General features: G+C 41.7%; 3 protein-coding genes and 1 pseudogene across 4 annotated transcripts; 3 read left to right on the top strand and 1 right to left on the bottom strand.

Moving 5' to 3' along the window:
• The first annotated feature begins 292 nt into the window (after window positions 1-292).
• Window positions 293-61,572, top strand: si:ch211-180a12.2 (uncharacterized). Its single transcript, XM_052485738.1, has 14 exons — window positions 293-394; window positions 5,440-5,751; window positions 6,103-6,405; window positions 15,131-15,439; window positions 15,919-16,029; window positions 29,971-30,132; window positions 31,673-31,906; window positions 32,046-32,064; window positions 33,450-33,499; window positions 33,789-34,043; window positions 46,425-46,769; window positions 47,024-47,302; window positions 47,708-47,986; window positions 61,221-61,572. Exons 1-14 carry the CDS (start codon window positions 343-345, stop codon window positions 61,250-61,252), a joined length of 2,742 nt encoding a protein of 913 aa, XP_052341698.1. The 5' UTR covers window positions 293-342; the 3' UTR covers window positions 61,253-61,572.
• A 25,221-nt stretch (window positions 61,573-86,793) lies between these two features.
• On the top strand, window positions 86,794-107,403 carry LOC118368967 (eukaryotic translation initiation factor 3 subunit C-like). Its single transcript, XM_052486288.1, has 2 exons — window positions 86,794-86,888; window positions 105,187-107,403. Exons 1-2 carry the CDS (start codon window positions 86,802-86,804, stop codon window positions 105,373-105,375), a joined length of 276 nt encoding a protein of 91 aa, XP_052342248.1. The 5' UTR covers window positions 86,794-86,801; the 3' UTR covers window positions 105,376-107,403.
• Window positions 107,404-108,929: 1,526 nt separating this feature from the next.
• LOC118363245 (eukaryotic translation initiation factor 3 subunit C-like) lies at window positions 108,930-115,705 on the top strand (annotated as a pseudogene).
• Window positions 115,706-135,536: 19,831 nt separating this feature from the next.
• On the bottom strand, window positions 135,537-144,082 carry nif3l1 (NIF3 NGG1 interacting factor 3-like 1 (S. cerevisiae)). Of its 2 annotated transcripts, none has more exons than XM_035745032.2 (7): window positions 144,001-144,082; window positions 142,252-142,611; window positions 141,171-141,327; window positions 140,943-141,066; window positions 139,759-139,897; window positions 138,499-138,582; window positions 135,537-136,256 (listed from the first exon to the last, which is right to left on the bottom strand). In XM_035745032.2, the coding sequence occupies exons 2-7, from the start codon at window positions 142,604-142,606 to the stop codon at window positions 136,072-136,074; spliced, it is 1,044 nt and encodes a 347-aa protein (XP_035600925.1). In that variant the 5' UTR covers window positions 142,607-142,611; window positions 144,001-144,082; the 3' UTR covers window positions 135,537-136,071. The 2 variants fall into 2 exon arrangements, with proteins under 2 accessions (XP_035600925.1, XP_035600917.1); XM_035745024.1 differs by having other exon boundaries at window positions 142,252-142,868; window positions 144,001-144,081.
• Between the last annotated feature and the right edge of the window lie 97 nt (window positions 144,083-144,179).

The following is a 144,179-nucleotide window of genomic DNA, read 5'->3' on the forward strand; positions in this document are numbered from 1 at the left end:
AGCATTTGGCCATCGCAACGCAGCACCAATGTAAAGTAGCCCAAAAACCTTGGCCGTAGGCCCAAATGAATTTTAAGTGACTGCTATCCCATTTGTGTGTCTTTGCACATTACTCTCACTCTTCCTTTGCTTTTTCTCTCCATCTGTCAGTTTGACTGGGGGGTGGGGGGGGTAATTAGCCAACTACAGCACAAGCCCCCTATTTTCTCTCCTGAGGGGCTTCGGGACAAAATGTCTTATCCCCCTGTGTCTCCTCATGGATAAAAGCACGCCCACTGCCCCCCATATAAGAGCCGGTGAGGGAGAGATGATAAGAAATTAGTCTTGGGACAAGCTCGGACCATGCAGTGTAAAGTCCTTCTCTGCCTCTACTTTCTGACAATCATAAAGCATGGTGAGTGTTGTGCCATTGCCCTCACACTCATGATAACAAACAAGCCACATTGATTTGCATGTTTGCCCTGGTTTCACATTAAATCCAGGTGACAATCTGCGAGTGTGGCGTTGTATGCGTTCAACTATCTCAGATAGCTGAATGATTGCTGTAAATGTCGTTTTCTGATAGTGTCAATAGCAGTAGTAATATGTTAAATGAGGATTGGGTAAGTGTTAGACCATTATTCTGGTAAGCATTGGATTTACATGATGTTAGCATGCAAGTAAAACTTAAGTGTTGGTCATTTTGTTTATGGAGAATTTATATGTCAGACGTTGGATTGTTTTTTCCGCAACACCTAATTTTGACAGTTGTCGGACTAGGATTCAGTATAGGCCTACAGTACGGTGGTGACTGAATATGCGTAGTTGCACATTATAGGGAATACATCAATTATTGCTTTTACTACTGTATGTGAATATAATAATTAATGTTTGTTGCTAACCATTTTCTTTTTCTTTAAATGTGATATATGTCCATGTAAAGAGTTGTTTTAAAACTAATTGAAGGGCAAAATCTAACGTTTTTCAGCCAAAAGGCAGTCCTGCCACTTGGTTTGCTTACAAAGCTAATGGATGGGGTTGGAGAAATGTAACCACCTTCTGATTAGAGCTATGATGCAAGGACTGACCACTGTCCATGAGATCAACATGTTTAAGCTAGACATTGTCGGTGGCGTGTATTCATGGAAAAAATGTACAAAGAAAAAAATGTAATACATTTTATTTTGTCTCTTTGTGCTCCATAATTTTCCTTCAATTTACAAGAGACTGAATATATCTCACTGAAGAAAACATCAGAGTGAACAAAATAGCGCCTCTCTGTCTCTTTATGTGTAGCCCATCTATCTGATGCTATCTGGTCAAAAAGAGTATGATATTGTTGCTCTCCATAGCACTGAATACAAAGGAAGCCAGCATTTGGCCTCCCTTGATAAAACATTTTTTATAACAATAATAGCCCATCAGCGTTGAGCTAAACTGAGTGAGCTCAACTGTAAATGGTTCTGGCTTTGGATTCACACCAATCACATCACACCAAAAGCCAAACGGAATTTACAGAAAAAACTTGAATTGTTGCATCTTGTTATGTTGTTGTCCTCCAGTGGCTATAGCTAGCTAGCTAGCTTAGCTAAAATTGACACTTTCCTAAATTAGCCATGGATGGAGATAGGGATTTGAACTTATGGTTTTACTGAATTCTCCGTACTGGCCAATGAATATATCGGTGATTCTGATCCTACCTTAAATACGTACATTGTTCCCCTTGCCTGAGAGGATGGAAGTTCAATATGTAACTAGATGTAGCAGGCTGATGTTAATTAGCTGGTTCATTGTTGCACATGAAAGGAAGTTAGGCAAACAAGCATTTTAGCCAGGTAGCCTAGTACAACAAACTAAAATCATGTACAGTATGATAGTTATAGACCGTTTTGGCAACATGAAAGAGAGGAGGATGGCATTTGCACTTTTCTACAAGTAGGGCGAATCAACATATTACGGCCCTGGATCGCTATTGATTTGCTTTGACTGAATGAGCTGCAGAAGATCCCGAAACAAACTAATTGTGTTTCCATCTATGCTCAAAAGTGCTTAGGGTTAATAACAGACTCTTGAACTTGCCGAGTACAGTGTACACTTGTGGACACTGTTGGAATTACAACCAGGGTGATGGCTTTAACTGTGACCTTTCTCTTGCATTTCAACGATGGTGGTAGAAAAAGATTGGTTGTTTTTTTTCTTCGTATTTTTTCTTCTACCAGATCTATTGTGTTATATTCTCCTACATTCAATTAACTTTTCCACAAACTGAAAAGTGTTTCCTTTCAGGACCTGAGCTACAGGCAAGTAGATGTGGGTATGTTATTTAGGCGAACATTGAAAAAAAGGGGGCTATCGCTGAGAAGTTTTTTAAGGATTGATGTACAACAGTGGAACCCATCCAACTTGAGGAGCTGGAGAAGTTTTGCCTTGAAGAATGGGCACAAATCCCAGTGACTAGATGTGCCCAGCTCATAGAGACATACCCCAAGAGACTTGCAACTGTAATTGCTGTAAAAGGTGGCTCTACAAAGTATTGACTTTGGGGGGTGAATAGTTATGCACAATCAAGTTTTCAGTTTTTTTGTCTTATTTCTTGTTTGTTTCTCAATTAAAAAATATTTTCATATTCAAAGTGGTAAGCATGTTGTGTAAATCAAATGATACAAACCCCCCAAAAATACATTTTCATTCCAGGTTGTAAGGCAACAAAATAGGAAAAATGCCAAGGGGTGTGAATACTTTCACAGTCATATCACAATTTAATCTTGTTTTGCTCTATCCAACTCCCTAACAACATTTTCTTAGAGAATAGTATTGTATTAGAATAGTTCAGAATAGTTTTCAGATCTTTCTTTACTTTACATGTAGCAAATATATCTCACATCTTGAGGTTTCACTCATAATTCACATTCAAAACCATGTCTATAGGGATAGTTTATGCATCATGTATTCTGTTTGTTGTCACTCATTACCTATCTTGTCATCTCTCTTCTTACAGGTCAGACACTGATCTTAGGAGTCTTAGGGTCCACTAATCAGATCTTTCTCTTTATCAAGATTCCTACTATACATAAGCCTTTTAGCAGACACGTTTATCCAAAGCAATTTACGGTAGTGCACGCATACAGATTCGAATCCACAACCCTACCAACTAAGCCACGCAGCTCTAGTTCTTTTTCTCTCCTCTTCTTCCACTCTCCTGGTCACTCCACCCATCATCCATCCATCATTCTGAAAGTTGTGCTAATATTAACACTTCACCTTCTCCTGAAGTATCAAACTTCACGGCTTGCCTTTAATCCTATCTACTAAAATTTATAGCGCTTGTTATTTATTAATGTAGGGAACCAGCCTTACCAGTGTTCCTGTAGTGGAACATTGTCTCCCAAGCCTTCCTATTGTATTTAGCTATATTTACCCTATATATAGCATTCTGCAAAATTGAGGCTAAATTTACCTTTTGAGAGAGATGCTGGTCAGAGGTGAGAAGAAAGCCTGGAAAGAAAGTATGAAATGGAATTTCACCAACCCTCCTCCTTTTTAACTTGATGGTTTAGATTTGTGTGACATTGCATACATGCACTGTAGGCCTACTGTGTGTTCGAAGCCAATAGGAATTGCAGTCTTTTCACAACAATAATTTGCTGTTCTAACATTTTGTTGTAAGTTGTTGTACGTTTTTATCTCTGTGGTTTGTGTTTCTCTTGGTTGCTTGACAATGGCTGTTATATGTATTTCTCAAGAAATTCCACTCGTGGAACAAGCAACAGCCAGGAATGTAGTTTGCCATAGGTTACGTACATCTGATACCATTCTGCAGGTTAACGTTTTTCATCATGAATCTTGATCTGGAAGCAGCTCTGCAGAGTGGTCAGTAGCTGGCACAGCCACAAAGTCATGAAATATAATTTTAAATCTAACTCTAACCTTAATCCTAACCTTAATTACACTTCTAACCCTAATGCCTAACCCTGAATTAAAAAAAAAAAAGTATTACAAATATCTGTTGTTCTGCCTCTGAACAAGGCAGTTAGCCCACTGCTCCTAGGCTGTCATTGAAAACAAGAATTTGTTCTTAACACTGACTTGCCTAGTAAAAAAATGTTAATCTATGAACATTTGAATGTCTTTAAAAATGATTTGGCCACATGTAGTCTTAAATCTATACCTGGTACAGCCAGAAAAGGACTGGCCTTCCCTTGGAGCCTGATTCTTCTTAGGTTCTTGCCTTTTAGGGAAATTTCCCTAGCCACTGTGCTCTGCATTGATTGCTTTTTGGAGTTTTAGGCTGTGAATCTGTAAAACACTTTGTGACAACTGCTGATGTAAAAAGGGCTTTATAAAATACATCTGATTGATTTATTGATTGATTGTGGTCTGCTGGGATAAGTAAATCTGCTCTAAACTCACTCATGTTTCATCAACTGAGCTTTCAGTGAGTTGACCAAGATGTATATATAGCTATTGATCTTACAGGTTATGTTGAACTTTACATAACTTCATAATTAAGACGTTGCTGATCTCAGAGTATCTCTATTTCTAGTATTTCTATTATGGTAGTATTTCTATGTATTTGACATATGTATTTCAATTACTTTTGAGTATTTGGTCATTTGTATTTGAAACGTCTTAAAAAACATGTCATTGTAGTAAGATACTTCAGGGAATGGTATTTTGCATTTTCAAATGACTAAAAATACTTTTCTACCATTGTTTATAGCACTTCAAAATGTTGTGGCCCCCGTCATGCCAAATTTGCTGCATTGGTATCAGAAGTCTGATGGCACTCGTGTGAGGCACTCGTGTGAGGCCATGAGAGGTGTTGATGGATGAGTGGAGGTCCTTGAAATAAAGTTGTATGCACAGGGATGCACTTCCAGAGTGAGGATAATGGAGTGAATTAACACGCCATGAACTGTGCCAATTAACTGGACTTTTGGTACTGCTCATAGCGTGTTAGCCAAGGGTGGGGAAGTTTATTTATGACTAATTTAAAGCGGAAATCCGTCAAGTGGGAAACACCGCCACTGTTCGACCCAGCACCTTTGTTATTGTTTTAGTTTAATTGATGAAACAGAGGAGAGGAGTGTCCAGCAGCATGGTAAAAATAATTGTAGTACATATTCTGGTGTTCTATCGCGTGTGCAATGATGTCCGAGGGGGAAAAAACAGTGTTTGTTGTTTGAAGTAACTATTTTTTTTTGTTGTAATATCCCAAAAGGGCATTTTTTCCCCCTTTACAGATTAGAAAATACAAAATACATTTATTTTAATTGCAGAATTTTTTCGGCACCAGTATTTTGTATTTTACTTAGTCTTACGCGTGTTTTGTAACTAGATACATTTTGATGTAACTTCCTCCATCTCTGATGATACTTTTGTTTGTCAATAAGGACAAAACCTTTATGAACATGTATATAGGCCACTGATATTTTCAACTTTTTTCACTCTTTCTTTCAGTCTCCCCAACTGAAGTTTGGGTCCGGCCACATACGTCTGCCCTTCTCCCCTGTTCTATCTCAGTCCCTCCTGTAGGCGACTCTCTCCTGGGGATCAGATGGACCTTCAACGGATCTCATATAGCCTCCTTCGGGACGACAGACGACAACCATGTCGACAAAGGCTTCAGTTGGGACACCAGTTTATTTGTCAATGGGACCTTCTCTCTGACTGTGCTTAATGCCACTCTTGACCAAGAGGGCGTGTATGAGTGTCAAGTCAGATACAACGTCTCCGAGCTACACTCCAGCAATGTTACATTGGACATCAAAGGTAAGTCTTTCGTAGTCCTTTCAGTTTTAAATTAGGTCTAAGGCCCTGCTCAAATACCTCTCTTCCACACTTCCGTGATGTATTGAATGATCTAACATGTTTGGATAGGTAAAAACATGAGGTCCTCTTCACAGCTTTCACCAATCCAATAACATTCACTAAAGGGAGAAAGGAAAGGATGCCATGAAGTAGTTTCTAATTTGTAGTTGTTCCCTCATGTGACATTCATGTATCCAGTTCTCTCAGACAAGTAAGGGCAACAGGAAGTTAAGTAAACATTGGACACAACTGGTCATGTGAATCTGAACGCTTCACCATGAAACAAATAAATTCATCTCTCTCATTTCTTAGTTCCACCCACTCTCTCCATTCCCTCCACGATGGTGGTACTGGATGTGAAGAGTGAGCTTCACTGTATTGCAGAGGGTTTTAGCCCTCCACTCATCTACTTCTCCTGGACCAGAGCTGGGGAGGTGGTCCAGCTAGAGCAAGCGGTCACAGCGGTCGACCGCACCCCAGAAGGGACCTACTGGGCGGTCAACATCTTGAAATTTATCCCTTTGGTGGACGACCAGAATGTGATCTATGGCTGTGTGGTCACTCACGCTGCCCTGGACAAACTGCTGAGCTTAGAGTTTCAACTCAGCTTCGTCTGTAAGTGTCAACTTTTCAATTAATTACTATCATTTGATTAATACAATACATGGTTATCAACATGATACATGTCAAGAGACCATTTTCAGATTTTTTTTACATGGTATAGAAGTTCATTGAAAAATATAGGATGTTTTTGTATGCTATTTTAATACATGAGAATTAACCAATGATATCAGGCCACACCCTGTAAGGGATTTCCTCCTCTTCCGAAGAGGAGAGGCGAAAAGGATCAGAGGACCAATATGCAGCGTGGTAAGTGTCCATGGTTCTTTTAATGCGAAAATGGACACATGAACAACTGATTACAAAAACAATAAACGTGGAATGAACGAAACCCAAAACAGTACCGTGTGGTGAAAAACACAGACACGGAAACAATCACCCACAAACACACAGTGAAACCCAGACTACCTAAGTATGATTCTCAATCAGAGACAACTAATGACACCTGCCTCTGATTGAGAACCATACTAGGCCAAAACATAGAAATACCCAAATCATAGAAAAACAAACAGACTGCCCACCCCAACTCACGCCCTGACCATACTAAATAATGACAAAACAAAGGAAATAAAGGTCAGAACGTGACACACCCGGCCATGAACACACACACCTGTGTGTGTCTTTTGACACTATATAAATGAGTCATCCCGCAGTGTTTGTCATTATACCCTGATGAAGACAACTTGTCTGTCGAAAAGTTGGACATAAATATTTTTGCATCTGAGCTCCTAGAGTGTGGGGCTCTCCTTTATTTTTTAAGTGTTCCACTCCACTAGCCAGCACCTCGCTGGAATACTGTAGGTGTGTGTTTCTTTTGCCTCTAGATTCTAGAAGTTCATTGAACATTAACAATTGGTCATTTAGAATTCTCACTATCCATTTCCATCCGCAGTTTGTGAGTAAAGTCATACCATATATAAAAAATGTATGACAGCTATGATGGGAACAGAACATTTCTGTGCAATTTTATAAATGCCGACAGATCATTTGTTCGTTCGACATGGTGGGATCTTTTTGTGCCAGTAAAGTTAATCATGCGAGAAATTTGTGGAAATGCCTTTATGCGCAAATAATGATATAACCATATTGAAGTAAGTCACGAGATGATATGGTTTGTGGTCCTCCCACTACAATTTCAGAAACCATGCAATTTAAATTAGGCTACAGATTAAATAAGTGATGAATTTCACAGGGTGGTGAAAGTGCATGGTATGAGCTTGATGCTGCTTTCTGATAAATATCGAGGGTCTTATTCTGCTGACACGATCAATACTTGACTGCAGTTTTGACAAATAAAAACACCATTGCCACTTATTCATAATCCCATTATGTAGACTAGCCTAACCACATAGCCTACAAGCACTGTATCTGAGAGCTGTTGCCTAGAGCGCAAGTGCCAAGACCAGAGTAGGGCCATTTGATATTTAAAGCAACAGTTTGACAAAACTAATCGGTAGAGTTGAAAAGGCACTGGAAACACAATGAACATTAGATTTTAGTCGGTACATGAAAACTTGAAGTGAATTGTGTGCACTATCACCACACTAATTTTTATCTGCAACAAGTCAGTTTGATGGAAACACCACTGGTGGGAAAATGTACATATTTCCTTTATGCGTATTTGAATAGTCGCATACAAATGTTGCTAATTAGATGGAAACCTAGCTACTAACCAGGTTTCCAGCCAACTAAAGTAAATGTCAGATAAAATGGAAACAGAAAACATTCCGGGAAAACTTTCCAAATGTTAAGAAACAAAATACACTACACAAGGTTAGATATTCTTGTGTCTGTAAAATTAATTATGTGAGAAAACATTTAGGTGGAAACACTTATAACCAAATATTGATATCATATTGCTAGTAGAGGGGCAGACAAAACGACAGGTCAAGGGCAGGCAGAGGTCAGTAATCCAGATAGGGTGCAAAAGGTTCAGAATGGCAGGCAGTCTCAGGGTCAGAGCAGGCAGGGGTGAATAATCCAGTCTGGTGTGGCAAGGTACAGAACGGCAGACAGGCAAACAGAATGGGTCTAAATACACTGGGGGTAATGGGGAAGATTGGCGACACTTGGAGGGTGGAGACAAGCACAAAGACAGGTGAAACAGATCAGGGTGTGACAGTACCTCCTCCCCCAAGGGTGCCACCTGGCATCCTCCCTGGGCACCTACCTGGTTGAGTGGGGTGTCGGCATTGGAAATAAATTAAGGCTTGGGTCCAGTTTGCAGGATTCCACCAGGAGGGGCAGATCCCGAGTGGACAGCCATACCTTCTGCCCCTGACGATACCGGGGCACCGGGGTCAATCCGCTTGTCATCAATATCTGGAGGTGGTTTTGAGAAGGGCCAACCAAGCTCTGGTCAAGGTATGACAGCAGAGGACAAACATCTGGCCCGAAGGTATGCTGACATCTTCCTCCTGCTCAGGGAAGAGCAGGGGCTGATACCCCAGGGAACACTCAAAGGGCGATAGACCCGTGGCAAAGCAAGGAAGGGTGTTGTGGGCGTATTCAACACTAGTTGCTGGCTCCAGGTGGTCGTAGAGTCGTCCCGGGTCTTGGTTGGCTCGGGCCGACTGGCCGTTGGACTGGGAGTGAAACCCGGAAGACAGGCTGGCCAATGACCCAATGAGTGTACAGACCACCTTCCAGAACCGGGACGAGAACTGAGGACCACTGTCGGAGACCATGTCCATGGATCCGGAAGACGTGCTGACAGAGGAATGTGGGCGGCTTTGGAAAACCGATCCACTATGGTCAGAATGGCGGTGTTGCCATTAAACGGGGAGGGCCATCAAACGGGGGGGACCCATGACAATGTGAGACCAGGGATGGTGAGGGACAGGCAGAGGTTGAAGCAGAGCTTGCCGAAGAGTCTTGTTCTGTGGACAGATCGTACATGCGGCGATGAATACGGAGATATCAGGAACCATGGTAGGCCACCAAAAGTATTATTGCATAAAGGCCATGGTCCACCAGGAGCCAGCCTGGAGAACGAACATCTGCCCCCGGCATAAGCGAAGTAGCCTGGGCCATACTGAAGACCTCCCGGCGGTCCTGGTACACTCAGGAATGGCAACTTCCGAGCCCCCAGGAAGACGTCCTGGGGCAGGTTGTGCTGACTTCAGGCAATGGGCCCCAGCCCATGATGGCACCAGAAGACCAGTCAATGCGGGGATTGTGTCACTGGAGCCAAGAGAATCCCAATACCACGAGAACCTGAGGAAATTTAACTTATTATGGCTGCAATCCCGTTAACCCGGGATAATTGTCATCAACAACCGCCGAATTATATAGCGCCACATTCAAACAATATTACAAAAAATATTTATATTCATGAAATCACAAGTGCAATATAGGAAAACACAGTTTAGCCTTTTGTTAATCCACCTGTCGTGTCAGATTTTGAAATTATGCTTTACAGCTAAAGCAATACAAGCATTTGTGCAAGTTCACCAATCGCTCGACAAAACATTATGTACACTTACAATCAAGTAGCTTGGTCACGAAAATCAGAAAAGAAATCAAATTAATCATTTACCTTTGATCTTCGGATGGTTTCACTCACGAGACTCCCAGTTACATATCCCTTTAAATGGAGCAAAGGCAAGCTATGGAACATGGAGTTTTCAAAATAGAAGCCACTTCCTGGTTTGATTTTCCTCAGGGTTTCGCCTGAGTTGCAATGGGGTTAGTGGTCCTTCTGTAGCTCAGTTGGTAGAGCATGGCGCTTGTAACGCCAGGGTAGTGGGTTTGATTCCCGGGACCACCCATACGTAGAATGTATGCACACATGACTGTAAGTCGCTTTGGATAAAAGCGTCTGCTAAATGGCATATATTATTATTATTATTGTAAGAGGGGTTCTTTGGAAACCGGGGTGACTGGGGAGGCAGTGCTGCTTACAGCCGGGTTATTGAGGGGCTGGGAGGTTACCGTCGTGGTAGGTTGCCTAACAGACAACACGCAGAATTGCTCCAGCAATGTGTTCAATGCTTGGTCATGGCGTTCGGCCAAGGTCTGGGAGCCTTCCATAAGACCCCGAAGCACCTCATCGTACCTTCCAATGGTGGCTCCTTGGGAGGAGATGCGGTTGCGGAGCTGGTCCGAGTTTGCTGGGTCAGTCATGGCCAGTTCGTACTATCACGTTTTAGGTAAGACCCAGATGCAGACAGTGTTGAAGTAACAAAAGTTTATTACTAGGTCAAGGGCAGGCAGAGGTCGGTAATCCAAATAGGGTGCAAAAGGTCCAGAACTGCAGGCACTCTCATAGTCAGAGCAGGCAGGGGTCAATAATCAAGTGTGGTGTGGCAAAGTACAGAACTGCAGGCAGACTCAGGGTAGGCAGACTGGTCAAAACTGGGATAAACTAGAAAACAGGCACTAGAACATACAGGCGCAAGGGGAATACTACTTGTAGGCTTCCCGAAACAAAACGAACTGGCAACAAACAAACTGAGAACACAGGTATAAATACACTGGGGATAATGGGGAAGATTGGCGACATCTTGAAGGGGGTGGAGACAAGCACAAAGACAGGTGAAACAGATCAGGGTGTGACACCATCATATCAATGTAAACTTGGAGTCATGCGATGACATGTTGTGTGGTTCTCCCATTACAACTTGTCGGGAAAGCATGCAGTTTATTAAAATCCACTAAATCCTTTAATTTGCCATGTTAAATAACACTAATAGGTGAGAACAATATATTTTGTGAACAAATTTTTAATTTTGGCGTTATAATGAGGTTGGTAGCAACATGGAAAATCGTTGTGGAAATCTGTTGCAGGTCAAGTCGACTACAAAATCCACAATGCAATACTCTCTCTATGGTCTGGCTGGCAAGCTAGGTAGCAACAGTGGTCGAAAAAGTACTCAATTGTCATACTTGAGTAAAAGTAAAGATACCTTAATAGAAAATGACTCAAGTAAAAGTCACCCAGTAAAATATTACTTGAGTAAAAGTCTAAAATTATTTGGTTTTAAATATACTTAAGTATCAAAAGTAAAAGTATAAACCATTTCAAATTCTTTATATTAAGTGAACCAGACAGCATGATTATTTTTTTATTGACGATGGCCAGGGGCACACTCCAACACTCAGACACAATTTACAAATGAAGCATTTGTGTTTAGTTTGTCCTCCAGATCAGAGGCAGTAGCGTAACTAGTTAATTGTAAAATCGCCTAAACAAACTGCATTATCAGATTTTGGAGTCTACAATCTCACCATGTCCAACCTGCAGATTGATATGCCTCACAGACAGGAGTCTGACATTCGCAACGACAGATACACTTTTGAGGAGATGGGAAATGTTGCCCATGCTACGTCAATGGGCCGTGTATTGCATTCTGGAAGATTCTGTGACAAGGAGCACTCTCCTTCATGGTATGAATTTGAGTTTATTTCGTGCTAGTTCAAAATCCCAAAATTTGCAAATCTTTTCCTGAGATGTGAGATAATGAACTTGCTCTCTGTATTATCATATAGCTCTGGAATCATAGCGTTACATAGATTCGAGGAAAATAAGAACTTTTCTATACATTTCCACTGACTTTGAGAAGTTACTGCGCGATGATTAGCTTAGAAACCGCGTGAAGGGGCATGACAACGTGAACGCGATTGGTCAGCAGTATGTTGGGTGTGGTGTTTTATATTAATTGATTTGATTCCTATCTCGTTTCTATAATATCTCTGTCAACGGCACCATGCAATGCACCCTGGACTAAAGAGGCAGACAAATGGCAAAAATGTGCTAGACCCTCTGTTAATTTACACATTTTTCAAGGTAAGAATATCGCAGAAATATGATCAATGGCTCATTCGAGAGAAGATACCCTCCCGAGTTATGACATCGACCAGTATTGAGTATCTGACATGTATGATAGACGTTTTCACAATCTAAAAATCATATTCCTATTAACTTCCAGTGTAGTGAGACTTTATCACGGTGCTACCTCATACACAATGTATATAGATTCTTTTTTTTCTACTATGTTATTGACTTGTTTATTGTTTACTCCATGTGTAACTCTGTGTTGTTGTCTGTTCACACTGCTATGCTTTATCTTGACCAGGTCGCAGTTGCAAATGAGAACTTGTTCTCAACTAGCCTACCTGGTTAAATAAAGGTGAAATTTAAAAAGAAAATTAAAAATACCGGCCAGATTGCTGCCTGTTTGAATGCCAATAACTCATGAAACGACGCAGGGAGTGTGCAAAACTGTCATCAAAATGCAAAGGGTGGCTATTTGAAGAATCTCCAAAATGAAATATATTTTGATTTGTTTAACACTTCTTATGGTTGCTACATGATTCCACATGTGTTATTTCATAGTTTTGATGTCTTCACTATTCTACAATGTAGAAAATATTATATAAATAAAGAAAAACCCTTGAATGAGTAGGTGTTCTTAAGCTTTTGACCGGTAGTGTAGATGGATAATTTCAAATATGTTATTGGACCATAAAAAGATATGGCTCATTATCCTATACGGTCCAAATAATGATGATCCACACTTTGAAAATATAATAATTTTACAACCTTACAAGCAATACAATACATTATTATTTTTATGGTGGAAGTTTATAATACGGTTTTAAATACCACTATGGACCGTAAAGGAAATCACAATACAAACTATCACCCTCATGCACTTAAGGAAATCACAATACAAACTATCACCCTCACGCACTTAAGGAAATCACAATACAAACTATCACCCTCATGCACTTAAGGAAATCACAATACAAACTATCACCCTCATGCACTTAAGGAAATCACAATACAAACTATCACCCTCATGCACTTAAGGAAATCACAATACAAACTATCACCCTCATGCACTTAAGGAAATCAAGAATCTCACGGATATGTTGGAACTAGTGGATATATGGAGGCTTAAATTTCCTGATGTCACGTCTACTCCCGCTCGACGTCGCCAGTTTACTAATCACTGGCTCTGACAACCATTACACACACCTGGCACCATCGTTATGCGCACCTGTGACTCATCATCAGACTCACCTGGACTCCATCACTTCACTGATTACCTCACCTATATCTGTATCTATATCTATACACTTTGGTTCATTCCGCAGACAGTATTAGTTATGTTTCATGTCCAGACGCTGCTCTTGTTTTGTCTCGTTCCATGTCACCCCCTTGCTTCTTGATTCCCAGCATCTCCGTTACACCTGACCTAGGGAGATATACATGGCGGAGGCTCAATCAAGTTAGTCACCTTGACTACCTTCTATTGTCATTCTCTCTGGCACCAAAAGTTTAAAAAGTGTTGATTGGGGACAGAATGAGGTCAGACCATCAAATAATTGGCATATATATTACTCTGACAGAATTTCCACGTGCGAGAGGATATTGGACATTTTATCAAAGCCTATTGGATGATAACTTGTTTTTAACTAGGGCAGAAGAATTTATAACTGACTTTTTCCGACATAATATATGTACACAGATCCCCTTAATGTATGGGACACTTTTAAATGTGCCTTTGGAGGCCATGCAATTCAGTACTCATCTCAAAAGAAAAAGTAATTTAGGTCAAGATTTAGGTCAAGAGTCCATATTAACAAAGGAAAGGGAAGAACAAACAGTACAGATAGCAATCAAAACTGTACCATAGAGGCTCAGAATAAGTTAGAGGAAAAGCAAAAAGAAATGGAAGAACTTATTCAAGAAGGATCAAGTGTAATATATTATAAAAAAATAAAGCAAACTGGATGGAATATGGGGGAAAATGCACCAAATAATTGTTTTATCATGTTTCCAAAAATAATTTTCTGAAAGTTGTTACAAATGACGGAGTCACCCATGATTCACCAAACAATATTTTGAAAGAGGAAGTAAAGTACTTTAAGCATATGTTTACATTTGTCTCCATCTCCACGAACCGAAGCTAATTGTATGGATTTCCTTTCTATTAATGATGTAAAATTGACAGCTCTACAGAAAGACTGATGTGAAGGCCAAATTACAGAGGAACAACTTCTTGACGCAATTAATGCCTTTAAGTCCGGGAAAACTAGGGCTGGAAGGCATACCAGTGGAAGTATACCAAACCTTTTGATATACTCAGAGGGCCGTTATTAGCATGTTTTAACCGCTCCTATAAAATTGCATAGAATTAAAAAGCTATTGTCTGATGTTATACATTGTAGACATTATAAGACAAGTACTGGAAACAATAGTACACTATGAAAAATATGGGAAACCAGGCCAGGTATTCATAGCTGACTTTAAGTTTCTTGGCAATTTCTCACCACAAATAGTCTTCATTTCTCAGAACAAGAATCGACTGACCAGTTTCAGAAGAAAGTCATTTGTTTTTGGCCATTTGAGCCTGTAATCAAACACAGAAATGCTAATGCTCCAGATACTCAACTAGTCTAAAGAAGGCCAGTTGTATTGCTTCTTTAATCAGGACAACCGTTTTCAGCTGTGCTAACATAATTGCAAAGAGGTTTTCACAGCATGCCATTGGAACACAGGAGTGATGGTTGCTAATAATGGGCCTCTGTACGCCTATGTAGATATTCCATAAAAAAAATATTCAGTTTTTCCAGCTTCAATAGTCATTTACAACATTAACAATGTCTACACTGTATTTCTGATCAATTTTATGTCATTTTAGAAACAAGGACATTTCTAAGTGACCGCAAACTTTTGAACGGTAGTGTATAATTACTCTTTCCTCCCCAGACCTCCCGACTGTCACCCTCTCCGCAATGCCCTTGCCCTCCCGCGACTCCCCACTCACCCTCTCCTGCGACATCGAGGGCTTCTATCCGGAGGACGTCTCCGTTTCCTGGCTACAGAATGGCACGGAGCTCCCCGCACCTCTGCTGAGCGAGTCGGGCCTGGACGGCACCTTCAAAACCAGGCGCTACTACACCCTGAGCCCAGAGCAGAGGGAGCTCGCCGGGGAGGTGGAGTGTGTCGTCCATCTGCCCAGCGTCACTGAACCTGTGGTCACCTCCGCAGCCCTGGCCGACATCGACCCCATCATAGGTAAGAAAGAGAGGGGGGAGGAGATAGAGAGAGAAGAGGGGAAGAGGACAGAGCGAATATTCACAAATTCAAGAAATCCCAACATTGAGTTTGATCAAATTCTTAGCTGGGTTTCCACCATAACCCGCTCTTAGAAACAGCAGAGGGTGGTAAGAGGTTAGAGAGATGGACCAGTAACCAAAAGGACTACTTGATGAAAAAGCGTGGACTGAACTGGCCACAGGAGGGCTTCTGGTGTAAATCATTACTACCAATGCTGTTGTTCCCTTGAGCTAGGCACTTAACCCCAAAACTAGCTCTCCATCCAGGAGCGCTGCAACACCGCTGACCCTGTGCCTCTCAACGTGTGTGTGTGTGTCTGAGGTTGGGGAAAAGAGAACAAATGTATGTCCTTACCAAATGGACAATAAAGTATATATTCTATTCAGCCTGGCCTCAAACATATTCTACCCTCCTCCCTTGTGTATCTCCTCTCCCAGAGACACAAACTGCGCTGAACAAGTCTGCCAAGGCATCTGTGGCTCTGATGTGCATCTCTCTGGTGCTGGTCTTTCTGCTCTGCTTTGGCTTCTCCTGGAGAAGGCGAGATGGTGAGTAAAACAGAATATTATTTCACTTTATTAATAATGTACATCATATTTAAATATTCATATATTTCCATATGTATATCTGAATATAAAGACAGTATATACTGAATGATGTGTTCATGCACTGTGTACTGTAATACCTGCTAATGCCATCTTAATGAAAGTAGTATACACAGTATATAGATTGGTTGGTGCAACATATACCGCCGTTCAAAAGTTTGTTGTCAGTTAGAAATTCTTGTTTTTTAAAGAAATGCAAAAAAAAGTGTCAATTAAAATAACATCAAATTGATCAGAAATAATATGTTATTGTTGTAAATGACTATTGAAGCTGGAAATGGAATATTTACATAGGCGTACAGAGGCACATTATCAGCAACCATTACTCCTGTGCTGTAATGGCACGTTGGGTTAGCTAATCTAAGTTTATCATTTTAAAAGGCTAATTGATCATTAGAAAACCCTTTTGCAATTATGTTAGCACAGCTGAAAACTGTTGTCCTGATTAAAGAAGCAATAAAACTGGCCTTCTTAAAACTTGAAGAGTATCTGGAGCATCACGGTTCAATTCTTGGACCAACTCTCTTCTCTGTGTACATCAATGATGTCGCTCTTGCTGCTGGTGAGTCTCTGATCCACCTCTAAACTCTCCTTCCAGACTCACATCAAACATCTCCAATCCAAAGTTAAATCTAGAATTGGCTTCCTATTTCGCAACAAAGCATCCTTCACTCATACTGCCAAACATACCCTTGTAAAACTGACCATCCTACAGATCCTCGACTTCGGCGATGTCATTTACAAAATAGCCTCCAATACCCTACTCAATAAATTGGATGCAGTCTATCACAGTGCCATCCGTTCTGTCACCAAAGCCCCATATACTACCCACCACTGCGACCTGTACGCTCTCATTGGTTGGCCCTCGCTTCATACTCGTCGCCAAACCCACTGGCTCCAGGTCATCTACAAGACCCTGCTAGGTAAAGTCCCCCCTTATCTCAGCTCGCTGGTCACCATAGCAGCACCCACCTGTAGCACGCACTCCAGCAGGTATATCTCTCTGGTCACCCCCAAAACCTATTCTTCCTTTGCCCGCCTCTCCTTCCAGTTCTCTGCTGCCAATGACTGGAACGAACTACAAAAATCTCTGCAACTGGAAACATTTATCTCCCTCACTAGCTTTAAGCACCAGCTGTCAGAGCAGCTCACAGATTACTGTACCTGTACATAGCCCATCTATAATTTTGCCCAAACAACTACCTCTCCCCCTACTGTTTTTATTTATTTTGCTACTTTGCACCCCACTGCAAATCTACCATTCCAGTGTTTTACTTGCTACAATGGGGCAAAAAAGTATTTAGTCAGCCACCAATTATGAAAGTTCTCCCACTTAAAAAGATGAGAGAGGCCTGTAATTTTCATCATAGATACACTTCAACCAAGACAGACACAATTAGAGAAAAAATCCAGAAAATCACATTGTAGGATTTTTTTATGAATTACTGTATCTTCCCTATCATATGAGCATCCTATTCTGACTCAAATATGATTCCCTCAAGGTTGCACTGATGTCTGAATGATTTCAAAATGAAATGTAGTTACAGTATATGTAACATTTAAGTTGCATGTATTTTAAACCATCTACATTGGTCAGTCCAAAATTACTTTTTAATACTGTCCTGGAAATAAAGGTATTTCCTATTACCAAGTCATTTACAGTTTCTATGCCTTTAGTTTCCATGTGCACCATTTGGTGAATTCTGAAAAGCTATCCAAGGATTGTTTTATAAGGTGTTTTTAGGAAGACATATTGGTTTTTGTCAAATATGTTGTATTTGATTCCATATTGTTATACCGTTCTTACCTATGAAGTTGTTCATGTTCTTAGCTTAAACCTTTGAAAATAGACATGTAAAAATATTCTGGGGATGAGCATGCATGTCTAAAATATGTAACCGTCGCTCCTCTTTAGTGCATTTTATATATGTCGCAAGTGAAAGCCTTGGGTAGCGAGTTGATACAATTCCAAGGTTAAAACCACCCTCAGATGTAAAATGTTCCTTTTTATTCTTCTAATTTTATTTGCCCACACATACTCTGTTATGACGGAGTATACTTTTTTTTAAGGATGTCTTCGATGGGGTAATTGGTATGACTGAAAATAAATACAAAAACGTTGGCTGCCATGCTGTTCTAAAATAGGTTTATTATACCTGTAAGATTTATTGGAAGATGTATTCTATTTAATTAGATCTGCATTCATGTTGTTGACTAATGGAATACAATGATCTTTATATATTTGTTGTTTGTTGTCACTTATTAAAGATCCTAAGTAGTTATTTAGTTTTTTCCACCTAAATTTTATATCCAGATTTTTTGGGGTATTCAGATTTATTTATTTTTTAGCAAAGGGTGCATTGAGTTTTCAATATTGGTCAGGTGTATCAAGACATCATCATCAAACAGGTTTAGTTTATAGGGACCTCCCGAGTGGCACAGTGATCCTGGTTCGAGTCCAGGCTCTGTCGCAGCCGGCTGCGACTAGGAGACCCATGGGGTGGTGCACGATTGGCCCAGCGTCATCCGAGTTAGGGGAGGGTTTGGCCGGCAGGGATGCTCCTGCCCCATTGCACACTAGCGACTCCTGTGGCGGGCCAGGTGCAATGCATGCTGACACGTTTGGCAGGTGTATGGTGTTTCCTTTGACACATTGGTACGGAAAGCTTCTATGTTAAGCGGGCTTTGTGTCAAGAAGTTGTGTTTCGGAGGACTCTCCTGAGTCCGTTCGGGAGTTGCAGCAATGGGACAAGACTACCAATTTGGATATCACGAAAAAGGGGTAAAAAAAGGTTTATTTTAATTCATGTTTACCAATACTGTCACGTTTGGATCCTGTCTAATTCTTTCTGCAAGTGATTCAAGGAGGGGGGATAGGGGACATTCCAGCCTTGTGCCCCTTTCTAAAGCAATTTCATCAGATAATGTGTTATTTGTGTATATTTTTTTCTTTAGGGTATTTATACAAGAAGTTGAAGGCTTCCAAAGTTTTGAATAGAAAAGGCCATTCAAGCCTTTTCGGCATTAACAACCATTATTGATAAATCGATATCTTGTTTTTTTGCGTATTGAATTAAACTGAAACATGTTCTTGTTTGTAAGTGTCTATTTGTAATAAACCGTGTTTGATTGTTATGTATCAAGTCTGGTAAGACTTTTGCCATTGTATTGCTTATAAACTTTGTTATTTTATTTTCACAATAGTCTATAATCAGTAAGGCACTCTCCAGATTTTATTTTTTTTAATATAACTGAAATTACTGTTTGATACATGGAACTACTCAAAAAGTACTCAATTGAGTGACGTGTTGTCATTTGTGTAAATAGGGGGGCTACTTTGTCCCAAAATGTTGAATATAATTCTATAGGAAAGCAATCCATTCCTGGTGCTTTTCTCCATGTGAATGTTTTAACAGTATCTAATATTTCTTATTGGGTAAAGACTTTATTAAAGATAGTGATTTATTTTTCTTTCATTTTAATTTCTAAATCAGATTTAATTTTTGCAGAGCACGAGATTGTAATCCCCTAATGTATGCCTTAAAGGCTTCCCAAATTATATCGGAGTTCTGCTTTTCTCTGTTCTCCATGTCTACATTTGTAATGGTAAAAGTGTCAATTTTTTTCTTTATGTATTTAATACGTTTGGGTCCAGATGATACGTTCTGTTCATTCTCCAAACTCAGTCGCTAAGTGTATGTTCTATTGGTGTAATTAAACATGATACTGGAGAATGATCCGATCACTATATGATACATTTTTTTAATCTAGTAAATTGTTTAGTGCATTTTTGGAAATATAAATGTAGTCAATTCTTCAATAGCTTTTCTTACTTTGCGAAATAAAGGAATAGTATTTTGTAATTAATTGATCATGTCTGAGAAGACAATTTTTGGAGGATATATTGGCATGGGTGTTGTTAGGCCCGAGGCGAAGTTGAGGGCTGGCAAACCGTGCCAATATATCCTCCAAACATCAGCTTCATCACTTTTATACAACGGGTCACCTAAATATTCAAATAATGATTGACATTTTCAATAAAAACTTTATTTTTAATTTATTCATACTATTTAATAATTCCACAAGATATAGTCCCGATACGAATCTAGGGTTGCTGGAGAAGCGACCCAGTCGTTCAGTCTTTTTGTTCTGTATCTATGAACCCGACCCAGTTGTTCATTCTAAATGTTCCACTGCCATACTGGCTGACAACATTCTTATCCCTTGCTTGCTAGCTAGCCAGCTACGGCTAATTTACAGTCACATCAAACATTGCAGACAGAATAACAATACATAACAAAGTAACTGCATTTGCATTTTTTTAAGTGGTTTTCTAGTGACATTTAATTGGATACATCCATAACAATGAGCTAATGAGGCATGACATCACCTGGCTTAGAAAATGTGCTCGCTCGTCAGGACACTGTTGTTCCGAGGAGCTATCCAACAACACAGCTAACACAATCACTTCAAACTGAAGCTGAAAGACGGCAAACTAGCTGCACTTTGTTTCGTAATAAAAAATAAAAAATAGACATTTCTTTGTATACATCCATAAAAAGGATGCCAGCTGATTCATGATTCCGACTGGTTAAGAAACGCTGTCTGCCTGTCTGTTTCGTCCCGACTCCTGACATGTTCATTACCACAGTATGGGACAGCTGGAGATCGAATTTGAATATTGAAACAATTTTGCAAATGTCAGAGAGACAGACAGCAAGGTTTATACAAATCTATGCGTTTAAAAGCAAAATGTTAGTCTAAAAGAAATGAAATCATGCCTAGATGCTTTTAATAGTGGAGATCAAGTTTATAGATTGCTTGGCTGGGCTGATGAGACAGTGGATTGCACAGTCAGATGGAACAAAGTAAATAGGCATTTTAACGTCATAGATTTAGCCGGTGGTAACTTGTGGAATAGACCGGCTGGAATGCGGTTTTAACCAATCAGCATTCAGGAATAGACCCACCCATTGTATAATTGGAAATAAATGCCCTAAAGTTGGTAAATCCACACCTCATGGAAATCTAATTAGCGTAATACACAATTCCTTGTAAAAATCTGTCAGTTTAAGCTAGAGACATCTGCATCTCAATCCACTGCATCCGCCGATGTCGCACTTCTGCATCTGCCATGAAAGGTGACAGAGCTAGAGCGATATTTTTCAGACCATGAGACAATCCGAATTCGGTCTTCTCACAAAATTGTCTGTAGTGTCCGAACAGTCTGACCGAACACAACGATGTTCTCCATTTTGCTCTACGACCCCCACAAAGTCTTGGGAGTGTCTGAAGTTGGTACAGCCGATCTGCCAACTTCTGTCTGTATTATTCAAACAGTTTGGGCTACACACAAATATATTAGTGGAAAGGTGAGACTCTCACAAACATGTCAGTTGTTTTGGTCTAAGATGCCCACAGGCCTCACAGGATTCGTCTGAAGGTTCCTCGGTAGCAGTTGCAAAAATGTATGGAAGTAAAGACCGTTTAGTGCCAAAACTATGGGGTTAAATACATGAAGGGGTATTTAGGGGTTAAATACATCTTTCTTATATCTCTCAGATATCTCTCAGATATAGGACAGACTCATCAGAACAAACTTCCTTTGGGGGGGGGGCTATCTGATCTTCCATGTAGTGAATCTGTTATTCAATGCGTTTGTATAGGATAATAGCAGTAAAGCAAAATGATCCTTGGTAAAACAGTTTCATACAGCTTAGTACGACCAGGTTTAAACAGGGCTTTGACTGTCATTGGATAATAATCTCCAGGGGTCCTGTAAATAATTTGTAGAAATGACATTTTTCAGCCTCTTTGGAGGCTCCCAAAATGTGCCTTTTTTATTATTACGTCTGTCAATCTAATCTAATGTATAATTTAGGTCACCTGCTAAAATAATATTTCCCATCTGGATTTGATCTAATATAGCTTAGATTTGCCCCGGGTCGGATATTCAATGAGAACAATGTCTATTTTCACCATTTTAAGGTAAAATTCAACATTTAAAAACGTCCTTCTTGGTCAATGTGCTGGGATATAAGGGAAAATTGTATAGTCTTCTTTATCAGGATGCCTACACCTCTGCTGATACAACAGTAGGTGGCATCATAGGTCTCTCCAACCCAGCTCCTCTTTGAATGTTCATTTTCTGTGTTTTAAAAATGTCATTCTTGCAAGAAAACCACATCTACTGAGAATATCTTTAAGCGATTGAGACCCATATGCTTTCTTTTTTCATCATGGAGCCCGTGCACTTTCCATGTGATGAATTGGATTTTGTTGGTCTTGTATCAAATCAAAGTTAACTTTATCTGTTCCATCTATCATTGAATTTTTTTTTAGCAGTCATGACATATGAGCGTGGTCGGAATTCCATAAAATGGGAAGATAATAGAATAAAAACATAGTTATTGTAAAAATGACATAAATAGAGCATGTGGGCTGAGAAGACATATTTTATGTTTATTATTTTAAAAATATATGTTTTTGTACTTGAGGCGCCATGCCTTTTTGGGGGGCTTTTTAGCTTGGACTGACCACCTCGATTCGGTCTTATGTAGCAACATTTAAAATTGTGTTTTTTTTGCGTTGGATAAAAATAGAGACTCAGAGCTAGAAAATTGTATATCATACACTGCAGTTGAGGAACAATTGGAAAGAAATTCTGCTTTGAAAGTTGATAAACTTGTAACCCCACTTTTGAGAAAATGGACTTTGAATGTTTCAATACATCTACTGGAGAGCTCTTCTTTGTCTACACCCACTCAGCATCGCTCACACCCACCTCTTTAAGGATTCACATGTGAGGCCATGTGGTAAACACTAGCTATATGAAATCAAATCTGTTTATTTGTTTGTTTGAAGGTAGGCCTTGAAATACATCCACAGGTACACCTCCAATTGACTCAAAGGATGTCATTCAGCTTATCAGAAGCTTCTAAAGCCATGACATAATTTTCTGGAATTTTCCAAGCTGTTTAAAGGCACAGTCAAATTAGTGTATGTAAACTTCTGACCCACTGGAATTGTGATAGATTATTTCACTTTTTATTCACTGTCTGTAAACAATTGTTGGAAAAATGACTTGTGTCATGCACAAAGTAGATGTCCTAACCGACTTGCCAAAACTATAGTTTGTTAACAAGACATTTGTGGAGTGGTTGAAACACGAGTTCTAATGACTCCAACCTAAGTGTATGTAAACTTCTGACTTCAACTGTACATCAATCAATTATTGACAGTGAATGACTTACATGCTATATTTCCTCTTTTATACTGTATTTTCAGTGTCTGTGTATATCTCATTGGCATTGGGTAATTCTATCGTTACATCCTAGAGAAGAACAGTTACTTGGGGACAATATAGTTTAGATTGTATTAGGTGGAGAGGGAAGGAATATGGTCTCAATTAATGAGAAGCTGGTTTTGGGCATCACTGTATGTAGCCTAGTGTTCTTATCAGTTTTTTTTCTCACTTTTACCTCTCTTCAGGGTACTAGGCTCTCTCTCAACTTGCAAGGTTTCCTGCAGCCTGTTCTGCGCTTCATCGGTGCTTGTGTACTCCATTCTCTGTGTTCGCTTCTATACCCACAGTATGGCCGGGAATCAAGTTGAAACTTGATTCCTTATTTCTCCAGTAACTGTCTGATCGTAATGAATTGCTTGCATTTTTTTTTAAATCAGCCTCGCAAGTCCTGGCGCAATCAAATGGACTGGCCCTGGTCCTTGATCTCCTTTCCCCCCTGTGCCCTCAGAATGTTGACTTTGGTCTGATAGTTCCACAGCTTACAGATTTCCGTGTGAGGGTATTTAGCGTTCTTCTGCTTCATACCGAGGATCTTCCGGTGATACATCCCCACCAAACTCCTCCGATATCAGCTTGATCACATAGCTGGAAAGGTCCCCTTTTTTCTTCACCTTCGGGTATGCACAATATTTTCATATTATTTTGTCTTGATCAGTTCATCTTCTAAAGTTTGCACCTTTTGTTTCCAGAAGGCCAATTTTTGTTGTCTTGTTCGTCCACACGCCCACCCTGTATATGCATATCTGACACAATAGACTACTTTCTTTTCGAGCAAATCTTATTTTTTAACAACAGATTGTAACAATTTGTTTGTTTTGGTGAGCATTGACAGCATTTTAGCTATGCTTTCCTGGATATCCTTTATCTGTGTGTTGCTTTCATTTGCATCTGCAAGTTGTTCTTTGTCTTTTCCTGTAAGGGAAGCCATGGCTCATTGGGTTCGAGGCTCAGCGTCGCTTTAATTAAAGATTGGTTCGCTATTGTGTATAACTGGCCGCTCACTCTATGCTGTTGCAGTGACCATATTAACGCAGTAAAATTGTAAGAGTCATGACCGCCGTAAAATTGTATGGCGGTTGAGTTGAAGTAATCTCCTCTTATGCACTCTGAACATGTTTTAGCAGTACTCAACTCGTTAAAACCTCTTAGGCCGCCCCATCCCGCATGCGGGATCGTGACTACAGCCTCAAGCTCATTACCATAATGCAACATTAGCGATTTCTGAAAATTGCAAATGAAATGAAATAAATATGCCTGCCCTCAAGCTTATCATTTTCTTAACAATCCTGTCGTCTCAGATTTTCAAAATATGAGAACCAGAGAAAATCAATAATTTGTGTAAGAGTGGTGATAGCTAGCTTAGCATTTAGCGTTAGCATTTAGCACGCAACATTCACAAAAACCAGCAAAGGGATCAAATAAAATAATTTACCTTTGAAGAACTTCAGATGTTTCAATGAGGAGACTCTCAGTTACATAGCAGATATCCAGTTTTTCCTGAAAGATGCTTGTGTAGGACACAACGTTCCGTTTTGTTACTATGCATTTGGCTACCGAAACTAACTGAAAATTCAGTCACCTAAACGTCGAACTTTTTTCCGAATTAACTCCATAATATCGACTGAAACATGGAAAATGTTGTTTGAATCAATCCTCAAGGTGTTTTGTCATATATCTCTTCATTGAAATGCCTTCCCTGGAAGCGTGCATTCTTCTCTGATTCGGATGGAAAAATACTGGTACCTGACTTTTGCGCACCAATTTCCACGCAGACACCGTGCGGGACACTTGGTAATTGTAGGCTCTTATGGTCAATCTTCCAATGATATGCCTACAAATACGTCACAATGCTGCAGACACCTGGGGAAACGATAGGAAGTGTCCGTTCATTCCTGTCGCATTCACAGCCATATAAGGAGATCATGGAAAACGTGCCTCCAGAAATCCTGTTGATTTCCTGGTCACTCAAACATCTTGGTTTTGCCTGTAGATTTTGTTCTATGGCACTCACAGTGAAAATCTTTGCAGTTCTGGAAACGTCAGAGTGTCTTCTTTCCAAAACTATCAATTCCAAGCATAGGCGAGCATCTTTTCGTGACAAAATATTGCGCTTAAAACGGGCACGTCTTTTTATCCAAAAATGAAATACTGCCCCTATAGGACTAACAGGTTAATGATTATCAGGTCACTAATAGACTGGTACTCTGGGCTCTTTTGTGCCTCTAAGCACTCTGATATCTATGCAAATGAAATCGAAAATCACGTCAAACACTTATCATCAAAACACTATGTGCTTTTAAAACTGACCTCACTGTGATTGATACATTTGAAGTAAGAAGTTCAACAACAGGTTGAAACGGAGTGGAAAAAGTAGGCTTTGAAACAACCCATATGCATTTTAGAACGTATGCATACACAGGCCTATAATTATTGTGCATTTGTATTTGATTTTGAATAGCCTAGTAATGGGGCATTTTTCTAAATATTTTCATGATTAATAGGATGACACAGTTAACTTTAGCAACAGAATATCTCACCACTGTGCATTTCCATCCCCTCCCCTCTCTCCTTCATTTCTTTCTCCAGCGAGAGACAGTTAACAGTTTAATTAAATATGTTTCGTTGTTACTATCGATGTTCCCAAACAGATTTCACTTGGATTCCCTAATTAAGCAATGGGTAGCTGCAGGAATAGGTTTGAGAGACCATGGAATAGCCTAAAGAGTTTGGGCAAAATATGACCTGTCGCTTCGCGAAATAACCAGAGTAGCCTACCTGACATGAGTGAAAAGCATGGGCGGGAAAATGGCCTCCATTCTGTATTCAAGTGCATATGGTTGACATACCTTTTTTCTCTTGCCTCTGTTCCAGCCCATTTAATAATGGACTATTCTAAATCGAAACTAATTTGACATATTAGTAAAGACGATATGAAATTGAGGATAGTCTGGGTGAACATATGATCTCTTGAAGAGAGAACAGCTGTGCAGCCTAAGGCATGGAACAGAGCACAAGCTTTTTCTGCGACTTCTCAAATCATCAATAGCCTATAGTCGCATCATGCAGCCCATATACTGTATCTTTTGATTTCTAAGGCATTCTATGGTTTAAATCTAACTCAAGTAGCCAAATAACTCAATCTAACATCTAGAACCTGTTTCAAATTATCACTTTTACACTCAACATAATAAGCACTTCATATGTGCACTCTCGCTCTGGAATGGGGAAAATATCCTTTCTACTTTTTTCAGCTAAGTTAAATTATATTCTTCTTACTATAAAATCATACAATATATAATAATGACACCTGACTTATAAGCATGTCGTGTCTGCAAAATGAACAAACCTCCAGCCTATGGCATGGCACATAGCCAGATAACATACAGTGGGGCAAAAAGTATTTAGTCAGCCACCAATTGTGCAAGTTCTCCCACTTAAAAAGATGAGAGAGGCCTGTAATTTCCATCATAGGTGCACTTCAACTATGACAGACAAAATTAGAAAAAAAATCCAGAAAATCACATTGTGGGATTTTTAATGCATTTATTTGCAAATTATGGTGGAAACATATTTCACTGTTGTTGGAGACTTTATTCATGTTTTTCCAAACTACACAATGAGGATGAGGAAGTGATTTCCTGTTTGGGTAAGTTTCTGGACCCTTCTATAACATTCAAATAATATTTTGTTGTAAAAAAAGAGAACTTCTCCTTTAACAGTGGAACCACCATAGGCCAACCCCCACTGAATTATTATTATTTATTTTTTTACTTTTCCAAAATGTTTATTTTAAATTTACATTTTTTCAGAAGGACATTGGTACCCTAATTAGCATTGGTACCCTAATGCTAATGCATCTTTCTCACCTCACTGAATGAATGAAAAAAATTGATGAATGGGTGACAATTGAATTTAAATGAGCCCTAAATGAATGATAAGGAGGGTGAATAGGTTGGTTTTAATTTAGAAAGTGTAATGATGAGTTTGTTATGCCTATTTATCATTGGCGCTAATGTTAATAATTTGACTGCGCGTCTTGCAGGTTGATACCATTCTTTTTTACGTTGTACTTTGTAAAAAAAAGAGGCTGTTTTATTAACTATAAAGCCATTACAAATCACATTTATTGTAAAAGAAACTACAACATGCTACGTGTTTTTTTTTATTTTTGCTACATTGTTTTTTGGTTTTCTAATATTACCTAAGACCTTTTTAAAAACAACCAAATTATGCGTCATTGGCTTGAAGAATTTGCTTTTTTTCACTAGGACTTTGTAGAATTATACAAATATATCAAATGTATTTATATAGCCCTTATTACATCAGCTCATTTATCAAAGTGCTGTACAGAAACCCAGCCTAAAACCCCAAACAATAAGCAATGCAGGTGTAGAAGCACGGTGGCTAGGAAAAACTCCCTAGAAAGGCCAAAACCTAGGAAGAAACCAGGCTATGAGGGGTGGCCAGTCCTCTTCTTTGTAACAGATTGTAACAGAACATTGCCAAGATGTTCAAATGTTCATAAAGGACCAGCATGGTCAAATAATAAAAATACAGTAGTTGTCAAGGGTGCAACAAGTCAGCACCTCAGGAGTAAATGTCAGTTGGCATGGATGAAACCAAGGCGCAGTGTGAGATGAATACATCTTCTTATTTAATGAAATGAAGAACACTTAAACATACTTACTAAACAACAAAACTAAGACACAGGCAACTAACACATAGACATAGATAATCAACCACGAAATACTCAAGGAATATGGCTGCCTAAATATGGTTCCCAATCAGAGACAACGATAAACAGCTGCCTCTTAATTGAGAACTAATCTAGACATACAAAACCCCTAGACTGGTCCCAACCCCATAAACATACAAAAACCCTAGACAGGACAAAAAACGTATATCACCCGTCACACCCTGACCTAACCAAAATAATAAAGAAAACAAAGAATACTAAGGTCAGTGCATGAGACAGAGTATCTCTACCGCTCCTGCTGTCTCTAAGATAGTTGAAAACAGCAGGTCTGGGACAGGTAGCACGTCGGGTGAACAGGTCAGGGTTCCATAGCCGCAGGCAGAACAGTTGAAACTGGAGCAGCAACATGGCCAGGTGGACTGGGGACAGCTAGGAGTCATCATGCCAGGTAGTCCTGAGGCATGGTCCTAGGGCTCAGGATCTCAGAGAGAGAGAGAGAAAGAAAGAAAGAAAGAAAGAGTGAAAGAGAGAATTAGAGAGAGCATACTTAAATTCACACAGGACACTGGATAAGACAGGAGAAATGCTCCAGATATAACAGACTGAACTTAGCCCCCCGACACACAAACTACTTCACCATAAATACTGGAGGCTGAGACAGGAGGGGTTAGGAGACACTGTGGCCCCATCCAATGATACCCCCGCACAGGGCCAAACAGGCAGGATATAACCCCACTCACTTGGCCAAAGCACAACCCCCACACCACTAGAGGTATATCTTCAACCACCAACTTACCATCCTGAGACGAGGCTGAGTATAGCCCAGAAAGATCTCCGCCACACAACCCAATATCCTTGACTCAATTTAGAGAAATAACCATTCTTGTTATATTTTTATACGGATATATTTCCACAAATATTTATTGATGCAATTCATGGTTTACAATTGCTTATCTGCAATTCATTGAGCCTTGGTGCTTATGTTTGCTCACCTTGTGTCTTGATATGCATCTGATCAGTATGCTAAATAGGACGCCCGGCAATGTTGTCTAGTGGGTACTTAAAGGCTGAAAGGCCAGGTGGTTCTCGTGTTAACAAGGGCCCCAGGACCACTGGAAGCAAGATGGCCCCATAACATCAAAGATACACCACCTGATTTTACAGTAGGTATGGGCTACTTTTCTGCATATGCATCTTTCTTTTGAAGCAAACCCCAGCACTGGTGTGAGTGGCCAAAGGGCTATATTTTCATGTTGCTATGGTCTGATTACATGAAAATTAGAGCTCTTTGGTCATGCACACCAGTGGTGGATTTTGTGTCGAAGGAAAGATGCATATGCAGAAAAAGTACCCCATACTTACTGTAACATCAGGTGGTGGATCTTTGATGTTATGGTGCTATTTTGTGCTACCGGTCTTGGGGCCCTTGTTAATGTCAACAGCATCATGAATCTTACCCAGTACCAGGACATTTTAGCCAAAAACCTGGTTGCCTCTGCGAGGAAGCTAAAGCGTGGCCTCAAGTGGATCTTCCAGCAAGACAATAACTCCAAGCACACGTCAAAATCCACAAATAAATAGTTAATTAACCACAAAATCAACATTTTGCAATGGTCATTTCAATCTCTGGACTTGTAGTTTGAACCTGTAGTTTGAGTTGAAGAGAGCAGTCCATAAACGCAGACGAAGGAATAGTCTTTTTCCCCCTCATCTTTATCAAGGGTGCCGTCATTTCAGACCCCACTGTATGTATATAATTGCACTTTTATTATGAAGTTTTGTAACACGACTAGTCTCCGAAAATTGTGTTCATATCACCACTGACATATATCTCCCTCTCCTCTCTCTCTCTCTCTGTCCCTCTCCCTCGTTCCCTCCCCAGAGAAGCAGAAGTTTCTAAATGTATCGGGGATCATTCTGCCTCCCCGGGTCATTGTGGGTCAGAAGGGCAGGGTGACCATCAGTGTGGAGGGGAGGAGGGTGGACAGGGTCCAGACCACCTGGTTTCTCAATGACACCCCCATTTCAGACACCTCACACACAGGTAGAGCCAAACCACAATATGTTACATAACATATTGTAAGCTTTATTCTAAGACATTTTAGAGGCCCATTCATGATTCTAATATGTTATAAAGCATTATACTATTATAAAGCATCATAGCATTATATACACTCTATAACATGTATTTGGACAGTGAAGTTACATGTTTTAATGTGGCTTTAATGTGGCTATGTATATTAAGTAGTCAAAAGTTTAGCATTTGGTCCCATATTCCTTCCACACAATGACGACATCAAGCTTGTTGGATGCATTAGCAGTTTGTTTTGGTTGTGTTTCAGATGATGTTCTGTGTCATTTTGGAGACACTTTTATAGTTAGAGTAAGAATAAGAAATGTTTCTGAACACTTACATTCATGTGGATGATACTATGATTATGGAAAATCATGACTGAATTGTGAAAAATTATGAGTGAGAAAGTTAGTCACAAATATCATACTGTACCCCCCAAAAAAAAAAAAAAAGAAATTTGCGAACCTCCACTGTTGTTAGTAATAGTGAGAGGTTAGCATGTTTTGTTGTAGCCTCTTTAACATTATCCTCATCGTTATTCATGATTAATTCGTGAGTTTTCCTAATCATGGCATAAGCGGGGTTAATTTAGATGTGTTCAGAAACATTTGATCTACTCACTTAGAAAGAATATTACTGCATATTCACCGTTCAGTTACTATTGGGCAAAACGTAAACCAAACCAAAACACAACCAAAACAAACTGCAAATGCATCCAACTAGTTTGTAAAGTCACAAGCCTGATGTAGTTATTTGCTTACAAGGAATATGGTACCAACTACAAATGCATAAAATAAGTGCTTTCATTTTAAAATGGAAAGCGGATATGTATGAAAATATCTTCAAATTAATGGTGACACTCTGTACTGTTGCCTCATATGAAACAGTATAGAGTATAGAGACAAATAGTATAGAGTATAGAGTATAGAGTATAGAGACAAATTGAAAATGCTTCACTGTCCAAATGCATATTGTGTTGAGTGTATATACACATAGAGCCAGACCACAATGTCTCTTTCGGTAACACTTTAATTACAGCCTACAGGTATACAACATTATTATGCTGTTAGAATGTATTGTAAGACATGCCATAAGCATGTATTATGTCTTATTTTCATCTCATAATGATCCTGACTGAATCTCTGACAGAATTTGTATAGAATTTTCAGCCAGTTTAAAATGTCCTGCATAGAGAGACAACAGTAGGCACCATAAAGGCTCATACAAGTTATAAAGTATTATACAAGTAATTATAAAGGACTTTCAATTAAGTGAAGTATTACTTTATTTTTGTCATTTATTTAGCATTTTGCCTTTGTTCAGTACATTATCTTAAGTAACTCGTTGCCTTTTGTCTTTTTCATGACCTAATTCTACTAACAAATATGGTCCAACATCAAATGACCAGAATCCCGTCCCACATTCAAAGCGTACGCTAACAACACTAACTTTCTCCGTAACCAACTAAGCACCATGCTTCTCCCCTACGGTCTCACTTTCAACTCCCCAGTCTCGGAGAATGGTCCTCTGCTGCTCTCTGGTGGCGACATGGGCTATTACAAGCTGCACACCCAGGGCCCGCTGCACTCGACGGGGGACAGCAGCAAGCAGCGACTGCTGTCCTCGCTCTCCTTCATCCCCCTGATCTCCATCCACAAGGGTGCGGTGTTCAAGTGCCAGGTGTCTTATGTGGGGAAAGACCAGGTTGTGGTGGAGAGGGTGTCAGAAAAGTTCACCATATTAGGTAAGGGACAGCTCGCAACAGGGTTTGTGTCAATGTTCTTCAATTCAGGACATTTTATTGAATTAAAATGGAATAAAATACAACCCTGTCTCTTTTACAGAAACACTGTATTTTACTTTTTCTCTTCCTTCTGTCTCAGTCTACAGTGCCTTCAGAAAGTATTCATACCCCTGGACTTATTCCACATTATAGCCTGAATTCAAAATGGATTAAATAAAATAAAAATGGCACCCATATACACACAATACCCCATAATGAGAAAGTGAAAACATGTTTTTATATATTTTTGCAAATTGATTGATCGAGAAATACCTCATTTACATATGAAAATCACCTTTGGGCAGTGATTACAGCTGTGAGTCTTTCTGGGTAAGTCTCTAAGAGCTTTCCACTCCCGGATTGTACAATATTTGCATATGATTCTTTTTAAAATTCTTCAGTCTCTCTCAAGTTGGTTGTTGATCATGGCTAGAAAGCCATTTTCAAATCTTGCCATAGATTTTCAAGTAGATTTAAGTAAAAACTGTAACTAAGCAACTCAGGAACATTCAATGTTGTCTTTCTTGGTAAGCAACCCCAGTGTATATTTGACCTTGTGTTTTAGGTTATTGTCCTGCTGAAATAATAAATTGTCTCACAGTGTCTGTTGGAAAGCACACTGAACCAGGCTTTCCTCTAGGATTTTGCCTGTGCTTAGCTCTATTCCATTTATTTTTTATCCCCCCCAAAAAAACCTAGTCCTTGTCGATGATAAGCATACCCATAACATGATGCAGCCACCACAATGCTTGAAAATATGATGTTGTGTTGGATTTGCCCCAAATTAATGTTTTGTATTCAGGACAAAGTTAATTTCTTTGGCACATTTTTTTGCAGTTCTACTTTAGTGCCTTACTGCAAATAGGATGCATGTTTTGGAATATTTTTATTCTGTACAGGCTTCATTCTTTTCACTCAGTCATTTAGGTTGCTATTGTGGAGTAACTACAATGTTGTTGATCCATCCTCAGTTTTCTCCTATCACAGCCATTAAACTGTAACTGTTTTAAAGTCAGCATTGGCCTCTTGGTGAAATCCATAAGCGGTTTCCTTACTCTCCGGCAGCTGAGGTAGGAAGGATGCCTGTATCTTTGCAGTGACTGTGTGCGTTGATATACCATCCAAAGTGTAATTAATAACTTCACCATGCTCATGTGTCTTTGAATCTGTCTTTGAAATTCACTGCTCGACTGTGGGACCTTAAAATTATCTGTATGTGTGGGGTACAGAGATGAGGTAGCCATTCAAAAATCATGTTAAACACTATTATAGTCGGGAGTAAGTCCATGCAACTTACTATGTTACTTGTTAAGCACATTTTTACTCCTGAACTTCATTTTTTCTTCTAAGAAACATAATTCCACTTTGACATTATGGGGTATTGTGTGTATGCCAGAGACGACAAATCTCAATTTCATCCATTTTAATTTCAGATTGTAACACAACAAAATGTGGAAAAAATACTTTGAAATTACTTGTCCTGTCCTCTCTTACTTTTCTTCAGCTCCCCCAAGGTCTCAGAGATTCAGCTCACAGAGGCAGGTGATGACTCCAGTAAGATGAATTCAAGTTAATTTTAAATACAAATTAAAGTACATTGCATATCAGGATTGGAGTTAATTCCATTTCAACTTGAGCAATTGCGTTTTTTTTACAGTTTTGACAGTATAGCAGACATTTTTATCCAAAACAACTTACAATTCAGTCCATGCAAAAAAATGTTGTGTGTCTATGATCCCTGTGGTAATTGAACACACAACCTTGGCTTTGCCAGAGCTGCACTGATACCAACTGAACCACACAAGTCTATATGCTGCATGTCTCTTTCCACTCTCTCCTCCAGGTGTGGTCACCCTGACCACCCAGGCCTCGTGCTTCCATCCAGACATCATCACCTTCCGTTGGTTCTGCCAGGGGGGCGAACTGAGCCCCGTGGCTTCCCAGGCCCTGTCTGCCCCACGGCCCGACACCCAGGGCTTCTTCTCGGCCATGAGCCAGTGCAAGCTGCCCCGCGCCGAGCTGGAGCACGGCGGCACCAAGGTGTGGGTGAGCGTCCATCACATCGCCCTCAAGCACCCCGTCACCCGCGAGACCCGAGGTAAGAGGAAGTTGAAGGTGTATTATTTGTTACATTAAATATAGTTTTTGGAAAAGGAGAGACTGCAATCCAAGCTGCTTTTAGGCTAAGGAAACAAATACATAATTTCATAATTTGGGTCAACTACCCCTTCAAGGGAGGAGGGGCAGTAATGACATATTTTGTGTCTTTTTCCACAGAAGTTTCATAAATGTAACAAATAGGTGTGAGGAATGACCAATGTTCCCTCTAAACTGCCAACATGCGCGCATACAGTAGTCCTAAGATTGTTGCACAGCTCCTTTGGACTGCCACTCAGAAATAGACCTATCAGCCCAAAGATTGTAATTCGCTCAACTTTCTAGAGCTGTGGTCACCAACCGGTCGATCTCCAAGGCATTCCTAGTCAATCTGCAAACATTCCTGTAAAAATAACTACAATAAAGCCTTCTGTTCATATCTTCTTTTTCTTTTTTTCTCTCGGGCTGTTGGTAGTAGGTGCACCCGATTCAGTTGCACTGCAGTGCTGGGTAGGAGAACTGTTGCCATTTTGAACCATTTAATTTGTCTGAAGGTACAAACTCTACCTTTCCCCCAGGCCCAGAGAGCAAATCAACTGCACTACAGACCTACCGCTGACCAATCACATGGCTCAGATGACCTGTCTGCAGTAATGTAGCAGGCATAAAAGAAAGCTATACAAAACGTTTAAAACCACGACTAGAGAGAGACTGTCAACGAATACAGCAAAGAGATGCTGTTTTTAATTTGAATTCAACACTTTTATAAGCCATAAAATCTCTTTCTTCCTATTTCCTCTCAGCGCTACAACAAGTACTGCAGCAGTAACATGCTGAAGATTTTACAATATAGGATTATCTTTGAAAGACAGGGTCTTGAAAAAGGAATGTTTCTTTTTTAGTTGATATTAATTTTGGGACAGGTCGAAACGTGTAACGTGTAACTGACCACAACGCTCGCGTTACGTGTGCGAGCATTGAAAAATAAACGTACACATACATGTTATTCAATCATTTCATCCAAACTGCTAGCAGCATTTTGATTTAGTCCATTCAGACCAGACGCGATCAGGACATGCAGGTTGAAATATCAAAATGAAATCTGAACCAAATATATTAATTTGTCGACAGGTCTAAACGCATGAAACATACTTGGCAATTTAGCTAGCAAGCTTGCTGTTGCTAACTAATTTGTCCTTGGATGTAAACATTGTTCTTATTTTACCTGAAATGCACAAGGTCCTCTACTCTGACAATTAATTCACAGATAAAAGGGTTCGTTTCTAGTAATCTGTCCTCCTTCAGTCTTCTTCTTCTTTGGATTTTTATGGTGATTGGCAAATCATCTTTAAAGTGCATTACCACTACTAACTGGACTGGAGTGTGGACCTCTGTTCATCTGTCTATAACGCACGTGGGTATATGCTCCTATGCTCCAGTTACACGTTTCGACCTGTCCCCAAATTAATATAAACTCTGCAAAAAAGAAACGTTCCTTTTTCAGGACACTGTCTTTCAAAAATAAATTCGCAAAAATCCAAATAACTTCAAAGATCTACATTGTAAAATCTTCACAGTTTCCCATGCTTGTTCAATGAACCATAAACAATTAATGAACATGCACCTGTGGAACGGTCGTTAAGACACTAACAGCTTGCAGACTGTAGGCAACTAATGTCACAGTTATGAAAACTTAGGACAATAAAGAGGCCTTTCTACTGACTCTGAAAAACACCAAAAGAAAGATGCCCAGGGTCCCTGCTCATCTGCGTGAACGTACCTTAGGCATGCTGCAAGGAGGCATGAGGACTGCAGATGTGGCCAGGGCAATACATTTCAATGTCCGTACTGTGAGACGCCTAAGACAGTGATACAGGGAGACAGGACGGACAGCTGATTGTCCTCGCAGTGGCAGACCACATGTAACAACACCTGCACAGGATCGGTACATCCGAACATCACACCTCCGGGACAGGTACAGGATGGCAACAACAACTGCCCGAGTTACACCAGGAACGCACAATCCCATCAGTGCTCAGACTGTTTACAATAGGCTGAGAGAGGCTGGACTGAGGGCGTGTAGGCCTGATGTAAGGCAGGTCCTCACCAGACATCACCAGCAACAACGTCGCCTATGGGCACAAACCCATCGTCGCTGGACCAGACAGGACTGGCGAAAAGTGCTCTCCACTGACAAATCGTGGTTTTGTCTCACATGGGGTGATGGTCGGATTCGTGTCTATCGTCGAAGAAATGAGCGTTACACCGAGGCCTGTACTCTGGAGCGGGATTGATTTGGAGGTGGAGGATCCGTCATAGTCTGGGGCGGTGTGTCACAGCATCATCGGACGGAACTTGTTGACATTACAGGCAATCTCAACGCTGTGCGTTACAGGAAGACATCCTCCTCCCTCATGTCGTACCCTTCCTGCAGGCTCATCCTGACATGACCCTCCAGATTGACAATGCCACCAGCCATACTGCTCGTTCAGTGTTGGCCAGCGAAGAGCCCGGATCTCAATTCCATTGAGCACGTCTGGGACCTGTTGGATCAGAGAGTGAGGGCTAGGGTTCCCCCCCAGAAATGTCCTGGAACTTGCAGGTGCCTTGGTGGAAGAGTGGGGTAACATCTCACAGCAAGAACTGGCAAATCTGCTGCAGTCCATGAGGAGCAGATGCACTGCAGTACATAATGCAGCTGGTGGCCACACCAGATGTTCACTTTTACATTTGACACCCCCCCATCAGACCATAAACCAAGGTATGAGGTCGAAGGAATAGTCCATAGAGCTCCGAGACAGGATTGTGTCGAGGCACAGATCTGGGGACGGGTACCAAAAAATGTCTGCAGCATTGAAAGTCCCCAAGAACATAGTGGCCTCCATCATTTTTAAATGGAAGAAGTTGGGAGCCACCAAGAATCTTCCTAGAGCTAGTGATGTTGCACCTTCCTGAGCAATCAGGGAGAAGAGCCTTGGTCAGGGAGGTGGCCAAGAACCCGATGGTCACTCTTACAGAGATCCTGAGTTCCTCTGTGGAGATGGGAGAACCTTCCAGAAGGACGACCATCTCTGCAGCACTCCACCAACCAGGCCTTTATGGTAAAGTGGCCAGACGGAAGCCACTGCTCAGTAAAAGGCACATTGCTAAAAGGCACCTAAAGGACTCTCAGACCATGAGAAACAAGATTCTCTGGCCTGATGAAACCAAGATGGAACTCTTTGGCCTGAATGCCAAGAGTCACATCTGAGGAAACCTTGCACCATCCCTACAGTGAAGCATGGTGGTGGCAGCAACATGCTGTTGGGATGTTTTTCAGCGACAAGGACCGGGAGACTAGTCAGGATTGAGAGAAAGATGAACGGAGCATAGTACAGAGAGATCCTTGATGAAAACCTGCTCCAGAGCTCTCATGACCTCAGACTGAAGGTGAAGAACCTTGGCGTGATCCTGACAACACCCTGTCGTTCTCAACTAACATCAAGGCGGTGGCCCGTTCCTGTAGGTTCATGCTCTACAACATCCGCAGAGTACGACCCTGCCTCACACAGGAAGCGGCGCAGGTCCTAATCCAGGCACTTGTCATCTCCCGTCTGGATTACTGCAACCCGCTCCTCCGCTCTCTCCACTGGCTTCCAGTTGAAGCTCGCATCCGCTACAAGACCATGGTGCTTGCCTACGAAGCTGTGAGGGGAACGGCACCTCAGTACCTCCAGGCTCTGATCAGGCCCTACACCCAAACAAGGGCACTGCGTTCATCCACCTCTGGCCTGCTCGCCTCCCTACCACTGAGGAAGTACAGTTCCCGCTCAGCCCAGTCAAAACTGTTCGCTGCTCTGGCTCCCCAATGGTGGAACACACTCCCTCACGACGCCAGGACAGCGGAGTCAATCACCACCTTCCGGAGACACCTGAAACCCCACCTCTTTAAGGAATACCTAGGATAGGATAAAGTAATCCTTCTCCCCCTTAAAAGATTTAGATGCACTATTGTAAAGTGGCTGTTCCACTGGATGTCATAAGGTGAATGCACCAATTTGTAAGTCGCTCTGGACAAGAGCGTCTGCTAAATGACTTAAATGTAAATGTAAATGTAAGGTTCACCTTCCAAAGGACAACAACCCTAAGCACACAACCAAGAAAACACAGAAGTGGCTTCGGGACAAATCTCTGAATCTCTGTCCTTGAATCCGATCGAACATCTCTGGAGAGGCCTGAAAATAGCTGTGCACAGACACTCCCCATCCAACCTGACAGAGCTTGAGAGAATCTGCGGAGAAGAATGGGAGAAACTCCCAAATACAGGTGTGCTAAGCTTGTAGAATGCTCTAATCGCTGCCAAATGTGCTTTTTATTTGACCTTTTATTTAACTAGGCAAGTCAGAAGGCAAAAGGCATCCTGAAGGGATGAGGGCTGGGATTTAAAAATAATAATAATAATAAAATCAAAATATAGGACAAAACACACATCACGACAAGAGACAACACAAAACTACATAGAGACCTAAGACGACAATATAGCATGGCAGCAACACATGACAACACAGCATGGTAGCAAAACAACATGGTAGCAACACAACATGGCAACACTATAACATGGTAGCAGCCCAAATCATGGTACAAACATTATTGGGCACAGACAACAGCACAAAGGGCAAGAAGGGAGATACAACAATACATCATGCAAAGCAGCCACAACTGTCAGTAAGAGTGTCCATGATTGAGTCTGAATGAAGAGATAAAACTGTCAAGTTTGAGTGTTGTAGCTCGTTCCAGTCGCTAGTTGCAGCGAACTGAAAAGATGAGCAACCCAGGGATATGTGTGCTTTGGGAACCTTTAACAGAATGGGACTGGCAGAACGGGTGTTGTATGTGGAGGATGAGGGCTGCAGTAGATATGTCAGATAGTGAGGAGTGAGGCCTAAGAGGGTTTTGTAAATAAGCATCAACCAGTGGGTCTTGTGACGGGTATACAGAGATGACCAGTTTACAGAAGAGTATGGAGTGCAGTGATATTATGTGTCCTATAAGGAGCATTGGTGGCAAATCTGATGGCCGAATGGTAAAGAACATCTAGCCGTTCGAGAGCACCCTTACCTGCCTATAAATTACGACTCCGTAATCTAGCATGGGTAGGATGGTCATCTGAATCAGGATTCGTTTGGCAACTAGGGCGAAAGAGGAGCGATTACGATAGCGGAAACCAAGTCTAGATTTAACTTTAGCCTGCTGCTTTAATATGTGCTGAGAGAAGGACAGTGTGCCATCTAGCCATACTCCCAAGTACTTGTATGAGGATGCTACCTGAAGCTCTAAACCCTCAGAGGTAGTAATCACACCTGTGGGGAGAGGGGAATTCTTATAATCAACCCACATGACCTTTGTTTTGGATGTGTTCAGAACAAGGTTAATTAAGGGCAGAGAAAGCTTTTTGGACACTAAGAAAGCTTTGTTGTGGAGCGTTTAACACAAAATACAGAGAGGGCCAGCTGAGTATAAGACTGTGTCATCTGCATATAAATGGATGTGAGAGAGCTTCCTACTGGCTGAGCTATGTTGTTGATGTAAATTGAGAAGAGCTTGGGGCCTAGGATCGAGCCTTGGGGTACACCCTTGGTGACAGGCAGTGGCTGAGACAGCAGATGTTCTGTCATTATACACTGCACTCTTTGGCCTGGTTTGGTAACTAATTTTCTCAAAGACCCTCAGAGACACCAGTGCTCCTTAGCCGCCCACAAGAATGGAATGGTCTACTGCAGGTATTCCCAAACTGGGGAATGCCTTCGGGGTACACCAAATAAAAATATATCATATTTTCCAATGGGGCTATACATTTGGGAGAGGTTTCTTCTCGCCTGAGTAGCCTCGTTTCACTGGCAAAAATTTAATTAAACCACCTAGTGTTCAGCGAAATAAAAACACAATGTCAAATACAGGTAGCCTAGGCAAATAAATAACATCCAATCACATTAACCGTTACGCTCTCGCGGGAATTTCACTACTATATATAGCCAAACGTAGCTTCTGCTCATTCCGTTTGCTCGAAAATGGATAAATGGTTAAAAAAAAAAAGTAAGGCCCGCGTCCATAGAGACACATACCAGCTCTACTGGTAGTACTGCTACTACCAGCAGTACTACACCTGCACCTGTCAACGACACAAGTTGTTCTGCTTCTACGAGCACAACCAATGCTAGCATCAGTAATTCTACATTTGTTGTTAGCCTGTTCGCATGGACACTGACAGTTGTCAATCTGATGGAGCCGAAGAGCTACTACCAACTTACCCGGGAAAGCATCAAACAACAGACAGGGACGTTGGACCATCGAAGAGGAGCAAATATGATGAGAACTACATTGATTTGGGGTTCACTTATATTGGGAGTAGTGGCTTTCCTCAGCCAGAGTGTGTTTATATGTGCAAAAGTACTATCTCACAACTCGATGAAACCACTCTTGTGCAGACATTTAGAAATAAAACATGCCACTTTGAAAATAAGCCACAGGAGTTGTTTGAGGGAGAACTAAGACTACTTTTGAGTAGTAAGACATGTATAAAAGCAACAGATACCATTAAGAAGGGCGAGAAGCGTTTTGTATGATGAGCAACTGAGTGGCTAGGACAGGCAAGACTCATACCATTGTGGAGGACTTAATTATTCCTGCTGCCGTGGATATGGCTGGGACAATGCCGGGGAAAAGGCCCCAAAAAACTATACAGACAATGTCTTCATCAAACAACTGTTTCACGACTCATCAGTGACATGGCAGGAGATGTTGTGAAACAATTACTTGTATAATTTCTGCACTATGGAATGATATGGGCAGCGACCATGTAACACTTTTACAACATACCGTGTGCTGGTTATCAAGAGGTAAAGTATTGACACATTTTTTTAAATTGAGAGACGAGCTTAAAGTTTTCTTTACTGACCATAATTATCACTTGTCTGACCGCTTGCGTGATGACGAGTTTCTCACACGACTGGCCTATCTGGATGATGTTTTTTCTCGCCTGAATGTTCTGAATCTAGGATTACAGGGACTCTCCGCAACTACAGTTGAAGCTGGAAGTTTACATACACTTTGGTTGGAGTCATTAAAACTAGTTTTCCACCACTCCACAAATTTCTTGTTAACAAACTATAGTTTTGGCAAGTCAGTTCGGATATCTACTTTGTGCATGACACAAGTAAGTTTTCCAACCATTGTTTACAGACAGATTATTTCACTTATAATTCACTGTATCACAATTCCCATGGGTCAGAAGTCTACATACACTAAGTTGACTTTGCCTTTAAACAGCTTGGAACATTCCAGAAAATGTTGTCATGGCTTTAGAAGCTTCTGATAGGCTAAATGACATCATTTGAGCCAACTGGAGGTGTACCTGTGGATGTATTTCAAGGCCTACCTGCAAACTCAGTGCCTCTTTGCTCTTGACATCATGGGAAAATCAAAAGAAATCAGCCAAGACCTCCAAAAAAGTATAGACCTCCACAAGTCTGGTTCATCCTTGGGAGCAATTTCCAAATGCCTGAAGGTACCACCTTCATCTATACAAACAATAGTATGCAAGTATAAACACAATGGGACCACGCAGCCGTCATACCGCTTAGGAAAGAGACGCGTTCTCTCTCATCAAGATGAACGTACTTTGGTGCGAAAAGTGCAAATCAATGCCAGAACAACAGCAAAGGACCTTGTGAAGATGCTGGAGGAAACAGGTACAAAAGTATCTATATCCACAATAAAACGAGTCCTATATCAACATTAATCTGAAAGGAAGAAGCCACTGCTTCAAAACTACCATAAAAAAGCCAGACTACGGTTTGCAACTGCACATGGGGACAAAGATCGTACTTTTTGGAGAAATGTCCTCTGGTCTGATGAAACAAATATAGAACAGTTTGGTCATAATGACCATCGTTATGTTTGGAGGAAAAAGGGGATACTTGCAAGCTGAAGAACACCATCCCAACAGTGAAGCACGGGGTGGCAGCATCATGTTGTGGGGGTGCTTTTCTGCAGGAGGGCCTGGTGCACTTCACAAAATAAATGGCATCATGAGGTAAGGAACATTATGTGGATATATTGAAGCAACATCTCAAGGCATCAGTCAGGAAGTTAAAGCTTGGTTGCAAATGGGTCTTCAAAATGGACAATGACCCCAAGCATACTTCCAAAGTTGTGGCAAAATGGCTTAAGGACAACAAAGTCAAGGTATTGGAGTGGCCATCACAAAGCCCTGACCTCAATCCTAAAGAACAGGCCTACAACCCTGACTCAGTTACAGCTTTGTCAGGAGGAATGGGCCAAAATTCAGCCAACTTATTGTGGGAAGCTTGTGGGAGAAAAAAAAACATTTGACTCAAGTTAAATAATTTAAAGGCAATGCTACCAAATACTAATTGAGTGTATGTAAACTTCTGACCCACTGGGAATGTGGTGAAATAAATAAATGCTGAAATGAATAATTCCCTCCTACTATTATTCTGACATTTCACATTCTTAAAATTAAGTGGTGATCCTAACTGAACTGAATTTTTACTCTGATTAAATGTCAGGAATTGTGAAACTGAGTTTAAATGTATTTGGCTAAGGTGTATGTAAACTTCGAACTTCAGCTGTATATTCAACGTGCGGGACAAAATTCAATAAAATGCTAATTAATTACTTAAAAATCATACAATGTGATTTTCTGGATTTGTGTTTTAGATTCCGTCTCTCACAGTTGAAGTGTACCTATGATAAAAAATGACAGACCTCTACATGCTTTGTGGAAGTAGGAAAACCTGCAACATCGGCAGTGTATCAAATACTTGTTCTCCTCACTGTATGTGAGAGTAGATTCTCGGCCCTCACTAGCATGAAAACTAAATACAGGCACAGACTGTGTGTGGAAAATTATTTAAGACTAAGATTCCCTCCAATACCGCCCAACATTGCAGTTACATGCATCCTTTCAAGCAAACCCTTCTCATTAACCTGTGGTGAGTTATTCACAGTTTTCAACAAATAAGGTTTAATATGTAATATGGTTAAATAAAGAGCAAGATTATTGATTATTATTATATTATTATTTGTGCCCTGGTCCTATAAGAGCTATTTGTCACTTCCCATGAGCCAGGTTGTGACAAACTCACTCTCATTCTTATGTTTAATAACTGTGTCGTATAGTGTGTGTGTGTGGCAGGCTTACAATGAAGGCAAAAAAACAACATTTGACCGTCTGCTGACCCTGGTTGAATGTTTGAAGGGGTACGGGACTATAAAATATTTGGGAACCACTGGTCTACCGTATCAAAAGCTTTGGCCAAGTAAATTAAAATTACACCACATTGCTTAGAATCCAGGGCAATGGTGACCTCATTGAGGACATTTTAAGGTTGCAGTGACACGGAGCGGAAACCAGATTGCATACCAGAGAGAATACTATAGACATCAAGAAAGCCAGTCAGTTGATTATTGACAAGCTTTTCGAACACTTTTGATGAACATGGCAAAATAGGCCTATAACAGCTAGGATCAGCCCCTTGTAATAAAAGACGAACCGTGGCTGCCTTCCAAGCAATGGGAACATCCCCAGAGAAAAGAGACAGGCTTGGCGATTATAGGGGCAGCAGAAAGGGTCTAAACCATCTGACCTAGAAGTGTTTTGGGGGTCAAGTTTAAGGAACTCCTTTAGCACCTCGGACTCAGTGACTGCCTGCATGGAGAAACTTTGTAGTGTGACAGAGGGAGGATCATCAGGGCTAGTTGCATTAGAAGGGGTGGGAGATGAGGAAATGTTGGATGGGCAAGGAGGTGTGGCTGAGTCAAATAGGAATCCTGACTTAATGAAGTGGTGATTTAAAAGCTCAGCCATGTGCGTCAGTAACAACCACATCATCAACTTTAAGGGATATGGGCAGCTGTGAGGAGGAGGGTTTATTCTCCAGGTCTTTAACCATTTTCCAGAACTTCTTGGGGTTAGACCGACAGAGAGAGAACTGCTCCTTATAGTAACTAACTTTGGCCTTCCGGATAGCCTGAGTGCACTTATTTCTCATTTGCCTGAAAGAGAGCCAGTCAGCCTGAGTATGCGTGTGCCAAGCCTTTCGCCAAATGAAATTCTTGAGGTGGAGTAACTCTGCAAGATCACTGTCGAACCAGGGGCTGAACCTGTTTTTAATTCTCATTTTCTTTATGGGGATGTGTTTGTTTACAATATCAGTGAACATATATTTTTTTAAAGGTCCAAGCCTCTTCGAAAGACGGGATCAAGCTGATTCTATACCAATTGAAAGAGGCCAGGTCATGAAGGATGGCTTGATCATTAAAGTTTTTTAGAATGCATCTACGACAAATCAGGACATGTTGTTTCACTGAGCAGCCATTATGAACACAGGCTGTAAAATAGTGATCACTAAGGTCATTACAGAAAACACTAGACTAACACCTAACAGGATTATTTGTGAGGATAACATCGAGGAGAAAGTCAAAATTGGGGCTAGTAACAGTAAATGGGCCAGGGTGTAAATGCACATTTCCAGATATCATCAACACTAATACAATCAATGCACAGCAGAGGACAGGGAGTGCTGTGCTGATTTATGACATTTGAATGTGCATTAGATGGAAACGATCATATTATACAGCAATTTCATCAGGTAACATGAATGCAAAGCCGGCGAGACATGGTTCGAATAGGATGGGAGGCCAAGAGTCCATGTAACCAATAGAGAGTCAGAGTACCGAGTGTGGGAACAAACAATCTGTCCCACAGTTGGGTAAACAAGAAAGTTCATAGTCAACAAAGCATGCAGGAGTCATGAGGCAAATAGCAAAATACACAATACATTTTTTTTAACGACTTGGGGCTAGCCATTGTAAGTTCAGAGTCACTCGCCCCAACAGTGCCTGTGTGCTGGAAGCGAACGAAAGCTCGGGAAAAAGGGGGGAGTGTGGTGGGGGTCCTTGTACCAGACGGGGGGAGACAACTAGGGCAGAGGGAGAACAGATCGCCAGGTGGAATCCAAGCAGCAGTGCAGCAGGCAACGGGAGTAGGTGTCACACCCACTTGGGAAAAGCTTTTTTCTGGAGGCAGATTTCTTGTAGAAAATTTGCTGAGTAGAGTGTTGGCGGCTATTTTGCAAATGACATCTCCGAAGTCAAGGATCGGTAGGATGGTCAGTTTTACGAGGGTATGTTTGGCAGCATGAGTGAAAGTTGCTTTTTTTGCGAAAGCCGATTCTAGATTTAATTTTGTATTGGAGATTCTTAATGTGAGTCTGGAAGGAGAGTTTACAGTCTAACCAGACACCTAGGTATTTGTAGTTGTCCACATATTCTAAGACAGAACCGTCCAGAGTAGTGATGCTGGACGGGCAGGCAGGTGTGGGCAAGGATCGGTTGAAGAGCATGCATTTAGTTTTACTTGCATTTAAGAGCCATTGGAGGCCACGGAAGGAGAGTTGTATGGCATTGAAGCTCGTCTGGAGGTTAGTTAAGCGTGTCCATTGAAGGGCCAGAAGTATACAGAATGGTGTTGTGTGCATAGAAGTGGATCAGAGAATCACCAGCAGTAAGAGTGACAACATTGATGTATACAAAGAAAAGAGTCAGCCCGAGAATAGAACCCTGTGGCACCCCCATAGAGACTGGCAGAGGTCCGGACAACAGGCCCTCCGATTTGACACACTGAACTCTATCTGAGAAGTAGTTGGTGAACCAGATCATTTGTAGTCAGCAGTAGGGGAGTGATTGCTTCCTGCAAGAGCACAAAACAAATACATTTCTAGATATCTTTGAAAAGCTTTGTCTTAATGGGGTACTGTTGTATTTTGAGGTGGCCTTGAATAAACTAAGTAGCCAATAGGCAGAGGGTAGCATCATTTGTCTGATTCTCTGTAGTAATGGTATCAGAATAATAATGCATTTTATTTGGTAAAGTGGTTTCTTCCAAAAAAAACAACACAACATTTTCAGTCGCCTCCTTGTCTGAAGGACAAGTGGATAAACAGGTTAATGTCAACCCCTGCATGTTTTCTTCAAAGGTTTCATTGAATGTCGGGCTAAATTGAACACCACACATTGGCTGCTACTGTAGGCTGAAAGATAGAACAGCTATTTCCATGTTAAAATGTTATGGGAAGCTTTTATTCCATTGTTTTTGATGGTAGGCCACACTGGTTAGACATTATGATCAAATAGCCACAGTAGCCTACATGGCTGTTAAAACTGTAATTTAAAGCGGGTACAGCCTCAGTGGTCACAGTAAACGTGTGCTGGAAGTTGCACAGAATGTTCAATTTTGCGCTCAACAGACCTGAAATTTGCTCAGTGTAGAATTTTTTGAACATTGGTCCACTCATCTTCAATTACATCTTGTTCCTTGCAGGTTTCATAAAGAGGCCCAATGTGTCCGAGATCATCAGCTCTGCCTCCTTCCCTGGTCAACATTTGACATTGGGCTGTGACATGACTGGGTTCTACCCTCCAGGCATCTCAGTCACCTGGCTCCATCTGAGAGAAGGAGAGGTGGATGACCGAGAGGAAGAGGTGATAGAAGGAGGAGAAGTCTGGGGGCCCCTGCTGAGCGGTCCCAGTACCTACCGTGCCAACGCCACTCTGAGGAAGAGGGGAACAAATGAAGAGAAGGAGAGTGCAGGAGGGGTGGTGTGCCGAGTGGAGCACTGTTCGCTGGAGGAGCCCATCGAGAGGCGGTGGAGAAATATTCTTATCGGTACCTGTCTCTCTTTAGTCTACATTCATGTAATGTGAACATTGTTAGTATAGCCTTCATTTAAATGTTGTTTAGCAGTACACCAACTGTTTTAAGACTGTAACTGGTCGTATGCACTTTCTTATATAAATGATCAAACAGTATATATATATATATTTGAAAGTATATGTTATATTCAAGGAATTCTATCTACTATACATTTTCAAAATACTTTGACCTTTAATCCTCCCTCTTTCTCTCTCTCTTTTTCCCAGCTGCTCCCTCCATCCCCTCCTCTCTTACTGTCCATTGGACCAGCGAGGGTGTTGGGGTTTTCAATCTCTTGTTGACGGGAGGCCACCCAAAAGCTAAACTGCTCTGGGCAGCAGGGGGCACCACCCTCATACCGCTGGTGTCCAACGAGACAGGCGGGAAAGGAGTGGACGGACAGAGAGAGTTTAGGAGCGTGTGCGCTTTGGAGAGATCCACTTGCTGGATCAGTCAGACAGACGGAAATGGTCAGATGGACAGTCGGAAAAACGGACACACACTTAGTGGGTTTTTATTAACACTAGTGAAACAGTACCTGTCCATGTTAGAACTGGATTGTGTTCATTAAGCATCGAATGGAAGGAAAAGGACTGAAAAGGGAGGGACTACAAGCATTTGTCTAATAAGAAACGCTCATTTAGTTTTCAGTTTCAAAAGTATTTGCAATGATTTGCCTTGTTGAACATCTCCCTGTTTCGACCCAAGCTAATGCTATTGTGGCTAATTAAGTCACGGTCATGTGTGCTTATGCAAAGTCATTGCGCCTACGGTTTAAGTTTAAACATTAGCTGGAAGTGTGCAACATTTCATAAGCATATTCATTAGTAATACAAAATCCCATGCAGTACTTGTACATGCATTCACATTTTATCCAGTAAAATGACTAAATATCTCTTTATATCTATTAGTGTCTGTAGAAACAAAATCCGCAGTCGCTGACCCCGAAACGGAAGGAATAGAGTACATTGACGAAAGAGACGGAGAGAACAACAACGTGGAAAGGAAGGTGACGCAGATGGAGGTGGAGGATGAGAGTAGGGAAGAGGAAGAAGAAGGAGTGGAAACGTTGCACATAAACAGGGTGAACGTGAGAAAGGGGCCCAGAGGGGAGGAGAGAGCACGACTGAGAGTGAGCGTGGAGATCACCCACCCAGCCCTTAAGCTACCTGTGCACCGAACATGGACAGGTACTGTATTACACTGCTTATCCTATAAAATCATTCAAATGTAATATTTCTATACCATATCACATACAGGCCTATCCAATGAAACTTATACTGTAACATTGCTATATGCTGTCAAAGTAACAGCATATATGAACTAAATGGTAACTTTAAAAGTAAAGTTGTTCGGCTTGCTTTAGCTCTTTACAAGTATTTTTGTGCTTATGGAAGAAGTTTAAAAAGTTTTACTTTACTATTTAAAGCAAATCATACATATAGACAAAGTAAAATATTTGGTCTAATTATTTTTGATAGACTACTATATCAACCTTTATTTCTTTCGATTGTGTGGCAGTTAGATCGCAAAAATGGCTAAACTACAGTTGATGCGTGTGCAAACTGATACAAGAAAGATACAGAACAAAGCGATCTTCTGTCAGAAGATGGGAATAAAAGGCAGGATCATGTGGACAACACTCTTAGGAAAGCAAAGCAACTCAATCATTCATGCTGTGGGTTTCAGATAAATAGATGCGCGATTTACTTTTGTGAAACGTTTAGTGTAAATAAAATTTGATTTTAGTTGAATGATGATGTAATGAAAATAGAGCGTTACGCTATTTGTGGAAAGAAATATGATGGTGCATCTAGTGATGGCAGCTCTTTAAAAGTATTTTTGTGGTAGTTGAAGAACTATGTAGAATAGGTTTGTACATTGCATTCGGAAAGTATTCAGACCCCTTGACTTTTTCCACATTTTGTTACATTACAGCCTTGTTGGTTTTTTTCGTCATCAATCTACACACAACACCCCATAATGACAAAGCAAAATCATTAAAATAAAAACTGAAATATCACATTTACATAATGTGATTTACACCCTTTACTCAGTACTTTGTTGAAGCACCTTTGGCAGTTAATTACAGCCTTGAGTCTTCTTGGGTATGATGCTACAAGTTGACACACCTGTATTTGGGGAGTTTCTCCCAGTCTTTCCTGCAGATCCTCTCAAGCTCTGTCAGGTTGGATGGAGAGCGTCACAGCACAGCGATTTTCAGTTCTCTCTAGAGATGTAAGATAGGATTCAAGTCCGGTGTAACGATCTGAGTGTAGTGGGTGAGAAGTCAGGCGCAGGAAGCAGAGAGTTCAGGGGAGTGCTATTTTAATGCACAAAGAAACGGCGAACATAAGCCAACCCCACGAAAACACAGGGCGTAATGAACAAACAAACGCCCCAAACAGGGGGACTTAAACTGTCCAGGAAAAAACACAAAAATGGGAAAACACGAAACCCATAGATGTGCACACAAGTACACCAAACAGACGGTCACAATAATTAATCCCGCACAAGGAACCAGGCGGGCCGGCTGACTAATAAAGCCTCACTACTATATTACCTAACTCAAAACAGGTGCACTCAATAAACACGTAAGGAGGGGGAGGAAATAATCAGTGGCAGCTAGTAGGCCGGCGACGACGACCGCCGAGCGCCACCCGAACGGGAAGGGAAGCGTCCTTCGGTCGGAGTCGTGACATCCGGGCTCTGGCTGGGCCACTCAATGACATTCAGAGACTTGTCCCGAAGCCACTCCTGCGTTGTCTTGACTGTGCTTAGGGTCGTTGTCCTGTTGGAAGTTGAACCTTCTGGAGCTCTGTCAGAGTGACCATCGGGTTCTTGATCACCCCCCTGACCAAGACCCTTTTCCTCCGAATTGCTCTGTTTGGCCTGGCAGCCAGCTCTAGGAAGAGTCTTGGTGGTTCCCAACTTCTTCCATTTCAGCATGATGGAGGCCACTGTGTTCATGGGGACCTTCAATACTTCAAGGGACCCTTCCCCAGATCTGTGCCTCGACACAATCCTGTCTCAGAGCTCTACGGACAATTCCTTTGACATCATGGATTGGTTTTCGCTCTGACATGCAAGCTGTGGGACCTTATATAGACAGTTGTAGGTGTGTGCCTTTCCAAATCATGTCCAATCAATTAAAATTGACCACAGGCGGACACCAAGCAATTTGTAGAAACATCTCACGGATGATCGGTGGAAACATGCTGCACCTGAGCTCACTTTTGAGACTCATAGCAAAGGATCTGAATCAAATCAAAGTGTATTTGTCACGTGCGCCGAATACAACAGGTGTAGTAGACCTTACAGTGAAATGCTTACTTACAGGCTCTAACCAATAGTGCAAAAAAAGGTATTAGGTGAACAATAAGTAAGTAAAGAAATAAAAACAACAGTAGAAAGACAGTGAAAGACAGTAGCGAGGCTATATACAGTAGCAAAGCTATCAAAGTAGCGAGGCTACATACAGACACTGGTTAGTCAGGCTGATTGAGGTAGTATGTACATGTAGATATGGTTAAAGTGTCTATGCATATATGATGAACAGAGAGTATCCGTAGCGTTAAGAGGGGTTGGCGGGTGGCGGGACACAATGAAGATAGCCCGGTTAGCCAATGTGCAGGAGCACTGGTTGGTCGGGCCAATTGAGGTAGTATGTACATATGTACATGAATGTATAGTTAAAGTGACTATGCATATATAATAAACAGAGAGTAGCAGCAGCATAAAATAGGGGTTGGGGGGGCACACAATGCAAATAGTCCATTAAGCCATTTGATTACCTGTTCAGGAGTCTATGGCTTGGTGGTAAAAACTGTTGAGAAGCCTTTTTGTCCTAGACTTGGAACTCCAGTACCGCTTGCCATGCGGTAGTAGATAGAACAGTCTATGACTGGGGTGGCTGGGGTCTTTGACAATTTTTAGAGCCTTCCTCTGACACCGCCTGGTGTAGAGGTCCTGGATGGCAGGCAGCTTAGCCCCAGTGATGTACTGGGCCGTATGCACTACCCTATGTAGTGCCTTGCGGTCAGAGGCCGAGCAATTGCCGTACCAGGCAGTGATGCAACCAGTTCAACCATGCTCTCGATGTTGCAGCTGTAGAACCTTTTGAGGATCTCAGGACCCATGCCAAATATTTTTGTTTCCTGAGGGGGAATAGGCTTTCTTGGTGTGTTTGGACCATTCTAGTTTGTTGGTGATGTGGACACCAAGGAACTTGAAGCTCTCAACCTGTTCCACTACAACCCCGTCAATGAGAATGGGAGCGTGCTCGGTTCTCCTTTTCCTGTAGTCCACAATCATCTCCTTAGTCTTGGTTACGTTGAGGGATAGGTTGTTATTCTGGCACCAACCGGCCAGGTCTCTGACCTCCTCCCTATAGGCTCGTCGTTGTCGGTGATTAGGCCTACCACTGAATAAGGTTTTTATTTTTTTATTTTTTCTAAATGAGCAAAAAAACGTTTTCTTCACTTTGTCATTATGGGATATTGTGTGTAGATTGATGTGGAATATTGTTTAAATACATTTTAGAATAACGTAACAAAATGTGGAAAAAGTCAAGGGATCTGAATACTTTCCGAATGCACTGTATGTATACCTACTGATATCTAGCTGTAGTTCTAGCTAATAAATACAATTTTCAGGATTACAGGCATCACTGAAAAGTACATTTCCTGAATAAAATGTTGTGTGCTTGCTAGTTTGTTTTAAAGTATTTATGGTTTTTAAATAACTTATAGTAGTTTTGGCAGATTATACTTGAAAAAGTAGGCAGATGAAAATATTGATTGATTGATATGATAGGATAGCCTGAACTTGTGGAAGTTGTTTTGGTGTCTCTAGCTTGAATGGTTCAAAGGTTACATTCTAATCTTAGTGGGTATGTTATGCTAATTTATGCACATTTAAGTCGTTTTAATTCATAGTGCAAACCAGAACTTGACCAGAGCTAGAGTGAACCAGAGCTAGCTAAGTATGCCCAGGACCAGAGGTGGACCAGAGATAGTGCAGACTAGAGCAGTAGTTGTGGTCAGTCATTTTGTGGTTGTGGTCATTATTTGTGGTTTAGTCGTTGTGTTCAGTAGTTGTGTGCTTGTGGTCAGTTTTGTGGTTGTAGTCAGTAGTTGCGGTCAATAGTTGTGTGGTTGTGATCATTATTTGTGTGGTTCAGTAGTTGTGTGTCTAGTAGTTATGTAGTTATGTCAGTAGTTATGTGATTGTGGTCTGTAATTGTGGTCAGAAGTTTTGGTAAGTAAGTGTGTGGTCAGTAGTTGTGTGGTTGTGGTCAGTAGCTGTGGTCAGTGTAATATTCATATGTGTAAACATTTACATTTACATTTAAGTCATTTAGCAGACGCTCTTATCCAGAGCGACTTACAAATTGGTGCATTCACCTTATGACAGACATCCAGTGGAACAGCCACTTTACAATAGTGCATCTAAATCTTTTAAGGGGGGGGGGGGTGAGAAGGATTACTTTATCCTATCCTAGGTATTCCTTAGAGATGTGGGGTTTCAGGTGTCTGAAGGTGGTGATTGACTCCGCTGTCCTGGCGTCGTGGGGAGTTTGTTCCACCATTGGGGGCCAGAGCAGCGAACAGTTTTGACTGGGCTGAGCGGGAACTGTACTTCCTCAGTGGTAGGGAGGCGAGCAGGCCAGAGGTGGATGAACGCAGTGCCCTTGTTTGGGTGTAGGGCCTGATCAGAGCCTGGAGGTACTGAGGTGCCGTTCCCCTCACAGCTCCGTAGGCAAGCACCATGGTCTTGTAGCGGATGCGAGCTTCAACTGGAAGCCAGTGGAGAGAGCGGAGGAGCGGGGTGACGTGAGAGAACTTGGGAAGGTTGAACACCAGACGGGCTGCGGCGTTCTGGATGAGTTGTAGGGGTTTAATGGCACAGGCAGGAGCCCAGCCAACAGCGAGTTGCAGTAATCCAGACGGGAGATGACAAGTGCCTGGATTAGGACCTGCGCCGCTTCCTGTGTGAGGCAGGGTCGTACTCTGCGGATGTTGTAGAGCATGAACCTACAGGAACGGGCCACCGCCTTGATGTTAGTTGAGAACGACAGGGTGTTGTCCAGGATCACGCCATGGTTCTTAGCGCTCTGGGAGGAGGACACAATGGAGTTGTCAACCGTGATGGCGAGATCATGGAACGGGCAGTCCTTCCCCGGGAGGAAGAGCAGCTCCGTCTTGCAGAGGTTCAGCTTGAGGTGGTGATCCGTCATCCACACTGATATGTCCTTCTGTAGCTCAGTTGGTAGAGCATGGCGCTTGTAACGCCAGGGTAGTGGGTTCGATCCCCGGGACCACCCATACGTAGAATGTATGCACACATGACTGTAAGTCGCTTTGGATAAAAGCGTCTGCTAAATGGCATATATTATATTATTATTATGTCTGCCAGACATGCAGAGATGCGATTCGCCACCTGGTCATCAGAAGGGGGAAAGGGGGAAACATACTGAATTGTAATTGGATGCATTAGAGGAGGCATTAGCCCAAGCAACAGAACTCTCTCAAGGATATGCTACAACAGGTGTTAGCTGAGGCGGTGGAACCACTCAACAGATAACATCAAGACTTTAGCGGCTGTTGAAGCTCTTACAATCGACATTGAGAGAAGGATGAAAGTGATTGACAACCTGTCTGCTAAAGTGGACAATCTGCAAGCTGAAAATAGGGAAAGCAGATGGAAAATCAACGACTGTTCGTCACAACTGGAGAAGATGCAGCTCAAGTTGGCTGAAATGGAGGACCGTTCACGTCGCTCAAATGTAAAATTAATATCTTTAAAAGGAGGAGACAAGACTGACGATCCCATCGAATTCCTACAGAGAATGAGCCCATCCATATCTCACAAGGTTGAGATTAGAAAGAGCCCATCGCACCTACTCGGGACCTGGGACTATAGTAATGCTTCAGACAGACAAAGAATGCTGATCTTCAAGGTCCTCCGGTACATCGACTGCCAAGCCATTCTACAAGGAGCTAGAGCAGCAGAGCTCATTCACCACGCTGGTAATGTACTGCTGTGAGGAGGAAGACTCAACAACGGGGCCATGCAATTACCAGGGAACCTATGGAATAAGTAAACTGGTCAGGAGGATTTATCCACTACTCCAAGGAGTTTTGACAAACATTTGATCTAACTACTTGGGATCATTATGAACGTTGACAGTGGAGCATCAGCATGCTAGCTAGTGAACTAGCTTTCCAGCCAGCAGGGTGATTGGGACAGTAACTGGGACAGCTTGGGACAGGTAGCTAAGTAAGTTATCATCACAACTGTTAGCTAGCTAACTGATTATCTATTCAGTAGTGTTCAGTATTACCTAAATGTTGTTGAAAGTTAATCTAGTTTCTATAAAAGAAAATTGTATTTTATAGCTAAGTTACGTTTACAACGTTCGTGTGATTACTTGTCTCATGTTGCTGTGACAATGACAGCGTAGCTAGAGAAGTCAACTATCACCACTGAATTATTTAGCAAATTACTTCTCCATTTTTGTGCTACGTTAAGGCTTAATCATTCAGTCAATTGAGCATTTCTTGCTAGATATTTAGGAAATGGAGTGAGACGTACAGGGATATTTGGGGGGGTTTAGTGATAGACACCGCTGCGTTCAGTCATAGGTCTTAACATTAAGTGGAGAGGGAGGACTTTTGTGTCCTAACCTGTCAGGGAGGGGAGGGATTCTTTGTATCAACTGTTTTGATACATTTGTCAGGGTTTTGGGTTGGAATGGCAATCTGAAGGGTTTTGTCATTTTATCCAAAAATGGATATGTTTACAGTTTCTTTCAGGAATATCTGGTATACAGTTCTTTAGTTGGAAACTAAATAGTCATTTTATAGTTGTCATAAATTACTTTTCTCCCCTTTTATCCATCAAACTGGTATTCACATTACCACAGATGGATCATGGCTAATTTTGTGATCATTTCTTGTAATCTGAGGGGTTCTTCTGAGCCAAATTAAGCGAATGTCTTGACGTATTACATAGGAATAAAGTTGACATGTCTCTATTGCAAGAGACACATCTTTTAGAGGGTGATGTCCATTGATTTCAAAACAAATACGACAAACGGGCAGCTGTTTCCTGCTTTAAATCTAAAGGGGTACTTATTCTACATAAACGCAATCTACCCCTTACAATTGAAAAAAGGGGAAATTATAAACAGGGCTGATTTACTAACATATGTTCCACTCTGTACGTGTTTAAATAGCGTTTGTGTCTATTTATGCTCCTATAACAAAGATTTTCTCCCTTCAGATTATACGCATGTTATTGGAGCTGACATGAATGCTATTATTGATTCTTAGCTAGATAGATCTGGACCTTCTCATAGCCCATCACAAGTGATTGCTTCCAATGCACTTAAACCATTTCTTAAAGATCTTAGTTTTAGTAACTGTTGGAAATGTCATAATCCCAAAACTAAGGACAAGCTTTTCTGCTAGTTTTAAGACTTTCTCGAAAATGTACTGTTTTGTACTGTTTTAACATCTACTGATATTACAGGTAACAATGGAATTTATAAAAACATTACTGGCCATTCTATCTGATCATGATCCCATTCTTTGTAAATTAAAAATCTTACCAATGAATATGTGTGCACTAAGATGGAGGTTTAATAATACTTTACTACACAACTCTGATTTCATCTTCAAGTTTCGATCTTTAAAAAATAAAAATAATTAGAAATAAGTTACCACTCAGTGGAGGACTCAACTATGGTATGGTTAGCTGTAAAAGGTTTCATACGAGGAAACACTACACATCTTCCCTCTAATTTACAGAAATTAAGACTTTAGAAGATCAGTGAATTGGAAAATCATTGGGAAATGCTGGAAGACTCTTAAAAACAACCATTCAACAGAGAGAGAAATTGATCTAAAAAACAAGTAGACTGGAACTTAATGACTTGTTGTGACGTAGAGCAGAATTCATTATGCAGACGATGCGACAAAAATACTATTTTCAAGGGAGTAGTCCTAGCCACTTACTGGCGCTGCAGCTTAAACATGCTTGAACAAGACCATCAATACAGCTGTTCAGACCTCCTACTAAGGGACTGTTATCTTATCCTACAGAAATAAATACAACTTTTACAGCATATAATTCAGATTTATACAGTTCCTCACATAGCTTTGATACTTCTGCTTGTTTGACAGTTCCTGGAGAACCTTACGTTGCCCAAACGTTCTCAAGAAGATTTATTAGAGGACTCTGTCACTATCTCAACTGAAAGCTGCTCTTTTAAATATGAAAAAAGATAAAGTGCCTGGTATTGATGGAATGCCTCCTGAACTCATTCTCATTTTTGGGATGACCTAGGAGCAGTTATTCTTGAATTGCTTAACATTGCTATTGAAAAAGGACAACTCCGCAGAGACATCAATACAGCTATTATATCCCTAATCCCTAAGAAAGGAAAAGACCTCACAAATTGTGCAAATTTTCGGCCAATCAGTTTAATCGGAACAGAAATGAAGATGGATGCCAAAGTTCTAGCCATGCGTCTAGACAACGTTATTAACAAGATCGTACATCCTTACCAAACATCCTTACCCTTTATTAAGGGTCATCGTGCAGCCGATAACATGCGCCGCCTGTGCTGTGTTATCTTTAGATGAAAAGAAAGCATTTAACCTCTTGGAGTGGGAATATTTATGGCTTGCATATTTTGGTTTTGGGGCTAGATTTATACATATGATTCGCACCATGTATGTGAATCCTTCTATTATATCTACCCATTCTAATCCATTTATCATACAACGAGGATGTAAACAGCGTTGTCCCGCCTCCCCTATGCTATTTGCTTTCTCCCTTGAACCGCTGGCACTAAGCATATGTCAAAATTCGGCTTCCTCACATATCAAAATCAAACAAACTGAACAAGCAATTTCTCTGTATGCAGATGGCATACTGCTCTACATCACAAACGCTCAGAAATCCCTCCAGCCAATAATGTCTATTTTCACAGCATTCAGCTCATGGTCTGGTTACAAGACCAACTGGTCTAAATCAGCTCTACTACGTCTTAACTCGGCTATGGGAAACGTGCAACTACCACCCATGGTCCCAGTGAAGAAACAAATGTATGCATTACCATATCCCCCTCTATTCCACTACTTGCAGGAAGAACGATTTAGAAATCCTTCAAAAGATCCAAAAATACATACAAAGATGGTCCACTCGGGCCACTTCTTTGCATTCTAGAATCTCAGTTATTAAAATGAATGTCCTCCCTCAATTTTAAAAGTTTCATGTTACCACTGCCTCCTCCTATAGACTATTGTTCTAAACTCTGTCATAAAGAAGTTCATTTGGGGGAGAAAGAGACCACAAATTAAATATGCAACACTATAGAGAACAAAAGCATCAGGTGGAATTGCAATTCCAAATCAGAAATTGTATCACCTATCATTCCAAATACATTTCCTGAAGACCTGCTTAAACCCAGAGGCTTCTGTTCCTTGGCATGCTATGGAAGAGTCAATAGTTTCACCAATTAGATTACAAAAAAAAGAAATCTGGATTGACTCCTAAATAATGTGCATTATTGTTTGGACCCATTATAGCATACTCAGTAAATGTGTGGACATTTACAGAGAAGCATATGAGATCTAATCTTAAATGGCTTTCATACTCTCCAATATGGCATAATAAAGAATTCTTAGTGTGTAAGAAAACATATCAGATTATTGGTCTAAGGGTATTTATACTTTCAAAGCCATATTCAATTTGAATGGACTCCTCAGTTCCCAGGATTGTTTTTTATGTCCCAGGTTCATCATTTTGTCTTTACCTTCAACTCTGCCTATCCATGCGAGCCTATGGGGTCCCTTGGGGAGCAGAACGAGCAGTACACCCAGTGGTCATTAGTTATGTGGTTTAGCAGTTGTGTGATCAGTAGTTGTCTGGTTGTGGTCAGTAGTTTTGGTAAGTAGGTGTGTGGTTCAATGGTTGTCTTCAGTAGTTGTGTGGTTGAGGTCAAGCTAGTTGTGGTCAGTAGTTTTGTGGTTGTGGTCATTAGTTATCGTTCAGTAGTTGTGTGGTGTGGTCAGTTTGAACTACAGTTGTTGCGTGTGAAAACTGAAAAGTGTGATGAGAAGTGCTCGGGTGAAATATGAAGCGAGTGAATGGAGACAGCTTTGCTCTATCTAATCAGAGCAGCAGGATCAACGGATACAGACAGGCAAACTTGCCAGTTAAGTTACTTAGAGGACAGGGCACGATCCTGAGAAGGAGGATGAAGCTAGTGAGCATTAGAAATCTTGTCTTTATCGTTCCAGGTCGTCCAGACTGGGAAGCATTTGAAATATTCTCTGTATCATTTCAGGTAATGCCATAATGTACTTATTTTGGTAGATACTTCCCCATAATAGCTGAAATCGGGGGGGGCGGGGGTCACACTATGCACAGGACCAGAGCTAGTGCATAACAGACCAGTAGTTGTGGTCAGTAGTTGTGTGGTCAGTAGTTGTGTGATTGTGTTGCAGGTTCTTTGGGCCCTACAGTATGGACATGGTCAGTAGTTGTGGCCATACGTTGTGTGGTTGTGGTCAGTATTTTGGTCAGTAGTGGTCAGTCATTTTGGTACGTAGTTGTGTAATTCATTAGTTGTGGTCAGTAGTTGTGTAGTTTTGATCAGTAGTCTCGTGGTCAGTAGTGGTCAGTAATTATGTGGTCAGTAGTTGTTTAGTTGTGCATAAGTTGTGTGGTTCCGTAGTTTTGTAGTTAGTAGTTGTGTGGTTGTGGTCTGTCGTTTTGGTACGTAGTTGTGTGGTTCATTAGTTGTGGTCAGTAGGTGTGTGGTTTTGGTCAGTAGTTTTGGTACGCAGTTGTGTGGTTCATTAGTTGTGGTCAGTAGGTGTGTGGTTGTGGTCAGTAGTTTTGTGGTTGTGGTCAGTAGTTGTGTGGTTGTGGTCAATAGTGGCTGGCAGGGTAGCCTAGTGGTTAGAGCGTTGGACTAGTAACAAGTAACAAGGTAACAAGGAGCTGACAAGGTACAAATCTGTTGTTCTGCCCCTGAACAGGCAGTTAACCCACTGTTCCTAGGCCGTCATTGAAAATAACCCTCGACACCCATGGTTAGTTCTTAATCAGTTAGTCAGTTCTTAACTGACTTGCCTGGTTAAATAAAGGTAAAAAATAAAAATAAATTTAAAAAAGTGGCCAGTAGCTTTGATACATAGGTGTGTGGTTCAGTAGCTAATTGTGGTCAGTAGTTTTGTGGTTTTAGTCAGTAGTTGTGGTAGTTTTTTTACGTTTTTTTATTTCACCTTTATTTAACCAGGTAAGCTAGTTGAGAACAAGTTCTCATTTACAACTGCGACCTGGCCAAGATAAAGCATAGCAGTGCGACAGAAACAACAACACGGAGTTACATGGAATAAACAAGTGTACAGTCAACAGAATAGGGGGAAAAAAGAGTCTATATACAGTGTGTGCAAATGGCATGAGGAGGTATGGCAATAAATAGGCCATAGTAACAAAGTAATGACAATTTAGCAGATTAACACTGGAGTGAAAGATGAGCAGATGATGGTGAGTAAGTAGTGATACTGGTGTGCTAAAGAGCAGCAAAGTAAATAAAAACAATATGGGGATGAAGTAGATAGATTGGGTGGGCTATTTACAGATGGACTATGTACAGCTACAGTATTCCAGGTTTAGTAGTTATGGTCATTAGTTGTGTGGTTCAGTAGTTGTGTTGTCCCTAGTTATGGTCAGTAGTTTTGTGGTTGTGGTCAGTATTTGAGGTTTAGTAATTGTGGTCAGTAGTTGTGTGGTTATGGTCAGTAGTTGTGGTCAATAGTGGTCAGTAATTATGTGGTCAGTAGTTGAGTGGTTGTGTTGCAGGTTATTTGGGCCCTATAGTGTGGACATGGTCAGCAGTTGTGTTTAGTAGTTGTGCCGTTGTGATCATAAGTTGTGTGGTTCAGTAGTTTTGTGGTTAGTAGTTGTGTGGTTCATTAGTTGTGGTCAGTAGGTGTGTGGTTGTGGTCAGTAGTTTTGGTATGTAGAGGTGGTCAGTAGTTTTGTGGTTGTGGTCAGTATTTGTGGTTTAGTAGTTGTGGTCAATAGTGGCCAGTAGGTGTGTGGTTGTGGTCAGCAGTGGTGGTCAGTAGTTTTGTGGTTTTAGTCAGTATTCCAGGTTTAGTAGTTGTGGTCAGTAGTTGTGTGGCTGTGGTCAGTAGTTTTGTGGTTGTTGTCATTAGTTTTGTGGTTCAGTAGTTGCTGTGGTCAGTAGTGGTGGTCCGTAGTTTTGTGGTTGTGGTCAGTATTTGAGGTTTAGTAGTTGTGGTCAGTAGTTTTGTGGTTGTTGTCAGTAGTTGTGGTCATTACTTTTGGTAAGGCAAAACGTATTTGCTAATTTTATGACAAAGCAAAGAGAACTTCAAAATGTCATGTACTTGTATTGGAATGTGCAGCTGTTTTTGGTAAGTAATACATGTTCTAGTTTCTGACATGACATACTGCATCTTTAATGAAAGCAATTGGTGGTTTACTGAAACAGCTCTACTTATTGATTGGTAGAAGCTATTCCTGTTCTGATTTCAGATTTGAAAAGCAGACAAGTAGAGGAACATTTCATACACTACGTTTTTGTCTGCATTTTTGGGGGAGTAGTTAAAATGGCAGTTTGAAAGAATTTGGGAAAAAATTGTCAATGCAGTTACTAAAACAGCTGTATTGTTGGATTGGTAACAGATATTTTTTTTGTTACGATGACAGATTTGAAGAACAGAAGTAGACGAAGATGTTCTGACCTCTACATTTTTGTTTAACTTGTTGGGAAAGTGGCCAAAATGCCAGTTGTTTATAAAAAGTTAGATGAAAATGTCTTTGACATTACTTCTGAGTTCAGATTCGAAAAGCAGATAAGTAGAGGAAGAGTTTACTAACCTTTTGTCTAAGAAGTAGTTCAAATTGGTCAAAGTAGCTGATTTTGTGTTAAGAGTAGCATCATAGCATTTACAGTGAATGGAATGTTGAAAGTGATGACGTCACAATGGGGCCTTTAGAATGCTGAGGAAATCCCAGGAAAAGTAAAAAGATATCAATGTTCTACAAGCACACTATTCCAGACCGATCTGCATGTCTTGACGTTTGAATGACGTTTCTAGCTTAAACAGTGTAGGAGGAATCACGTTCCAAAGAAATATAAGAAGTATGTCAAAGATTTAAAATGGGGGTTGTGCGTCACAAACCCCACTAATAATACAGTGTAACTACAGTATAATAAGTCAGAAGTTTGTCAAAGATTTCAAGTTGGTGCTTTCGCAAGCCCCATTAATTAATTAATATAATGCATCACAAGAAATACACTTAACCGTTATGCAACATATAGTATATCACAGGACATAACTCTAACTCCTGTCTTTTTTTTGTTTGTTGCAGAGCCCAAGGAAGAGGTTTCATCTTCACTGTGAATGGGGCCTACAAAATGTGTTTATTTTTTATAACATAGATATAAAATACTTATGGTATACGACTCCTCGGGATGTCACACTTTATCCTATAAGTAAGCATTTCACTGTTAGTCTACACCTGTTATTTACAAAGCTTATGACAAATACATTTGATTTGATGCTTGTTCCAGCATAATGTCATTTGTAATTGTATGATTCATACATTTCATATTCAAGTCATATTTCGTTTCAGGTTCAGCACAACGTGTGTCGCATAATCTTCTAAAAACATATACATTTTTGAAAATGTAATTTTGTCAATAAAATCTTGGTTCACTTTTTGTGCAGAATCTCATTTAAGTTGGGGGGACAAAACAGTTCTATCTTCCTTTACACTGACATTGTACTGTGTTGTTCATTTTTTTTACATCGGGATAAAATGTGTGAGCCTGATGCGTTTCAAAAATAGACGTGGTTCTCTGTCTCTTCCTTTCACCTCAACCACAATTGAAACAAGGGGAGTGCATTTCACATGCCTTCACATTGCACATTTCACACACTGTGTTAGTAGTCAAGTATTAACTTTTTAATTATTTATAATAATATTACTTATGTTCTGTGCAATGTCAATGCATAATCTGTATCATTGGATTGGTTCTTCTGTAGCCAAAGCCACATTTAACATATTAATTTAGTTTACTTTGTTTGCTCTTATAGATTTGGACTCTTATACAGAAAAGGAACAAGGTTATTGTCTTTTTATAGTCAAGCAGACATGGGTCAGTGAAAGAATGTTCCAATTGCCAGGTGATTAAGAATCCATGTGGTATAGCACTGTCTGCAACTAATCTTGATATAAAGTAATAGATTTAGACATATTTTTTAAATATTAATATGGCCTACATTACAGCCGTACACTATCGATCCTATTGATCACGCTTCCCGCAATGATGCGCATGCAACATGCCAAAATTAGTAATACGTTCAGTTATCCTCTTCCTCATATGGATGTATACTGGACATCTCAGCCTCAAGAACAACATTTCTACAAGCTGTTACTGAAATGCACATTTTTACACTTGCTCACGACCGCTCATCGGAAAAGTTATTTGTAGGACAATTAATAGGCCTATTTTGGGATTTTATGTTTTAAAATAACAAATACCAAGAAGTAGTTTACCTCAGTGTCACACCCTAGCCTTAGTATTCTGTGTTTTCGTTATTATTTTGGTTAGGCCAGGATGTGACATGGGGATTTATGTGGTTTGTTTTGTCTGGGGGGGTTTGTAGTTATGGGATTGTGGTTAGAGTAGTACTCTAGGTAAGTCTATGGTTGCCTAGAGTGGTTCTCAATCAGAGGCAGGTGTTTATCGTTGTCTCTGATTGGGAACCATATTTAGGCAGCCATATTCTTTAGGTCTCTTGTGGGTGATTGTTCCTGTCTCTGTGTTTGCACCAGATAGGGCTGTTTTGGTTTTTCACATTTGTTGTTTTGTTAGTCTCATGTATAGTTTCTTTATTAAAGAACCATGAATAATAACCACGCTGCGTTTTGGTCCGCCTCTCCTTCGACTCAAGAAAACCGTTACACTCAGGTTCCAGTTTGATGTAGGCCTACTCTGATCTGAAGTTTATCATCTTATCGAAGAAGCCACTGAAACACCAAAAGATGGACTCACCAGCAAGCCCCCTTTCTCATGCTGGGGGGACTTTCTGGACAGTTTGGTTGAGTTTATGTGCTGAAATAATTTACTGAAGGACACTGTTTCTATAGCCTACAAAGAATGATATATTATGCACAATTGTCCATGGTACTAGCTTTTGTTACTATTACTGGGTCGTTCCACCAATTCTGTGCCTTTTGAGACGTCTAACTTGGACCAAAAAAAAAGTTTAACCTAATTTTTACATGCTGTCATAAAGTTCAACTTTATGAAAAACATGTTTCCCGTCTCAAAATGTTAAATAAAAACATACAAGTGTATATTAACTAGAGTCGATTGACAGACCGGTGCGTTAAAAAAAAATACCCATCATAATCTGTCAGTTTGTTTTGCATCTAAATCCACCACATCCGCCAATGTCGCACTTACACATCTGAGGAAACCAGGCACCATCCTTGTGGTGGCAGCATCATGCTGTGGGGATGTTTTTCGACGGCAGGGACTTGGTGACTAGTCAGGATCGAGGGAAATGATGATCGGAGCAAAGTACAAAGAGATCCTTGATGAAAACCTGATCCAGAGTGCTCAGGACCTCAAACTGGGGCGAAGGTTCACCTTCCAACAGGACAATGACCCTAAGCACACAGCCAAGACAATGCAGGCATGGCTTCGGGAAAAGTCTCTGAATGTCCAGTAAACCCGATCGAACATCTCTGGAGAGACCTGAAAATAGCTGTGCAGCCAATCTCCCCATCCAACATGATAGAGCTTGAGAGGATTTGCAGAGAGCAATGGGAGAAACTCCCCAATTACAGGTGTGCCAAGCTTGTAACGTCATACCCAATAAGATTTAAGGCTGTAATCAATGCCAAGGTGCTTCAACAAAGTACTGAGTAAAGGGTCTGAATGCTTATGTGAATGTGATATATAATTAGCAAACATTTCCCAAAACATGTTTTTGCTTTGTCATTATAAGGAATTGTGTATAGATTGAGGAAAAAAACGACAATCCATTTTAGAATAAGGCTGTAATGTAACAGAATGTAGAAATAGTCTAGGAGTCAAGGGGTCTGAATACTTTCTGAATTATTTTCAGACCCCTTGACTTTTTCCACATGTTATGTTACAGCCTTATTCTAAAATTGATTAAATAAAACATTTTCCTCAAATCTACATGCAATACCCCACAATGACAAAGTGAAAACAGAAATACCTGATGTACGTAAGTATTCAGACCCTTTGCTATGAGACTCGCAATTGAACTCCGGTGCATCCTGGTTCCATTGATCATCCTTGAGTGTTTCTACAACTTTATTGGAGTCCACCTGTGGTAAATTCAATTGATTGGACATGATTTGGAAAGGCACACACCTGTCTATATAAGGTCCCACAGTTGACAGTGCATGTCAGAGCAAATACCAAGCCATGAGGACGAAGGAATTGCCCATAGAGCTCAGACTTTTTATTGTTTATTTTATTTCCCCTTTATTTAACTAGGTAGGCCAGTTGAGAACAAGTTCTCATTCACAACTGCGACCTGGCCAAAATAAAGCAAAGCAGTGCGACACAAACAACAGAGTTACACATGGAAAAAACAAACGTACAGTCAATAACACAATAGAAAAAGTCTATATACAGTGTGTGCAAAGGAGGTAAGATTAGGGAGGTAAGGCAAAAAAATAGGCTGTAGTGGCAAGGTAATTACAATTTAGCAATTAAACACGAGTGATAGATGTGCAGAAGACTAATGTGCAAGTAGAGATACTGGGGTGCAAAGGAGCAAAAATAAATAAATAACAAAATGGAGATGAGGTAGTTGGATGAGCTATTTACAGATGGGCTATGTACAGGTGCAATGATCTGTGCGCTGCTCTGACAGCTGATGCTTAAAGTTAGTGAGGGAGATATGAGTCTCCAGCTTCAGTGATTTTTTTTATTTTTTTTTATTTATTTTGTTTTTTTTTGCAATTCGTTCCAGTCATTGGCAGCAGAGAAGTGGAAGAAAAGGTGGCCAAAGGAGGAATAGGCTTTGGGGGTGACCAGCGATGTATACCTACTGGAGCACGTGCTATGGGTGGGTGCTGCTATGGTGACCAGTGAGCTGAGACTCTATCTTATAATTAGTTGGTGAACCAGGCGAGGCAGTCATTTGAGAAACCAAGGCTGTTGAGTCTGCCGATAAGAATGCGGTGATTGACAGAGTCGAAAGCCTTGGCCAGGTCAATGAATACGGCTGCACAGTATTGTCTTTTATCGATGGTGGTTATGATATCGTTTAGGACCTTGAGCGTGGCTGAGATGCACCCATGACCAGCTTGTAAACAAGATTATATAGCGGAGAAGGTACGGTGGGATTCGAAATGGTCGGTGATCTGTTTGTTAACTTGGCTTTCAAAGACCTTAGACTTGGGCGAGTTGCTGTGGGGGGTGCAGGACTGTTGACCGGGGTAGGGGTAGCCAGGTGGAAAGCATGGCCAGCCGTAGAAAAATGCTTGTTGAAATTCTCAATTATCGTGGATTTATCGGTGGTGTCAGTGGTTCCTAGGCTCGGTGCAGTGGGCAGCTTGGAGGAGGTGCTCTTATTCTCCATGGCCCTTACAGTTTCCCAGGCAGTTAGCCTTTGCTTTCCTAACTGCCTGTGTATATTGGTTCCTAACTTCCCAGAAAAGTTGCATATCGCAGGGGCTATTTGATGCTAATGCAGAACGCCACAGGATGTTTTTGTGCTGGTCAAGGGCAGTCAGTTCTGGAGTGAACCAAGGGCTATATCTGTTCCTGGTTATACATTTTTTCAATGGGGCTTGCTTATTTAAGATGGGTGAGGAAAGCACTTTTAAAGAATAATCCAGCATCCTCTACTGCCGGGATGAGTACAATATCCTTCCAGGATACCCAGGCCAGGTCGACTAGAAAGGCCTGCTCGCTGAAGTGTTTTAGGAAGCGTTTGACAGTGATGTGGGGTGGTCGTTTGACCGCAGACCCATTACGGACACAGGCAATGAATCAGTGATCGCTGAGATCCTGGTTGAAGACAGCAGAGGGTTATATCCTTCCTGTTTTGGCCCTGTCCGGGGGTGTCATCGGATGGGGCCACAGTGTCTCCTGACCCCTCCTGTCTCAGCCTCCAGTATTTATGCTGCAGTAGTTTGTGTCGGGGAGCTAGGGTCAGTTTGTTATATCTGGAGTACTTCTCCTGTCCTATCCAGTGTCCTGTGTGAATTTATGTATGCTCTCTAATTCTCTCTTTCTCGCTTTTTCTTTCTCTCTCTCGGAGGACCTGAGCCCTAGGACCATGCATCAGGACTACCTGACATGATGACTCCTTGCTGTCCCCAGTCCACCTGGCAGTGCTGCTGCTCCAGTTTTGACTGTTCTGCCTGTGATTATTATTATTTGACCATGCTGGTCATTTATGAACATTTGAACATCTTGGCCATGTTGTGTTATAATCTCCACCTGGCACAGCCACAAGAGGACTGGCCACCCCACAGCCTGGTTCCTCTCTAGGTTTCTTTCTAGGTTTTGGCCTTTCTAGGGAGTCTTTCCTAGCCACCGTGCTTCTACACCTGCATTGCTTGCTGTTTGGGGTTTTAGGATGGGTTTCTGTACAGCACTTTGAGATATCAGCTGATGTACGAAGAGCTATATAAAATAATTTGAGTTGATTTAGAGGGCAGGTTGGTCAGGATGATATCTATGAGGGTGCCTGTGTTTACAGATTTGGGGTTGTACCTAGTAGGTTCATTGATCATTTGTGTGAGTTTGAGGGCATCTAGCTTAGATTGTAGGACAGCCGGGGTGTTAAGCATGTCCAAGTTTAGGTCACCTAACAGCACAAGCTCTGAAGATGGGGGGCAATCAATTCACATATGGTGTCCAGGGAACAGTTGGGGACAGAAGGTGGTCTATAACAAGCGGCAATGGTGAGAGACTTGTTTTTGGAAAGGTGGATTTTTAGAAGTAGAAGCTCAAATTGTTTGGGCACAGACCTGGATAGTAATGACAGAACTCTGCAGGCTATCTCTGCAGTAGATTACAACTCCGCCCCCTTTCATGATTTTTGGTTCCCTTCCTAAGCCAAGATCAGACATGACAAGGACATCAGGGTTGGCAGAGTGTGCTAAAGCAGTGAGTAAAACGAACTTAGGGAGGAGGCTTCTAATGTTGACATGCATGAAACCAAGTCATTTACGGTTACAGAAGTCAACAAATGAGAGCGCCTGGGGAATGGGATTGGAGCTAGGTGCTGCAGGGCCTGGATTTACATCACCAGAGGAACAAAGCAGGAGTAGGATAAGGCTACAACTAAAGGCTATAAGAACTGGTCGTCTATTGAGTTCGGAACAGAGAGTAAAAGGAGCAGGTTTCTGGGCGTGGAAGAATAGATTCAAGGCATAATGTACAGACAAAGGTATGGTAGGGTGTGAATACAGTGGAGGTAAACCTAGGCATTGAGTGACGATGAGAGAGGTTTTGTCTCTGAAGACATCATTTAGACCAGGTGAGGTCACCGCAAGTGTGGGAGGTGAAACAAATGGGCTAGCTAAGGCATATATATTGAGCAGGGCTGGAGGCTCTACAGTGAAATAAGACAATCATTAACCAAAACAGCAATGGACACGACATATTGACATTCGGGAGAGGCAAGTGTAGCCAAGTGATCATAGGGACCAGTGGGAAGGTAGGCAAGCTGGAGACACGGCGATTCAGACAGTTAGCGGGCCGGGGCTAGCAGAAGGGCCTTAGGAGGACGTCGCGACTGAAGAAGTCTGTTGTAACCCCCTCAGACGGTTACGACGGCAGGCCAGACGTGTTGGATCGGCAGGGCTCCGTGTAGGCGGTAAAAGGGTCCAGGCCAATTGGCAAAATAGGTATTGTAGCCCAAGAAATTGGCTGATGGTCCTCTTCAGCTAACAGTCCGATATGCTCTAGACAGCTAGCGGGCCGCGGCTAGCAGGCTAGCAGATGGGCATTCAGGAGACATTGCGATGGAGGAGCCTGTTGAAACCCCTCGGGCGGATTACGTCGGTAGACCAGTCGTGATGGAATCGGCGGGGCTCCGTGTCGGCAGTAAAAGGGTTCCAGGCCAATTGGCAAAATATGTATTGTAGCCCAAGGAGTGGCTGATGGACCTCTTCAGCTAGCTGGGAGATGGGCCTAGCACGAGGCTAGCTCCAGGCTCACTGGTGCTTGCTTCAGGACAGAGACGTTAGCTAGGGGGTAGCCACTCGGATAACAGCTAGCTAGCTGCGATGATCCAGGTGAAAAGGTTCAGAGCTTGCGGTAGGAAACTGAAGATGTGGAGAAAAAGCAGTCTGGTATGCTCTGGGTTGAATCGCGCTGTGCAGACTGGCAGGAGTTGACCAGGCTAAGGTTAGTTGATGACCGCTAGCAGTGGCTAACTGACTACTAGCTAATAGCTAGTTAGCTGGCTAGCTTATGTTGAGAGTTCCGGTTCTAAAGTATAAAAAATTGCAGATCCATACCACATTGGGTGAGGCGGGTTGCAGGAGAATATGTTGAAACTGAGGTTAAAAAATATATATGAAATATATACGAAGGAAAAATATATATATACACAGGACACGACAAGCCAAAGATATCTGAACTGCTACGCCATCTTGGAATGGCGAGACAGGATTGTGTCGAAAATTTCTGCAGCATTGAAGGTCCCCAAGAGCACAGCTGCCTCAGTCATTCTTACAGGGCATTCAAAAAGTATTCAGACCTCTTGACTTTTTCCAGATGTTGTTACTTTATAGCCTTATTCTTAAATGGATTAAAGTGTTTTACCCTCATCAATCTACTAACAATAGCCCATAATGACAAAGCAAAAGAATGTTTTTACAAATGTATATAAATGTATATAAATACAATGTAAAATACATGTAAATGTGATATTTCAGAAGTATTCAGGCCCTTTAGTCAGTATTTTGTTGAAGCACCTTTGGCAGTGATTACAGCCTTGAGTCTTCTTCGGTATGACGCTACAATCTTCTCTGCAGATTCTCTCAAGCTCTGTCGGGATAGATGGGGAGTGTCGCTGCGCAGATATTTACAGGTCTCTCCAGAGATTTTCGACCGGGTTCAAGTCCGGGCTCTGGCTGGGCCACTCAAGAGCCACTCCTGTGTTGTCTTGGCTGTGTTTTTAGGATCGTTCTCCTTTTGGAAAGTGAACCTTCGCCCCAGTCTGAGGTCCTGAGCGCTCTGGAGCAGGTTTTCATCAAGGATCTCTCTCTCCAGTCCCTGCCGCTGAAAAACATCCCCACAGCATGATGCTGCCACCAACATGCTTCACCATAAGGATGGTGCCAGGTTTCCTCGAGACGTGACGCTTGGCATTCAGACCAAAGAGTTCAATCTTGGTTTATCAGACTAGAGAATCTTATATCTTATTTCTCATGGTCTGAGCCTTTTGACAAACTCCAAGCGGGCTGTCCTGTGCCTTTTACTGAGGAGTGACTTCCATTTGGACACTTTACCATAAAGGCTTGATTGAGGTGCTGCAGAGATGGTTATCCTGTGATAGGCCTCACAAGCTCACAGTACAGGACCGTAGAGTGTTTAAGCGTGTAGTGCGTAAAAAATTGTCTGTCCTCAGTTGCAACACTCACTACCAACCCTCACTACTTTTGTCCATGTAGTGTATGATTAAATGTATTTAATAATTTAACCAATAACTGGTGTTGTGGTTATTTTACTATGAACTGAGGGGGTTTAACAGAGTACACCAGTCCTACAGTACATTACCATTGCAGAGCGAGTAGTCAATGTATCATACCTTGACTACTCATTCTGCAATGGCCGACAAATTATGGGATCACAGACCATTGTGTCATGGTAATATATTGCATACCACTAAAATGCTTTCATGTTCTTTCACTACATGCCGCAAAACCATGGTATATTGACTCCATCCATGGTAGAATGGTCACTTCCTGCCATGGTTTTTTGGTCACTACCATGGTAGGAAAATAACATGGTAATTCCACCGGCGCCATGGTATTTTCCTCCCATGTTTTTTGGGGTCAAATACCATGGTACTCTCCTGCCATGGCAGTGATGAAAAACTTGTGATAGTACCATGTTTTGTTTTTTTAATTGTGCTACCATGGTACATTTTTGCATGGGAATTATCAGAGATGCTTAGTAAAGTAACTTAAAACATATTTTCTGCTGCTTCCATCACTCGGATCTGATCTGACAGGGTCTGGATACAACCAGGTCTATATGGAACGGGTCAAGTTGTCCTCGGGTCCGTTCGGAACAGGGCCTCTATATTTTATAAATGTATTTATGCATATCAGGTCTAGGTGGAGCTGCTAAGACCTCTAAGTTGGAGTTATTTTCATTAAATAAACACACACAGTGAATTATTAGACATACCTCATTCTATCGTCTTTCCTCAACTCTCTTGTAGTTTTGTTCATTCAGTAAGTATTGATAAACTTGGCCAATTCCTCTTGGTTTTCTGTATGAGAAAATGTACAGTGTAAGTGTGATATATTTGGCTCATTCCCTTTCCAATTCTGCCTCAATGTCTCTTTTCCATTTCTTCTCTTTCACTCCATCCATCCTTTCAATATGCAACCCAACACATTTTATTATACATGCAAACCCAACCCACCCTACTCTCTCTCCCTCTACACAGATTTGGCATGCAACATAAGCCCAGTAATTTATCAGATACTTTCAAAACTCTGGCATGGGACTCTTTCCATCTGCGTTTCGATTTGTGGGAGAGGCCACCAGTTGGCCAATTGACCATTACCAACTCGGTGAGATGTATCTCCTTGTCCTGCTTGCCCACAATCCACTGTTAAACCAAGTCCCAAGGAGGGGACTGGTTGGTCTTTGAAGAAGACTGCATATTCCTGCTTTGCCATAATTAAGCATGTGAATCGGAAAGAAAGTGTCATTACAACTCAAAATTCTTCATAAACATAAAGCTGGCGAGCTAATTCCATATGAGCTAAAACAACTTTCATTAAGTTATCACATAGCTAACTAGCTAACAAACACACTTTGCAATTTAGGTAGCTAATAGCAGACTTAGAAGCTATAGACCTAGAAGCTAGTTTATTATATGACAAACTTGTATTAAATCATAAACAGCGGATTTGGCAAATATAGATTAGATATACATGTTTAATTACAACCATAGAGACATAACTGTTCTAACAAGCTAGCTATGTCAACAACAACCAGTTAGTGGAGCTTGCTAGCTAATGGTATATCTAACTAGAACCTAACCTGAAGTTAGCTTAGCTAACGTTAACTAGCTATCCAGCTAGAACTAACGTTAGCTGTCTAGTGCTATTTAGCTAGCATTACCTAGCTAGCACCAAATATGATCTATTCCTTTGCTAGCACTAATGTTAGCTAGTTAAGCTAACACGCTAGCCTTAGCTTGCTAACATTAGTTGGCTAGCAATGTTAACTTAGCTAGCTAACGTTAGTTAGTGCCGGCACAGGAAAGGAAAACCCAGAGTTACCTCTGCCGCAGAGGATAAATTCATTAGAGTTAACTGCACCTCAGATTGCAGTCCAAATAAAAGTAACAGACACATCTCAACATCCACTGTTCAGAGGAGACTGCGTAAATCAGGCCTTCATGATCGAATTGCTGCACAGAAACCACTACTTAATTAAGGACACCAATAATAAGAAGAGACTTGCTTGGGCCAAGAAACACGAGCAATGCACATTAGACCTGTGGAAATCTGTCCTTTGGTCTGATGATTTGTGGTTCCAACCACCGTGTCTTTGTGAAATGCAGAGTAGGTGAACGGATAATCTCCACATGTGTGGTTCCCACCATGAATCATGGAGGTGTGATGGTGCTGGTGACACTCAATGATTTATTTGGAATTCAAGGCACACTTAACCAGCATGGATACCACAGCATTCTGCAGTGATACGCCATCCCATCTGGTTTGCGCTTAGTGGGACTATCATTTGTTTTTCAACAGCCCGTTTTAATAGAAATATGCTTGCAGCTCCTATAGCTTCCACTAGATGTCAACAGTCTTTAGAAATTGGTTAAAAAAAAAGGACCATTTGTGATGTTTATGGGACATATTGGAGTGCCAACAGAAGAAGCTTGTCAAAGGTAAGCTTGTCAAAGGTAAGGCATGAATTATCTTTATTTCTGAGTTTCAAGTCGCGCCTGGCAGGTTGAATTATGATTGTCAGTCTTTGTTTGATGGGGTGCTGTCCTCAGATAATAGCATGGTTTGCTTTTGCCGTAAAGCCTTTTTGAAATCTGACATGTTGGCTGGATTAACAACAAGCGTAGAATTAATTTGGTGTATTACATGTGTGATTTCGTGAAAGTTTCATATTTAAAGTCATTTAATTTGAATTAGTCATTTCACCAGATGTTGTCAAACCGATCCCGCTAAAGGGAATTGATCCAGTAGAAGTTTTAAGCATGAATCATTCTCGTCTTTATGCTTTGGGTCCACAGTCAGCACACAGCTTCGGGGGATTGTGTAAGCAAGTCCCACAAACAAATCGGTAGCACTGTACACAGTTTTCATGGGCACCTGACGCAAGTGTCGCATCATTTTTCTGAAGCAGTTGTGTGGCATAGTCTCCGGGAAAAAGTCCACCCCATGCCTATCAGACCAAAATAATTTCTCATCCATTTTCTTTCAGCTGTATGCCCCGCAGACATAAAAGTTGGTAATATATGCTTTGAGTTCATCCATAGACATGTCCAACATACTGTTTCCTTTTCCATTGGCAACAGTACAATCTCTGGTGTTCTGCAACATCTGCATGTCACAAACTCGTCACTCTTTTCTACCCAAACCGTGCCATCCCTCCCAGACTTCTGTCTCACCGTGGCAACTGGGATCACCAGTTGCCTCTGTTCTAGTTTTTCTGTGGCAATGCTCAGGCATCGGAGACTCGAAGTCAACATCCAAAATCAGATGACTCTTCATCAGCAGTGTCGATTTCAAGCTCAATATGCGTTCCTCCATCCTACTCCAACTCATCTAAATTCTGCAGCATTTGCAATGCTGTCAGTGCCTCCATTTGTTCGGTTCGCCTTGCCATTGTGAACTACACACATTGTATGTTGTACTCCGTGTCTGATTTGACTCCCCGAGGGAATTGTATACATTTTCCAGCCTTTCATAATAAAATAATTAGATCCCCCACAACTCCTACAATTCTTCATCATTACACTATTGTTCTAAATTCAATCATCCTCTTCACCCTCATCACCCTATCATTCAGATCAATCAAATCCAATCACCCTATTCACCCTCATCAGTCACATGCACCCTTATCAATTTCTATATGTTTTCTATCGCCCATTCATCAACTGACAACAGAATAACATATTTTTATTTTATAATGTTACTGGTTTTTGCTGAGTAGCCAGAGCAATGCTGCCGCACGAGTGGTCATGTGTTGAATGCATGGACAGCATGGATATTCTTGGAAAAAGTGAAATTTGGAAATAGAGCTGCACCTCCTGCATTTTGAGAGTTATTTAGCAAAGGTAAGTGTCATAGAAATTCCAGAATATGCTCTTTCTGATACAATATAGAAATCAATATGTTTTACCTGCATGTGACTCTGAAGGAAGATTTAATAAAGTGATCCTCTTTTCCCTGCATCTGTCAATTGCAAGATGCTCCCATCTGTACAATTGGACAACTGATAGGCCTAATATTGTCACTCACCAGATTATTAGGTTCTCTTATTATGTGTGAACTTAGTTTATGTATATTGTAGGTGTAGTTTTGATGGCCCTGCTGTGCAGGCTGACTGGCATTGTTTGTTTCCTTCTCACCAACTGGATAGAGTCAAGGATATGTTTTGCATTATTCTAAAGTGTTCTTGTTTCCCTTGCAATACATTTGATTAGTAATAGAGTTACAGTAAATAAAACAGTCCTGTAAGACCTTTTTACAAAGTAAAACAGAAAAGACAATGGTATCAACCCGCCAAAGCTGGGGCTACCGAGTGGCGCAGCGCTTTAAGGCACTGCATCTCAGTGCTTGAGGCATCACTACCGACACCCTGGTTTGAATCCAGGCTGTATCTCAACTGGCCGTGATTGGGAGTCCCATAGGGTGGCGCACAATTGGTCCAGCGTCGTCTGGGTTTGGCCGGTGTTGGCCGTCATTGTAAATAAGAATTAGGTCTTAACTGACCTCCCTAGTTAAATATTTTTATTTTAAAAAATAGGCATAACACAAACTCATTACAATAATTAAATCAAGCTCTTCACCCTCATCATTCAGTTAGGCCTAATTTAAATTGGATTATGAAGTAATTTATGAAGCAATTATCGCCCATTCATCCATTTGTCATTCATTCAGTGATGAGAGAGAGTTGCATTAGTGCCTGGCTGGGTATCAATGTACCAATGTGAAAAAAGTAAAAAGGCTCAAAATATTTTCTATTTGTGATTTCAAAGTTTTGACAAATGAGCACTGTAAAATACAAACATTTAGGAAATGTCAGGAAGGAACAGGACACAGCTTTTTTGGAGGCTGATATTTTTTCTTTACAAAATCAAACATCAATGGCCGTTGGCTTATGGCGGATTCTAGTGTTAAGAACGGTAAAAAAGGCCCCTATTGTTGGAACTTGTCACGACTTCTGCCGAAGTCGTTGCCTCTCCTTGTTCGGGCGGTGCTCGGCGTTCGACGTCACCGGTCTTCTAGCCATCATTGATCCATTTTTAATTTTCCATTGGTCTTGTCTTCCCACACACCTGTTTTCAATCCCATTCATTACCTGTTGTGTATTTAACCCTCTGTTTCCCCTCATGTCTTTGTCAGAGATTGTTTTATTGTCAGTGTTGTATATTTGTTGTGTTGGTGCGCGACGGGTCCTCGTACCCATGTTTTTTCATGTCTGTACTTTTTAGTGTTATGGAGCATGTTCTGTGGACATTTATTAAAAGACTCCATTTACACTCCATTTTGACTCTCCTGCGCCTGACTTCCCTGCCACCTATACACACTGCGCTGACAGAACTACTTCAGAGGTGTCCTTTATCTTCTTTAACTGTCCCGTATATGAAAAGGATCCCTCACAGATGTTACACAAACTTACATTTTATATGAGTCGGAAAAGTTACAACATATCAAGCTGAGACTCAGCTGAGAAAAGATGTGTTGAACAAGATAAAGCTACACAGAATGTTATGAGAATCCCATGTAGGCCTGTCCCTGACAACAAAAAAATCTTGGTTGACCGAAAGTAGTCTTGCATAATCTACAAATGACAGCAGGAGCGGGAGGATTGTTCGAAATTGACTGGCCCAACATTTTTATAGTGTATTTTTCGATATGTGATTGACGGCTCAAATCGGTCTTATGTAGCAACATTTGAAATTGTGTTTTTAACATTGGATAAAAGTAGAGACAGAGATACAACATGTTATTGAGAGCAGTAGCAATATATTTGCAGTTCTCCATGATTAATGTTATATCTTTCGAAACTGCAGTAGAAAGGATTATCTACGTATAACAAGCAGTTCATTTTATAGACTCAAGATGCGACACTGCAGACCAATCTCAAACTCATATCTCGGCATATCCAGCCCACTCATTATCTCAGTCAATCATGGCTAGCGGGAAGGTTCCTAACTTTTTGTTTGGCTGAACCAACTAGGCTCGTAATTTAACAAATGTATCCATATTTACAGATGGCATTAAAGTTTGTTATTAAGTCACATGAAAGTTCACATGTTCGAGAATGCATTTCTGCCACCAAAAAATGCATTTTGATTTAAAGTGTTTAAAATAACGTTCAAACGGCTCTCCTGTGAAGTCGTGACTTGCGACCTGCGCCTAGTTTCCTGAAACGGGTCACACATATACACCCTATGTGTTTTAATAAAATCAACTATATTCATTGAGCTTGTCTGAAGATTTAAGCTTATGGTTTTGATGAAATAAGACAAATGCCTGAAGAAGGCGCCAGAGATCTAGATAAACAGAATGAAAATAAACATATTTTTAACCTTTATTTAACTAGGCAAGTCAGTTTAGAACAAATTCTTATTTACCATGACAAACCTACCCCTGCCAAATCATCCCCTAACCCGGATAACGCTGGGCCAATTATGCGCCGCCCTATGGGACTCCCAATCACGGCCGGTTGTGATACAGCCCAGAATTGAACCAGGGTCTGTAGTGACACCTCTTGCACAGAGATGCAGTGCCTTAGACCGCGGCACCACTCAGGAACCTTAACCTGACCCAGCTATTCTCTTCCCTCTCCTGCTGGCTTTTGCAGATTCTACCATTACTCTCCTGAAGTTGCCGGTAATAGGCTACAGGAGGAGTCGACAACCTTACTCATGTGGAATGCATATTTATCTTACCATTTCTACCGATCTGCGTGCCAGTTATGGTTTCATATGCACATTTTGGAGAAAGTTTCATTTAATTTATAATAACGTCTTCATATCTCATTCATTGTCATGTTGTTAATCAACATTCTATCCAAATCTAAAAGAAAATTATACAAACCTAAAAAGTAATAATTATTATTATTATTATTAAGTAATTTATATTGCCAACTATGTAAAAACAGCCTACATGAAGCCAACAAATGAAAACATTGCAGCCTACAGGTAGCAAATAATCCTATTTTTCCAGCCCAAAGCTTGTGCTAGAGAACTGACAACATTGGGGCGGCAGGGTAGCCTAGTGGTTAGAGCATTGGACTAGTAACCGGAAGGTTGCAAGTTCAAACCCCGAGCTGACAAGGTACAAATCTGTTGTTCTGCCCCTGAACAGGCAGTTAACCCACTGTCATTGAAAATAAGAATTTGTTCTTAACTGACTTGCCTAATTAAATTAAATATTTTGAGCCCTCTAAGTTCCAGTGCCAGTGAGCTTGAGACAGACACACCTGTAGGCTATTTGCACAAAAGATAAGAAGCAGTGCTCAATTTGGGCAGGAGCTCACCAAAGCTGAGTACCTGAAATGTCCTATTACTTGAGCTCCTGTTCCTCTAATACAGTGGTTCCCAAATTTTTTATAGTCCTGTACCCCTTCAAACATTCAACCTCCAGGTGCGTGTCCCCTCTAGCACCAGGGTCAGCGCACTCTCAAATGTTGTTTTTACCATAATTGTAAGCCTGCCACACACACATTGTGAGTTTCTGTCACAACCTGGCTCGTGGGAAGTAACAAAGAGCTCTTATCGGACCAGGGCACATATAATAATAAAGCAATAAGCAATCATTTTCTCTTTATTTAGCCATCTTACATATAAAACCTTATTTGTTCATCAATAATTGTGAATAACTCGCCACAGGTTCATGAGAAAGGTGTACTTGAAAGGATGCACTTAACTCTGCAATGTTGGGTTGTATTGAGAGAGTCTGTCTTTTAAATAATTTTCTACACACAGTCTGTGCCTGTATTTAGTTTGTAAGCTAGTGAGGGCCGAGAATCCACTCTCACATACAGTTGAAGTCAAATGTATATACACCTGCATTTAAACTCAGTTGTTTTACAATTCCTGACATTTAATCCTAGTAAAAATCCCAGTCTTAGGTCAGTTAGGATCAGCACTTTATTTTAAGAATGTGACATGTCCGAATAATAGTAGAGAGAATTATTTCTTTCAGATTTGATTTCTTTTATCACATTCCCAGTGGGTCAGAAGTTTACTTACGTTTACATACGTTTACATACATTCAACTAGTGTAACTCTGTGTTGTTGTCTGTTCACACTGCTATGCTTTTATCTTGGCCAGGTCGCAGTTGTAAATGAGAACTTGTTCTCAACTAGTCTACCTGGTTAAATAAAGGTGAAATAAAAAAAAAAAAATAAAAATTGGTAGCATTGCCTTTAAATTGTTTAACTTGGGTCAAACATTTCAGGGAGTCTTCCACAAGCTTCCCACAATAAGTTGGGTGAATTTTGGCCCATTCCTCCTGACAGAGCTTGTGTGACTGAGTCAGGTTTGTAGGCCTCCTTGCCCGCACACGCTTTTTCAGTTCTGCCCACAAACTTTCTATAGGTTTGAGGTCAGGGCTTTGTGATGGCCACTCCAATACCTTGATTTTGATGTCCTTAAGCCATTTTGCCACAACTTTGGAAGTATGCTTGGGGTCATTGTCCATTTGGAAGACCCATTTGCGACCAAGCTTGAACTTCCTGACTGATGTCTTGATGTTGCTTCAATATATCCACGTAATTTTTTTCTCTCATGATGCCATCTATTTTGTGAGGTGCACCAGTCCTCCTGCACCAAAGCACCCCCACAACCCCCGTGCTTCACGGTTTGGATGGTGTTCTTCGGCTTGCAAGCCTCCCCCTTTTTCCTCCTAACATAACGATGGTCATTATGGCCAAACAGTTCTATTTTTGTTTATTCAGACCAGAGGACATTTCTCCAGAAAGTACGATCTTTATCCCCATGTGCAGTTGGCAACCATAGTCTGACTTTTTTATAGCGGTTTTGGGAGCAGTGGCTTCTTCCTTGCTGAGTGGCCTTTCAAGTTATGTCAATATAGGACTCGTTTTACTGTGGATATAGATACTTTTGTACCTGTTTCCTCCAGAATCTTCACAATGTCCTTTGCTGTTGTTCTGGGATTGATTTGCACTTTTCGCACCAAAGTACCTTCATCTCTTGGAGACAGAACACGTCTCCTTCCTGAGCGATATTACCGGCTGCGCGGTCCCATGGTGTTTATATTTTCGTACTATTGTTTGTACAGATGAACATGGTACCTTCAGGTGTTTGGAAATTGCTCCCAAGGATGAACCAGACTTGTGGAGGTATACCATTTTTTTCTGAGGTCATGTTTCTTTTGATTTCCCACAATGTCAAGCAAAGAGGCACTGAGTTTGAAGGTAGGCCTTGAAATACATCCACAGGTACACCTCCAATTGACTCAAATGATGTCAATTAGCCTTTCAGAAGCTTCTAAATCCATGACATCATTTTCTGGAATTTTCCAAGCTGTTTAAAGGCACAGTCAACTTAGTGTATGTAAACTTATGACCCACTGGAATTGTGATACAGTGAATTGTAAGTGAAATAATCTGTCTTTAAACAATTGTGGTAAAATATTTGTGTCATGCACAAAGTAGATGTCCTAACCGACTTGCCAAAACTATAGTTTATTAACAAGAAATTTGTGGAGTGGTTGAAAAACGGGTTTTAATGACTCCAACCTAAGTATATGTAAACTTCCGACTTCAACTATATATACTTCAACAGTGTTTACAAATCTTGGTCCTGGGACATCAATGGTTACACATTATAACTATGCAGATATAGAAATATGACTAGAAATATGCTTTAACTAGGTAAAGAGTGATTTGTAATTCATATATACAGAAATAGAATTTAAAAAACAGTACACTACACTTCCTATGCATCATGTACATACTCAAACCGGTTCATCTCAATATCAAATTTCCTTCATCTGCATTGATCTGATAAATACAGGATAGGTGTAGTATTTCATCAACCGAGAGACTAAATTTCAACAAGTAGAGAATGTGAAAAGATTAATTGAAAGAATTTCATTATCCAAGTGTTATAAATATATAATACATGCATTATAAATATTATAATTGCAATATTATATTATAAATACAAGTTATATCTGTACTTCAATGCACATCTGGTATGCATTATAAAATCAAAGGAAGAAAGAGGTGGCGAGAGAGGTGTAAAAGACAAAGGGAAAGAGGTAAGAACAGCAGAGAAGGCAGCTATAATTAATGAATCATAGTGCTACCCTACTATTCTCCCAGTTCATCACAATTACATAATAGTGTCTCTAGTGGTGTCTCTAACCAGCCTCGGGCTCCCAGTCGGCCCGAGGGTTATCTTAAGAGCGGGTGAGGTGGCGATGACGGGTCTGGGGGTTGGAATCCTCTCTCACATCAAAACATACCTGCAGACGGAGACAGATGGAGAGAGCATGTTTAAGCCATTTTTTCTAACACTGTCAGTCATCATACTGATCAGGAGGTGAAATGCAAAACTGACCTTGGATCATTAACTCTGGGACTACTGCATCTCTTTCTGTATTTAAATGTAAAGCATCTCTTTAATAATACTTCCTGTTGACCCATACAGGTGATCTCTCACATCTGATCATGCTGTGCCCTCTATGTAGCCAGTTCAGATGTGGGAGGGGTTCACCGACAAAGCTGATATAACGTAGAGGATTTAGGGAGAAGGGGAGAGAGGGATGAAGTGAAGGAGAGAGACTCTTATTAACAAAATAAGATTAGTTAAAGAAAATAAGATAAGTTAAAGAGCCAGTGTTAAACAGGAATATGTGTGTGTGGCCTCACCTGGTATCCACACTAGTACTTTATGCTGAAAAAACATGCACAGATCGGAGTCTGGTGTACACGTGGCATTGCTGATGAATGACGACGATTGGCGGCCAATATGGTTCCATTTTTTATGTTCAATATGGAAACATATTGGCCGCCAATCGCCGTCATTCATCAATATGGGTGACTTAAAATAGACTGTTTTGTTTGTGTACAGACATCACACTCTTACCTAAACAGCACCCTCACCTGAGAAGTAGAAATCAAAGGGAGAGAAACTGGGAATTGAAAAACTGCAGACATAGCTAAGTAAATAGAAGAATACTCTTATTGCAATGTGGATGTCTCTCAAAATAGCATTTGGTTGTGCATAGTGTAGTCTATGGTGTTGCCAGGGAACAGCACCCTCTTCAAAGAAGTAGGAGGTCAAGAGCTCCCGCACATAGATTGCCTCTCTTGCTGGATGGACCCCATCCTTGAAACATCCTGCAGAGCTGCAGACTTCTCCTCTGGCACACGGCGGCGAACTTCAGATCCCCTCCTGGTCCTCGTGTCCATCTTCATGAAGTTATGCCGGACACAGGTTGCCTTCACACGCCTGAATTTCCTCCAGGAGGCAGTCCCCACATGGCCCTGTTCACCCAACCTTGCAGTGCCCTACACGGTAATTGCAGGTAATCGTTTTGAAGGAATCTACAGTTACAAGGTAACTGGGTGCTTACTGGGCTACAGTAACACCGAATGTGCACTGAATTAAAGGGTAACTACATTAACTGCATTGCAATGCTCTACCAAGATGCATGACAAGATTAAAAATACTTTGTGAAGCCTCAATTTAAAGTGATTTATAAAGTCTTTATTAAGCGGTGCTTATGTCACCCTTTATAAAGCACAGGTTTTGTTATATTTGACATAGTGGGCTATGCCACATTTGACATTGGTGGTTATGTCACAGTTATGCCACATTTATGAACTCTTTATAGAGCATGACATACAGTTATAGATTATTTGTGACACATTTATGTAGTGTTTATGAAGCCTTTATAAGCTGCAAGTCATTTAAAGCGGGACCGAAGTCTTATTGAGACAGAATATTTTGAAAGCTAACCATACCCTCTTCCCTCGGCTGTGCATGTTTGTAACAGAAAACATCACCTAAAACACTTGGAAGAGCACTTTGAGACCTACTTCCCAATCCGTTCGACTGTTTTCCTGGCTCAGTTGACATGCCGTTAAGTGAAATTGAACAGCTGATCACGGGTAACTAATCACTACTGAGGAGTTTTGGTTCCTGAATCAAAGGGAATACCCTGATCTCCCTCTGAGTATTAATGCAGCGTTCAAAGCCACTGGGAACTCAGAACTGGGGACTCTGAAATCTTTGACTTCCGACTCATGCGATCAAGACAACTGGGAACTTGTGAAAAAATTTGCTTTGACTGGGAAAATCGCTTTGAATGGTCATCCAACTCGGAATTCCAACTCTGAACACGTGCCAATTCCTGGACAGTCTGTGGTGCAACGTGGCGTTGGTGGATGGAGCGAGACATGATGTCCCAGAAATGTGCTCAATTGGATTCAGGTCTGGGGAACGGGCGGGCCAGTCCATAGCATCAATGCCTTCCTCTTGCAGGAACTGCTAACACACTCCAGGATCTCATCTCGGTACCTAATGGCAGCCAGGCTACGTTTGGCGAGCACATGGAGGGCTGTGCGGCCCCCCAAAGAAATGCCACCCCACACCATGACTGACCCACCGCCAAACCGGTCATGCTGGAGGATGTGGCAGGCAGCAGAACGTTCTCCACGGCGTATCCAGACTCTGTCACGTCTGTCACGTGTGCTCAGTGTGAACCTGCTTTCATCTGTGAAGAGCACAGGGCGCCAGTGGCGAATTTGCCAATCTTGGTGTTCTCTGGCAAATGCCAAACGTCCTGCACGGTGTTGGGCTGTAAGCACAACCCCCACTTGTGGACGTCGGGCCCTCATACCACCCTCATGGAGTCTGTTTCTGACCGTTTGAGCAGACACATGCACATTGGTGGCCTGCTGGAGGTAATTTTGCAGGGCTCTGGCTCCTCTCCTGCTCCTCCTTGCACAAAGGCGGAGGTAGTGGTCCTGCTGCTGGGTTGTTGCCCTCCTACGGCCTCCTCCACGTCTCCTGATGTACTGGCCTATCTCCTGGTAGCGCCTCCATGCTCTGGACACTACGCTGACAGACACAGTAAACCTTCTTGCCACAGCTCGCATTGATGTGCCATCCTGGATGAGCTGCACTACCTGAGCCACTTGTGTGGGTTGTAGACTCCATCTCATGCTACCACTAGAGTGAAAGCACCGCCGGCATTCAAAAGTGACCAAAACATCAGCCAGGAAGCATAGGAACTGAGAAGTGGTCTGTGGTCCCCACCTGCAGAACCACTCCTTTATTGGGGGTGTCTTGCTAATTGCCTATAATTTCCACCTGTTGTCTATTCCATTTGCACAACAGCATGTGAAATGTATTGTCAATCAGTGTTGCTTCCTAAGTGGACAGTTTGATTTCACAGACGTGTGATTGACTTGGAGTTACATTGTGTTGTTTAAGTGTTCCCTGATTTTTTTGAGCAGTGTACTTGCCTCTCAACATCTACATCATACCAGTCATCCAGCAGACTCCTATTCAGAGCGACACACAGAAGTATCCAGGGTCAATGCCCTGCATAAGGGCACGTTGACTGATCTTCCACCGGGCCAAAAAAACGTGAACCGGAACCCTCCAAGACCCCTCCCCACAGTTCCCCAATAGCTCTCCCTCAACCATTCGAGAACCCTCCCACAGCCCCCCCAAGAAGAAACATTTAAATTAAAAATACAATTAATTACTTTCCCCACCCCCATGAACCCCCCAATGCACCAACAACCAAGAGAATGAACTAAAGAGAAAAAAAGGAAAAGGACAGAAGAAAACAGAAAACAACAATGCAAAAAATAAATAAATAAAAATGACCCTTTTTTTTTACTAAAACAAAGGACTTCAAGGACAACTCAAATCATAACAGCAATGCCAACTGTATATGTTTGTGTGCATGTCTGGCACTATTACATGTATGTGTGTGTTCTTGTATGTGTTTATTTGAATGAGAGTGTGTGTATATGCATGTGTACAAACACCTGCACGGCATCAGCCTCAGGCAATCCGGCATTAGTTGTAAAAACACTGCCAATTCAAACATACTTTTTATTATGTTTTTTATTAGACTTTTATTTTTATTTTTTTAAATCTTTGACCATCATTCTATCTCCCGCACAGCAACACTCCAATTCCACATTCCAAAGCTCAGGTTCCCTCAGCCCATCCCATCTATCTCTGCTGGCCACCCACTTCGGATTTCTACGCAACATATAACGTTCAACTATGCTGTGATGTTTAACGTACAATTTCAATCTATCTAATCGAAGAGAATCCACAGGTTGTGAGTTGAAGATAAATACTTTTACTACGAGTATTAATATATTAGTAATTGACTGACCCGGTCTCTCCAGATCTCCTAACAGTGCTATTTCTAGGGTCAATTTTAGATCAATGCTATGCATTTTCAGCCGTTCCTGAACCTGAGACCAAAAACGGGCTACCTGAGGGCAATACCAAAATAAATGGTCTATTGATTCTGTATCCTCACAACAAAATCTGCAGAGCTTCGATGATTTTAAGCCCCAAATATTCAACATTTTGTTGGTGGCAAGAATTCTATATAATAATTTTAGCTGAAAAGCATGAAGTCTTGAATCTTGCGTTGTTTTATATATCAACTCATACCCAACCATTTTTCAATCTGTATGGCACAGTTGTCAACATCCTGGTCCTCAAGTGAAACTGGTATACTTTCCTATTTATGCTATTTTTATTGCCCCGCCAATTTTGATCCTTTATATTGGGCAGACAGACCAGTTCCCTACCTCCTCTCGCTGCCACCTGCCTCCTCCATTTTTGGGGTAATGCTGTAATCAATTAGTTGTGCTCTTGGATTGAGCAGACCTTCCCGTACAATTCTGATAACTTCATGAAGGACATAACTCTACCATTCCAATTTACAATATCATTTAAGAACAAAATACAATTTTCAAACATCTTTCCCATAAATACAGGTATTTTATCAACCAGCACATTTGAGTTCAGCCATAATATTTGTTCTATCTTTTCAGGGGGATGAAATTGAAATTGTAGCCAGCTGTGCAACGCTTGTTTGAAAAAGAGAGAGACTATTTTTCAAAGTATCATTTTCAATTAATTGAAAATGAGACATGGCAATCTGCACAAAGGCAAAAAGGCCATTTTTAAACAATAGAGGAGCTTTTCTTAGTAATCTACTTCAGAACCATTCAGGGTTCATGTTAAACATATGAATTAGTGAAGCTTTCAGAGAGAGGTTTAGTGCTTTTATATTTAATCATCTCAACCCACCCAATTCATATTCATTATTTATATAGGCACGCTTTATTTTGTCTTTTTACGTAATTATGACATAACATTGACGGTTGTGCAATGTAACAGCAATATTTAGACTTAGGGATGCCATCCATTAGATAAAATACAGAACAGATCCGTATTTCACTGAAATAATAAACTTTTTGTTTTCGAAATTATAGTTTCCAGATTCGACCATATTGATGACCTAAGGCTCGTATTTCTGTGTTATTATGTTATAATTAAGTCTATGATTTGATAGAGCAGTCTGACTGAGCGATGAATGCTTACGAGCAGGCTCATTCAAACAGCACTTTCGTGCATTTGCCAGCAGCTCTTCGCAATGCTTCAAGCTGATGTGAAATGGCTAGATAAGATAGCGGGGTGCGCGCTAATAGCGTTTCAAACGACACTCGCTCTTAGACTTGGAATAGTAGGGCCGCGGCTTTTGTGGAGCAATGGGTAACGCTGCTTCGAGGGTGGCTGTTGTCGATGTGTTCCTGGTTCGAGCCCAGGTAGCGGCGAGGAGAGGGATGGAAGCTATACTGTTACACTGGCAATACTAAAGTGCCTATAAGAACATCCAATAGTCAAAGGTATATGAAATACAAATCGTGGAGAGAAATAGTCCTATAACTCCTATAATAACTACAACCTGAAATATCTTACCTGGGTATATTGAAGACTCATGTTAAAAGGAACCACCAGCCTTCATATGTTCTCATGTTCTGAGCACGGAACTTAAACGTTAGCTTTCTTACATGGCACATATTGCACTTTTACTTTCTTCTCCAACACTTTGTTTTTGCATTATTTAAACCAAATTGAACATGTTTCATTATTTATTTGAGGCTAAATTGTTTTATTGATGTATTATATTAAGTTAAAATAAGTGTTCATTCAGTATTGTTGTAATTGTAATTAAAAAATGCGGCTGATTAATCGGTATCGTCTTTTTTTGGTCCTCCAATAAATCAGTATCGGCATTGAAAAATCGTATTCGGTCGACCTCTAGTTGATACTGTGCTCTGGATACCTGGTGTCTGTAGCAGTAACCACAAGTGGCTCAGTCCCTTTCATTCGACCCAAAATCATACTTATCCCTTGCCCATAGGCAATCGGGGACCCCTGCATGAGGGGTGAGTCCTCACTCAAGAGCATGATGTTTGTGACAAATGAGGGCTGATCAAGTTCATGCTTGGCTCTCCCAACTGTAAACAGGCATTTTGCAGCGAAATGGTTTACAAAACGTTAATGTGCTGGGTGACTAGCTTGACCCATCTGGATGCATTTCCCAATCAAAAGCATTCACCATTCCCTTCATCCAAACCCCAGTATCCCCCCACCCAACTCTGTGGGATTTAGCAAAGGACACAGGTTGTGCTCTATCCTCATACATGTAGAGCTCTTTCTGTGCACAAGTTAGATTAACCCCTAAAGGACAGAAATCCCTGCTACAATACAAACCCTAACACTGTACTAATTCTATGCTACACTTTCTAACAGGCATTTTGTTCTCATATTTCATGTCTCCTGTCAAAGGTGAAAAATGGGAGGTGCAATGTAAGCCTGCTTCAGACATGAAACTGCCCTCGTGACCCCAATGGGTTTAGGCCATTGAGAAATCACGAGCAATATCGAGCACCTCATTATCAACGTCCCACACATAATACCAGTCACAAAACTCAGACATCAGCATCAATTGCTCCCCCTCCTCATGTATAACAGTGAGCCCAGAGGGGCCACAAGTTATATTAATGTCCAATTTGCACAAGAGGCCACTGTTCATTAGGTTGACTGAGCAATTGTTGGAGTAGAGAAATTGATGCTGATATTCCTCACAAAAGGAGACAGGAAGGTACATGGTTACATGCTCCCTTAAGGGGAGACCTGAAGCTCCCACTTGACTGTCTAACAGTCTTGACTGTTTCACTAGACATGGAAGGTTTTTTCATAGCTGTTACGGATACCAGTATCCTGTGTTCTTTTCTCTCCTTCTCCCCTCACAGGTGAAAATCATCACTCCCCAATCAGTCACCAATCCAATCACCAATCAGAAGACACAGCTCCTCCTGTTTCCTACCCTATCACAGTTCCTTTCCCTTGGTTTAAAAACCCTGTCAGTTGTTTGCTCTAGAGCTCAATCTCTCTGTAAATGCCATGTCTGTAGGTCGCTGTGTTTCACTTGCTCTTTGTGTATTCACCTCTCTGTTGTTTGAGCACCTCCATAGCACTTTGTCCTCACCTGTGAGTATTGTTTTTGGTTATGGTGTTTGTTTGTTTGTTTGCTGGTGGGAAACCAAGACAAGTCACCCATGGGCATACACTACCCGTAGGTAGACTTTGTTAAATACACTAGTTAGAACTGGGCGGACCACCCACTGTATTTTTGGTTAGTTAGCTGTTGTTAAAGTAGGCTAGTCTAGTTTAGGGGTGTTTTTGAATGCTTATTGTTTCTTTCCTTGGGTCCAGCTCAGCCCCTTTTCCCCCCTAGACTGTCGGGCCAAAAGGGATTCATAACAATAGCCTTACAGTTCACAGACATTTCAGCCCCAGTATCAACAAGAGAAATTATCGACTCTCATTGATGCGAGCTTCCACTGTTGGCTCAATTTGAGGAAGGGTATGACTCTTTAAAATCAAAAGCTCTACACGATTATAACACAACTCTGACGATTATAACACAACTATCCCTGTCTCCCCTTCATGTCAATATTCCTACTCCTGTTCCTGTCTTGGACCTGGATTGTACAGGGACGTCTGTGCCGGTGGCCCCGTCTGCCATTGCCCAGGCTAGCCTCTTCCCTGAAGGGCCCCATTGTGGCGGAGGGCCCCCTTGTGAAGCGGGCCCCGGCCATTCGTTGGGTGGCGGCTGTCATGGCTGTTGAGCAGGGAGATTACCACAGTCCTGGAGCTGCTACTGGCCCATTACCTCTAGCGGCCCCCCTTGGGGCTCCACTGCCTCTTGGTCCACCTCTGCCTCTTCCCCTCGGCTGCTGTGCTGAACAGTTTGCAGCGTAGTGGCCTGTCTTACCACATGAAAAACAGGTTACACCTGGTCGGGCTCTCACACCACCACCTGCACCACCCTCAGTTGCTGCTGGCACCGCTCCTTGATAGAATGTTAGTTGGGCGGCTTGCAGTTTCTGAGTCTTATCAACGTCTGGGCTGGTTGGGGGAGCGCCCTCGAGGAAGGGGTTGCGACTCTTTCTGCCTGTCCATCTCGGTCCTCCAGCCGCACCCTTCTTTTGTATTTTAGGAGTTACATCATCCCCACCACCAGCGCCAGATCAGAAACTATTCTATCTATCACAGCCATCACAGGGGAGTCGACATCTGGCACTGTTTCTGGCTTGAACTGTGGTGTTGGGGGAGGTGATGCTGTGGGAAGCAGAGCTCTTGCATCTTGTGGATAGGGTGAATGTGGAGAAAGGAGGTCCACAGCGGCAGCAACGGGCGAGGCAGTGCTGGGTAGAGATTAGGAGGAGAAGAATAGGGAGGTGGGAAATCTCTCTCATTGTATTTCCTATTCTTTCTCACCGTCTATTGTTCTACTGGTTCTGACAGGGCTTTACACTGAATGGTTCCTTCCTTTGTGTGCGCCGGTCTGCCTCCATTTGCTCAATTTAACGCAGTCCATCTTATCTTTCTTGCCTTTCTTAGTCCCTTCATAATCTGTTAGTCTTTCCCTAACTTCGTCCCACAGTGTCACACTCAGTGTCCCTGTCAATGGAATGCCACCTTCCCTATGTCATAATTGCACCTGACCAAGAATGTCCCTTCCCCACTTATCTGCCATAACCTTCAGGGGTCCCACCAAGGGGTCTGGCAAGCTGTGTCCTCTGCTCCAGTGTGCACCCATGGCTCCTGCTCCATTCACACACACACACACACACACACACACACAGGGGTTGACAAACAAAGAAAACCAGTTTGCACGGTTTATACTTTAGACTCTTTCCAAAAACACAGGGAAACTTATATAGTCGATGATGTCTCATTGCCACCAGTTGCGAAGCAGGCATTGTAACAGAACAATGGGCTGGGAATAGAACGTTCAGAAGGCGAGATGGTGCGGCGGTGCTACAGAGGTAAAGACAGTTTTAAGTTGGGTATTTGCGCTTTCAAACCTCAATTGCTTTCAAACCACTTGAGCCACGGACTCCAAATAAGTGTCATGACGTTGGAAAAATTGCGCACAACATTGCACAGGTCTTATTTTCACGATTTGGACATTAATTCGCTTTCCAAAGCTAATAAACATGTAGAAATGTGAGCAGGATTTTGTATTCCAAGTTGAATTAGTTAGGGAGCGTAAACAAAGTACAAACTTTTTTACATTCAAATTTCAATAGCTCCTTGGTCATGTGACCTAGTGACTTCAAACAAGGTTCAGAATGTCCACGGACTATACCTTCATATCGCACACTCTGATGTTTGTCTACTTTCATCTCATGCTATTAGACTTAAGTCTAAGCTTTGCAGGCCTTCATTTTACATGGGTGTTTAAAACATTTTTTAAGTCAACAAATGTTCCATCCTTGCAATAACCATCTTTCACATGGACACTGAAAAGATCTGCAAATGGCTGTATGTGGTATGGATCAAGGACAGCAGAGGTGTTCAGAGGTGCTTAAAGAATGGCGCACAGGTAGGCCTCATGAAAAACAATGTTTCATATGCTCTTTTTAATCACAGTAATAGGCAGTGATTTGTCAGTTACAGTGAGCTTGATAACGTGAAAGAATCATTTTCATAGCATCACTTTCATATACTGTACATTAAGACAAATCCTTCTACGTTGAGTTTTAGAATGCAGTTTACATAACCTGATAATGACTTGATATTTGAGTGCATTCACAACAAGCCACCTGCAGACAACTTACAAAATGCAATATTGCATTTGAGGGTTCATTTTCCCTTGTGAAAATAGTTTGATGCATGGCCTATTTCTAACTGGGAAAATAAATTACATATGTCTTTTGTGAGTAAAATCCTTTTTCCCCCAAAAAATGTAGGTACATTTTTCATGAGGTAAGAGGGTTGTGATATGGGTCATTTAATAGTAAAATAATTTAAGGGATCAATACATTTCTATATTGCTTCCCCAGTATCTGCATGACCCATCAGGCCAAGTGTTTTTGGTTGACCCTGCTGGACAGAAAGAGGAGGAATCGGAACACGCTGCATTCAAATTCAGGTCTTAGTTATTCCATTGTACTGGATCTAATACTTATTAGCATTTTGCAAACATTCATAAGTGTAATACTTTTTCATGACATACTGTGAAAAACTCTCTTGGCTGTTGGCTCTGTCACTTTCAGACATGCGCAGAGCAGACTTGAACCACAGGGGTTCTCTGTAAAGAGTAATCCAAAAGGCACAGACACACCCCTCGACTTTCAATTGGCACCGTTGACCTGTATGTATTCGCTCCTGATTGGCTCTGGTGCACAGTCTGACTAAAGTGCCAGCGCTATGAGGAGAGACATCCTCCTTTGTATTTATGGGAACAAATATTTCCTAACACTATTCTTGGACAGTTAGAAGACACAATGCATCAATGCAAAAAATATATATTACTAATTTACTGTCCATGAGTAATCTCAACCTTGTGGGTCTATAGGTGTTTGGGCAAATAAAGTGCCAACTCAATTCTACCACTGACTAGTCTCTCATGCCTCTGAACGGGGACACAGGGCAATCGTTTTTAATCTAAACCAGCTCTTTCTTACTGGAGTACATTAACCCCTAATTGGGGCTCTTTTCTTGACACATAGTAGCAGTTTACCAGATAAGAAGTCAAGAAGATCAAAAAGTAGATTGTTATAAGGGTGTATTACATCCTGTGCTGGCCCCATTGTCATATCCATTCTGGGTTCTGATAGGGGGAAAATGCCTCTATGTATGTGTATACATTTTCCGCCAAGACAGAACTGCCAAAGGGGGTGGAGTTGCAATCTACTGCTGAGACAGCCTGCAGAGTTCTGTCATGCTATCCAGGTCTGTGCCCAAACAGTTCGAGCTTGGACTTGTAAAAATCCATCTTTCCAGAAGTAAGTCTTTCACTGTTGCCGCTTGTAACAGACCCCCCTCAGCTGCACTCCGGACACTATAGGTGAATGAATTGCCCCCCATGTATCTTCAGAGTTTGTACTGTTAGGTGACCTAAACTGGGATATGCTTAAAACCCCGGCCGTCCTACAATCTAAACTAGATGCCCTCAATCTCACCCAAATTATCATGGAACCTACCAAGTAAACCTCCAAATCCGTAAACTCGGGTACCTTCATAGATATCATCCTGATCAACACGTCCTCTAAATACACCTCTGCTGTCTTCAACCAGGATCTCAGCGATCACTGCACCATTTTCTGTGTCAGTAATGGGTCCGCGGTCAAACGACCACTGCTCACCACAGTCAAACGCTCCCTAAAACACTTCAGCGAGCAGGCCTTTATAATTGACCTGGCCCGGGTATCCTGAAAAAATATTGACCTCATTCCGTCAGTAGAGGATGCCTGGTTATTCTTTAAAAGTGCTTCCCTCACCAGCTTAAATAAGCATGCCCCATTTAAAAATAAATGTAGAACTGAGAACAGATATAGCCCTTGGTTCACTCCAGACCTGACTGCCCTTGACCAGCACAAAAACACCCCTGCGGCGTTCTGCATTAGCATCAAATAGCCCACGCGATATGATACGCGATATACTTTTCAGGGAAGTTAGGAACCATTATACACAAGCAGTTAGGAAAGCAAGGCCTTTTTTGCAAACATTATTTTGCATCCTGTATCACAAACTCCAAAATGTTCTGGGACACTGTAAAGTCCATGGAGGATAAGAGCACCTCCTCCCAGCTGCCCACAGCACTGAGGCTAGGAAACACTGTCACCACCAATAAATCTACAATTATCGAGAATTTCAAGAAGCATTTTCCTACGGCTGGCCTTGCTTTCCACCTGGCTACCCCTACCCCGGTCAACAGCTCTGCACCCCCCACAGAAACTTGCCCAAGCTTCCCCATTTCTCCTTCACCCAAATCCAGATAGCTGATGTCCTGAAAGAGCTGCAAAATCTGGACCCCTACAAATCAGATGGGCTAGACAATCTGGACCCTCTCTTTCTAAAATGATCCGCCGCAATTGTTGCAACCCCTATTACTAGCCTGTTCAACCCTCTCTCTCGTATCGTCTGAGATCCCCAAAGATTGGAAAGCTGCCGCGGTCATCCCCCTCTTCAAAGGGGGAGATACACTCTACCGTGCCCTGCCTTTCTAAGGTCTCCGAACGCCAATTTAACAAACCGATCACCGACCATTTTGCTATGCAATCTGGTTTCCGGGCTGGTCACGGGTGCACCTCAGCCACGCTCAAGGTCCTAAACGATATCATAATCACCATCAACAAAAGACAATACTGTGCAGCCGTATCCATTGACCTGGCCAAGGCTTTTGACTCTGTCAATCACCGCATTCTTATCGGCAGACTCAACAGCCTTGGTTTCTCAAATGACTGCCTCGCCTGGTTCACCAACTACTTCTCAGAGTTCAGTGTGTCAAATGCGAGGGCCTGTTGTCCGGACCTCTGACGGTCTCTATGGGGCTGCCACAGGGTTCAATTCTCCAACTAGAAAGTGTGTCCTCAACCCTGGAGAGAAGCAAAAGCAATTGTTACCTAAGAATAGTAAAGCCCCCTTTACTGGCTGAAATAGCCGACCGATCAGACTGTTACCAACACTTAGTAGACTTTTGGAAGAAATGGTACTTGATCAGATACAATGCTATTTTACAGTAAACAAATTGACAACAGACTTTCAGCCCACTTATAAGGAAGGACCTTCAACAAGCACAGCACTTACACAGATTACTGATGATTGGATGAGAGAAATTGATGATAAAAAAGATTGTGGGGGCTGTTTTGTTAGACTTCAGTGTGGCATTTGACATTATAGATCATAGTCTGCTGCTGGAAAAACATATGTGTTATGGCTTTCGCCCCCTGCTATATTGTGGATAAAGATAAATCTGTCTAACAGAACACAATGTTCTTTAATGGATGTTTTCCCAACATAATCCAGGTAGAATCAGGAATTCCCCCGGGCAGCTGCCCCTTGCTTTTTTCAATCTTTACTAACAACATTGAGTAAAGCCAGTGTGTCTATGTATGCTGATGACTCAACACTATACACTATACATTGTTAGCGATTACAGCGACTGAAATGACTGCAACACAAAGAGCTGCAGTTAGTTTCAGAATGGGTGTCAAGGAATAAGTTAGTCCTAAATATTTCAAAACTATAAGCATTGTATTTGGGACAAATCATTCACTGAACCCTAGACCTCGACTAAATCTTGTAATAAATAATGTGTAAATTGAACAAGTGGAGGTGACTAAACTGCTTGGAGTTACCCTGGATTGTAAACTGTCATGGTCAAAACATGTTGATACAACAGCAGCTAAAATGTGGAGAAGTCTGTCCATAAAGCGCTGCCTTCTTAATAACAGTATCAACAAGGCAGGTCCTACATTTACATTACATTTACATTTAAGTCATTTAGCAGACGCTCTTATCCAACAGGCCCTAGTTTTGTTGCAACTGGACTACTGTTCAGTCGTGCGGTCAGGTGCCACAAAGAGGGACTTGGGAAAATTACAATTGGCTCAGAACAGGGCTGCACGACTGGCCCTTAAATGTACAGAGCTAACATTAATTATATGCATGTCAATCTCTCATGGCTCAAAGTGGAGGAGAGATTGACTTGATCACTACTTGTTTTTGTAAGAAGTGTTGACATGCCGAATGCACTGAGGTGTCTGTTTAAACTACTAGCACACAGCTCAGAAACCCATGTGTACCCCACAAGACATGTCACCAGAGGTCTCTTCACAATCCCGAAGTCCAGAACAGACTATGGGAGGCGCACAGTTATACATAGAGCCATGACTACATGGAACTCTATTCCACATCAGGTAACTGATGCAAGCAGTAGATTTCAAAATTAAAAAAGATAAAAAAATACACCTTATGGAACAGATAAAAATAACCCTTATGGTCTCTTCTGTGAAGAGACACACACACACAGGTACAGACACACGCTAACACACACGTACATTGTAATATTATTGTATGGTGGTATTATAACTTTCTTTTGTATTGTAGATATGTAGTGGTGTAATAATGTTATATAATGTACTGTTTTATCTTTTGTTTTATGTATAATGTAAGTGCCTTAATGTGTTTGGACCCAGTAAGAAGGCAGCAGCTAATGGGGAACCTTAATAAATACACATAGAAACTGTACAGCAGTGTGATCTGCCATGACTCGTGGTTGCTGCGGATCAGCGTGAGGCGATCAGGGTAGCAGACCTGGACAGGGCAAGACAAGTGTTTTGTTTATAAATATCCTTGCAAACATGCCAGTTTAAAAAGGCATCAGGATTACGTTCAAGAATTTCCCCATAGAGATTTTATCATGAGGACCTGGACAGGGATTTCAGGGAGAGAAGAAAGGTGAAGGAGACAGTATAGGGAATGAGATGGACAGCCGGTATTGTGATTCAAAAGGACAGTGGGTACTGAGAGAGAAAGGACAGAGAAAAAACAGTCAACTGAATCCACAAAGCTTAGCGTCACACCAGACACAGATGTAGGCTTAGTATGGGTGATACATAGTGTGCAAATTAATTACACAAAACCCAATAAGCTTCACAGCCATAATTCATACGTTTACTGTACATGAGCTTGATCTGGTAGACAAACAAACTTTCTCTCAAACTTTATCAACCAAGATAAATTGTGTATTGCAGTGGTTACCAAAAATGTTTGGCGTCCTTACCGGAAAATGGCTTCTGGCAAACAGTTGTGGCAAAGCTTTGGAAAATTTGCTGCAAGCTCATATTTTCACATACAAATGAGTTTTGCGGGGAACTGTTGTAGTAAACTTGTGAACTTCTGGCAAACAATTCTGGGAAACGTTCTGTTTGCCGCAAACTCAGTTTGAATATGCAAATTAGATCAGGCTTTTGGTTACTGTGTTAAACATTGAAATGTATCTACATAAACCAAACCAAAACTTTAAATGAACTTACTTCACAGAGAAAAAAAACTAAAAATACTAAATGTAGTAAATATACTACCGTAAACATGTTTTCAATGTCTAACAGATAAAAATAAATCCAATACAAATCATCAGCATGGAAATTAAGAAAAGATTGGATATTTCGCAAATACATTAAAAAATATATTTTTATGTAGCTGCAACATTTACATGAGAAATGTGAACAGTATTGGGATGTTGACCTTAGGATATTTAAAGGGACAACTACATCATTATTTACACGAGCCAAGTGATAACTGAGCAATAGATTAACCAATGGAAGTTTAAAAGACAATTAACACAATTTTAATAATTAAAACAAACTAAATCAAACCCAGTTCAGAACAATTGACCTTTCGAGTGACCTTTGAAGATGGTGGCCCTGTGCATGCACTGAAACAATCAGAAAACAAAATTAGGATACTGAAAAATGTATATTTTGGCATCTTTAAAAGGTAGACATTTAGTTATGCCTAATATGGCAATTCATATTATTTTTCCAAAATGAATCATTGTTACTCAAACACAGCATTGGCATAATTCAACCCAAGGGATTTGGGTTGTGCTTCTAACCCAGCGCCTTGGATTGAGCCCTTGACCCAACTGCTGGGTAAATTAGACTATATTGCTGGGTTAAAACAACCCAGTGTTTTGGGTTATGACATAAACCCAGCACATTTGGTTGGGGGATTGACCCAGTAGCTGGGTAATTTATGTAATCATTGGGTTATTTTCAGTGTCCTAATCCTAATTGACATTTTTCTTGCTTATTTTTGCCTTCTACCATCCCACCCACTCCCTTTCCGATACAATGTTGAATTTCAAGTCATTAATTTCTATTGTGTGCGTTTCAGAACATGCATCACGTCAGTGAACATACACAAGAATATATCATTTGTTTAAATAGCACATTGAAACAACGCCTTATTGTCTAAATATGTTATTTCACAAGACAAGATTTCATAAGATTGATGAGAATTTATTTATATTATTTCATGAACCAAACAATCCAAACATTAGACTAAAGCCTCATTTGAAATTGATGTGCACACAAAGCATGAGTGCGTGACGGTCTGTTTTAAGTGGTATTAACACAGATCTGTCTATCAGACCATGCCAGAGCTAATTCATAGATATTCACATTCACTGACACACTTCGGCTCTCTTAGGTGACAGCACACACACACACACACACACAACATGCTCTTTTTGCCATTACAATAATGTTCTACATTTGGGTCGAGTTAAAACATTGTTACACAAAACAAGTGTAAAATATTCAATTTGAAGGTCACTCTACTAAGGACATGAACTAATGACTTACTTTTATTTGAATTTTATTCATAAAAGCACTTCACAATCCCCAAAACGTAACATTTGTATTTAAAATAAATTGTGATAAAATGAAAGAATACCAGAACGAGCCACATAACTTACTGTCGGAAAATGCAGGCACAAATGCATTTAGAAAACGAACTAAAAGTCCATTTAACAGAGCTATAAACAGTGCCTAAAGAGCATATTAGCATTGGAATGATACACTCATGACTCATCCATCCATGGATCTATTCATTCACAGGAACACATCAGCAGGAGGGCTGTGCTTCCTCCTGTCACTTCTCACACTGCATACAAGAGCAGATACTTATCCACTATTGTTCAGTGGGGGGAAAAAAGCAACAGTCTTACTGCAGGGTATTCTGTTCCTGGCAGCTGATACACTGTGGTGTGTAGGAATTTCCATGCTGGGGCACAGTGGGAGAGTTGATATCAAACGCATAATAGGACTTGAAACCAGTAGCGGCGTGTTGGTGACAACCTATGTGTTGTAATAATTGTGTTGTTTGCTCTATAAGCCTGTTAATTCATATGCCTTGCGACCGTGATACAGTACATAGGACTTAAGGCCGAGACAATAAGAAGACACAGTGGCAAAATAAATTCAACCACACCTTTGTTTTTATCACCGGATAGTAACCTCTGTCCAGCTGCTTAGTCTAATACAGTGATAACTAAAAGATACCAAAAACAATTTAATTCAATCAACGTAAGCTAAATATGATGTGGCTATCCATGGTTCTGATTTCTGTGTGTGTGTGTGTGCGCGCACACATACCAGCTGGCTGATGTGTTGACGGACATATTCAATCTCTCCCTACCCCAGTCTGCTGTGCCCAAATGCTTCAAGATGGCCACCATTGTTTCTGTACCCAAGAAGGCAAAAGTAACTGAACTGAATGACTATCGCCCTGTAGCACTCACTTCTGTCATCTTCAAGTGCTTTGAGAGACTAGTCAAGGATCATATGACCTCCACGTTACCTGTCATCCTAGATCCACTGCAATTTGCATACCGCCCCCAATAGGTCCACAGACGATGCAATCGCAACCACACTGCACACTGCCCTATCCCATTGGAGGTCCCACATTCTGTTCACTGACTACAGCTCAGCATTTAACACCATAGTACCCTCCAAGCTCATCATTAAGCTTGAAGCCCTGGGTCTCAACCCCTCCCTGTGCGATTGGGTTCTGGACTTCCTGATGGGCCGCCCCCAGGTGGTGAAGGTAGGAAACAACATCTCCACTTCGCTGATCCTCAACACTGGGGCCCCACAATGGTGCATGCTCAGCCCCCTCCTGTACTCCCTGTTCACCCATGACTGCGTGGCCATGCACGCTTCCAACTCGATCATCAAGTTTGCAGACAACACAACTGTAGTAGGCTTGATCACCAACAGCCTATAGGGAGGTGAGGACACTCGGAGTGTAGTGTCAGGAAAACAACCTCTCACTCAACGTCAACAAAACAAAGGAGATGAGGACTTCAGGAAACAGCAGAGGGAGCACCCCCCTATCCACATCGACGGGACAGCAGTGGAGAAGGTGGAACGTTTTATGTTACTCGGCATACACATCACGGACAAACTGAAATGATCCACACAGACAGTGTGGTGAAGAACGCGCAATAGCGCCTCTTCAACTTCAGGAGGCTGAAGAAATTTGTCTGGTCACCTAAAACCCACACAAACTTTTACAGATGCACAATTGAGAGCATCGTGTCGGGCTGTATCACCTCCTGATATGACAACTGCACTGCCCTCAACTGCAGGGCTCTCCAGAGGGTCATGCGGTCTGCACAACTCCTCGCCAGGGGCAAACTACCTGTCCTCCAGGACACCTACAGCACCCAATGTCACAGGAAGGCCAACAAGATAATCAAGGATAACAACCATCCGAGCCACTGGCTGTTCACTCCGCTACCCTCTCAAGGCCATCAGCCTGTTAAACAACCATCACTAACACAGAGAGGCTTCTGCCTACATACAGACTTGAAATCATTGGCCACTCTAACAAATGGATCACTAGTCACTTTATTAATGCCACTTTAATAATGATGTTTACATTTCTTTCATTACTCATTCAATATGTATATACTGTATTTTATACTATCTTGCCTATGCCGCTCGGTCATCGCTCATTCATATGTACATATTCTTGTTCCATCCCTTTACTTAAATTTGTGTATATTAGTTGTTGTAGAATTGTTCGATGACTTGTTGATATTTCTGCACCGTCGGAACTAGAAGCACAAGCATTTCGCTACAATCGCAGTAACATCTGCTAACCATGTGTATGTGACCAGTAACATTTGATTTGATTTTGTGCAAGTATAAAAACATGTTTACTCACCCTACTTGTAGAGAAACGTCTCTTTCATGTTGACGAAACGGTCTATCATTCTGTCATAGAGTACACACTTTTATTTTTTGTTGTCCTAGGCTAACTGGCTAAAATACTTGCTCACTTGCCTAACTTCCATTAATGGGCAACGTTAGCTAGTTAACATTAGCTTTCTACATCTAGCTACTGTACATATTGAACTCCAATCATCCAATGTATGAATAAATGGTTGGCTTAGAATGGCTGTTATAATCATTGGCCAGTATGAAGAATTAAGTAAAACCACAAGTCCAAATCCCTATCTCCATCCATGGCAATTTTATATCTTGAAGGAGCCGTTTTAGCTAGCTAGCTAGCCACCGGAGGCCAACAATACAATGAGACGCAACCATTCAAATGTTTATCTCAATGATGTACGCTCTCAATGGGATTTAATAGGATTGATGGCAAAATCCAAGCTGGCTTCCCTTGACACTTTTTTTTGGTGCGCCAGGACCATTCACAGTTGAGCTCACTCAGTTTAGCTCAATGCTGATTGGTTAATTTTGTATAGTTTTTTTTATCATGGGAGGCCAGATGCTCACTGGCTTCCTTTGCCATCAATGCTACGGGCAGCAACAATGTCATACTCGTTTGGACCAGGCAGCATCAGATATATGGCCTACATGTAGAGAGACAGAGGGGTGCTGTTTCGCTTGCTCAAATGATTTCTCCTGTGAGATACATTCCTTTTGTGAATTCAAGGAAAGTTATGAAACAAAGGTATTTTTTTATTGGTACATTGTTGTTGGGAAGCCTAGCTTCCCTTGGCATCCATGAATACACACCACAGCCTGAAGTACACATCCAGTGTTCCAAACAGCGTACCTTTCTCCAATGGGTGTCCACTAATGACTGTGTAAACACCATAATTTTGCACACCCAATATTTCAGTTTTTGATTTGTTAAAGAAGTTTGAAATATCCAATAAATGTCGTTCCACTTCATGATTGTGTCCCACTTGTTGTTGATTCTTCACAAAAAAATACAGTTTTATATCTTTGTTTGAAGCCTGAAATTTGGCAAAAGGTCGCAAAGTTCAAGGGGGCCGAATACTTTCGCAAGGCACTGTATTCCATGGGATATTTTTAGATTCACTTAAAATAAGGTCTGTGTTTCGTGTAGGCTTAAACCACCTTGCCAATTTTGTAACTGTTTAGATATCCATAGGACAAGGTTTTTTTGTAGAGTGGATTTATGAAAATATGTTGACAAACATTACCTTGTCCTAGTGAGATTTACACGGGTATCAAAATGCCAAGGCGGTTTAAGCCTGCTCGAAACACAGACCTTATTTGAAGTAGATCAAGACATTCTCTATGGAAGACATGAACAGTAAAATAACGAAGGAACCCCTTTCAAGTTCAGCCGCAAGGTATTACAGGAATTATAACGCGCCGACTATTTCTCTCTAAACCATATACCTTTGACTATTACGAGCCTGCTGCTGCCTACCACCCCTCAGTCAGACTGCTCTATCAAATATCAAATCATAGACTTAACTATAATAGACACACAGAAATACGAGGCTTAGGTCAAATCCGGAAACTATCACCTCGAAAACAAAACGTTTATTCCGTTCCGTATTTTATCTAACGGATGGCATCCCTAAGTCTAAATATTGCTGTTACATTGCACAACCTTCAATGTTGTGTCATAATTACGTAAATGAGTTTGCAAAGAGCCAGGCGGCCCAAACTGTTGCATATACCCTGACTCTGCGTGCAATGAACGCAAGAGAAGTGACACAATTTCACCTGGTTAATATTGCCTGCTAACCTGGATTTCTTTTAGCTAAATATGCAGGTTTAAAAATATATACTTGTATTTTAAGAAAGGCATTGATGTCATGGTTTTCCAAGATGGCATAGCAGTTCAGACGTCTTTTGTCCTCGTCTTGTCGTGTCCCGTATATATATATATAAATTTACAACTTTTTTCACATACATTTTATTTTTATTTTCCATCAACTCATCTTCAAAACACTCTCCTGCAACCCGCCTCACCAATTTATATTTATAAAAAAGTATTATTTACCTCAAATCTGTAATCCTCCAAGAAGCTAGCCAGAAACTCCAAGAAGCTAGCCAGAAACTAGCCAGAAGCTAGCCCAGAAGCTAATCCAGAAGCTAATCAGAAGCTAGTTCAGAAGCTAGTTAGCTTCTTTACTGGCAAATCGTTAGTATTCAGCTAACCATGGTTTGTGGTCATCAGCTATCCTTTAGCTCGAAAATCTATCGCCAGTTTTGTACGGCGCAGCGCGGCTCGGAACGGAACATACCGGACCAATTTTTCTCTCCATGTCCCTGGATTTCAACTGCTCTCTGGACATTCATACCTGAATCTCACAGCTAGCTAGCTGCTATCCGTGTGACTATCGACTTTCGTCGATTCCGGAGCAAACATCAATTATTCCGGAGCTAGCTAGCTCCGTCAATCCCTCCCGAGTTCCATCAATCACTCCTGGGCTGCAGTCACCTATCTGGACCTGTTTTACTGCCTACGCGGAGCCCCACCGGGCCTTCACAACTGGACTGCCGACGTTATCTACCCGAAGGAGTTATCCGGCTGGCTCCTCCGTCGCGACGTTACCTGAACGCCCATCTGCGGCCTGCTAACCGTTAGCTGTCTTAACGGCTGCTATCTGAATAGACAATCGTACAATTTATTTATTTATTTGTATTATTATGTTATGTTTTCTTCTTGGGCCTCTGTAACTATATCTATTGTTTTTATTTTTGTTGTTGTTGTGTGATTTGGATTAATCCCCTCTACCACACGGAACCCCACTAATCTACTGACGGAACGCAAGAGGTGGCTAATAACAGACCTCCATCCTATGCTAGCTTGCTACCGATGGCTTGGCTTGCTGTCTAAATCGCCGTGACCCCCAACCAACCTCTCCACTCACTGGACCCTTTTGATCACTCGACTAAGCATGCCTCTCCTTAATGTCAATATGTCTTGTCCATTGCTGTTCTGGTTAGTGTTTACTGGCTTATTTCACTGTAGAGCCTCTAGTCCTGCTCACTATACCTTATCCAACCTATTCGCTCCACCACCCACACATGCAATGACATCTCCTGGTTTCAATGATGTTTCTAGAGACAATATCTCTCTCTTCATCACTCAATACCTAGGTTTACCTCCACTGTATTCACATCCTACCATACCTTTGTCTGTACATTATACCTTGATGCTATTTTATCGCCCCCAGAAACCTCCTTTTACTCTCTGTTCCAGACGTTCTAGACGACCAATTCTTATTGCTTTTAGCCGCACCCTTATTCTACTCCTCCTATGTTCCTCTGGCGATGTAGAGGTGAATCCAGGCCCTGCAGTGCCTAGCTCCACTCCTATTCCCCAGGCGCTCTCTTTTGACGACTTCTGTAACCGTAATAGCCTTGGTTTCATGCATGTTAACATTAGAAGCCTCCTCCCTAAGTTTGTTCTATTCACTGCTTTAGCACACTCTGCCAACCCGGATGTTCTAGCTGTGTCTGAATCCTGGCTTAGGAAGACCACCAAAAATTCAAACTACAACATTTTCAGACAAGATAGAACTGCCAAAGGGGGCGGTGTTGCAATCTACTGCAAAGATAGCCTGCAGAGTTCTGTCCTACTATCCAGGTCTGTACCCAAACAATTTGAACTTCTACTTTTAAAAATCCACCATCTACCAAAGTCTCTCACCGTTGCCGCCTGCTATAGACCACCCCCAGCTGTGCTCTGGACACCATATGTGAACTGATTGCCCCCCAGCTATCTTCAGAGCTCGTGCTGCTAGGCGACCTAAACTGGAACATGCTTAACACCCCAGCCATCCTACAATCTAAACTTGATGCCCTCAATCTCACACAAATTATCAATGAACCTACCAGGTACCTCCCCAAAGCCTTAAACACGGGCACCCTCATAGATATCATCCTAACCAACTTCCCCTCTAAATACACCTCTGATGTCTTCAACCAAGATCTCAGCGATCACTGTCTCATTGCCTGCATCCGTAATGGGTCAGCGGTCAAACGACCTCCACTCATCATTGTAAAACGCTCCCTGAAACACTTCAGCGAGCAGGCCTTTCTAATCGACCTGGCCCGGGGTATCCTGGAAGGATATTGATCTCATCCCGTCAGTAGAGGATGCCTGGATATTTTTTTAAATGCCTTCCTAACCATCTTAAATAAACATGCCCCATTCAAGAAATTTAGAACCAGGAACAGATATAGCCCTTGGTTCTCCCCAGACCTGACTGCCCTTAACCAACACAAAAACATCCTATGGTGTTCTGCATTAGCATCGAACAGCCCCCGTGATATGCAGCTGTTCAGGGAAGCTAGAAACCATTATACACAGGCAGTTAGAAAAGCCAAGGCTAGCTTTTTCAAGCAGAAATTTGCTTCCTGCAACACTAACTCAAAAAAGTTCTGGGACACTGTAAAGTGGAGAATAAGAACACCTCCTTCCAGCTGCCCACTGCACTGAAGATAGGAAACACTGTCACCACTGATAAATCCACCATAATTGAGAATTTCAATAAGCATTTTTCTACGGCTGGCCATGATTTCCACCTGGCTACTCCTACCCCGGTCAACAGCACTGCACGCCCAACAGCAACTCGCCCAAATCTTCCCCATTTCTCCTTCTCCCAAATCCGTTCAGCTGATGTTCTGAAAGAGCTGCAAAATCTGGACCCCTACAAATCAGCCGGGCTAGACAATCTGTTCCATTTCTTTCTAAAATTATCTGCCAAAATTGTTGCCACCCCTATTACTAGCCTGTTCAACCTCTCTTTCGTGTCGTCTGAGATTCCCAAAGATTGGAAAGCAGCTGCGGTCATCCCCCTCTTCAAAGGGGGGGACACTCTTGACCCAAACTGCTACAGACCTATATCTATCCTACCATGCCTTTCTAAGGACTTCGAAAGCCAAGTCAACAAACAGATTACCGACCATTTCGAATCTCACCATACCTTCTCTGATATGCAATCTGATAAATTCTTATATATATTTTCAAAGAAGCTTGGATCATCATTATTTGGACCGTATAGGTTAATAAGCCATATCTGTTTATTGTCCAATAACATATTTAAAATAATCCATCTACCTTGATGATCTGTTTGGACAATTTGCACATTTGGATCAAAATTACAGTTAATTAAAACCATCACCCCTTTTGAATTTCTTTGCCCATGGGAGAAATATATTTTGTCCCACCCAGTCCTTTTTCCACAAAACCTAATCTAAAATTGTTGAATGAGTTTCCTGTAAACAATAGATATTATAATTCTTCTCTCTTAGCCAGGTAAATACTGATCGTCTTTTCTTATTATCTGCTAGGCCATTACAATTGTAACTGGCTATTCTTATTTCACCACTTACCATAGTGAGACACAACTTTCAATTCTAATTATCATAATATGTTTGTAAACTTACAATTAAAAAGTAACATGATGATTGAGTGTCTATATAGCTGCACCATGTTATTTGCATTGCTACTAAGTAAACCTCCAATTGGTCCCCACTATTCCACCCTCTAAAAGCCCTCCTCATCCCGAGTTGGGTTGTCATCCCAATGCCCGGCAGACCACCTCCGACCCCCCGTATCCCTTAGCCCTGAAGAGACTGGGATCCATCCTTCGAAAAGAGCCCACAGTGACATTTACAGAACAGAAGTAGATCAAATGCATTTCCATCGCCCTCACCTCGATTTGTATTATATATAGTCATCAAAAAATAGATATTTAAAGAATCCTGTTTCTTATTTTCCATAATTAGCTATTCATATTTGTAGTAATGAAGGCAATTTATGAAAAGGATTTTACCTCTCACCAGTCTCGCCATTACCAAAATGACATTATTACAAGCAATTATTATATTAGCAAACATTTGTTGTGAATCATCTTCTATTGTCCCTAACATCTTTTACTCCATCACAACAGCTGTGGGATACGCACATACACACTAAACCCTTTACCCCCACAAGACCATAGGCTCACATGCTCAACAGTTGCACCATCCCAGAGCCCAACTCAAGAAAGGTCTTGATTTACAAATGCATATACAGTTGCAGCTGTATGAGAAGGCCTGCAAGACCGTGCAAACAAATGGGCAGAAATTGAGAGATTTTATTAACCATTGTCAATGTCCTAGATGATGGAGGTCAAATGTACACCTTTTCCCTGAAACACCCACAACACAGTCCCCCGTTTTGACCATATTCCCAAGCATCTCCATGTCCGAATTTTGATTTGGTGCCACCAGGGCCACAATAATATACCAATCTTAATGTGTTCACCTTCCGAATTCCAGTTCGGTTACAACAAACCCAAAACTAACATAGCAGCCTTTGTTGTAAAAAAAGGTGCCTAAAATGTCTTTCTGAGAGTTCAGAAATCCATTTTTATGTCTACACAAGCTGTCTACTCGAAGTGCCCAGTGGGAGGAAGGGACTGGCTCCTGCTAGTGAAATTTTCAGGCCAGACACTTTGAGTGCAGGGATTAAGATAAGCCTGTTTGACCAAATCCTCAAAGTTAAAGCTGCTCCAAAAACCGAAAGCTTTGAGTGAAGTGACCGACTAGAATTTGCAGCTGGCACTGATGCGACCAAGTAAACATTAAACTTGCACAGCCAAGTCAAAGAGACGCAAAATGTGATTTAAATGGTCCCACTCTAGAACCAGCCATGTGTGTGTGACCATGTCTCCCCCAACTCTCCCCTCCAGATCCTGTACAACAGAACCATGCTGCAGCTGGGGATCTGTGCCTTCCGCCAGGGCATGTTCAAGGACGCCCACAATGCCCTGCTGGACATCCAATCGAGTGGCCACGCCAAGGAGCTGCTGGGCCAGGGCCTGCTCATGAGGAACATGCAGGAGAGGAACGCCGAGCAGGAGAAAATCGAGAAGAGGTAACCACTGGTTGGTTACGGCTAGGCTAAATCCAGCAGAAAAGACCAGAGGTAACCTGAGGATGGGCTGATTGAAGCCAGCAGAACAGTAGAGGATTGAGAAGAGACTACCTGTACGCTAGGCGAATCAAAAACAACAGAGGAGACAATAGGTAGACAAGGCTAAACCCGGCAGAACTAATGACTGGTAGGCTAGGCTAAACCAAGCAGAACTAATGACTGGTAGGCTAGGCTAAACCAAGCAGAACTAATGACTGGTAGGCTAGGCTAAACCAAGCAGAACTAATGACTGGTAGGCTAGGCTAAACCAAGCAGAACTAATGACTGGTAGGCTAGGCTAAACCAAGCAGAACTAATGACTGGTAGGCTAGGCTAAACCAAGCAGAAGACGCAATTGGTATGCTAAGGTTAGGCTAGGCAAGGCTAAACCAGCCGAACAGGAAAGGATCGAGACGACAGTTAGGCCAAGCTCAGGTAGACTAAATATGTAGACTAGGCTAAACGTAGGCTAGGTGAAACCCATGTATGTGCACGTCGGGATCAGCGACCTCTTCCACATAAGTTCTGAGCTGTAAAAGCCTTTGTCAATTTGAAATTGGCTCATATTAAGCGGTGTCGTTGCAAAATGGTTAATTGGTTCATTCTCAAATATAAAAATGGCATACAAAGAACAGCATACAAAAAAACAAATGGATAGCATATGATCATAGATTCATTTCAGACTACACAAGGTTACAAACAATTACAATGGCAAAGTCACAATCACAAGAATGGCTTCAGATCAAAGTCTACGTTGAGACCGAAGGGAGCAAGGGTCTTTAAGTTAAACATCCAGGCAGCCTATTTTTAACAATAAATGATCAAGGTCACCCCCTCTCCTAAGGAGGGTGACATGTTCAATGCCAATATTACGCAGAGACGAAATCGAGTGGTTTTCTTCCAAAAAGTTGGCCGCAACTGGGTAAGTCAAGTTTTTGCACCTAATGGTATGTATGCCATTTTTATATGTAGGAATTAACCAATGATATTAGGCCACACTTGGCCATGATTACAGACACCTGTGTGTCTTTTGACACTATATAAACGAGTCATCCCGCAGTGTTTGTGATTATACCCTGATGAAGACAGCTTGGCTGTCGAAACGTTGGATATTACATTTTTGCATCTGAGCTCCTAGAGTGTACGGCTCTCCTTTATTTTCAAACTTGGATTAACTCGCATTAACATCTGCTAACCATGTGTATGTGACAAATAAAATTTGATTTGAGATCATTTAGATGGTGTCCACAAGAGGGCAACAGTATATGTGCAAAGTTTCAGACTGATAACTTCAAGAGCTGTCACGGTTTTCATGTGGTGAAGGAGAGTCGGACCAAACTGCAGCGCGTATATTGTGATCCATGTTTATTTACACAACGTAACACGAATCCAAAACACAAACTCTACAAAACAATAAACGTAATGAAAACCGAAACAGCCTTAACTGGTGCAAACTAACACAGACTAAGTACATCAAGACAATCACCCACAATTACAACCAAAGAATATGGCTGCCTAAATATGGCTCCCAATCAGAGACAACGATAAACACCTGCCTCTGATTGAGAACCACTTCAGACAGCCATAGACTCTCCTAGAACACCCCACTAAGCTACAATCCCACTAAGCTACACACCACATACAAAAACCCATGTCACACCCTGGCCTGACCAAATACATAAAGATGAACACAAAATACTTCGACCAGGGCGTGACAAGAGCTACATGACATTTAGTATGAAGTCACCCAGGTGTCCCTCATGAGTTGCCCAAATGTACCCAAGTGGCCTCCAAGTGGCCGAATTGGTAAATGGATACACTTGCAAGAAAATAACTATAGAGAACATACAAAAATGCTATGCTAATAAAAAAAATACAAGTTTACACCCAGGAATGTCATACATGATGGATCACTAGCTTCCCTACATAACAAGAATGCTGATCCAATGTCTCCAAACACGGAACCATCCTCTCATCTGTGGACAGGTTTTTGGTCAGACTGAAAGTGGGTCTTGCAGGCCCCAACCATGCTGGGGTAGAGAGGCTCTGCAAAATCAATCCGATCAAAGCTTGCTGTGCCTCTCTTCTTGTCATTGTCGTCGTCAGCTTGTGGGTCACTGATATGAAACGCCTGCGAGTTAGAAACCTTTTAGTAGATATGACAGTGGTGGGAAAAGGCAGTTGGTAGAGTGTTGAGCTTCTCCAGTAGTCCTTCAGGTTTTTCAACTTCACAAGCCCCATCCATGTAAATGACCAGTGAGATGTAACAGTACAGGTCTTGGATGGAAATTGGCTTCCATGCCTCTTTCTTGCCTGCTTGCTTTTTAGCCCCATACTTGTTGGTGTTATACACCAGCGAATCAAGAACTGACAAGGAGAAACACATCTGTAAACGATGAAGGAGGCTGTACTTTCTAGTTATGTCCAGCCGAGGTTCTGTCTGCCTTTTCGGTCAAAATGTTGGTGGAAGTGGCTCCAAATCATCATCAAGCACAGTGTGCCAACGGTCCCCTGCCTCTTCGGTTACAGCTGTTGCACTTCCCCTCCTCTACTTCTTGGCTGGCCTCTTAGATGACCAGGCGGGGGTCGGTGTGGAGCAGGAGACAGCAGGGGTCAGACTGGATGAACCAGCTTCAACGTCTGAATGAGTGGGGGATGGACACCTTGACTTTGGGGGTTCCCATTGTTCATCTGAGTCCCTGGCACGATGGAAGAAAAAAAAAATCTGTAAGAATACTTTTACGGATGAGCCCTGTATCAATACGTAAAATAAACACATCTATAAACATATTTATTATAGAGTGGGGGGGGGGACACAATCACTGTGGTGAAGTGTGTGTACCAATGGTAAATACGGCTGGTGAGGGGAGGACGGATTGTGTTAGGATATAGAAATTGATTTTATCAAACAAAACTACACTACATTTTATCTCTGGGACCCTCAGGGTGACAAATCAGAGCAAGATTACAGTATGTAAGTACATTATTTACCTTTAGATATGAATGTATCAAACCTGTCGCGGTGATAAGTGTTTTGTTGTTGTGCACTCTCCTCAAGCAATAGCATGGTATGTTTTCACTGTAATAGCTGCTGTAAATTGGACAATGCAGTTAGATTAACAAGAATTTAAGCTTTCTGCCCGTATAAGACCGGAAAATTGGTGGTTGTTTACAACGTCGTTCTAGTCACATTATGCATATTGAGCAACAACTGTCCCGTTAACAGGACACCAATCCAGCAGAGGTTGAGTAAGACATATGGGCAAAAATTTAGTTTTTTTCCCCCCTGATTGGTCTTTATGATATCCAGTAATCCCGAGATGTCAACACACAATGTACACACAATGTACATTAAACAAAAATGTACTTTGAGGAAAGTGGGTGGCTAAGAATGTCATTAAGCCTCACGATAAGATTGTACAGCTGATACATTACCAATACAGATACTGCAATGGGCATACCATAAAACACTAAACAAATCCATCCCTCTCCGTGGCCCTTCCGGGACCCCCAGAGAGCATGCGTGAGCACGTGGTCGCGGGCCAGCAAGTCCATGAAGATGGCCGACTGGCGCACCTGCCACTCATTCATCATCAACGAGAAGATGAACAGCAAGGTTTGGGATCTATTCCCCGAGACGCAGTGCGTGCGAGAGATGCTTGTCAGGTTAGTGTGTCAAAAATTGATGATATTAAAGGTCTGCTTTCACCCCTATTATGCAACTGTCCCACGTTTTATCAGTAGTCGTGTTTCAGTAGGTAGTTTCAACGAATCGCAGCCTGGAATGGTCGAATAAAATTAATTCAATAGAAGGACTAATAAAACAACCCTTTTAGAAAAATAAAGTTGCACACTAGTACACAAGTAGTTTGTAATTTCATGACTGAACTAATGTTTTGGCAACACAATGCCTCCTTCAGAGGTAGCACTCCTGTAACGTTTCTTGATGGTTTGTGGTTGCAGGAAGATCCAGGAGGAGTCTCTGAGGACTGTTCACCGACAGCAGCGTTTACGACTCCACCAACTTTTAAAACTAACTAAACGGTTTCCCAGTTACAAACAGCCTAGTCCTGGACTAAAAATAACTTTCAATGGAGATTCTCTATTCAATGTTCTATTCTTAACTACTGTAGCCTGGTCCCCAACTGTTTGTTATTGCCAACTCCTATGGCATGACAACAGCCATAGGGATTACTATAGGCTTATTCCCATGTAGTCAACCTTCCAAAATCCCATCTTGTTCACTCCGCTATTGGATGTCTGGTGAACTTCATGTTTGGATTTCTGCCTGAGTCGGTGACATTCAGCACTCGCATTTGATTGGCTCTGAGTAAAAATGGCGTTTCCCCTCCGGAGAGGCATTTCCTTGTCTCTAATTTATTTGGCCATATCTCTGTTTTAGTTGCCTATGCGGCATTAGTTCTGTATCTTATGCATGCCAACTCGTTGCAAGTCAACATTTGTTTTTGAAATACAACATATTTACAACATGAAAAATCTTTGATTGGTTTGATAAGTGTCAACCCGTCACTGGTTTCCATCTAGACTACCGAACTCAACCCAAGCAAGAATACTTTCTGAGGAGTTACTTCCCCAGGCTTTCTAATTACTGTGAGAAGCCTGGGATTCTGCTACCATTTGGTTATACAGCACAAAATGATCTGGGACCAGGCCACATCTACTGTGCCTCATATAATTAGCTCGCCTGGTTAAATGGATGAATGGATAAATACAATCTTTCTCCTTCCCCTTTGTGTCTCAGTATGGAGACACTGAAGGAGATGTTTGAGCTGGAGCTGCCCATGGTGCACAGCATCATCAGCAAGATGATCATCAACGAAGAGCTCATGGTAAAATCCATGGCATCAATGTGTCATGTGTAGAGCGTTCAGCACCATAGACTTAATAAAGCTAGATGATGACGTTGTTTTATGAACCTGGAGCTGTAACATGTTTGTGTGTGTGTCTCTGAATGGCTTTCGCCTGTGTGTCGGTCTGTCCATATGTCATCTGTGTCTCGTCTGTCTTTCCTCCCCCAGGCATCCTTGGACCAGCCCACCCAGACGGTGGTGATGCACCGCACAGAGCCCACCTCCCTGCAGAACATGGCCCTGCAGCTGGCAGAGAAGCTGGGTGGCCTGGTGGAGAATAACGAGCGCGTCTTAGACCTCAAGCAGGGCGTCTACGGCGGCTACTTCAACAGAGGTTAGTGGAGCAGCCGCATAGAATACATGTGCAGAGCCTTTCGTCTAGTGGTAACACCTGACTCCTAGCACATACATGCCAACCGCAGAGACTGGGGTTCGATCCCTGTGTCCACCATTCATATGGTCACCCCTTCTAGGGCTGGCATGGTATTTGTATAACCATGTAACTGACAATTATGGATGAAGACTGTAAATAAAATACCCATCATAACCGTTCATTTTTATTGTATTTTTAAGTAAATATGCCCAATAGCTGTAGTGTACATTCATGATTATAGATTTACGGATTATCTCATTCTCCTCCCTCTATGCTCTCTCTCCTTAAAAATGTGCTCCTTTTGATAATATGATCTTTATCTACCTTATGTGCCCTGGCTATACGTTTTATCCGGTTTGTAAAGATGCTAAAAGACACCATTTCTGTTGAAATTAACTACCAAATGTGATTCTTGGTGACTGTGGACCTTTATAAGGGAATGTGAATCTGAGACGGTGATGAAATCGTTTTTGACTAGATGGGATACAGCTTTTGTCAGATTTGACTTTGTAGCATGTTAGCACTTCCGCAGCAGTTTAGGATAGAAGGTTAGGATAATTAGTTTAAGGTTATGAAAAGGGTTAGGGTTAGATCAAATGGCCCCCCAAAAATATTTTGACGTTAATTTGACTATCTCTTCTAGCCATGACCGATGAAAACCGAAGTTGAAATCCATGCTAGACTAGCAAACGTGAAGTATGTGTGCAACAGCTGCACACTGCAACTGCATGATCACTGCTTCAAATATTTGTAATAATAACCCACAATAATAAGACCACAGCCTGTCGTTTCCAATGGGAACGCATATTAATCATAGTGGGCAGAACAAGCAAGGTGGTGGGCAGAGCCAAGGACGCGCAAGCAAGATCCTATTGGTGTGGTCTAGCATGTATTTGCATATTTCCGTTAGTGCTGGTGTGCAATAACTAAATTTGCCCTTGCACTCCTTTTGAACAATGCAATTTTTTTAGAAACATCTGGTTCATTGTTCTATCTGTGACTATGTTATAGACTTGTTTACTGCAGTTGCTAGGCAATGGAAATAGAATGACTAGATTAGGCTTTGAAGCTCTAACCCTGGCAATTTGACTGATAAACTCATGGGTACACTAGCAATGTCTGCCTGGTATTGTGATGCAATAATGTTCATGGTCATTTTGGATGTTCTATCAACTGATGCTCGGTTGCCACGGTAACTTGGAATGTTCATTTAAAATTATGCTTACTGATATGGCTCATGCAACGGAAGGTATTTTTTTGTTGCGTTTACTCAATAAATCACAGAACAGATTGAAGGGTTATTTTACTTCCTGGCATGGGTACTTCTTGCCAGTCCACCCATGATTGTCAAGCATAGGTGTAATAGGTGGCAGGGAAGTCAGGCGCAGGAGAGTCAAATGGAGTGTAAATATGGAGTCTTTTAATAAAGTTCCACAAGTATGCACCATAACAATAAATGTACAAACAAACAAAACATGGGTACGAAGACCCGACGCGCACCTATACAAACAATAACACTACACTGACAACAAATCAATCTCTGACAAAGACATGAGGGGAAACAGAGGGTTAAATACACAACAGGTAATGAATGGGATTGAAAACAGGTGTGTGGGAAGACAAGACAAAACCAATGGAAAATGAAAAAAGGATCAATGATGGCTAGAAGACCGGTGATGTCGAACGCCGAGCACCGCCCGAACAAGGAGAGGCAACGACTTCGGCAGAAGTCGTGACAACGATGCCGTCATTGACTTGAATGGGAACGGCCGTTCTATTTATTATATTTCTGTGGTGCTACTGCTTTTGCTGGAAGCGGAGCAGCAGACAGAGTGATTCACGCAGTCTCCTCTGAACAGTTGATGTTGAGATGTCTGTTACTTGAACTCTGAAGCATTTATTTGTGCTGCAATCTGAGGTGCAGTTAACTCCTAATGAACTGATCATCTGCAGCAGAGGTAACTCTGGATCTTCCTTTTCTGTGGCGGTCCTCATGAGCGCCAGTTTCATCATAGCGCTTAGTGGTTTTTGCAACTGCAATTGAAATTTTCCGGACTGACTGACCTTCATGTCAAAGTAATGCTGGAATGTCGTTCCTTTGCTTATTTGAGCTGTTCTTGTCATAATATGGAGATAATATGGACTTGGTCTTTTACCAAATAGGGCTAACTGATTGGCTCAAACGCATTAAGGAAAGAATTTCTACAAATTAACTTTTAACAAGGCACACCTGTTAATTGAAATGCATTCCAGGTGACTATCTCATGAAGCTTTTTGAGACAATGCCAAGAGTGTGCAAAGCTGTCAAGGCAAACGGTGGCTACTAAATATAAAATCTATTTTGATTTGTTTAAACACTTTTTTATTTTTTTTACGTGATTCCATATGTTATTTCATAGTTTTGATGTCTTCACTATTATTCTACAATGTACACAATAGTAAAAATAAAGAAAATCCCTTGATTGAGCAGGTGCATCCCAACTTTTGACTCGTACTGTATATAGTGTCGGTACAAATATAGTCATATAATCCTCATAGCCTACATGTTTATTTGTCTTGTGTATGAACTTTGAATTTGGTCATGTGGAAATGTGCCTTACTGCCTTTTGAATTGTGTTTAACGTCAGTAGTGTCGTCAAGGAAGCATCATGCTAAATACATTGGCACACCCCATTGCCAAATAAGGTGTGCTGTCACCTGCTTTTATAGTACGTTTCGAAGTGGTACCAGCCAGCACATCTAGAGGGGAGTGTATTTTATGCCAAACTCCTCCCTTGATGACGTAGAGGCACCTTCTCTTGACAAACTGTCAAAATGAAGACCAGAATTATCTTAGAACTCATCTAGTTTTAGATGGAGAAAGTTTTTCTTGAAATGTAGTTTTTAAAATGTGGCAGCTTCTAGGGCTTTTATCCAAATGTTACAATACGGGGTAGAATGAAATGCCTTACTCCTAAATAGTCCAACAAGAACACTAATACTTTTGTATGCCCTCTTGTGTGACATGATGAAATTTGCTACAAATACCACTTATTGAATCCTCTTGGTGCCTTGGGACACACAAAGCACCACATACAAGTAACACTGACTAAGTGATTTTTGTGTGTGTGTGTGTGTGTGTGTGTGTGTGTGTGTGTGTGTGTGTGTGTGTGTGTGTGTGTGTGTGTGTGTGTGTGTGTGTGTGTGTGTGTTTGTGTGTGTTTTACAGATCAAAAAGGCTACCAGCAGAAGCAGGGTGGCTACAACAGAGGTAAGTGCCAATCTTGTACACACAGGTCTGCCTTAGGGTGTGTGTTTCCGTACCACTGACCACAATATTATCCTTCGCAAACCTGCACCAACGCAGGAGGTCGCTGTCCTGTATTTTGATTGTTGTAATTATGTATTTTCTTTTCTCCTAATGCATTGAGCACTAATTAATATTCATGTTTTATTTAATATGTGTGATTGTTGTGGTGTGTATTGCCCATTTCTCACTATTGAGCCGGGTTGGGCAGAGCTGTACTGCACTGGCCTGGTTATTCATCCACCATAAATACTGGAACTGTGCCAAAGAGAACAATGTGAAAATAAAATACTAACACAGCACAATGAGATTGTGGCTGGCACGATAGTGTGAGAAAGGTATTTGTGCCTGTAGGCAATAGGAATATATTGTGTGGGGGAAAAACATGAAGATTTTTATTTTATTTTTATCCTTGTGTGTGTGTGTGTGTGTGTGTGTGTGTGTGTGTGTGTGTGTGTGTGTGTGTGTGTGTGTGTGTGTGTGTGTGTGTGTGTGTGTGTGTGTGTGTGTGTGTGCCCACGCTCATTACGTGCCGCAGCTGTGTGTTTCTAAACTGTTTTCACTGTACGGTTTCAGACCAGAGAGGCAGTTACCAACAGAAGCGAGGCGGTTACAACCGAGGTGTTTAAAATAATTGACTGAAATGCATGCTTGTCTTATTCTTATAAGATAGCGACTGTGTGTGTGTCTTATTTCAGTTTGTATGTGAGAGACAGACATTTTTATTATATGTAGTCAAACGTGTGGGGTTTTTTTCGCTCACATGACGTGTGTGTGTGTGTGTGTGTGTGTGTGTGTGTGTGTGTGTGTGTGTGTGTGTGTGTGTGTGTGTGTGTGTGTGTGTGTGTGTGTGTGTGTGTGTGTGTGTGTTTTCATTGTACGGTTTTCATTGTACGTTTTCAGACCGTCAGAGAGGCGGCTACCAACAGAAGCCAGGAGGTTACAACAGAGGTGCTTATGAACACATTTCTACTGCCTTTATTTTCTAAAGAATGTCTTTATTAAAAAAAAAAAATGCTTAGAATATTTTTAAAGCCACTATGAGTGAGCTGCAGACCCCTCTTATCATTCTGTCGTGCCAGAGCCACTGGACATGGTTGTCACTAGTCTAGAACCATCAGGATGTGGTTGTGTTTAGGTGGTTTTCGAGAAACATTAGAAATTCCAACTTACAGTATCCTAAGAACACAATGTATTCATGGGTTTACTGTTCTGTAAATACTATAACTGTTTAAAAGAAAAATGTGTCTTTGGAAGGAAAAAAAACATCAATTAAATGTTTAATCCATTTTATTTAAGGATTGCTCTAGCTTAAACTATGAAACAGAAAGAACATGTAATTGAACCCAGTAACAGCTTCTTGCTATGAGAAATATTTGACCGAAACCCGCATGCAAGATGTAAGGTCAATTGATGAAAGTGTAGCTGAACAACTACTCGCTAAACAAATTTTAAAGTGTGAACAAGCACAAATGTATAGACATTATTAAACTGCACAAGTCATTTGTGGATTATAATTGGACACATCAGTTGTGGCCTCGCTCATGCTTACAGTTTATGGTTGCGGTTGGTTTCAGACGGAGGCGGTTACCAACAGAGGCAAGGCGGTTACAACCGAGGTGCTTATGAACCATTTTATACCACCTTTATTTTCTGCATTTTTTTTTCTTCTTAAAGCCACTGTCAGTGAGCTTGCAGTCCCCTCTTTTCCCATTTCGCAATGCCCAAGCCTTGGACACTATTAATTTTTACATTTACATTTAAGTCATTTGGCAGACGCTCTTATCCAGAGCGACTTACAAATTGGTGCATTCACCTTATGACATCCAGTGGAACAGCCACTTTACAATAGTGCATCTAAATCTTTTAAGGGGGTGAGAAGGATTACTTTATCCTATCCTAGGTATTCCTTAAAGAGGTGGGGTTTCAGGTGTCTCCGGAAGGTGGTGATTGACTCCGCTGTCCTGGCGTCGTGAGGGAGTGTGTTCCACCATTGGGGAGCCAGAGCAGCGAACAGTTTTGACTGGGCTGAGCGGGAACTGTACTTCCTCAGTGGTAGGGAGGCGAGCAGGCCAGAGGTGGATGAACGCAGTGCCCTTGTTTGGGTGTAGGGCCTGATCAGAGCCTGGAGGTACTGAGGTGCCGTTCCCCTCACAGCTCCGTAGGCAAGCACCATGGTCTTGTAGCGGATGCGAGCTTCAACTGGAAGCCAGTGGAGAGAGCGGAGGAGCGGGGTGACGTGAGAGAACTTGGGAAGGTTGAACACCAGACGGGCTGCGGCGTTCTGGATGAGTTGTAGGGGTTTAATGGCACAGGCAGGGAGCCCAGCCAACAGCGAGTTGCAGTAATCCAGACGGGAGATGACAAGTGCCTGGATTAGGACCTGCGCCGCTTCCTGTGTGAGGCAGGGTCGTACTCTGCGGATGTTGTAGCGCATGAACCTACAGGAACGGGACACCGCCTTGATGTTAGTTGATAATAATAGTAGTCTAGAATGGGATTTGACACCTATAAACAGAATTATCCTTTTAAGTGTACTAATTTCAGTTAATATATACCATCGTAAAAACAATGCATTGGTTGTGTTTAGGTAGGTCTAAAGAAACCGGTATTTCAAACATACTATCAACTTTATATTTTGGTAGAGAGAAAAAAATAAAACATTTTGTTTGATCAAGAAAAGTACCCTAAACCCACATGCAAATGATGAAAGCGTAACTAACCACCGCATAAGCACCCGATGCAGACAAGCACAAAAGTCATTTTTAGAATATATTGGACACATTAGTTGTGGCCTGGCACATGCTTACCGTTTATGGTTGGTTTCAGGTGGAGGCGGTTACCAACAGAGGCAATTGACAGTGCATTTCAGTCCAAAAACCAAGCCATGAGGTCGAAGGAATTGTCCGTAGAGCTCCGAGACAGGATTGTGTCAAGGCACAGATCTGGGGAAAGGTAACCCTGCGGTAAAGCATGGCTGTGGCAGCATCATGCTGTGGGGATGTTTTTCAGCGGCAGGGACTGGGAAACTGTTACTATAATTTAATTATGCCAATGTGCTTTCATCAATTGAAAGCCCTTAATCTATTTTATGAGAATTTGTAAGATTTCTTGTTTGCCTAAAATAGACGCAGACCAGTCTTTAAATAATAGGTAATATAATTTATTCTCGGAGCACGCTACCACTTAAACACATGCATCAGTTTATATACAGATCATGACGTCATTTCACTGCTTTAACAGAATCCCCTCCTCTCGACCGGGACAAAGTAAGGTGAAAAGTTCATTCTAACTTACTACCACACTCCCAGATAACTTTTGACCCCTCAACATTATTGATCACATTTACATTTACATTTAAGTCACCACGGAACTGACAGTTTTATTAGACAGAAAACCTAGGAATGCACTCACTGCCTTATCTAAAAACCCCAGGGCTAAGTTTCAGTTGGGTCAACCATAGGCTAACGACCTTATGTGTTTACTCAGTCCACAACCCATTTGTTTCTGCCTAGTTGGAATGGTGTTCATTAACTTTTTATTACTCCTTGTCCTGTCACACAATCCCTTCTTATGAACTCATATTGTCAATCACTTATAAAACAAAGTATACGTTTACCTAGATACAATTCTATTTAAAATGGGGATATTGTTTATTCATTTATACATAATAAATTCAACGGAAACTAATCAGGATCGAGGGAAAGATGAATGGAGCAAAGTACAGAGTGAGATACTTGATGGAAACCTGCTCAGGACCTCCGACTGGGGCGAAGGTTTACCTTCCAACATCACAACTATCCTAAGCACACAGCCAGCCAACGCAGGAGTGGATTCGGGAGAAATCTCTGAATCTCCTTAAGTGGCCCAGCCAGAGCCCGGACTTAAACCCGATCAAACATCTCTAGAGAGACCTGAAAAAAGCTGTGTAGCGACGCTCCCCATCCAACCTGACAGAGCTTGAGAAGATTTGTAGAGAAGAATGGGAGAAACTACCCAAATGCAGTTGTGCCAAGCTTGTAGCGTCATGCTGTAATCGCTGCCAAAGTTGCTTCAACAGAGTACTGATTAAAGGGTCTGAATAATGATGTAAATGTAATTTGTTTTTATTTGCAATAAATTTACAAACATTTCTATAATCCTACCCAAGAAGGCTCGAGACTCTATGATCTCTGCCAAATGTGCTCCAGCAATGTACTAGGGAAACAGTGTGAATACTTTTTTATATATATTTGCAAAAATTTCTAAAAACCTGTTTTTGCTTTGTCATTATGGGGTATTGTGTGTAGATTGAGGGGGGGGGGGAGAAAACAATTTAATCAATTTTAGAATAAGGCTGTATCAGGGTGGTGGTGGTTATCAGGGTGGTGGTGGTGGCGGCTACCAGGGTGGTGATGGCAGTGGCGGCTACAAGGGGGGCTACCAGAACCAGGACACTAGAGACTACTGAGCCAGAGGAGCTGCCCTCGGAACCTGGTCCAACAGAGCCAGCCCGTCTTCATTCCAAAACAACATTATCTTGGGTTGTATCACTTGGCATTGCAGCTCTACTATACTCTTTTCCCTTTATACAACATTGATCAGCTTTCCCTCTACATGACAGGCTTGAAAACCGTTGTACTTATTCAAGTCCGTTTCCCTATATAGTTAAACTTTGTAGTATAATATCTGAATTGCCTATGCTTTTTGTCGAATGTGAATGTGTTTAGAATAATGGTGTTGAATAATTGTGTGTGACGAGATTAATGCAGATTAATGCAGTGTATCAGGGTCAGAGACATGTCAAGTAAAGTATTTTCAGTTGTAACCTCTGAAATAAACATTATTGAATCAATATATGGTTTTGTCGGATTCTTTAAGTCCATTAAAGCATTGTTTTTTGGAGACTAATCAAAACATTGTTACCCTCTAATGATAACTACAGCAAAATCAATCTGGCACCTGACACACATCTCTTATCCAGCGACATTAGACTAAAGCTGTACTCAGGAGAGCTAATGAGCTCTATGGGCATCTTTGAGACCGAATGTGTTATTCGGGGGGACAAAAACAAGTTGCCATTTGAGATCATGAAAACCAGTCAACATCTTCTTTCAGGATCTACATGCAAACGCCTGGGACTGATGCAGTTCACTGTACCAAATTACCTGCACATTGTGGATCATGTCCAGCATGGACCCCTGTCCAAAGAACAACTACTCATCAGATATGACGATGTATTCAACAGGCCCGTTGAATTAGTACCTGGGGAGGTACTACACTTTGAATTGGATGAGAGTGTCACTCCTGTCCAGTGTGCTCCACGCATTGTGCCCATTGCAATGAAAGTGGCTGTGAAGGCCCAGCTGGACAAGTCTGAAGCCGATGTCCACGTGACTGAACCAACTGACTGGATCAGCACTATGGTCATAGTGAAAAAGTCAGAGAAGCTGAGAGTCTGCATCGACCAAAGCATCTGAACCAAGCACTATAACGCTCTCTCTACATCATTCCGGCACTGGAGGATGTCCTCTACAAGCTTCCCAAGACCAGGATTTTCACCTTGGTGGACACCTGAGATGCAATGCAAAATGGCCAAAGAAAGCAGTTTCATGACTACCTTCTGGACCCCCTAGGGTCGGAAACGCTGGCTCAAGCTCCCGTTTGGTGTTTCCGTGGAGCCCGAGTTACTGGCTGGGCTCAAGGGCATTGAACCCATCGCTAATGATGTCCTCATCACGACTTCGAGGTGAAGCTCCTGGCACTGATGGAGCACTGCCAATCAGTTAAGCTGCGCCTTGGCCTGAAAAAGATGCAGTTCAAAGTGAGACGTTCACTACCATGGTCACATTCTCTCGGCCAAAGGTCTGACACAGACAAAGTCAGCGTGATCCTCGACATGCCAAACCTGTCTGATGTAAAAGGGGTGCACCGTCTCATCGGCTTTGCAACTATCTTGCAAAGTTCATGCCACACATATCAGCAGTCTGTGAGCCTCTGCGCCGGCTGCTGGACAATGACACACCATGGCACTGGCTACCCAAACACAAGGCCTTGGTGAAGGAGATTGAATCTCTGGCTTCATCCATGCCAGTGTTGTGCTACTACGACGTTACGAAGCCTGTCACAATCCAGAGCGACTCCAGCCAAAGTGGATTTGGATGTTGCCTTATCCATTGTGTTTGCCTCAAGAGCACTCAACCCCACTGCAGCTCTTAACCCCATGGTCGAGAGCTGGTCACCGCTGAAACTGACCACAAACCACTCATTGCCATATTCAATAGACCTGTCCTCAACACACCCAAGAGACTTCAAAGCATGCTCCTGACTCTGTAAAATATAGCCTGAAGGTTGTCTATAAGCCAGGACCAGAGATGTACATCAGCGACACATTGAGAAGGGCAACAGCACAATATACAGACAGAGGCACTGCCTATCAGCGGCATGCTATCTGTTTGCTATAGCAGGAACAACAAGATGTTCAACAGATCAATCAGTCAGACTACTTAAACGTCACAGATCACTGCTTAGCCCCGATCAGGCAAGACAAGGACAAACACCTACAGTCACTGAAATCCATGGTTCTCACAGGTTGGCCCTACCTGAAAGAAGGATACCCCTTAGTGTGAGAATATACTGGACCTTTCGAGATGAGATCCGTGTGCACAATAACATCTTGTTCAGAGGTCAGAAGGTCATTCTCCCCAAATCACTATGTCCAGAGATGCTTACCTGCGCACACTCCAGTCACATTGGAGGTGACACATGCTACCACCAGGCACGCAAAATATACTGGCCAAACATGCAAGCAGAAACTAGACTGTCAGCAGTTGTACCACATGCAACGAGTACGCCCATGATCAGCAAAAGGAAACCATTATGTCGCACGAACTGCCCTCAAGGGCAAAACGTCAGCATGGATTTATTCAGCCACAGACAAAAGGACTATGTTCTCATCGTTGATCACTACTCTGACTTTTGGGAAATTGAACTGCTCCCTGACTTGTCTGCAGAGATGGTCATAAAGCGCTGCAAGACGCAGTTTGAAAGGCAAGGTCAGCCTGACAAGGTCACAGACAATGGCCCACAATTCACTGCACAGTTCAAGCGTTTTCGCCTCAGAATGGGAGTTTGCCATGTGACGACCTCTCAAAGGCAAATGGCAAGGCAGAGTCAGCTGTCAAAGTTTTACAAAATTATAAACTATTCCACAAGGCCCTGCGTGACAGTAACGACCCCTGGAAAGCCATCTTACAGCGGAGGCACACCCACCGAATTCATGGACAGCAGACCAGCGCAACGCCTTCTGTCCAGATGTCTGAATACTACCATCCCCGTAGCTAAGAAGCTACTTGAGCCCTACGTCATGGTTGGCATCACGGACGAACTGCGCCACAGAAAGCAGCTTGCTAAGTGCTTCTTCGACCGGACTGCTTGAGACCTACCAGAGCTGGAGGTGGGTGAAACGATAAGGATGAAACCGCTACCAGGAGACCATGCAGGACTTTGGAGGATGGGCACTTGATGACAGAGTTGTACCACGTTCTTACCTGGTGGATATCAGTGGCTCCCTCTATCATCGTAATTGGGTGGATCTGCGACTCACCTAGAGGAGCTGGATCACAGTCCAGGCCTAAGGGGCGCAGAATTGAGACATGAGCCAACTGAGGGTGAGGTTTCTACCCCACCAAGCTCTCCAGCTTCTGTCAGAGCCCACACTTACTACCGGGTGGGTTGGCTGTGTAAGCCACCAGACAGGCTTACTCAATAAGCAAAGGGAGTGTGTTAACGTTTCCTCTTATATAAAAAATATATATATAACAAAAAAAGAGGCAGATGACAACTGAAGTAAAAAGAAAATGTAATGCATTTTCATTGTATGACTTAAGTTCTTAATGTTGTGCTGTTATGTTTGCACTTTCTATTGAAAAGGATTATGTTAGAGTCTAGCTATTATTTTTGCCTAAATCAAACTACACCTGACTCGATGAAACGATGAAACCATTGGTGAAACAATTGAAGATATATATTCTGATGGGGGGTTTTTTCAGTGCAATTTGACCGGTCTTGGTCAGTATGTCAATGTAACGTTATTGATCTGTCAGTTTCCTTAACTAATTCCCTATTTTTCACACTGACACAGTAATAAACAGCTTTAATGTTACAGGCTCCGCTCCTGCTGGCATTCTGTCCGGCTATCGCAAGAATTGGTCCCAAACCCAACAGCAGTCCTGCAATGTTATTTTAGCCGTATGTGACGCAGCTCACTTGCTAGCCATGGTCCCAGCAATGTTGTGCCCTATAGGCAATATCAAATGCGCAAAAATAACTTCAAAAATAGGTTAAAATACCAGAGATTCTCACATGGCCCTTACATTGTATTAATGGGCTGTAACAGCCAATATGCTAGATGTAGTTTGACGAGAACAGTTGGAGAGACTTGCACTTTCTCTTGAGCGATTTGCATAGCCTACCTTTTAGGAGGCTGAGAAATATGGGTGATCAATATTTAGGCCTATTTCTAGGCAATGTAGTAAACTATAGCCTAATCATAGGCCTATTTAGGAGGTACATTTCCTTAGAAATGACACAGTAATAAACAGCTTTTTTTCTACTGTGTTATTGACTTGTTAATTGTTTACTCCGTGTGTAACTCTGTGTTGTCTGTTCACACTGCTATGCTTTATCTTGGCCAGGTCGCAGTTGCAAATGAGAAGTTGTTCTCAACTAGCCTACCTGGTTAAATAAAGGTGAAATAAATAAAAATAAAAAATAAAGATAGCTGTCCCATGCTTCTCCGCCCATGTATACATAGGCTATAGCCTTCTCTATTTAAGTAGACCACACGAGCACCTGATCTACTAAACAGAAAGCAGCCATAATGACAGCAACACTTGCTACTACGTTTTGCATAGTCCTATAGGACATAGCTTACCTTTTCGGAGAAGGATTTGCAGGCAGAGACAAATGGGTAATTCATATTAATTGAAAATGACAAGGTGTAATGCTCGCACACCATAGTGACTTTTCCTTTTCAATCATGATTACATTTTTTTGGCTGGGCGGTCTGGCTGAAATTTGATATAGAGGATGTCTTAAGACAATACAAAGTTGTCTTTGTACTTTCTGTAAAAGTTGTTCACTGTTTAGGCTATTGGTTAAAAGGTGCAACACAATATTGATATTTGAATTATCATGGATCTAGTTTAGTCTTTTCAATCAAAAAATATATGTTTAATAATCTTACCTACCTTGATGACTGGCATTTTTGTTGACTTTATGTTCTAAATAGAGACGCCAAGAAGGGCGTTGGGTCATATTAGATTGTGTAGAAATGCAGGAAATGTGCTTTAGATGCCCCCAAAAATGGGAGGACCCCCTGCCAAGTTATGTACCCCTCTGCAAATAGCACTGCTGGGTGATTTAGAAAGTCATAGTCAATCTATCAATAATATAATAATGCTCTTAACAAAAATGTTTATTTTTAATTTACAGATTCTACACGTGAGAATAGAAAGTTTCAGAACTGTTGTGAAACATCACAGCACAGTTGAAAACAATATGGAAATAGAACTCAACTGTATGCTGTTCAGAGATAGATGGGAGGGGTTGAGTGGATCTGAAGGATGAGACTAAAAGCAAACAAAAGATAACTATTGTAAAATATACTGTGTCCGTGAAATGTATATAGTATGTATAAAGTAGAAACCTAAGTGTTGCTGGAAGTAGAAACCTAAGTGTTGTTGTCCATTAGTTTACTTCAATTAGGGAAGGGATGGTAGGGTTAGGGGGAAATTATAAAGGAAAATATTTACAAAAAGTGTATTTTTATTTTCTAAGTAAAGGATTAGATAGAAGGGATTAGTCTTAATGTTTGTTTATTTATTAATTTAGTCTGTAAAAGTGTGTATAAGATGGCGACGAAGAACATGGCTGATGTTTTACATTCTCCTAACCAATTGTGAAATTTAAAAATATATATAAACTTATGGTGTAACTTATTTTTTAACTGTGTACATAATGTTGCTGATACCGTCTCTTATGACTGAAAATAACTTCTGGACATCAGAAAAGTGATTACTCACTGCGGACTGGAATAAGCTTTTTCCTTCTGGGATAAACTTCTTAGGGCTGCAATCCCGTTAATGGGATCGATATGACAACAGCCAGTGAAAGTGCAGGGCGCCAAATTCAAAACAATAAATCTCATAATTACAATTCCTCAAACATACATGTATTTTATACCGTTTTAAAGGTAATCTTGTTGTTAATCCCACTGCCATGTCCGATTTCAAACAGGCTTTACAGCGAAAGCACCACAAACGATTATGTTAGGTCACCACCAACTCACGGAAAGACACAGCCATTTCTCCAGCCAAAGAGAGGAGTCACAAAAAGCACAAATAGAGATCAAAATTAATCACTAACCTTTGATGATCTTCATCAGATGACACTATTAGGACTTCATGTTAAACAATACATGTATGTTTTGTTTGATAGGTCATATTTATATAAAACAATCTCAGCATACATTCACTAGTTCCAAAAACATCCGGTGATATTGCAGAGAGTCACATAATTTTACAGAAATACTCATTATAAATGTCGATGATAATACAATTGTTAGACATGGAAATATAGATATACCTCTCCTTAATGCAACCACTGTGTCAATTTTTTTTTTTAAATTGACAGAAAAAGCAAACAATGCAATAATCTGAGAATGTGGTACGGATCTGCTATTTTTATTCCTTATAACTAGAACTTCTATCAGGATCTAGCCAGCTAACTCGTCTTTGTCAGCCACGGCTAACGGTCTTCACCTATTTCTCGGGCACCAGCAAGCCTTAGCTCGGACATCACTTGCCATCCTGCACAGCATGATATCAATCCAGAGCATATTGGACTGCTTCTCTTTACCACATCACCGGATTCCTGCCGCTCTGGATCATTACACCGGATCATCACAGCTAGCTAGCTGCAAACGAGTGGCTACTGTTAGCTAACGCCGCTGTCCCAAAGCAAGCACCAGCTAGCCTCGAGCTAGGCCCATATACCAGCTAATTCTAGGGCTACAATACCTCCTGTGCCAATTGGCCTGGACCCTTTATTGTCAACACGTAGCCCCGCCAATCCATCACGACTGGACTGCCGGCGGGATCGCCCACTGTGTCCTCAACAGGCTATTCTGTTACGAAGAACCATCTACTAGCCCAGGCCCGCTAGCTTTTCTGAACGCTGTGTCCCCTGCTCACCTTGCGTAGTAGCGACTACCGAATGGCACCCTGACTCACCTATTGCTGCTCTTTTGACCCTATGATCACTCGGCTGCACAGCTGATGCCCCCTGGACTGTTTCAATAACACGGTACCTCATTTTGTTTACCTGTCGGCCCCAGCCTCGAACTCCGGTCCTGTATGTACCTAACTGACCCGCTCTGCCCGTTGTTGTCTTGGCTCTCCTGATCAACACCTGTGACTGCTTTATGCCTCTCTAATGTCAATATGCCTTGTCTACTACTGTCTTGGCTAGTTCTTATTGTTTTATTTCACTGTAGAGCCTTCAGTCCCTCTCAAAATGCCTTCAAAAGCTCTTTTGTCCCACCCCACACACATGCGGAGACCTCACCTGGCTTAACTGGTGCATCCAGAGATGCAACATCATCGTCACTCAACACCTAAGTTTACCTCCACGGTACTCACATCCTACCATACCATTGTCTGTACATTATGCCCTGAATCTATTCTACCACGCCCAGAAATCTGCTCCTCATTCTCTGTCCCCAAATCACGAGATGACCAGTTCTTATAGCCTTCAGCCATACCCTTACCCTACTCCTCCTCTGTTCCTCTGGTGATGTAGTGGTTAACCCAGGCCCTGTAGCCTCAGGTTCCACTCCTATTCCCCAGGCGCTCACATTTGTTGACTTCTGTCACCGTAAAAGCCTTGGTTTCATGCATGTTAACAGCAGAAGCCTCCTCCCTAAGTTTGTTTTATTCACTGCTTTAGCACACTCTGCCAACCCTGATGTCCTAGTCGTGTCTGAATCCTGACTTAGGAAGGCCGCCCAAAATTCTGAAATTTCCAACTACAATATTTCCCGCTAAGATAGAACTGCCAAAGAGGGTGGAGTTAGTCTGCAGAGTTCTGCCATGCTATCCAGTTCTGTACCCAAACAGATCGAGCATCTTCTTTTAAAAATCCACATTTCCAGAAATAAGTCGCTCACTGTTGCCGCTTGTTATAGACCCCACTCAGCCCCCAGCTGTACCCTGAACACCATATGTGAATTAATTGCCCCCCATTTATCTTCAGAGTTTGTACAATTAGGTTACTTAACCTCTTGCTCCTACCTGGCACGCAGGCGTCCCATCTAGAGCTCTGGAAATGCAAATGCGCTACGCTAAATGCTAATAGTATTAGTTAAAACTCAAACGTTCATTAAAATACACATGCAGGGTATTGAATTAAAGCTACACTCGTTGTGAATCCAGGCAACAAGTCAGATTTTTAAAATGCTTTTCGGCGAAAGCATGAGAAGCTATTATCTGATAGCATGTAACACCCCAAAAGACCCGCAGGGGACGTAAACAAAATAATTAGCATAGTCGTCGCTACACAAACCGCACAAATAAAATATAAAACATTCATTACCTTTGACCATCTTCTTTGTTGGCACTCCTAGATGTCCCATAATCACTATTGGGTCTTTTTTTCGATTAAATCGGTCCATATATAGCCTAGATATCGATCTATGAAGACTGTGTGATAAACGGAAAAAAATAGCGTTTCATAACGTAACGTAATTTTTTAAAATTCAAAAAGTCGACGATAAACTTTCACAAAACACTTCGAAATACTTTTGTAATGCAACTTTAGGTATTAGTACACGTTAATAAGCGATAAAATTAATCAGGAGGCGATGTCAATTCTATAGCTGTCCGTCTCGAAAAAATGTCTTGGAGAGAGCTCGACCAAAACATCCGGTCGGAGACCGGAGGGAATCGATTCCCTTGATTCGGTTAGACCAAGAATCAAAGCTGAATCAAATGACAAGACTCTAGACAATGTGTGGAAGCTGTAGGCACTGCAACCTCGGCCTCATTTACATTACATTACATTTAAGTCATTTAGCAGACGCTCTTATCCAGAGCGACTTACAAATTGGTGCATTCACCTTATGACATCCAGTGGAACAGCCACTTTACAATAGTGCATCTAAATCTTTTAGGGGGGGGGGGGTGAGAAGGATAACTTATCCTATCCTAGGTATTCCTTAAAGAGGTGGGGTTTCAGGTGTCTCCGAAAGGTGGTGATTGACTCCGCTGTCCTGGCGTCGTGAGGGAGTTTGTTCCACCATTGGGGGGCCAGAGCAGCGAACAGTTTTGACTGGGCTGAGCGGGAACTGTACTTCCTCAGTGGTAGGGAGGCGAGCAGGCCAGAGGTGGATGAACGCAGTGCCCTTGTTTGGGTGTAGGGCCTGATCAGAGCCTGGAGGTACTGAGGTGCCGTTCCCCTCACAGCTCCGTAGGCAAGCACCATGGTCTTGTAGCGGATGCGAGCTTCAACTGGAAGCCAGTGGAGAGAGCGGAGGAGCGGGGTGACGTGAGAGAACTTGGGAAGGTTGAACACCAGACGGGCTGCGGCGTTCTGGATGAGTTGTAGGGGTTTAATGGCACAGGCAGGGAGGTTCACTTTGAACAATTCCTGGAAGTAGTGCAAGGATATTTATTTCCATTTTCAGTGATCAGATTTTCCTGCACTTTTCGATGAAACACACGTTCTGCTATAGTCACAGCCGTGATTTAACCAGTTTTATAAACGTCTGAGTGTTTTCTATCCACACATACTAATCATATGCATATACTATATTTTAACAGAATATTTTAACAGAATGTTCGAAAACGTAGAGGGTCGACTTAACAGGTTAAACTGGGATGTGTTTAACACTCCAGCCATCCTACAATCTAAGCTAGATGCCCTCAATCTCACACAAATTATCAAGGAACCTACCAGGTACAACCCTAAATCAATAAACATGGGTCAGTAGAGGATGCCTGGTTGCTCTTTAAAAGTGCTTTCCTCACCATCCTAAATAAGCATGCCCCATTCAAAAAATGTAGAACTAAGAACAGACAGAGCCCTTGGTTCACTCCAGACTTGACTCCCCTTGACCAGCACAAAAACATCCTGTGGCGTACTGCATTAGCATCGAATAGCCCACCGCGATATGCAACTTTTCAGGGAAGTTGGGAACCAATATATGCAGGCAGTTAGGAACGGAAAGGCTAGCTTTTTCAAACAGAAATTTGCATCGTGTAGCACAAACTCCAAAAAGTTCTGGGACACTGTAAAGTCCATGGAGAATAAGAGCACCTCCTCCCAGTTGTCCACTGCACTGAGGCAAGGAAACACAGTCACCACTGATGAATCTACAATAGAGAATTTCAATAAGCATTTTTCTACGGATGGCCATGCTTTCCACCTGGCTACCCCTACCCCGGTGAGCAGCACTGTGCCACTCACAGCAACTTGCCCAAGCCTCCCCCATTTCTCCTTCTTCCAAATCCAGATAGTTGATGTTCTGAAAGAGATGAAAAATCTGGACCCCTACAAATCAGCTGGGCAAGACAATCTGGACCCTCTCTTCAATAATTTTCTGAAGCAATTGTTGCAACCCCTATTACTAGCCTGTTCAACCTCTCTTTCGTATCGTCTGAGATCCCTAAAGATTGGAAAGCTGACGCGGTCATCCCCCTTTACTCAAACTGTTACCAACCTATATCTATCCTACCCTGCTTTTCTAAAGTTTTTGAAAGCCAAGTTAACAAACAGATCACCTACCATTTCGAATCTCACCATACCTTCTCTGTTATGCAATCTGGTTTCAGAGCTGGTCATGGGTGGACCTCAGCCATGCTCAAGGTCCTAAACGATATCTTAACCACCATCGATAAGAAACATTACTGTGCAGCTGTATTCATTGATCTGGCCAAGGCTTTCGACTCTGTCAATCACCACATCCTCATCGGCAGACTCGACAGCCTTGGTGTCTCAAATTATTTCCTCGCCTGGTTCACCAACTACTTCTCTGATAGAGTTCAGTGTGTCAAATCGGAGGGTCTGCTGTCCGGACCTCTGGCAGTCTCTATGGGGTGCCACAGGGTTCAATTCTTGGACCGACTCTCTTCTCTGTATACATCAATGATGTCGCTCTTGCTGCTGGTGAGTCTCTGATCCACCTCTACGCAGACGACACCATTCGGTATACTTCCGGCCCTTCTTTGGACACTGTGTTAACAACCCTCCAGGCAAGCTTCAATGCCATACAACTCTCTTTCCGTGGCCTCCAACTTGCTCTTAAATACAAGTAAAACTAAATCTATGCTCTTCAACCGATCGCTGCCTGCACCTGCCCGCCTGTCCAACATCATTACTCTGGACGGCTCTGACTTAGAATACGTGGACAACTACAATAATATAATATAATAATATATGCCATTTAGCAGACGCTTTTATCCAAAGCGACTTACAGTCATGTGTGCATACATTCTACGTATGGGTGGTCCCGGGAATCGAACCCACTACCCTGGCGTTACAAGCGCCATGCTCTATCAACTGTGCTACAGAAGGACTACAAATACCTAGGTGTCTGGTTAGACTGTAAACTCTCCTTCCAGACCCACATCAAACATCTCCAATCCAAAGTTAAATCTAGAATTGGCTTCCTATAACAAAGCATCCTTCACTCATGCTGTCAAACATACCCTTGTAAAACTGACCATCCTACCAATCCTCGACTTCGGCGATGTCATTTACAAAATAGCCTCCAATACCCTACTCAACAAATTGAATGCAGTCTATCACAGTGCAATCCGTTTTGTCACCAAAGCCCCATATACTACCCACCATTGCGACCTGTGCGCTCTCGTTGGCTGGCCCTCGCTTCATACTCGTCGCCAAACCCACTGGCTCCATGTCATCTACAAGATCCTGCTAGGTAAAGTCCCCCCTTATCTCAGCTCGCTGGTTACCATAGCATCACCCACCTGTAGCACGCGCTCCAGCAGGTATATCTCTCTGGTCACGCCCAAAACCAATTATTTCTTTGGCCGACCTCTCCTTCCGCCTCTCCTTCTGCTGCCAATGACTGGAACAAACTACCTGTACATAGCCCACCTATAATTTAGCCCAAACAACTACCTCTTTACCTACTGTATTTATTTTATTTATTTATTTAGCTCCTTTGCACCCCATTATTTTTATTTCTACTTTGCACATTCTTCCCCTGCAAATCTACCATTCCAGTGTTTTACTTGCTATATTGTATTTACTTTGCCACCATGGCCTTTTTTTTGCCTTTACCTCCCTTATCTCACCTCATTTGCTCACATCGTATATAGACTTGTTTATACTGTATTATTGACTGTATGTTTGTTTTACTCCATGTGTAACTCTGTGTCGTTGTATGTGTCGAACTGCTTTGCTTTATCTTGGCCAGGTCGCAATTGTAAATGAGAACTTGTTCTCAACTTGCCTACCTGGTTAAATAAAGGTGAAATAAATATTGATTGGACTGATCAATATTTGATTGGACTGATCATGTCAACATCATACTTTCAAAATGTTAGCTAGCAGTCATCATCATGAATCAAGTCGACAATCCTTGTCAAATGAAGAAAAATGAAAGATAAAACGTATCAGTGCCATCAGCCATTGGATAAAAGTAAATCGCAAAAAGCCACAATTAGTGGCTAACTGCAAGCGCTGCAAAGCAATCACTAACCTGCTATTCAGTGGCGTGGGTGTGTGGTCCAAGTCTGGGTTTAAGGGTCTCTTTTCTAAGCTTAAAAGGATAAACATTCATCATTGTCATGCTGTTAATCCAGCATGATTTCTACCGTGTTCAAAACACCTGGAAACCCGGAAATCTCAGACTTCAGTGAGTTCAAGACAACTGGAAACTCCGACTGGGAAAATACGTTACATGCTCGCTTTACTCATCCTACGGTTCTAACTTGATATACAGGGAGAATATTTTAAGAACGGACCATGTTCTGAATTCTGTCAATGTATATTTCAAGTGCAAACCAAATAGTTATTGACTACGTCCATCCTAGCACCCTCAATGTCTTAATCAAAATTATGGACCACCTCTCATCCACCCGCTGTCCCCTTATGCCATGCACATCTCAATTTTCAGTAGAAACCACATTTGTTAAAGCAAGTCAGCCATGTTTTTTTTAAAGACAGTAAATGAGGCTGAATGAACTGTTTCGCTGCCAGACAAGGCTCTGCTGATAGCCAGGTGTAGCAGTGGTAAGGATTCACACTCTGCTGTTAGGACAGCTTTATGTAGGCACTGTTTGTCACCATTATAGTGCAATTACATTTATTGGTTTAGTGTTGTGGCTTTGCTGGCATGCATGTAAAAAAAAAGTGGGAGATTTACATGCTAAAATCACCACTGGTAACCAAGCATTTATAGCGGCTAAGAAATGCACTGTCATTAATTGGAAGGTTAGTTATCCTCCCATAATGTCAAATTATGTTTCACTATCTTTGATGTATTACCAGATTAAGGGTATACTGGGCAACTTTCATAAGGTCTGGATGCCTTATATGGAATACAGTAGGACTAAAGGAGTCTATTGAAAACATGCCCACATCAGGGTGTTACGTTCCCCAGTTTCTGTGTTGTGGTTTGTGTATTTGTGAGTGTGTGTTTCAGCAAATGGCTTCCTGAAATTCTCCCCAAGCAGCTGATTGGTCGGCCCCCATTGATGGAGAGCTGACCCTGCCCCCTCGTCAGGACGCAGCTATCTTCAATTACCAACTCCTTCTGAAGCAATATAAGCCAGAGTTCTGTTGCTCAGAAGAGAGAGAATGCTGATGGCTGTCGCATGTTGGATGTTGCTAAGAGAGTTGGTATGTACTGTGTTAGTTGTTGCTGATTGTTATGTTCTGTGTTAGTTGTTGCTGAGAGCTGATTGTTATGTTCTGTGTTAGTTTGTTGCTCAGAGAGAGCTTCTTCAATGTCCTGAGTTAGTTTTTTTTGTTGTGAAATAGTTTGTAATATTCTGTTTTGTTTGTTCCCAGGGGGGAAGGCACCTAGGGAGTGCTTAGGCAAGAGGCCCGTGGGCATACATAACCTGTAGTATTCACTGTCTATGCACACTAGGCAAGACCTGGGCAGACCACCCCAGGTATTTTAGTTAGTGCACCAGGTGGTGCAAGTTAAGTAGTGAGTAGGCAGGTAAGGTAGGAGAGGGGGCTTTGATATTTACTTTCTTTGCTTGGGTTCCGTCCAGCCCCTTTTCCCCAAAATTACCATGTGACGGAATAAATTCCTTGTACCATTCTCTGCCTTTCATCCTTACTCGCACCTACAATCCCATACCTCTCACTCCACGGGGAGTTAAGTTATAGCAGGGTGTTGAGTTCCCTCTTCCTAGAGGTGTTCGGAACAAAGGGGAAATACAGATTTTAGGCAATCCCTGGCCCTGGGGGTCTGCTGTCCTGTGGGTTGTCACTCAGGTCTTGGGCTAACACAACCAAAACCAATAATGGATGTTTTACTAAGCTCCTAAAGCTGAGTGGGGTGTGGGTTGGAGCGCTGCACCCCTAGGGACCGGCGAAGCAACCGAGCTATTGTGTGCAAGTAAAAAAAGGTTTTACAGTACTATTAGGCCTATGAGCTTAATTAGAGGATTTGCTGTTTGTTAATATACAGTACCAGTCAAGTTTGGACATTATTTCTCCATTGTAGAATAATAGTTAAGATAAACTATGAAAAAACATGGAATCATGTAGTAACCAAAAAAAGTCTAAAACAAATCGAAATGTTATTTTACATTCTTCAATGTAACCACCCTTTGCTTTGACAGTGTTGCATTCTCAACCAGCTCCATGATATGATTCCTGCTTACAAGCAAAAATTAACGCAGGAAGCACCAGTGACACGGTCTATAAAAAAGTGGTCAGATGAAGCAGAAACCAAATCAAACTACAGGACGATTTTGCTAGCACAGACTGGAATATGTTCTGGGATTCCTCCGATGGCATCGGAGTACACCACATCAGTCACTGGCTTTATCAATAAGTGCATCGAGGACGTCGTCCCCACAGTGACTGTACGTACATACCCCACCCAGAAGCCATGGATTTACAGGCAACATTTGCACTGAGCTAAAGGGTAGAGCTGCCGCTGTCAAGGAGCGGGACTCTAACACGGAAGCTTATAAGAAATCCAGCTATGCCCTCAGACGAACCATCAAACAAAGCATCAACACAGGACTAAGATCAAATCGTACAACACTGGCTCCGACACTCGTCGGATGTGGCAGGGCTTGCAAACTATTACAGACTACAAATGGAAGCACAGCCGAGAGTTGCCCAGGGACATGAGCCTGCCAGACGAGTTACAGACGACTGTGTGATCATACTCAACGCAGCCGATGTAAGACCGTGAAACAGGTCAACATTCACAAGGTCGCAGGGCCAGACGGATTACCAGGACGTGTACGCCGAGCATGTGCTGACCAACTGACATTTTCAACCTCTCCCTGTCTGAGTCTGTAATACCATGTTTCAAGCAGACCACCATAGTGTTCTTGGGCACAGGGACTTACGGTAACCTGGCTAAATGACTACGGACCCATAGCACTCACGTTTGTAGCCATGAAATGCTTTGAAAGGCTGGTCATGGCTCACACCATTATCCCAGAAACTCACTCCAACAGATCCACAGATGATGCAATTTCCACACTGCCCTTTCCCACCTGGTCCAATCACACCAAGACAGTTGTGAAGAGGGCACGACAAAACCTATTCCCACTCAGGAGACTGAAAATATTTTGCATGGGTCCTCAGATCCTCAAAAGCTTTTACAGACAATCGAGAGCATCCTGACGGGTTGCATCACTGTCTGGTATGGCAACTGCTCAGCCTCCGACCGCAAGGCACTACAGAGGGTAGTACGTACGGCCCAGTACATGGGGCCAGGCTTCCTGCCATCCAGGATCTGTATACCGGGTGGTGTCAGAAGAAGGCCTTAAAAATTGTCAGAATCCATCCACCCTGGTCATAGACTTATCTTTGCTACCGCACGGCAAGTGGTACCGGAGAGGCTCCTAAATATCTTCTACCCCCAAGCCATAATTTGCATTGCCCCCCTCCCTCTGGAACACTGCTGCTACTTTGTTATTATCTATGCGTATTGTTGGTTAAGGGTTTGCAAGTACACATTTCACTGTAACACATGTGACAAATACAATTTGATTTGATGAGGGAGTCACCTGGACTGCATTTCAATTAACAGGTGTGCCTTGTTAAAAGTTAAGTTGTGGAATTTCTTTCCTCAATGTGTTTCAGTTGTGTTGTGATAAGATAGCCCTATCTGGTAAAAGACCAAGTCCATATTATGGCAAGAACAGCTCAAATAAGCGAAGAGAAGAGAAACGACAGTCCATCATGACATGGTCAGTCAATGCGGAACATTAACAACTTTTAAAGTTTCTTCAAGTGCAGTCGCAAACATGATCAAGTGCTATGAAACTTGCTCTCATGAAGAGCGCCACAGGAAAGGAAGACCCAGAGTTACCTCTGCTGCAGAGAATAAGTTCATTAGACTTAACTGAGCTTCAGAGTTCAAGTAACGGACACATCTCAACATCGACTAACTGGTCAGAGGAGACTGCGGGAATCAGGCCTTCATGGTTGAATTGCTGCACAGAAACCACTACTAAATGACATGGGCCAAGAAAAACGAGCAATGGACATTAGACTGGTGGAAATTTGCCCTTTGGTCTGATTAGTCAATATTTTAGATTTTTGTTTCCAATCGCCGTGTCTTTGCAGAATAGGTGAACGGATGATCTCTGAATGTGTGTTTCCCACTATGAAGCATGGAGATGGTGCTTTGCTGGTGACACTGTCAGTGATTTGAAGTGGTCAGTCTGAGGGGAGCAAGGGAGCAGCGATGAGGTTGCCTCTCACCCGGCTCACCGTCCCTCTGCCCTCCTTCCCTCTACTGAGAAAAAAGGGCAGTCTTCCAGCTGATGGTGAAACTCAAGTCACACTGCATTATTCCTGCCTCATACAATAATTCATGTTTTTACTCCTATGACCAGAGAACGTGAAATATTCCTCTATTAAAAGACAAGACGCTAATAATAATGCAAGCTTATCGGAACACTTTTATACTTGTTAATTGCAGCATGTGGAAGTTAGGAGAATGCGCATTTTATGGCTTATGAAGTGTTGACAGTGCTGAATAACAACTTAAACATTCAATGAATACAGCAGAGCTGCTGTTTGTGTCTCTAGTAATGGTTTTAAAAGTTTTGAATCTCAGTATCATCTTTTCTGTGCGTTCGAGGCTGATTTTTCCAGTCTATGGCGAGGAAACTGCAGACAGTGATCTCAGCTATCTGATTGGACAGTGATAAGCCTATAGGTGCACTTGATTTGCTCTCTGGGCCTGCTGGGTATGTGGAGATCTACCTTCAGACACATGAAGTAGTTCAAAATGGGAACACTACCTTTCCGGGAGCTAGGACTTCTGAATCAAGTGCACCTACCACCAACAGTGCAAAAGGAATTTAAAAAAATAGGAATGCAAGGATTTATATATTTATTTATTTTTACATTGTTTGGTGATTGACTAGGAATGCTGTGGTGACCACTGATGTAGATGCATACTTTGAATATCACCCAAAGGATTACCTTATTCAGTTGTATACATTAGTCCTGCATTTCCTTATTGCATTATTTATTAAATCCTTTAACGCAGAGATCATCAACTAGATTCAAACACAGTCCTATTTTTTTTTTCCTTGAGGGGATGATCGGGAAGGTTGGAACATAATTACAAATCATTTGTAGACCGCAAATTGACAGGAAGAAGCCCAAACATATATTTCACTTAAACAATCATTTCAAACCTTGCTTACATTAGTATACGATCACATCTCTATTATGTGTGGGAATACTTGGGAACAGATTTACCCCCCCAAAAAAATTGCTTAGTTGATTTCCTTGTGTTTTTACAGCCTTATGTCTAAATATGAATTTATTCATTATTTGCTAAGAAAAACACCTGCGGAATAGATTCAGTCTGTGGGCTGCCAGTTGGAGAAAACTGTAAGCATCTCAGACCACCTCCAGGGGGTCCCTGTCAGCTCGTGACAGCGCCACGGTAACAGAGTTGGACAGATGCCCTGCCAGCCTCTTCTTGAACACGGCCAGGAAACCACGCTCGCTGTTGCTATGGTCACTGAGGATCACACTGGCACCCGCAGCGACGGAGTCCAGGACCTCGTGATGGGACATCTCACCTGGGGGAGAAATGAGGTCAGAGGTAAATGTCTGGACATTTAAACAAGTCAAGTAAAAGTGTGTGTGTATGTCATTTTTTTTCAAGTTCACCTTTATTTAACCATGTAGGCTAGTTGAGAACAAGTTCTCATTTGCAACTACGACCAGGCCAAGATAAAGCATGGCAATTCGACACACAACAGAGTTACACATGGAATAAACAAAACATACAGTCAATAATACAACAAGTCTATATACAGTTAGTGCAAATTAGGTAAGTTAAGGAATTAAATAGGCCATGGTGAAGTAATTACAATATAGCAATTAAACACTGGAATGCATTGCATGTACATCGAGAATATAAACCTGCACTTTCCATGGCAGACTGACCAGGTGAAAGCTATGATCCTTTTTTGATGTCACCTGTTAAATCCACTTCAAATCAGCTTTTCACACTCTTGACATTATCTCAACCAGCTTCATGAGGTAGTCACGTGGAATGCATTTCAATTAACAGGCGTTGCTTGTTAATTCATTTGTGGAATTTCTTACCTTAATGCGTTTGAACCAATCAGTTGTGCTGTGACAAGGTAGGGGTGGAATATAGCCCTATTTGGTAAAAGACCAAGTCCATATTACAACAAGAACAGCTCAAATAAGCAAAGAGAAACGACAGTCCATTACTTCAAGACACAAAGGTCAGTCAATGCGGAAAATTTCAAGAACTTTGAACGTTTCTTCAAGTGCAGTCACAAAAACTATGATGAAACTGGCTTTCATGAGAACCGCCACAGGAAAGGAAGACCCAGAGTTACCTCTGCTGCAGAGGATAAGTTCAATAGTTGCCAGCCTCAAATTGCAACCCAAATAAATGCTTCAGAGTTCAAGTAAAACATCTCAACATCAACTGTTCAGAGGAGACTGTGTGAATCAGGCCTTCATGGTTGAATTGCTGCAAAGAAACTACTACTAAAGGACACCAATAATAAGTGACTTGCTTGGGCCAAGAAACACAAGCAATGGACATTAGACCGGTGAAAATCTGTCCTTTGATCTGAGTCCAAATTTGAGATTTTTGGTTCCAACCACGGATGATCTCTGCATGTGTACATCACTGGGTCCAAGCTTCCTGCCATCCAGGACCTCTATACCAGGCTGTGTCAGATGAAGACCATAAAAATGATCAGACTCCAGCCACCCTAGTCATACTGTTCTCTCTGCTACCACACGGCAAGCGGTACTGGAGCGCAAGTCTCGGTCAAAAAGCATAGAGGTGGTGTGGGGGTGCTTTGCTGGTGACAATGATTTATTTAGAATTCAAGGCACACTTAACCAGCATGGCTACCAAAGCGTTCTGCAGCAATATGCCATCCCATCTGGTTTGCACTTAGTCCCACTATCATTTGTTTTTCAACAGGACAATGACCCAACACACCTCCAGGCTGTGTAAGGGCTATTTGACCAAGAAGGAAAGTGATGGAGTGCTGCATCAGATGACCTGGCCTCCACAATCACCTGACCTCAACCCAATTAAGATGGTTTGGACAGCAGGGTGAAGGAAAATCAGCCAACAAAGGAACTCCTTCAAGACTATTGGAAAAGCATTCCAGGTGAAGCTGGTTTAGAGAATGCCAAGAGTGTGCAAAGCTGTCAAAGGCAAAGGGTGGCTATTTTGAAGAATCTCAAATATATATTTTGATTTGTTTAACACTTACTTTTTTGGTTACTACATGATTACATGTTGTTTCATATTTTTTATGTATTCACTATTATTCAACAATGTAGAAAATAGTAAAAATAAAGTAAACCCTTGAATGAGTAGGTGTCCAAATTTTTGACTGGTACTCTAGACAGGTGTGCCTTTCCAAATCCTGTCCAATCAATTGAATTTACCACAGGTGGACTCCAAGTTGTAGAAACATCTCAAGAATGATCAATGGAAACAGGATGCACCGGAGCTCAATTTAGAGTCTCATAGCAAAGTGTCTGAATACTTACGTAAATAAGGTATCCGTTTTTATTTTTAATATATTTCCAAAAAATTCTAAAATCCTGTTTTTGCTTTGCCATTATGTGGTGGTGTGTGTAGATTGCTGAGGATTTTTAAAAATATATATTTTAAAATAAGGCTAACGTAACAAAATGTGGAAAAAGTCAAGGGGTCTGAATACTTCCCGAAGGCACTGTATATGCAAAACAAATTGTTCAGTATTCTTGACCATATGTTTTGATTCTAGCAGCTGGCGTTTATAGCGAATGTACCTGTGATGTAGAGGTCTGCTTTCACTCCATTCAATACTGAGCCTCCGGACCCAGCACACACTGCCACAGTGCTTACAATGGACTCTAAAATGACATCACATACAATTACGTTATCTCTCAGCCCCTCACTAGCTGTCAACATAATATACTTATTGCAGCGAATATATATATATATATATATATATATATATATATATATATACACACACTAAAAAAATATATAAACCCAACATGTGAAGTGTTGGTCCCATGTTTCATGAGCCGGAATAAAAGATCCCAGAAAATGTCCATGGGCACAAAAGCCTATTTCTCTCAAATTGAGCACAATTTTGTTTACATCATTGTTAGTGAGCATTTCTCCTTTGCCAAGATAATCCACCCACCTGATAGGTGTGGCATATCAAGAAGCTGATTAAACAGCATGATCATTACACAGGTGTACCTTGTGCTGGGGACAATAAAAGGCCAGAAAATATGCACTTTTGTCATACAACAATGCCACAAATGTCTCAAGTTTTGAAGGAGCGTGGAATTGGCATGCTGACTGCAGTAATGTCCAAGAAAGCTGATGCCAGATAATTGAATGTTAATTTCTCTACCATAAGCTGCCTTCAACGTTGTTTTAGAGAATTTGTCAGTACATCCAACTGGCTTCACAACCGCCCAACCTGTAATAAAGCCCTTTTGTGAGGGAAAAACTCATTCTGATTGGCTAGGCCTGGCTCCCCAGTGGGTTGGCCTGGTTGCCAAGTGGATGGGCCTATGCCGTCCTGCCCAGTCAAGAAGAAATCCATAGATTATGGACTCATTTATTTCAATTGGCTGATTTCCTTCGATGAACTGTAATTCAGTAAAAATCTTTTCAGTATATTTAAAAGACATGGTGTGTGTCCCAAACGGCACCCTATTCTCTTTATAGTAAGGCTGGGACGATATCAGTATAGCAATGTTTTTTCCATGGCAAAAATGAAAACAGAAAGAAGAGCAAACACTTTGGTCCTTTAAAAACCTGCTGTATGTAAAATATTGCGTGCTATATCAAAAAATAAATAAATGTGACTCTGGATGACAACAATGACATTAGGGCTGTTTTCCTAAAGAAAAACACATCGCGAAATTGGTATCCTCCTGTCACTACTTTATAGCTACTTTTGACCAGGGCACTATATAGGGAATAGTGTGCCATTTGGGACGCATCCAAGTTAGTAATCTGGTAACAAAAAGGAAGGCACAGATGTTTGTTTTAGCCTTCTCACTCACCTAAAGTTTGCTGGGCTCCGAGGGCCAGTCGAAGGTGATTCAAACCCAGGTGTGATTTCATTCGCTGGACGGCTGCCGCCACAGTTACGGGCTCGTCCAAAACACTTAGTCGCCCTTGGCCGTAGCCTGGGAGAGGACGCTACAGGGTGAGAAACAGCCAGGGTCGTATTCACTAGGCACCAAGAGGAATAAAACAGACAAACAGGTAGGGACTGCCTGAACTTTTTGTTTTGCTAGTGTGCACTAATGAATAAGATGTCACACGTAAAAAGAGTGAAAACATTTAGTAAAATTAATTGAAGTTCAATTCCAGTCCTATTCACACTGTGGCAGGCTAAGCCTATTGATTCAGGATAGCAGGAATATGATCCCAGGGGATATTGATCAAGCACATTAAGTGAAGTGTTGTCCTATTGCCTGGGGCCTGCTCTGAGGTTGCCCCATTGGGCAGGTGATAAAATAAGTTAAAACAACCAAACCAAACTGCAAAGACCTCTGGTAGCCTAAAACTGATATTTCTGTTTCCCATTGTTTAAGTAAAAGACAGACAATTTATGGCAGTCGGGCAAGTTGAGCCAGCTCTAAGAAATGTTTTACTGATAACCAAAATATAAAGAATTCCAGCACTGATCTTTCTGATTTCTCCCGTGTTCAGATTAATGGCTGTCAATATATGGCACTACTGCGTGTAAATATCTCATTTACATTTTTTACGCAAGTGGTCAATCTTCGGGCAACCAAAAAAAAAAATACTCCTTTAAATGTTAATCCCTGTCAAGCACGCTGATATACAGTCTGCTTCCCCCTTTCCATGTAATCTTATCTTGCGTTGATACAGGTAGCCCAATTCTGATATCTTTTCCACTAATTGGTTCTTTAACCAATCACATCAGATCCTTTCACATCAGATATTTTTCAGAATTGATCTGATTGGTCAAAAAACCAATTAGTGAAAAAAATATCAGCCATTGTTGATCTAAAAGGCAAAAATTATCTTAAAATCAGCACTCCGACCAAACTGTCCACTTTGTGTGTTTAGGGTGTAATACGCTGGATACATATGGCCTCAGATCTGTTTGTGCTGTTTTGCCAACTGCTATGGTCATATTTCCCATGACAATGACCATAGGAGATGGCTATACAGCACAAACAGATCTGGGACCAGGCTAGCAGCAATACTATACCTTTTTTACTTGAAGGATACTGAGAGACTGGCTGGGAGTGGCGTGTTGTAACAGAGTTTGAACACTGGGGGTCAGCCCTGAGTCTGGACAGATCAGACTTATGAAGAAGCCATCCGTTTCAGAGCTAGAGCCAGATGGAGGAGATATGTACAGTAACAGTGTAAACAACAGTGAAGAGGTGTATACAGATTTAAGCACGCACACACAAACTGACAGAGTATCCAGTACCTGACAGCTGTGTGCTGTAAATTGACACCGCTATTCGTCCCCTTCAGTTCTGCCATGATGGTGTTGAGCTCCTCCTGACTCCTGGCTGTAAACTCCAGTTTGTGGCTCTGGGGGGCGCTACTGAAGGCTTGACTCAACACCGAAACTTTGCCACTCCCTGAGCAAGACAACAGAAACAGCACTTGTTTTTCAAACATCATGAACTTATTCAGGTGGGGAGAACACTTCAGAACATTCAGATAATTTGAGTAGAACAAATATGACACTCTACACATCTTCAATAAAACTGTGAAAGTGACCCTACCCTAATCTTTGGATTGGGCTTGACAATTACAATACAATTTGTGAAAACACGGTCATTTAAGATATATAAAACCATATTTGTGGATGAGTTTACAGATGCCTTTTGGGGGTTTTTGAGCTCAAGACCATTGCGCTACGTTTTTGCCCATTGAAGACCATTCAAAATGCATGCAAAAGTTCAAAAACGAGTTCTTGGAAAATTCTGTGTCACTCTCATAGTGCATATCCTGAGTGTAAAAGGTCCCAGATATAATAAAGCACTCAATCTTATAGCCTAAGTGTAACAGTATAGACTTTACCCCGTCCCCTCGCCCCGACCTGGGCGCGAACCAGGAACGCTCTGCACACGTCAAGAGTCACCCTCGAAGCATCGCTACCCATCGCTCCACAAAAGCCACGGCCCTTGCAGAGCAAGGGGAACCACTACTTCAAGGTCTCAGAGCAGGTGACGTCACCGATTGAAACGCCATTAGCGCGTACCACCGCTAACTAGCTAGCAATTTCACATCGGCCACATAAGCACTATTTGATTTGATAGTAAGTGAACAACAACCCAATTTGGGAGTACTATAGGCTTATATACCACTTTTATTTCATACTCACCCTACCCAAAACCAGTTTCTCCTTTACCATAATGGACCAACAAAGCAGCATAACATCCAGGACCTCTCACACCAAAGTTTACAATATTGAGCAGTTGTAGAAGCCCAAAATAGAGCTACAGCAGTCCACTTTGCTTATTATAAAGCTAGGGGAAACACTGACAGCAGTCTCTTACCAATTCCTCCAACCAGCCAGTCATTCACGCCTCCTTTGACGCTGTCCCAAGAGGTGTGAGGAGAAAACACTGCTATTCCAGCCGTAATCGCCCGGATAGCCAATCGCTGCTTCCAGTTCTTTGAAACCAAGCACTTGATTGGATGAAACAGCGGGGGGTGGTAAGAGATGATGAGATCGCAGTTCATGGCCTCTGCTTCCGACATGACAGAATCGGTCAGGTCATTGGTTAACAGGATGGTTTTGATAGGCCGACATTTAATGGGCTCAACTAATAGGCCAACGTTATCCCAGGACTCTGCCAGTGATAGAGGGGCGAGCTCCTCCAGAACCTTGAGAACCTCCTTTAAATCCATTGGACCTGTTGTACGAGAAGAGTGGGAAAGGGAGCACGAAAAAGAGTAGCAATGATGGAGATGGGTAGAAAGCTGACAAGACCTAATATTACAATGAGAGGGGTCAGAAAAAAAGGATGAACGAAGGGCAGACAATTTGGAGTGAGAAGAGAAAGTGGAACAAGCAAGTGTTTGAAAGATGCTTTCGTGGTAGCTCCTTCTGCAGGTCAATGACAGAATTCTCTGGAAAACATTCTTGTATCCAGTCAACATTAGTGTAGACCTGTGTGCAAAAAGAGAGTTCATTTGATATGAATAAATATCGTTTGCATCCATGAGCAAGGTTCATCTGCAACAAATAGGCTGCATTTTCTTAAAACATCATAAACGGTTTCTTGTCACCTATCAGTCTTGTCATCTATTATTTAAAAGGCTAATTGTCAATACGTGTCCAAACTCCCATTCAAATGTAGTGGTGGAAAAAGTACCCAATTGTCATACTTGAGTAAAAGTAAAGATACCTTAATAGAAACGACTCAAGTAAGTCACCCAGTAAAATTCTACTTGAGTAAAAGTCTAAAAGTATTTGGTTTAAAATATATTTAATTATCAATAGTAGAAGTTTAAATTATTTAAAATTCCTCATATTAGACTAACGGCAGCATTTTTCTTTTTCTTTTTCACGGATAGCCAGAGGCACACTCCAACATAATTTACAAACGAATTGTGTGTGTTAAGTGACTTCGCCAGATCTGAGCCAGTATGGATCACAAGGGATGTTATGTTGATAAGTGCGTGAAGTGGACCACTTCCCTGTCCTACTTAGCATTCAAACTGTAACGATTACTTTTGGGTGTCAAGGAAAATGTATGGAGTTAAAAACGACATTATTTTCTTTAGGAATGTGGTAAAAGTAGTCAAAAATATAAATAGTAAAGTGAAGTACAGATACCCTCAAAAACGACTACGTTACACCACTGCTAAGGTGCACTGTTCTAGCTACATTTAGTAGGCTAGCTCATAGGTTTGGATTGCAATGGCTGCTGTTACCATTTTGTGCATGGTTAAGGTGCACTGTTTACAAATTAAATCAACTGCACGGGTTTAATGGCCAAGGTAACGTTAGAATCGAAGTCATTTAAATCACACGAATATGAGCCAGAGCAACTCCACAAACTAGCTAGGTAAAGTAACTTCGAGGCATTTATAATAGCTTCGCTAACATTACATAGCTGGCTCCCAACCTGGAACAGGGCCCACAGCAATACGCTTAGCTACCAACAAACAAAGGTGTTTCTGTTTGCATGTTCAGACTGGTGTGATTCATACGTTACATTTTAAACGTTTCCAATTAAGTTTCCAATTAATAGGCAAAAACTATGAATTGGAAATGCAAGCATGGTAACGGCACTTACTGGTGGAGAGAGAGCCAGCTATTGCAGTTACCTTCTTCTTCGATGAGGTTTAACCGCAGTTGGCATCCAATAAATGTTGCATTACTGCCACCTACTAGACTGGAGTATAACTCCCATATACTTTGCTTGAAACATTTAAAATAAAAAATAAATAAAACATACAAATCCCCAACCATCTA

The sequence above is a fragment of the Oncorhynchus keta genome, chromosome 3 (genome assembly GCF_023373465.1).
Source record: "Oncorhynchus keta strain PuntledgeMale-10-30-2019 chromosome 3, Oket_V2, whole genome shotgun sequence".
In the NCBI taxonomy this organism is placed as follows: domain Eukaryota; kingdom Metazoa; phylum Chordata; class Actinopteri; order Salmoniformes; family Salmonidae; genus Oncorhynchus; species Oncorhynchus keta.

Excerpts from the sequence above, each read along its gene's own strand:
- si:ch211-180a12.2 (XM_052485738.1), top strand. The coding sequence starts at position 343 with ATGCAGTGTAAAGTCCTTCTCTGCCTCTACTTTCTGACAATCATAAAG. Across the intron at positions 6,406-15,130 it reads GTTTCAACTCAGCTTCGTCT|ACCTCCCGACTGTCACCCTC; the intron begins GTAAGTGTCAAC and ends TTTCCTCCCCAG. Across the intron at positions 46,770-47,023 it reads GTGGAGAAATATTCTTATCG|CTGCTCCCTCCATCCCCTCC; the intron begins GTACCTGTCTCT and ends TCTTTTTCCCAG.
- LOC118368967 (XM_052486288.1), top strand. The coding sequence starts at position 86,802 with ATGTCTGTAGGTCGCTGTGTTTCACTTGCTCTTTGTGTATTCACCTCT. Across the intron at positions 86,889-105,186 it reads ATAGCACTTTGTCCTCACCT|ATCCTGTACAACAGAACCAT; the intron begins GTGAGTATTGTT and ends TCTCCCCTCCAG.
- nif3l1 (XM_035745024.1), bottom strand. The coding sequence starts at position 142,858 with ATGTTGACTGGATACAAGAATGTTTTCCAGAGAATTCTGTCATTGACC. Across the intron at positions 141,328-142,251 it reads CTGGCTGGTTGGAGGAATTG|GGAGTGGCAAAGTTTCGGTG; the intron begins GTAAGAGACTGC and ends TGTCTTGCTCAG. Across the intron at positions 139,898-140,942 it reads GTATCCTTCAAGTAAAAAAG|CGTCCTCTCCCAGGCTACGG; the intron begins GTATAGTATTGC and ends CTCACCCTGTAG.